Raw genomic sequence first — 137,902 nt, 5'->3', positions numbered from 1 at the left:
CGACCCACTCCATTGTGGTGACGAGAGTGTTCTTCGTGCGCCGCTCTGCACATTCGGTCCATGGGTGGCCATACCCATGTCTCCCATCCGCCTACCATCGCAATCTGACCATCGAGTGGTCATCATGTCGAGTCCAGCCAATCAGCAGTCAGCATACCCTCCCCTCCACCTTCATTAGTCCATCCATCCACCACCATCGCAGTCGTCATCCAGGCCGTCGCAGTCCTCGTGAGGCTGTGTCATTCTTGCCAGCGGCCGTCCACATCGGAGCGTGTCCAAGGGTGTGGAGTCAGCAACGGCTGGCCGTCTACATCGGAACGTTATCCAAGGGTGTGGAGTCGTGTGGGGGATGGCATTGTTGACCTTGCTCTGCGCCTACATCCGTTTTCGACGCTGCACACACGCTTCCATCGATTTCACACCATGATTTGGTCGTCTTCACATGCCATCAACAGCCAACCTATCCTATTTAGAAGATTATAGCAGTTACAGAGATACATGATATGGGTTTTTTGTGGGTTTAGAGAGTTCAGCGGGCGACGAGGACGTCGCCATTTCAAAAGGGGGCACCTGTAGTAGGGTAGATCAGTAGCATATGACCTATCGATATGTTACCCCGAGCCACCACCTCCGTCCACCCGACCCACTCCATTGGGCAGTTTCTTTTCCCAGGCAGTGAGGCGGCGAAGGATGATGACCGGAGTCATGGGCGGAGTCGGAGACAGAGTTGAGGCGGGGGCAGGAGAGGGTGTGTCTTTCGTTTCGGGCTCATTGTAGGGCAAGGAACTGCATTCATCATACAAAGAGGCAAAACGATTTATAGACGCGAACGAGGGCACACCGGTCACTCGTTGCGGGGGACAAAATCCTCTCCGGCCATCGACTCCGCTGCCGTCTCCGGCAGGGCAGCTGTGTCCGTGTAGCGGGCGATCAACTCCGCTAACATCTCGTCACCGAGTTGTTGGATCACCTCGTCGAGGATGTCCATCGAGCGGACATCAGCAGGGAGGGGGCAATCCCGGGCGAGATGGTTTGGGTTGCCGCACCTGAAGCAGGCGCGACGAGGGGCACCCCGAGCCCTGGTGCGATCCAACTCCATATAACTTTATAGGGACGGGAGCTGGAGGCGCTGGAGCAGGGGTGCGGGCTGTGGGTGGCATGATCGGAGCCACTGGGCGGAAAGGGGCCGGAGCCGGGATGCGGTTGACCGGAAACGGAGTCCGAATCAAACCGCCAGGCGTCTTGGGCGCGGCTGACTTAATCAGCTTGGCCCAGACCAGGGCCTCGTATTGACGGAAGGCCCGGGTGCACCAGCTAAGGTAATCCCGGAGGTCCGGGGGGTCGTTCGAGAACGTAATTCCGTTGTTGATCAAGGGGTCAAGTCCGTGGCGGAACTTGGTCACCTTGACCAGCACGTCTTCGAATCCAGTGAGCTTGTAGGCACCTTTGCTAACCTCTGCGAGCACCTTGAACGGTCCGAGGCGCTTGTGGGAGAACTTCTCGGAGGGCCGAGTCGTTCTAATGTCAGAGGCGTCCAACCAAACCTTATCACCAACTTGAATATTCGGGGCGTCCGAACGTTTCCGATCGTAGTACCGTTTATACTCGTCTTTGGCTTTAACGAGCGCGGCCTTTGCCTCGGAGACGCCATTAGCTATCCGATCGCGAAACTCGTTCACCAACTCCAACTCTGAGCGGGCGCCTGGCTCGAAACCCATTCGGGGGAGCTGACCAGTGTCTGTTATAAAGGGTACCTGTTGAGTGGAGGAGTGAACGTGGTTGTTATAGGCGAACTCAGCGGCAGGGATAAGCTCGTCCCAGTCGTCTTGTTGGTAGTTGGTGAAGATCCGGATGTACTGCTCGAGCTCTTGGTTAACGCGTTCGGTTTGTCCGTCGGTTTGCGGGTGGTAAGCCGTAGAGGCGGCCGGTTTGACGCCAATTAAGCGCCAGAGTTCGTGCGTGAAGTCAGCGATGAACTGCGAGCCACGGTCCGAAATGTACTTCTCGGGGGTTCCGTGGTGCCTCCAGACATTCCGATAGTACAACCGGGCGGCTTCGACTGCGTCTATTGTCGTATGGCACTCAGTGAAGTGAGCGCGTTTGCCAAGAGCGTCGATGACTACCATGACCGCGTCGTACCCATGAGCCTCGGGGAGCTCGACGATGAAGTCCACCATGACGGTGTGCCAGCATTCGGGGGGGGGGGACTTCGGTCGGGTGTAGCTCTCCGTGCGGGAGCCTTCAGAGGGCCTTCATGCGGCAGCACAAGTCGCAGGTCGCGACGTAGCGTCCGATATGGCGGGATATCTGTGGCCACCAGTAGTTGCACGAAACCAGCTCTAGGGTTTTGAACCGCCCGGCATGTCCGGCGACTCGCGTGTCGTGGCAGAGCTCGATGATGCGCCTCCTTAGGTCCTTGTCTTTGGGGACTACGACCTTGCCGCGGAAGTACAAGAGATCGCCCGAGACGGCCCACTCGTCCGAACGTGATGAGCGGGGGCCCCGAACTTGACCTCGGACCTTCAAGAGTTGCCGGGCCGCAAGCGCGACGGGCTCCTCTAGGTCAGGCTCACCGGATAGTGCTTCCTTGATGTCGCGGACAAGTTCGGACCCAGACCCAGTGTTATATCCGTGCCGCCTCCGGCATCCGTCTCCGATATCCGTCTCCGGTATTTGGTTTTTACGCAATGAAGATTTACTGAGCATTTCCAATTACCCCGACTTATGATCTATGCAATCATCTATGCCTTGTTCCTCGTATGCAACTCCTCTTCTACTTTACTTGACTTTGTTCTAATCTTGTTACTTACACTGCGGGCAATGGAGCATATTCCGCCCTGGAATATGTTGAGAATATTATGAATATTACAGGGTGTATTCATTCCATCTTCTAGGCTGGAATATGACAGGAATATCCGTGGAATATTCTCAATTTTCTCACCATCTGTCATATATATGACAGCCCGGAAAATGTTGGGCAGATCCGTGGAATATTCTTAATCTGCCACATGTTTTCATTCAATATTCCGGCCTGGAATATATCACATGTTCCAGGCTGGAATATTGTGACCAGATTCTGGGACTATTATTGATTGGGATTTTGATTAGGATTCCATAAAACTGTGATATACTACTACTAACAAATTATCAAACATGGAGGTGCCTGAGTACTGGACGCAGGTGCAACATTCAACCCAGTATCTGAATTACAGACAGCTCCAAATGTAAATCATGTTCATCCTCCATTATCTCCTGTCAAATCAGCCTCTATCCATGCGTGAAAGCCGCCCACTATATCTCAACAGTCTGATCTCCCCGCAGCACGACCACGGCCAGACTGCTTGTTTCTCTCCACAATGGCAACCTGTTCCTCGCTTTGGGGATCGAAGAGCCACTCAAGCTGGTCGTGCTCGAGGGTGAGGGTGTATTCCAGCCCCATGACTGTGCTCACGTTCAGAAAGCAAGCAAGTGTAGACGAGGAATGTGGGGGCCTGCACCCCATATAAGCTGGATGGTGTGCGGAGCTCGTTTAGTGCCATATATACAACGACGTCCCCGTCCCCCTCTCCGACGTCCTCCTCCTCCTCCCGCTTCCACCGGCTTCACCTCGGCTCGACATCCCCGTGTCCCCTTCCACTCCCTCTGCCACCTCCAACAAAATCCAACAAGATCCATCGAGAACTCGCCGAGAACGCTTGTTGATGCAGCAGGCGCGTCGCCAATTGCTCTCTCGGATCGCAGCAACGTAAGACTGAGAAAAAAAAAGAAGCTAGATTTGGTGGAGATATAGTAAACTTACACAAGCAAAGTCACGCCAAGTAGCTTCGCTGTCTCGGATTGCAATACCTAAAGACTGAGAAAAAACAAAATTAAGCTAGAGTGAAAGTAGATCGTCGCAGGCTCACTGAAGCTAGGAAGCTCGCAGTTGCAGACTTCACGCTGTTTCAGTCTCGGATTACGATATTGCAGGACTGAGAACAGTGCACGAACTCCGATAACGCCTCGCTCAGGCGGGTCACAAAAGTTGTCGGGTCTCCAGGAACAAAACGGGCTAAATGCGATGTCAAAATGCTGTCTATAAACCAGGGGATGAACGCACATTTGGGGGCTGCAATGGGACTCTTGTCAAAGTTAAGATATATACAGACCGCAGCCAAAAGCTGGTAGCAGTCCTACACTCCGAATGCTGCCGTTTGGACAGGAGAGGGCAAGGTCGGCGTGGCCAATTCACTGTTGATCGCTGTGTGTGGGGCTTGGGAGGAGTGTGATCGCTGGGGATAGCGGGCTGGCTGGGGGTTGGTTGGTGGCCGGCATTTATTGCAGCGCATTGGCGGGCCGAAGTTTTTCACAAAGCCGTCGTCGTTGGTGGACCAGTCTGTCCGCTCGTCCCGCTAGTCAATAGTGCCACCACGCGGTTGACTGCGCCAGCCTTGACATGCGCGTCCGCCTAAAAGCTGCGCTTAGCAACTATAACTTGAGTTCAAGGATGGAGAAACTTACTAAAGAACAAAAAGTTCATCTTTTCCGTTCTGAGAATGCCCTTGTCAACTGAGACTTTCGCCAAATGCTCGCGAACTTTTGAGCTGGAACTTAAGCTGATCTTGAGAGCACATTCCAAGTTTCACCTGAGAGTGTCAATGCCAGATTCCCGCCCAGAAGAGTACAGAAACTCACCACCCTATGTCGCCACCCCCATCTTTTTACCCAAGTCTTCAGTTTGCTTCATCATCTTCAATGTTTTGTCCAACAATGTCTCTCCAGTCTGGCGCGTGGACAGCATGGCAGTCACCAGTCGATCTGGCAGCAGTAGGTGTTTCTACAATGAATCAGCAAAGCTCGGAGGAGGACGGTTATCCTCAGCAAGAGCACCTGCCGCCGCCACGCTGCAACCCCGCGCAGCCGCGCCCCGTACCAGCTCGCCAGTGAACCCCCGCGCGGCCGCCGCCGTCGGCCCGCCCGACGAGTGCAATGAAGGCATTGCAGGAGGTGGGGATAAATAGGGGAGGGAGTGGGCTAAGCGGGCCGGGGGTGAACGGCGTCAATGGGAATCGGATCAGGCTGGGTCGCGAATATGGGGCACCAATTGACCAAAGGTGCGTCGCGTTGCGGTAATTCGGCGTGGCATAAAAGTTGATGATGGCATCGGGTAGCGCGATCTCGCTCTCCTCCTTGACCACGTTCGGCGCCAGCGCGGAACTTGAATGGGGGTGCAGACACTGGCGGCGGCCCTGTCGGCCTTTGCGCCACATTCACCTTGGCGGGAAAAGATACAGCTCCGTAACGTGTCTTGGTCACAGCGCCGAGGTTTCTCTCACGTTACACCACGACTTCGACACGAGCCGGATGACAAGTTAGCAAGAGAGGACGGCTGTCTGGTACACCGCCTGCAGATAAGGCATCTGGAAGCTCAGTGCTGAGTCCCGTCTGCTAACAGGTGCTCCAGCTCCACCACAGAAGCCGGGCGAGACAGCACATCCAACCGCCATCCCAAACACGTTGCCTGCAGTGGCCAAACTCCACTGTCAAGCTCAGTCAGCACTGGCCAAAAAGACGAATCAGGCGCAAACTGTGGATGCCTCGGGGAGTGCTGCTCGCAAGCGCACGGGTGGCGCTGAACAACGGGTGTTCAGCGCGAGCGATACTGTGACCAACCCGCCACAGTCTTACCTGCACCAGCCACCATTGCGCCGCTCAGCGCAGCGCCAAACGTGCTGTCCTCGACATCTATCGTGGGCGGCTCGCCTGGCCAATTTCTAGCGAAAAAGTCGGTCAGCAATAACAACAACACGATGGATACTTCGCAAAACTGGGGATAGATGCGGTCTTGGGCGAAACAAGGCGTTCTGGGTGGTGGTAAGTGACGACATTGAGAGCAAGCGATGCTGGGATTGACCCCAGCAGGTTTGTGAATAACCGGCCGAGTTTGCGCTGTCTAGCGCGGCCTCAAACAGGCCATCCTCGGCGTCCATCGCGAAGCCAAGCCGCGTTGGCACTCTATGCAGGTGCAAGCCCGATTACCCGTGAGTGACGTTGTTGCCAGAAACTCGAATGGCTTCTGCGTCGAGCGACGTGTCAATGTCGTATTCCGCCGACCGATCATACGTGGCGTCCTCTTCCCCAGAACCAAGTCCTGCCGCCGTATCTCGCCAAACGACGCTGTTTGGCCTCCAGCAAGTGGCCAAATCGATCCCAGAGCGAGCGCCTCTCTCTCAGGCCACCCTCCCTTCCGCCAAATCGCTGGCGCTGTCTCGAGCTTTACAGGGGCGACAAGTCACAAACGAGCTTTCAACAAGTAAGCAGTGACGGATGGCAAGAATATGCCCGTGCAACTCCTTCGTGACGACCACAGCGCCAATTTAACCAGCAGAAACACGTTACATGCCGAATCAGCCCAGCGCGAACTTCTCCACAGGATGCTCGCTGTCTCAGCAATCGCTTGCGGGCTCAAAGTGTTCCAGCGAGGTAAGTGTTTTTACTATATTTATTCAATCATTCAACCACATTAGTATCCTCACTAGTTGGGCAAAGGATGTTCTCGCGCTGACACAGATGTCTTTTCAGACTGTGACTGTGGCGGAGGTCCGCAGTCGCGCGCAAGAGTCGGGACTTTGCGGGGGGGTGGATGTGCGGGAGCTGGATCTGGTTGAGGGATGGCAAAAGGACGGGCATGACAACTAGTCTGATATTCAAACACACACAAACACCACTCGAGATAACCAATGCTTTTATCTACTCTGCTGGATCCTAAATTTGACGGGAAACATAGAGATTCGGTGATATCATAAGAGAGGGAAGATATTCTGAGCTAAAGAATCAACTGAAGTGTGGCTCTTGGAGAGTGCGCTGGGTTTTGTAGTCGCAAAGAATAACTTTTTTGCCTGAATAAATGTGAGCAAAAGCTAGTTTAACAGTCTTGATTCAGTCGGTTGCAAATATGGCCTTGGTCATGCTTAGTCAGAGTCTTCCCAGTCAGACTCTGACAAATCACTCTTCGGGTCACAACACCAGTCACACTTTCCACGCCCATGACCTCAACACGAGCCTGACGACCTAGGAAGAGAGGATGGCAGATACGACGATCATTGCCCAACCAGATCCCTTTGTTCGTGCAGCTGCTGTTTGCGACTGCCCATGGACAACATGGTGTGTAGTTGTGGGTTTGGAGCGTGGGTGGGGCTGATGAGAGGGCAGGTTATTCCAGCTTCTAATAGTCTGCTGGTATGATGGCCACGTCCCTTACACCACTTCAAAACAATCAGAGATCTGAAGGGCTGGAATGCTCAGGCTGTCCGGTCCAGTTTTATAGCTTGGGGACGCTCCTTTTGTGTGTGTATTTCATTCTCTGTTGACTTGTATATTTCTCAGAGAATTTCTGTGTAGTCTACCTAGAGCATCAAGCTGTTCACTGCCCGCAAAGTCGCTCCTCATCTATAGTGTGTCTGCCTATAGCAGCAGCGCTGATATCCATCTATCCACGACTATCCATCAGCTTTTGTATGGTGTGTCTCGTCTTGACCTGGCCGTTGCCGTGTGCACAGCAGCGAGAGCAATGGTAGCAATGGCGCATCGATCACCACCCACTGCCTCTTCTTGGCCTCAATAATGCAGTTGGATTGCAAGGGTGGACAGGTTGCAAGCTGTCAACCGTTGCAATCCAACTGCATCATCGACTTGGGTCATTATCGCTTCCACCCTGCACTACTCGCCCATTGTGTCCAGCACACTCAAAGCAATTGTGCTGATAGATAGCTGCACATCCAGTCCTTGTCATGTGACCGCTGCTTGTCACGTGCACTACTGCTTGTCATGTGCCCTGCCGCCCTTGCAGGTCTGGTGAGGTAGTGGAATGAGCTGGGCCTTGACATGAGTGCATCAGAGTCCTTGGCAGGGCCAGGCAGCAAGGAGAAGGAGGTGCGCAGTAGCCAGTCCTAATATTCCATGCTGAACTTTGTGTTAGTCCAAAATGTCCTGCCACTGAGCTGCTGGACTACAGCCTCAGCCAATGGATTTCAATGTCTGTCCCAGCAGCAACAGCACCAATTACGGCCCTTGCTGAAATAGTCATGCCCACTGTGGCCACCGAACCAGGTCATGGCAAATGATACACAAGCTGTGAGTGAGAGAATCTATATAATTAATGCTCATTTGATACTCCCTAGTATCTGTGTAATTTTCTTGCTGGTTGTAGAGGGCTTTCCCCAGAATGACCGACAGTCTGGTTGTATATGGACTGGCCTCAGTACGACCGCTCATGCTGGTTGTAGAGGGCTTTTCCACAGCACGACCGACAGTCTGGTTATATACGGGCTTGCCTCAGCACGACCGCTCCCTCGCTGGTTGTAGAGGGCTTTCCCCCAGCATGACCGACAGTCTGGTTGTATATGGACTGGCCTCAGTACGACCGCTCACGCTGGTTGTAGAGGGCTTTTCCACAGCACGACCGACAGTCTGGTTATATACGGGCTTGCCTCAGCACGACCGCTCCCTCGCTGGTTGTAGAGGGCTTTCCCCCAGCATGACCGACAGTCTGGTTGTATATGGACTGGCCTCAGTACGACCGCTCACGCTGGTTGTAGAGGGCTTTTCCACAGCACGACCGACAGTCTGGTTATATACGGGCTTGCCTCAACACGACCGCAATGGCCTCAGTACTCGATTATGTGTTGCAGATGGCCTGGTCTATTCACACTTCTCTAACAAGTTTCTCAGCTTCATGCAGTTCCTTGTCTGATTTGCTTTTAGCCCTTCCAACAATTAAGAGCTTTTCCCTGCAATGGATAATTGGTAGTCATAGATAACAACTTTATACTGATACTTTTGGCTGACTCACAAGAATAGATTTACTACTCTGTGCTCATCATGGCAGATGTGTTGGGCCCTAAACACCAGTCGTTCAGCACCAGTCTTGCGAGCAGCAGTGCCCAAAACATCCAACGAGTTCAAGTTTGCGACCGATTCATCTTGTCCTGGCCGGTACTGACCGAGTCTTACAGATGTCTGGCGGGATTTTGGCCAGGCTACACGTTTGGGATGGTGGTTGGATGTGCCATCTTGCCCGGCTTGTGTGGTGGAGTTGGAGCACCTATTAGCAAACGAGATTCACCAGGCGCAGGTCTTACGGTTGGACTATCCCTTGTTCTTCACCTGTGGACTAATTTATTGTTTACAGGCCGCCTGGACAACAGTTAGAGAAAGAGTCAGACAGCCACGGCCACGGCCACGCCGCCACCACGAGCACCGCGTCCGACACCCGCGCACACGATCAATTCAAATCTAAATATGCGCGTGCGCGACTTCGAACACCAGTCTGCCCGCCAAACGAGCCGCCTTGCCCCCAGCTGCAACCCAAGGCACCCACTTAACGGCTGCATCTGCCGCATCAACACCGCCCTCTCCGCGTCAACGTTCATCACGATGTTTGCGCGACAGTCTCGTTGCAGACACCGAACGCGCCAGAGCGGATTGGTGCCAAGTTGCGCAGCCCCCCAGATACAGTGTCAGTTGTTGTGATGAAGAGGACGAGCGGGCACGCACATTGTGTCCATATCCATACACTTCCACACAGTGGTTTTTTGTGCCTGGTTGTAGTGTGGTCATGAGCTGACACTCTATGAAACTGCGAAAGACGGTCAGACCCTTCCAGATCTGAATGGCTGTGGCGACGCACTGACATTGTCTTGAGCGAATAGACAATCCCCCCCGTAAACTCATACCTTCCCCAAGTCGCCCGTACAAATGCTTACCCTCCATTGCAGCACGGCCCCGTGTCTTGTGGGCGATTTCCGACTTGTACGTCTTCTGTACGTTGAGGAGAGCGCCGTTACTGACCATCAGTTGCCATTTTCAGTGTCGATTTCGTGGTTCTCGAGGACAACTGCGACATGGGAAGCGTTTCAGGACCTCTCGGAAGAGCTTTGCCGAGGTACTTAGCGTTCTCGCACAGCTTAATTCGGGGGGCTTCAAGTTGGCGTTGAGTCAGCAGCCGCGGTTGATTAGCGTGCTGTTCGTGGCAATGCTGTTCGCAGCGTCCAGATGCGGGACATGGCCATGTCATCTGTGCTGGGCTGCGAGCGTCGGTGAAGCGAGCGGGTGGGGATGATGAAAGCGGGAGAAGTTAGTAAGCAACACGTGCTGGTGTCGGGTTACGGACCCGAAACGCCGGTCCGTTGTTGCTTCCGCTCACGATTGCGCTGGTGTTGTCTGCTGCCGAGCCCGCCTCGGGTTTTTCACAACGTTCGGAGGTAGCGGAGCCTTTGGCACCGCCCGCGCCTGTTATTGGCGCGTCAGGTGTTGCCAAGCGCCCCACCAACCGCCTCCAACAACAACCTCCTCCGCCATCCACCAGCCCTCGGACCGGCCAGCTGGAGCCCGTGGGAATGCCACGCTGGCATCTTCTGCTCTTCCCCACCAAGCGCTTGGCCCGTTCTTGCCAACTACCCACCAAACGGCCGTTTTGACGACGGCTCTCACTGCCCAACTCGCGGGAGATCGAACTCCCGCCGCCAATCACTTCCAACAACAACCACAGTCCGGGTGGGGACAACGACGACCAACTTCAAAGCGTAACGCGACTGGGTTGATGCCGCTATCAAGACAGCGATGGGCGGACTGCAACCACAGTTTCGTCAGCGCAAGCGCAAGCGGCCTCTGCGACGACAACAGCCTTCTATAAGAAGGCATATATGCCTTAAACATCGGGGATTAGCTGGGACATGGGAGTGCAATGGCAGAAGGGGAGCGATGGATGCAAGTGGTGAGCTCGGCCAACAACCACAACCACTGTCCGAGCGTTGACTCTGACGATAATGGGCATTAGCGCAAGAATGGCAACAGTGACGACTCACCCGAGAACCATCTTCACCAAATTCAACGATTATCCGACCACAACTATCTCAAGCATTCACCAGAGGCGGGGGCAATGACGAGCAAGGTCCTCTCGACTTCTCTACGGCCACTCGTGACACAACCTCCGACAGCTATTTCACGCTAGCGGGGACAAAGCCGCGCAGCTGACGAGAACAACAAGGAAGCAGACTTCAAACCTCGACGGTTGGCTCGTCGTTTCGGAGTGAAAATAACTTGCGAGTCTGTTCAGTCCAGACTGTGAATGTGGAGAACGACAACTTACTCGTTGTGAAGGGGCGGGAACAACGATAGCGCTAACGTCCTTGGCAAACATCATCCTGTATGAACTCCGCCTCTCCTGTCGTTGTTTACGACCACTAACATCTGCCAAGATTCAAGCTAGCACAAAAGCACTTTGCGAATAGCGTCAAGACACACCGCCAAATGGCCTCCTCTGGGCTTTCCCGGCAACAAGCACCGACCGTGACAAAGACCGCACCCAATCAACCACTCCTCGTCTGAAAATAGCACAAGCGCACATGCTGGGTCGGCGTTTGCAGGCGGCTCGCGTGTCGCTTTCCATCCACGCAACCTTGTCCTTGAGGCTGGTGAGAACGCTCGAGTTGGCAGGAAGCTTCCTTGTTTAACGCTGATGGAGGAAGTGCTTGTTTAGCACCAACGACGCCCCGATCGAAGTATGCTTGAACCAGGTGAGTTATGTGCGCATTTCGGTGGACCAATATGCTCACTAATCCCAAAGATGGACCTTTCTCTTGTCACGGACGATGACGACCACCTGTTGTTGAAGTTGGGCCAGGAAGAGGTGCAAACGGCGGGGAACATGTACAATGTTAGCACACAACAAGACATTGTTTCGGCCTGAGAGGTATGGGGCTATCCGGTGCCACAGACTGGTGCGGTGGCGTGTTTTCTGAAGTTCTGTTCCATAGGTGCGACTTTAAGTTGACTTTACCAACAAAGTGAGTTTATGCGTCTGCTGGTGCCAGAATGTGAGTCGAGAACTGGAAAAATGCATGAGTCGTTACATAGATTGGGAGTAGATATGATAATTGTTCATGTTATCGAATTTTCCTTTGTGGAATAGACAGGTCCAGTAAGTTCTTGCTTGTGGACTAGGTGTGGAGGTGGTTAGGTTAATTTTCATGGTATCTAAGTATGTACTAGCCAGCAATCATGTAGTTTAAATGGAGTTAATTGTAGAATCCCAATCAGAATCCCAATCAATAATAGTCCCAGAATATGATCACGATATTCCAGGCTGGAACATGTGATGTATTCCAGGTCGGAATATTGAATGAAAACATGTGGCAGATTGAGAATATTCCACAGATCTGCCCAACATTTTCCGGGCTGTCATATACATGACAGATAGTGAGAAAATTGAGAATATTCCACGGATATTCCTGTCATATTCCAGCCTAGAAGATGGAATGAATACACCCTGTAATATTCATAATATTCTCAACATATTCCAGGGCGGAATATGCTCCATTGCCCGCAGTGTTACTTTGTTATACCTTATTCCGTTTCCGTTACTTCTCGTACTATAAATACTTTGATGTATTATCACGTACTTCAGTTTGTAAATTAACGTTGCTGGTCTCTATCTCCCAGCATCGTCTCGACTCCGCTCTTCTCTTCTTGTCTTGTCTTGGTCAACTGGAAGCCCCGGTCACCCAAACATCCTTCTGTGGTGTTCCGCCCCAAGTGCTCTACGATCTCGATTCCGTTTCCGACTTCCGACTCCATCTCCGTCTCCGTCTCCGTCCCTTTGGTCGACACGGCACTTAACACCCAGAGACAGTGACGGCCTCAAGCGCACGAACGTGGAAGAGCTCAGGGCGCAAGAGGGTGACGTCCGAGTTGTCTTCGGAGATGCCATGGTCAGGCCGGCGGGAGAGAGCGTCGGGGCGGCCCATCTGGCGACCTGGGATGTGGTGCAGCGTGAAGTCAAACCTAGAAAAGTACAATGACCATCGGGCTTGCCGATGATTAAGGTGCTGTGCCTTTCGGAAATACTCCAAATTCTTATGGTCAGTCCAGATCTCGACTGGATGCGCGGCGCCCTCGAGGAAATGCCGATACTCCTCGAGTGCGCGGATGATCGCGAGCATCTCCTTGTCATGAATCTCATAGTTGCGCTGGACATCATTTAAGCTTTTTGGAATAGAACGCTACAGGGTGCCACTTCCCGTCCCGGGCGGATTGTTGTGAAAGAACCGCCCCCGTTGCATAATCCAAGCTGTCTGCTTCAAGTCGGAAAGGCCGAGAGTCGTCCGGGATCGCTAGGATGGGTTCTGAGACGACCACGTCCTTGATGGCTTGAAACGCGGCGGCTTCGGGCGTCCCCCCAGGTCTACTTCTGGTCTTTCTTGGTGAGCGCAAAGAGGGGCTGTGCAAGGGCCGAGAAATCCCGAATGAACCTAGGGCTGAAGGCTAAATCTTACAGCTACGGGTGATACCATCTCTGCCGCTCCTGGGGTTAACTCGCTCCACCTTCCTCTCGAACTTGAGTCCACTGCAAATGCGCTCAAGCTCTCCCTCTCAGGTCTGGTCGACTACGGAGCCACTTCGGACTTTATCGACACAGAATGCGTCAACCGAAATAACGTGCCAGTCCAAAATCTCTCAGTACCCATACCGGTCTACAATGTTGACAGCACCCCCAATGATGCTGGGTCTATTCGCCAAATTGCAGACCTCGTTCTACGGTACAACGGACACTCCAAACGTGTCCAGCTGGCTGTAACCCACCTTGGGAAACAGGACTTGATACTCGGGTACTCCTGGCTCAAAAAGCATAATCCCGAGATCAACTAGGAAACAAAGGAGGTGAAAATGAGCCGCTGCCCCGAAGTTGCTCCACGTGCCGCGACGAGGAACGGACTGAGCGCGCTGAGGTTTGGCGCCTCCGACTCCTTAAATCGCGCTTGCTTGCGGGTACTATCGATATCGCTGGCCCAGACGATGCTGACGACGAACTCAGAGCTACTTTGGACCCTCCGAGTCCCTCACCAGATCTCGACGACGACGAGCATCTTGAAGACGGCGACCACATCTTCTACACCTCCTTTCGCCCAATCGAGGAGATTCGCGCTGGGAGCACCGTGTCCCAACGCCTTGCAGAGGCCTTCACCTGTAACTCGGCCCCTCCGCCTTCGGAAATTCCGGACTGGGCCAAGGAGTTCCAAGACATCTTTGACAAGGAGTCCTTCGACACGTTACCAGAGCGGAGGGCTTGGGACCACGCTATCAAACTCGTTCCCGACGTGAAGCCCGCTAATTGCAAGGTGTATCCGATCTCCCCCCTCGAACAGCGCGAATTTGACGAGTTCATCGAGGAAGGACTTGCTACCGGCTGTATCCGCCCTTCGAAATCTCCGATGGCTTCCCCCATCTTCTTCGTTAAGAAAAAGGACGGAGGGCTTCAGTTTGTCCAGGACTACCGCGCCCTCAACGCAATGACAATTAAGAACTGGTACCCCCTCCCGTTGATTAATGACCTTATCAACAGGCTCAAGGGTGCCCGTTATTTCACTAAACTCGATGTTCGTTGGGGCTTCAATAACGTCCGGATTAAAGAAGGAGACGAGTGGAAGGCGGCCTTTCGGACTAACCGAGGGTTGTTCGAACCTTTGGTGATGTATTTCGGCCTGACAAACTCCCCCGACTTTCCAGACGATAATGAATGACATTTTCCAGGATCTCATTCTTTCAGGAGACGTTATGATCTACCTCGACGATATCCTTATCGCACATTCGGACCTCCGTAAGCACCGCGAGATTGTTCGTGAAGTCCTTCGGCGACTCCGAATGTTGTACCTTCGCAAGGAGAAGTGCGACTTCGAGAAATCGTCAATCGAGTACCTGGGGGTCATCATCTCTCCACAACCACGTCGAAATAGATCCCGTTAAGGTCGCCGGAGTCTCCGCATGGCCTCCGCCCAAAAATAAAAAGGACATCCAGCAGTTCCTGGGATTTGCTAACTTCTACCGCAGCACCCGTAGCTGTAAGATTTAGCCTTCAGCCCTAGGTACAGATAGGAAAATGGTTGCTGGGGAGGGTAGCTGTACCTAGGGCTATCTACACCTAGCTCTCCAAGCTTTCTTCCATCTAATAGGCAGATAACCAAATAGCATCAATGATGTGATAAATGGGTATAGGATACATATAATTTGATAATAATATATATATAATACTTTTAACTCTTTTTCTTCAGGCCGATGACCCGGATTATAGTTAGGAAGGCCTGAATCAGTAACAATCCTAATTAGGATAAAATTGATGTAATGTGATATAGCCATTAAAATTACTGATGGCAATCAAAAATAGTTCCACATTAAAAACATTACTCTAATAGGGGCATTGTCACAACCCATAGGATACTAGATAAAGAATAACAATAATTTTTTGTTAAAAAAAAGTCACATGTGTCACGTATGTCACACACATGTCACACGTTACAAATCGTCACATTTGGCTTCAATAGAGGCATGTAAAAGGCTACCTAGGTACAGCTACCCTCCTAGGCAAGTGTTTTCCTAGCTACACCTACTGGTTTTAGGCTATATATTACCACTACGGCTCCCCCTCTGCCAGAGGGTGCGTCTTTCGTTTCAGGCTCGTTGTAGGGTAAGGGAGTTGATTCATCATACAAACAAGTGAAACGATTTATGGACGCGAACGAGGGCACACCAGTCACTCGTCGCGGGGGACAAAATCCTCTGCCGGAGCCTCCGAATGCGCCTCTGCTAAGGCCGCGGTATCGGACAGCCGCGCAAACAGCTCCCCCAGCATCTCGTCGCCAAGTTGCTGGATCACCTCGTCAAGGATGTCCACATGGCGAACATCGGCGGGGAGCGGACAATCCCGAGCCAAGTGGTTGGGGTCGCCACATCTGAAGCAGGCTCGACGAGGGGCGCCCCGAGCCCTAGTACGATCCAACTCCATAGGGACGGGCACCCTGTATAGCCCTTTCTATGGAAAAGATGTGGGCTGAGGCCCAGGGCACCATTGCAAAAGATGTGGGCACTAGCCTAGGCATAATGTATTTCTTAAATTAAAGAGTCAATTTAAGAGATATGACTAATATTACATAATATATGAGAAGCTGAGTCACCTTTTCTTCAGGCCGATGATTCGTTATATAGTACTAGGGATTAAATAACACAGGGAAAGGAAATTGATGATTATTAATATTCCATTGATGCCAGATCACTGGAACATCAGAATCAGTGATCTTCATCAAAAATGGTTCCACATTGGTTCTTATATATAGAAGGCATTGATCCCATCACCTATACCCTTCTAGGAAGCTTTAAAATAATTAAACAATGAATTAAAAAATGTGACATAAGTGACTCTCAAGGCCTTGCCCACATCTTTTGCAATAGTGCCCTGGGCCTCAGCCCACATCTTTTGCATAGAAGTAACTATATGAGCTGGGACGGGAGCCGGAGGTACCGAGACGGGGGCGCGGGCCGCGGGTGGCGCAGGTGCGGCCACCGGGCGGATGGGGAACGGAGTTGCCGAACGGGCGATAGGGAATGCGCCACGCGGAGCCCCCGAAGGCGTCCGCGGGGTGGTCCCTTTGATGAGCTTCGCCCGTACCAAGGCTTTGTATTGGCGGAAAGCCCGAGTGCGCCAGCCCAGATAGTCACGGAGGTCTGGGGGGTCGTTCGAGGACGTGATGCCATTGTTGATCAGGGGGTCAAGTCCATGGCGGTACTTGGTCACCTTAACCAACGCGTCTTCGAATCCAGCGAGGTCCATTAGGTCCTCGAAGTCGTCGGTGTATCCGTAGACGTCCCGCGTTCCCATGTGATAACCCGCGCTTTCCAACTTGGCGAGCGCAAGGTCTTGCTCGTTCTCCTCAATGAACCGAAGGCGAAACTCGGAGAGGAATAGGTTTCACCGAGGGAAGGGGAACGGGGTTTTGCTTCCATGATGCTCTGCCCACTGCTGGGCAGGTCCCTCCGCCATATAGGACATGGCGTAGCGGACGGCCTTTTCTTCGCTCGGCTCTCCGTTGACCACGAAGGCCTCCAGGGCAAGCCGGGCGTAAGTCTTGACCGTGTATAGGAAGGTGCGGCCGCGTTTGCGATCTCTGTTAAACGCAAACGGGGGGTTTGGCCGTAAGACCAGTTTTTTGAGGCGACAGTAATGTCACCAAATAACGCATCCGCGTCGGGGGCATTCGGAGATGCCGAAAGGCGGTTCAGGAGCTGCCGAAGGTAGTGCAGCAGCGGAAGCCTGGGAAGCAAGGTGGGTGAGGATATTGGTGAGGTTGTCTAGTTTCGCCTCAAGTGCGTCCATGCGCGCGTCAGCGTCCGGAGCAGCTCCGGTAGACATAGCGGGCGTAAGGACGACAAGAGCAGAGGAGGAGGGGTCAAGTGGCAGGGGCGGTGACGAGGGGGGTACAGACTTGTACTCCGAGCCTGAATCAGCGCCAAACCTGGCAATCTTGACCGGTTAATCCCGTAGAGAGTTTCTTCTGCTGTAAGGGCAACCCTGGAGACTCCGACGAAAGCCTAGCAGGGGAGGATCCAAAGCGTGAATAAAAGCTATGGAAATACACGGAGGGACCAACCTAGCAGGGGAGGATCCAAAAAGAAGAAACTCTAAGGGTCCGCCTGCTAGGGCGCCAACTATATACTGGTCGTCCGTAACTGCCGACGTAGAGCGCAGAAGGCCTGAGCGGCGTCGCAGGCTCTGTCCCAAGGTGATCGTTGGGAGGGTCTTGACGGATCGGTGATTGTGCGGGCAAAGGAGGCTGTGGACGATGGTCGGGGTGGGTCGGAGCGTCCAAGGGGGCGCCGGTCGGATGCGCCTCGGATGCGTTCGGAGGGTCCGAAGGCACCCCATATACCCCATCTTTCAAGAAAGATGTGGACAGTTGTCCACAGCTGTAATGCAAAAGATGTGGACAGTTGTCCAGAAGTCACAAGCCTGGAAAGTAAATGTTAAATTAAAGAGCCAAATTGATAGATATGACTAAGCTAATACTATATATGGCAATAGAAATCACCTTTTCTTCAGGCCGATGATTCGTAATATAGTTTGGAACAGTCTGTAATACAGTGCAAGGAAATTGATGTAATCACATGTCACATTGATGTAACACCATCCAATCATCAAAACAATTGATCTCTATCAAAAATGGTTCCACATTGTAAACAATATATAAATAGCATTAATCCCATCACTAATAGGGCTCTACAAGCCTCTTAAATAATTAATTATTCTTTTAACTAATGTGACATTTGTGACTTGGAAGCAGTTGTCCACATCTTTTGCATTACACTTATGGACAATTGTCCACATCTTTTGCATAGAAGTAGCTATACCAGCTGCCGAAGGAGGCCGAAGCGGGGGTTCCCCTGACAGAGGTCCATCAGGTCCTCGAAGTCGTCAGTGTACTGGTAGACATCCTTTGTACCCATGTGATAGGTGGAAGTCTCCAGCTTGGAGAGAGCGTGATCTTGCTCATTCTCCTCGACAAACCGGAGTCGAAACTCGGAAACGAATGAGCCCCAAGACGGAAACGGAAATGGGGCTTTGCTTCCGTGGTGCTCTGCCTATTGCTGAGCAGGTCCTTCTGCCATAAACGACATGGCATAGCGGACGGCCTTTTCCTCGCTTGCCTCTCCATTGACCACAAAGGCCTCAGGGGCGAGGCGGGCGTAGGTGCAGACCGCGTAAAGGAACGCGCGGCCGCGTTTCCGGTCGCCGTTGAAGGTGAACGGGGGGTTTGGTCGCAAGACCAATTTTGAGGCAAGGTTGATGTCGCCAAAAAGGGCTTCGGAGTCGCCCTGGACCGGAGTCGGAGTCGGAATCGACGTCTCCGGCAATAGTGTTTGGGGTCCGCCAGCATTATTAGCGGCGGCAGCGGCAGCGGAAGCCTGGTTGGTGAGTAAAGCAAGGGCCTCAGTTAGGCTATCAATTTTCGCCTCGAGTGAGTCCAGCTGGGCGTCTGCAGTAGGAGTGACTCCGGACGGCATGACGGGTGCGGGGACCACAGGAGTAGAGGAGGAGGGGACAAGTGGCAGGGGCGGTGACGAGGGCGGAACGGACTCGTACTCCGAGCCTGAGTCAGCGCCGAACCTGGCAATCTTGTCCGGTTGATCCCGTATCTTCTGCTGTAAGGGCAACCCCGGAGGCCTGAGATCAAGGTCCTAGCAGGGGAGGATCCAAGGTGTGAACATTGGTAAGCGAATACAAATGAAGCTGACCTAGCAGGGGAGGATCCAAAGAGAAGAAACTCTGAGGGTCCCCCTGCTAGGGAGCTGACTATATACTGCTTGTCCGTAGCTGCCACTGTCGGGCACAGAAGGCTTGGGCAGCGTCGCAGGCGAGGTCCCAGGGCGACCGTTGAGAGGGCGTTGATGGATCGGTGATTGTGCGGGCGAGATGGAGGGCCGGACCGGAGTTGGAACCGAAATCGGACGCGTCTCTGGGCCGAAAGGGAGGTTCCCCTGACACTATTAAAGATCTGATTATGCAGCCTAATTTGCAAACTCTTTGCTATATTAGCCATTTGCCTATAAACGAGAGAACAGAGAAACAAGCAAGGCAAAAGGCAAGCAAGATGAACAAACTTCAGGGAGTATATATTGCATTTACTTATCTGGACCATGGTCAAGAGAAAGTATGGTATCAAGATAATGTCAGTAGCAGTTCAGAGAGTGATACTGAGTTTTTCAGTACTAGTAGCAATATATAAATGTATTTTATTTTTAACAACAAGTTGAGCATATTTACCATATATGGCTATTTGTTTCTACCCAATAAGGCTAATCCTAATAAGGAGAATCCTAAAGGAATCCTAAGAATCCTAACTATACCTAATTTGGTAATGCTTCTTCAACTTTTTCTGCACTGGAAAAAAACTTTTTTTCCAGGCTGGAAAAAGTTGGGAAAATAATGAGAAAATAAGTTATTTTCCAGCATGGAAAAAGATAAGAAAATAGCCAGTAAATAAGTTTTTTTCCTCAACTTTTTCCAGGGTGGAAAAACACAATTTGCCCCCAGTGTCCACTCTGACTCTGCTCCGGTCCGGTTGGTCTTGTGCTCATTCGTGTCAGGCAGCTACTGGCTTGTTAGCTATAGTGGAAACTCCCCCTGTTCTGCACGGCACTTGAGAAGTCTACTGAAGGACAATCAGCTGGATTTGTCCTGGTAACTTAGTAACGGTACAGTTTACAGAATAACGACCTAGTGGATTGCTGACAGAGCGGACTCCGACCGAGTACTGACCACGTAGGTATACAGATTGACTTGAACTTAGGTTTTACAGAGAACTTGTGCAGAGTAATGCCCTAGTGAGTAAGCACGTAGGGAAGCACCAACAGAATTAGGTTTTACAGAGAACTTGCGCAGATCAACACCCTAGTGAGTAAGCACGTAGGGAAGCACTTTAGGAACAGGTAACACAGAGAGCTTAAGCTGAACCACGCCCTAGTGAGTAAACACATAGGGAGGCAGCTACAGATTTAGGCAACAGAGACAACTGAACCAGATACTGCCCCTTCGAAACCATCATACAACCTCCCCTCTATTTTCCCAAATACACCTCACCTCCCTGTTTCTATGCCATTCCTTGAATAAAGTTACTTCCAGGAAAACACAGAGAGAAACTATTTTTCCCTATGACACCGTCTCTTCCCACCCTAGGGCAGCCCATATAGGATGCCCACCCTTCACCTAGATATAATAAAATAACATTGTTAACTGTACTACATCTGTAATATACCTCTAAAAAAATTGAGTTATGGGATATATACCATTATATGATTTTAACAGGTTTTTTCTTTAAAAAAACCAACATCTCAAATATTGTCTGTCATAAATAAATTCTATTTTCAGAACATGATTTAGCCTGAATTCTAAATTATCTCTATTATTTTGACTAAGAAAATCTATGTTCATCTAGACTTTCTCTAGTCAATCAATGTTCTGACCACACTGTAATAATAAGACAGCAGCAACACACACTTCAAGGAGACCAATTTGGACTGCCTCTACAGTCAGCTGCAAAATGACCTCCTCATCATCTCGGTAAATTCTTGCATATGTTTGTGGTGTCCCCAAGCCAACAGAGTACAACTTTGAACTATGTCAGCCAAATGTCTTTCAAATTTGAATATAGGAAAATACCGAGATATTATCATCATCTGGGGCCCAGATAAATGTCTTCCCACAGGCTTTCATTGTTCGATACTTTTTCCCCTCTGCTAATGCCAACCATTGGCTGGTAGGTTGTTTGGAGACGACCCCTCTGATCTCAACAACAGGGTGATTGGCCCATTCAATGATTACCATGGGTTGGTTCATTGCATTTTTCACCACAGTAAACCCTGGGGCTTGTCCTGGCCTGTCTGTTTGCGCAGTGAAGTAGGTGCGCGCTTGTGGACCAGTCACGGTGCAGTTCAAGATGGTTGGATCAAAAGTGTTGAAGGTGAATGTCATCCAAATGGGTGCTGGCCCACCCGCTGGTGTGGGATATGGCAGAGCACCGAAGATTGAGGGCTGAGGAACAGTAGTATTAGGATTTGAAGAATTGGAGTTGGAAGAGTTCGGCCAGTTCCCATGTGCATATGGGTTGAACATCACAGAACTGTCCCTGAGGAAGTGCTCAATGGAAGACTTGAGGTCTTCAACGGCAAGTTGTCGCTGTTGTGTTAACGAAGACCCAAGTTCTTATAAACTCAGGCTGCGCTGCACACAATCTTCGAGTCACAACCTTCGAGTGAAGTAGCAAAACATATCTACCAAAGCCGATGTTCTAGTAGCAGAGCTCGGCTTTGGGCAATAACTGTCGTGTTTCGTGTGGAATAGAAACAATATACATGTACTGATAGATGAGACGCACGAAAATCATATCGGCGGCAGTGTTCCAAATGATTGGATAGTTATTGACTTAGCCAGATATCCTCTGTAGTACAGCTTGAGCCTTGCAATAGTAAAGTTGAAAGAAAGTGAGCGGTCCCCCGGATGCGCTGGGAATCTGAGGCGTCAAGTCGATAAACGAAGACCAAGAAAGTTATCATGGCGATGTGCACGGTAAGTGTAAGACTTGATCCCCGGCATATGTAGATTCGGTTTCATTTGATCCGCATTGAGACGTCGTCAGGATTATACTTGTATCTGCGGTACACACAGCAAGAGGAAAGAGACGAAAAAGTAACGAGAGTTCGAAAAGTTAGATTTGTAACGCCTTGTCGTATCTGGTGCTCTCCGTGAGGCTTAACGCTCATTTAATGTGCCGGATTCGGCGTGTAGAGCGGAGTCAGAGCGCAAGGTTGAGGGGTCTTGAGGCATGAGTATAGTGTATGCGATTGACGCATCTTGATTCAACTTGAAATTTCGAGCGTTCCTGTAAACTTTGAAGCTGACAAGTGAACGTCAACGGCCAAGTATGCAAGGAGGTCGAAACTTGTGACCAAACTTGTGATCGATGATGACTTTCTCTCTCTCAAATCTCAAACAAGTCAAAAATAGCGTCATTGGAAATCCTTCGGCAAAGCTGAGGCTTTCGAAGGACCTCGAGTTTGTTCAGACGTGAGTGGTCAGATTTCCTATAAGGAGGCTAAGTGAAACTAGAATTGTAAATTGCTTGACGGACACACCCGATGGTGAGGACGTGCGGATCGAGGCTGCTCAGGTAATTGCGTCAATATCATACGGCTCTGAGGCCGTACTTGCCACTCTACTTCGATGTGATGCCCCCCGAGCCTTTCTTTACGCCCTTTCAAAGCTTACCCTCGAGGACGGCCCTGCTGTTCGAGCGGCGTTTACGCGTGGATTGCGTGCACTGACAAGTGCGCTGGCAGACACCGTGGGTCCGTCCCAGTGGGGGCTAATGGAGGAGAGGACAGCTGGCTTGCGAAATTTGGCAGAAGGAGCGCTGGATTTGGTGTTCCAGACGGAGTCGCTGGACGTTATACTGCCGTTACTCGAGGATAGGGTGGTTCCAGTGGCAGTTTCCATCGCTCAGCTGCTGGGTCTTGCCATTCGTAATACGACATATCGAGTTACGGTGGTGGAATGGATTCCCCCACAGCAGCGCATCAAGACAGACATGAGGAGCAATCGTGGTTGGGAGAAGTCCGCTGTGCCCCCAAATAACACAGACATCCATGGAAGCTGGATATGTAGGCAACTCACCAAGCTTGTATGTGGTCGTGACTCCCAGGTATGTATGTGTTCACCTCTGCTGACATCAAGCCTAAGGCACAACTTCACAGCTCCAAGAGGCCGCTTTGTGGGCGTTATCAGTGATTACCAAGGACAATGCTGCCATCGTTGGTACATTGAATCGTACAATGGATACGGGAGAACCATTCCTCTCTCTCGTCCTGTCCTTCATCAAGTCACGCTCCACGAATCTACAACTTGCCGCTTGCTCTTGGTATCATTTTCTTCCCACGCTAGACCTCCTCAACTCACTATTTAAATAGTGCGACTTCAATCATTCGGGCTACTTATCCCTCAACAAATACAACGACTTCTTCTTTCGTCTCAGACCCACCTCTCGTCCAAGCCTCCTCGAATATAGTCATTAATGTTGTTAACCGTATTATTTCAACCCCCGCCACGGATGAAAACCTCAACAACAGAAGTCGTGCCTGTTTTATCCTCTGTACGTGGTGGTACCACTCTCAATTTTGGTCTACCTTACACATTTCGTCAGTCAATCTGGTTTCAGACCATCCCGCCCTTTGTACCACGGCCTACGAACGTGGCTGTCTCACGAAGCTCGTCAGACTGCTCAACAGTTTCGAGCGGGCTCCCCCCAACGCAGCGTCTTCTTCACTCTTATTTTTTCCAAGTGAGGGGCAGGAAGAAGAACCTACTCCGATAGCTGGCTTGCGTGAGGCTGCCCTGACCACCATTGCTGCGCTTGCGCTATTTGACAACACTATTCGAAGGAGCATTACTGATGAACACGGGACTGTGATTCTTCCCATCATACACGCTGGTCTTACACATCACAGTCTGGGTGTTCGGTGCGCGAGTCTTGTGTCTTGAGTTCACAGTCTGACACGTGATAGATATGCTTCCTGTCAGTGTGTACGGGCTCTGAGTCGTGCTGTCGCTGTCTTGAGAACCAACCTGGTTGATAGTGGCCTTGGCCGAGCTGTTTTTCGTGTATTCCTCAAGGAGGAAAGAAAACAATCGGAAATTGCACTCGCAAGTGACAACAGGGAAACGATTGGCAATACGATCGAGGGCGAAGATCGAAGGGTGACCGCCGCTGCTTTGGCTGCAGTCTGCAATATTGTCAATGAGTTCTCACCGTTACGACCGGTCAGTGCTATTCATGAACTCAGAACTTGGTTTCTAAATTCTACAACCAAAGGTTTATCTCAACGACGGATTGGTCCAACGACTGGTCAAGCTCGTCAACAGCGACGATGTTGACCTCAGGCTCAGTTCGTTATGGGCAATGAAAAACCTACTTCACAAATCCAGCCACGAGACGAAGCGTGATGTTATGCAAAGTTTTGGATGGCGGCGGCTCCTTAGGTACTAAGCACGACCACATCCTTGATTTTACTAATGTACCTTGTCTAGATTACTAGAAGAGCCAAATAATGCACTGCAGGAGCAAGCTTGGGCCGTCCTGCGTAATCTTGCGGAGGACGACAGTGGTGTGGAGATGATATCTCGGGAACGTGAATTCGGAGGGACTGTGCTCCTCGCTCATGTGACTCGCGTGTTAAAAAGCAGTCCGACCAAGTCATCCTCCGACGATGACATTATCCTTCAAGCGGCCTGTCTCCTTGGCAATCTGGCCAACGTCAACTCCATGCAATCATTAATCACGGGCAATGCTGAACTTTTGGGAGCGTTGCGAATGGTCTTAGCAGAACGGAACCCCAGTATCAGGCGACCTATCGTTGCGGCTGTTTTAGAACTGGCAAAGGGAAGTACAGTTGGTCGCAAAGCGCTAGTGGATGCTGGCTTGGGCGGTACTCTGCAGACTGTCACAGCAACAAGTCGCCACAGCAGTGTTTCTGGTCCAACAAGTCTCGGAATTCATCATAGCCATATGGAGGACGACCGAGATGTCATCGATCAGGCAAAGACTGCGTTAAGCTGGCTCGAGCATGGCGAAACATATCGATGAGCTTTCAGAGGGGTGTTCCCGCGATCCGGGTCGCTGGCGTCACTCGACGCCGCAAGTCATTTTCTCTCGGTCCAATGTTACATCGCATTGCTCAAGATGTGGCTGTTATTGGTTCCTCCGCCGTTGATCGTTGTTCCATTTGAGCGCAGTGGAGTCCAAGAGTCTAGAGAAATATAATCTCCTTGCGAGATTGTTTCTAGGCCAGTGGTCTACTACTATTTGTATCAAGTCAGCTGTCGGGCGACGAGCGTGCTTTCGCTCCACCGGGTGACTAGGAGCATTGATGCTTATTGAACTGTCTGCTCTCTTCAAGCTGCTAGCACGACAAAGGAACACAGCAACTTAATCTGGCGACTTCGGTCAGCGGAATAGAGAATCGAGTGTTATGATGCCTGGGATTCAGATTGAGCGATCTCGAAGCCACACCATATGCCAATGATTCCTTCCCTTTGACGACAATCGAGTTGGATGCCTGCTGACTCGTCTTCTTCTCCTACTACTTTATAGCTGCCATAAAGGCGAATGCATCACGATGTCCGAGGGTGTGATCAACTTGCGACGGCCATTGGATACGAACTCCTGGCGTTCTGGCCTGCACCCCCATCATGTCACGGCATGTCTCGGCTGCCCGGCCGGCGAGTGCTTTGACCAAGCTTTGACTGGGTTCCCTCCACGCTGTCATTCAGCCTCCGGAGTGTGTGTGAGAGTGGCTCGGCGTCACCGTGAGGCCGGGAGGTGGGAGGCGAGAGGTGGGAGGCGGGAGGTGGGAGGCGGGAGGCGGGAGGCGGGAGGCGGGAGGCGGGAGGCGGGAGGCGGGATGGGTGGCGCAAGAAACAGAGAGAAAAATCCATAAATAAATTCAAGTTTTTTTAAAATAAAAACATAAATAAATCCAGATAAAAAAACAAGGGCTACACTACTGAGTGGCTCGAGCGCCGTCCGGTAGACAATGGCCGCGACTGGCTGGTGAGGCCGATGCTCCAGCATCGCCGAGTCGCAGGCGGCGTTATGCTCGGCGAGCCCACGGACACGGAGAATGGCGCCGGTCGGTGGATGCACCGTAATCTCGAGATGGGCAGGGCAGTCCGTCAGCGGGAACGCCGCCGTTCGATTCTTGCTGTTTCGTTTTGTGTGGTCATAGCCACAAGTGCTGAGAAGGAGAATAAGCAAGAGAGCTGTGCAGAGCATGTAAAGACAACACACCAGACCATAAGAATGTACTTGATGCTCCATATGGCGGGAGGGCTACTGCGGTCCTTGTGGTTTGACCAGGCAATGGACCAATGCCCTGTCGGACAAGGACCGTCAGGATCATGGTGGACATTGTAGCGGGCGAGATGTGAGATGGCATCGACCTGGGCTGACGGGTTGGCGGTGTGGTCATAGACTAAGTCGAATACTAGGTGGCTCTTGGCCACTATCGCCGCCGCTCCAGCATCAGAGACAAACATTTTATTTTTGGGTAGTTTGCGATTGATGTCGGCGGCAGTGAGTCGGGGAATGCCATTTGGCGGCAGGGTGCGGTCCTTCGGTTTACCAGGCATCAGGAATGATCATGAGACGGGGTAGAGATGGTGGTTTGTGGTGGTTTGTACAGAGTGGCAAAGTTTGTTGGGAAGTCATATTGGGCGGACAATGGAGGTCTGGCGAAGAGGGCGTCATGGGAAGCGGAGAGCAAAGCGACAATCCCAAAATGACATTTGACAGCTCTTGCCGAGCGTGCCGTTGTCCGATCAGCCGATGATGGGGGTGCGGGCCCAAAAACCCGAACTCCTCTAAATCTTCACGTGTCGATCAGTTGATCATCCATGCGACTTAAATAGAAAGGTCGCTGTTGTTGGTCTTGTCTCTTCTTGTTGTTGCCTATCTGATGCTTCCTAGCTCACTGGCCATTTACTTACTCAGTCTCCTTGCTTTCGTGAACGCGGCACCATGCGATCTCTACGCCTCTGGTGGTACTCCTTGTGTTGCTGCTCATGCAACGACCAGAGCACTCTTCGACTCTTTCATTGGTTCGTTATATCAGCTCAAACGCGGCTCTGATAATGCTACTCTCAATATCGCCCCACTTTCGGCTGGTGGTGTGGCTAATGCTGCTGCCCAAGACTCGTTCTGCAACGGAACAACCTGCTTAATCACAATTATCTACGACCAGACGGGTCGCGGAAACCATCTTACGCAGGCACCGCCAGGTGGTGCCGCACAGGGCCCAGAGGCGAAGGGACTCGATAGCCTGGCGGCTGGTGGCGGAGCACCAGTAACATTGAATGGACGAAAGGCCTATGGTGTATTCATCCCTCCTGGGACAGGCTACCGCAATGACGCCACAAATGGAATTGCAGTGGTACGTTCGGCTAGGAATACGTCAATGGAGCTTACCTGTGTTCCAGGGCGACGCAGCAGAGGGTATATATGCGGTGCTTGATGGGACTCACTATAACGGTGCCTCGTATGTCATCTTGTCCGGCTTCTACTTAAAAAAAACTAGATCAATGCTGCTTCGACTATGGCAACGCAGAGACCAACGCTCAGGATACTGGTATGTCTGTAGGGTGTCTGGCATCGACAACTCCATTTAAATAAAATTAAAACAGGCAACGGGCATATGGAAACCATATATTTTGGTACAGCAGGCGGCTCCGGCGCAGGAAGTGGCCCTTGGGTCATGGCTGACCTTGAAAATGGACTTTTCTCTGGCCAGAACCGCAACTCCAACCCTGGCGACAAAACTATCAGCAGCCGCTTCATTACGGCCATCGTCAAAGGCCAACCCAATAACTGGGCAATCAAGGCTGGCAACGCCCAGTCGGGGACTCTGACAACAATGTGGAGTGGTCCGAGACCCACCGACGGATACAATCCAATGAAAAAAGAAGGCGCCATTCTCTTGGGTGTTGGTGGCGACAACAGGTTGGCGAGGTTCGATTCTGAACAATAAGGGTATCTTATGCTCCTTTTGTAGCAACTGGGCTCAAGGCACATTCTATGAGGTATCAAAAACTCCTTGACCATATTGCTTCCCTTAAAACGCTGCTAGGGTGCGATGACCAGCGGGTTTCCCACCGACGCCGTTGAAAACGCTGTTCAAGCCAACATTATTGGAGCTGGTTACGCTACTACTTCACTGGTTAGTGGTCCGGCAATGAGCGTCGGCTCAATTGTTTCTCTCCGAGCGACGACAGCATGCTGCAGCAATCGATATATTGCTCACAGTGGCTCGACCATCAGCACACAAGCTGTCTCCTCATCCGATTCAATTGCTACTAGACAATCTGCTTCTTGGTTGGTTGTTTCAGCCCTTTCTGCTACTGCGGCATCCACCCCGGGCACCTACTATCTGTCAAACGTAAGACCCGTTAGGTACTATATTGTGTATGGATATAATCTACCTAAATGGTCCGCCTCAACTCGCCACCAACGGTCCGATGTCCTGTCACGGCGTTAGCGGCCTTCGGAAGCTGTCAAACACCCTCAACCTCCCGCGGCGCCGCCATGGTGATCAGCAGTGGCGCTCCTTCAAAGCGCCGCACGTCCAACCGGCACGACAGACCGAGCACTTCTGGTGCCGGGAAGTATCATTTGACTCCCCTCAAGGCGCGGGATGGACGCATGAAGCGCGTCATTCAGCCTACCAAAAGTCAGGCTGTGCGTCGGGCTGCTCTCCGATCACAGCTTGCGCTCCTTCTTCAAGGCGACAGTATCTCGGATGGTCCACAGACACTCGGCAGCACCAGCGAGGAGCCTGGAGGCGACCAATGGGTGGATGAGATGCCCACCGATAGCCTCCCGGTCCCGTATTTTGAACCGGTGCAGGTGCCTCTTCCCCCGCGCCGAGCTGCGGTCTCTCGCTTCAACCTTGCTGATGCCTGGGGGAATCTCCTCCCTGCTCTGGAGGGCCCATGGTCCCAGTTCAAGCAGGCTACTTATGCCTCCCCACCCACTCACATTGGGCCCTCGCTCCACCATGAATGCCAGCATGCATGCGACACTTATATCAACAAATCAGTTGACTGTCTCTACCCCACGCTGTATGCTTTCTTCAATCATAGCTAGATTTTAGCTGATCCGGCCACAGATTTACAAAGGGTCTTCATCTCAACCTGCTCCTGCAAGCCACTAGCTGTCCTCTTGGTCGAAAACGGAGTCTTCCCATCATCCCCCCAAAGGCCACGAATCGCCGTATCCATCGATCTCTTAGAGCTGTACAGGGCGTTGTTTGAACGCTCCTGCGACGCGATTACGGCGCTGGCGAATGCACTTCAAACTGTGTATGAGCGGCGGGGCTTCAATATATCATCAACACAGGTGGGTTCAATTAGTTCAGCCTTCTTCACTCAACGCTTAATCATCTACGTAGCGGACCGGCGTCAAAGCGTCCAGATCCATTTCGGCGAAGCCTCACGCAGGCTGTCCTTTGGTCCAGTAATCTGCGCGACCGTATAGCGCTTAGAGTCAGTGCAGCTCTTGCTGCAGCTGACAGGTCTCTGTCATCCACTGCTCCCTCCAGTGGCGCCGCTACCTCCCCTTCGAATGCCTCCGCCGCCGCCTCAAATGCCCCCAATGCCCCCTTCTCCTTCCTTCTGTCCCCCCTTCGGACGCCTCCACCTCCGCCTCCACTGCTCCTACGGACGCCGCTCCTGTCCCTTCGAATGCCTCCGCCACCGCCTCCAATGACGCCTCCGGTCATGTCCTCCCTGCCTCTGGCACCGCCCATCACGCAGATCGATTGCTCCACGACCGCTGTCCACTGTGTTTTGGTGGGGTTGACTGGGGAAAACCACTATCCAGGTGCATACTCCAATGCTGTCTTGAGTTTCTGTGCTGATATATTCCAGTGGTGGTGATGTCCAACTGGGAGGAGATGCATGCTTTAGCTACCGTCACCTTCGTTCCGCGGGGGACGGCCCAATTGGTTATAAGCCCCAATACTTTGTCTCGAAGGCAAAGGTTGAGCAGGTCCGACGGCGTGTAGACGAAGCTAAGCGAAGAAGGCCAACGCAGACCCTCGATGACAGCTGTGCAGAAAATTGGACAGCTGCCAACGAGAAGAAGAAGTTGGTTGATCCCAAGCGATATGATGCCAGCGGCATCTTTGCTTTGATATGTCGCCATGGTCAAACACTTTTCTGCTGCAACATCGACACCCCAGGTGAACAGCACTACTACATCATTGCCCTCCTTGAGGAGGTGATCCAACTTTTGCCTCCCGATGCCACTATCTCCCAAGCATATGATGTAGGCTGTGTTATTGACCGTAGCCAGTATCTTGTAGGTTTTTTAATCTGTTTTTCTTTCTGTTGATAATGTTCTATTTAGTTTGATGTCCTGGGGACAGGTGTTCGTGAACGAATTAAGTTTGTTCTGAATGCCATGCATGCCTATGGCCACGAGTGGCGATGCCAACTCCAGTATAATCCACGGATGGTACTAGGAATGGGCTTGACTGACCATGAAGCTGTTGAAAGACTATGGTCACGTATCCGGAGGCTGATTCCAATTACCCGTGGACAATGGGCAAGTTCTTATTGGTATTGCAATCTTACCCTAATTCAAATTTAGAACTCACGTCGCATCTGGACCATTGACCAGTATATTGCCTTTGTCAACACAGACGGTTTCTACCGCTTGGGTGACTGGGTACTTCGGCAACAATCCAAAAATGTTCGGTCGCTATTATGATGCTGGGAACCTGCTACGCAGATGTGGTATCCCTATTTCTGATCTGCGGGATGAATGGGCAGCTCAGAAAGCAGCCCAAACTTCTGGTCGTAGCCGTAAGTAGTCAGATGTAGCTGTATCTGAGCTAACCCAGTTTAGATGCTCCAAAGCGCCTCCGCCGTGATCTTGATAAGGTGGTTGCCTTACAAGCTCAAATTGATGCCATCGAAAAATCTCTGGGAGATGTTCGGGAGTCAATCTCCAATCAGACGGCTTCTAATGACTCCTTTCGCCTCCTTCGTGAACTGCAGGCTACACATGCTGACCTAGAGAGGCAGGCAGAGGCCTTATACTCGTCTCTGAACATCCATCAGATCTATCCTGCTCTGGAAGGGCTACCTCCAGAGCTTGCCCGACTTTCTTGTTACTATGCGTGATCTGAAGATCAATATTCGGCGAAGGGCAATAGGCTCGTTTCAAGAGTGGGAAACTCTTGATCAGGCAGTCTCAGGCCGACGGGAACCATTGGGTAGATGCAAAAATATATTCTTCTACTTGTTATCTGACCGTTATTAGGAACCAAGTTATATCAAGCAACCCGTTCAACTATTACGAAACGTCAACCTGCTCTACTCAAAGCACTTAGGAAGTTTAATGGCTATTGCTCTGAGTTCGAGATTCTCCGACCTCCAGACTGTCAGATCGCTGTTCCACGCCCATTGCCAACCACTCTTGCAGCACTCCGAGAAGACTCCTCATTACATGAAGACATCTGGACAACTCCAACTGAGGGACGACCTCCACGATGGCTTGAGGATGAAGATGTTCGGCAAGGCATTCGCAACCTTCATATTGTTGATCGGTGTGGAGAGGAGGAGTTGAGACTTAAATCAGAAATTGCTAATATGCAGCTGTGGCTTGAGAGAGAGTTGAATGTTGCAACCTATGCAGTTCAAGGGAATGAAGGTATTGCCTTTTGGTTATGCTTCACCTTCTCACGCCTACTAGACCCTACTCTAGACCTCCCCCTTCAAGAAAGGGTAGAGTATATATCGAGCCTTCAATGTGCTTGGGCAAGGGGTATTGATAGTGGGGCATCCACTATGATTGCCTCTGTTAACTCAGCAGTGCCTTTGCCTGCAGGTGGCTTCCAGAGGCACCAGCTGGAGGAGTCAGAAGAGCTGCTTGATTCAGAAGGTGCTTTGTTTGAAGGAGCCAATGCTGATGAACAGGACCTGTCAATTATTGAACCTGATGAACCTGCTGAATCAGTTGACATCTTTCAGGAGGTCTTAGATGGCAATGATGGGGAAAGTAATACAGAGGTTCTTCAACTAGAAGACTTTGTGATTCAAATGGAATCCTCTGTGGTATGCATTTTCTTCTGTTAGGTTGGCCTTCATCTGACCTCATCCAACCTTCTTTAGCCTCCAATGCAGGTTGACACCACCTTTGTTCATGCCATTGAACAGTATCTTTCCTCTCAAGAAGACTCCCCTTCCCTCCATGAAACACGGGTTATCATTGATATCCATGGCCGAAAGCAGCTCATAGATGCCGAAGATCTCTCTCGCCTACAAGGGCCTACACGGTGGTTGAACAATTTCTGTATCAACGGGGTTGCAACAGCAATCATGAAATCCCTTCTCTCCGAGGAGGATATCGCCCAGTGCATTGCTTGACACCTTGGACCTCCATCGAGTCCAATATGGGTCGGATGAAGCCATCCTTTGGCACCATTTGGCTCCAACCGAATACTGGTCTAAACCCTTGTGGCTGATTCCTGTCCATCGACGCTCACAGCAGCACTGGGTCTTAGCTGTAGTGTCAGTAGAAGAGAAGTTGGTCTTCTTCTATGACAGTTTTGCAGAGGTGGAAGGTTGGGAGGCTGACTTCAAGGTATGTTATCACTTACTTACTTGCAAGTGCTTAAGCCTACAGGACATTGCAACTCTCCTCTCACATGTTTGCTCTTGCTGCTGCTCATGGTCACAAAATCAATACAAAAGCGGCCACTGTCCCATGGTCTGCACACCCATTATTCCACCAAGTGAGACATTGGTTTAACAGCTTTATTGCTCCAAGTTTAATGACTTTCAGAATGTGCCTCAGCAAAGCAATAGCCATGATTGTGGTGTCTGGGTTTTATGCATGCTCACAGCTATTCTTCGTGGTTATTCCACTGTGAATATTGCTGAGGCGGACATACCATATATCAGGAAGCTCTTCACTCGGCTGATCTATACATTTCCCCGGTATGTGCGGAAGAAAAGAGGGGATCAGAGGTAGTCCGTGGCGAACGGTGGTGGCTCAAAGGCGAACAGAGGCAGTTCAGAGGCAGTGGTACAGGCGAATGAAGGTAGTCTAAAGGCGAACAGTGGTGGGTTGGAGGCGGCCGGTGGTGGCTCAAAGGCGAACAGAGGCAGTTCAGAGGCAGTGGTACAGGCGAATGAAGGTAGTCTAACGGCGATCGGAGGGTGGGTTGGAGGCGAATGTTGTTCAGGTTATGATTGGACTCAACTCTTGAAACATTGGTAGTAAAGACGGTAGATAGTACGAGCCTCCCAATGAAGAAAGTCTTGCAACATAACAGCCTCGTAAGGATTCTCCACCATATCATAATGGATACTAAGTGCTCGATTCCAAACCTCCAGTCGCTTCTGTATCTCAGAGCGCAGCCCATCCATCAGTCCACGCTTCCCATAATTTGAGAGACCAAGATAGACGCGGTCTTGGACAATCTCTAGTCGGCTACGAACACCGTGTAGGAGTTCTGACAGTGCGGCAGTGTCCAAGCTATCGTATTCACAGGGCTGAGTGCTGCCAGAGAATGGTGGTTCATTGAGCCATCGGGAAATGGGGAGTTTTTCGATTGTGAATGCCAATTGAAATCCGAGACGAAATAGAGGCCGAGCTTCGGGTAGTGCACGGCGCGCATAGAGCTCGATTTTGTAGCTGGGTGCTCGTAGGCCACGTACGGCAGCCTTCGCTACACGTCGACGACTAGTTCGGGAGGCATTGTGCTGAGCGCGCATGATTTGCCCTCTGTGATTTGGAGTCAGCTAGTATTTAGACTGAATATTGCTGTAAAACGCACCGAGGACTCGTGTTGTATCTTCTGTTATACCCCTTGCATGCTGAGGCTTGTTCTTCCGTCGTATGGTATTTTTTGTGGCGACCCATGATACAGAGGTCAGAACTGAAATCGACTTGGATATGGTCACACTAAGGGTTTTGGATTATAAGAACATCTTCGCTAGCATAATGGCACTCACTACGAAAGACAAGTGCTGTGTATAAGCGTGTTCGGGCGGCTTCCCTGAGCTCCCTGATGAAATTTCCATTGGAAAACATGTAGAACTGACCTTGAACGCGTATCATCTTTGTGATGCGAAATTTACAGCGAGGGCGGGGCGGAGGCGGTGTGACGGATGTGACGTGGCCTCTTTTCGACCACACGTTCCAACGACGCCTGAATGCCGCTTCTGGCTCCTGGCTGCGGAAGCGTAAAAGCTTAACTCTCTAAGCCCGCCGCTCAATGGACTCAATGGCGGCTGCCCTGGCTGCACGTGCAGCATCCTTTTTCCTTCGACGACCACCACCACGACCCTTCCTCTGACTGTGAGCAATTTGCTCTTCACATTTCTCACTTATTCATCTCAACAGCGGGTTGTGGGACCTCCCACACCCAGACAGACTGGTTTTGGACAACCCATCTTGTTCTTGCGTCGCTCAACGACGACAAAAAGACTGTTTGGGCTTGCTGTTGCCCGCAGTCCCAGCTCATCTCAACTGGCCTTCTTGCAACTACAACCACCAGCTCTGACAACGAACACCGGCCCTACAACTTTTTTCGACTTTGCTTTTTTCGGCGACCATTTACTACTGTCTTGCTGTGTGAGCAAGCTATTATCCTTACTGTTCTAACCAACACTGACCCTTCCCTCTAGCTCTCCTACGAAACTGGCCTCCTTGCAACCAACTACTAGCTCTGACTGCCTCAACTCTTCACAACTTTTTGTCGACATCACTCAGTTTGTGAGTCTTCCCTTCATACTGACGCATACTCTCAACATTTCACCCAGATATCAAAAATGGACAACCAGCGTCCGATAGACGACCAACGTGCAATGTCTGGAGGTGGCGACGACGAATCTGAATATAGCACGAGTCCGTTATCCGAAGAAGGTCCACGATTGCGTCCCGACCCAGCCCTGGAGGGCGACTTTACCTTCGGAAGCGAGGACTACACCCAATTATCCGACAGCTTCTTTGCCTCTGATTCCCTCCGCAAACCTCCGAGTTACCCATCGCTATCTTTCAGATCGGATCTCAACTTCCAAATGCCAGACCCAGCTAGTGTCGACAACTACCAGCACGGCGATAGCTACGACTTCGCCACCAACAACTATGTCACCAACAACGAAAACAAGTATTACAACGAACACAACGATGCGGATATCAGCCTGCCAGCCATCACCACCATTGAAGACTCTGTCCGTCGACCACCAAAACTGCCACTGCCACTGGCTGGTTTTCCTTTCACGCCCATGGATGTCGGAGGTGGTGGTAGTCGCCAGTGGGAGGGGGGCGAAGGCGAAAGTAGCGGTGACAGCCTTCAAGAAGGCGGTGGTCGAGGTGACCCGCCTCCTGTTCCAGAGGCGGATCAACGTCATACCCGCCTGCGAACGACCATCCCACTCTCCGCGCGCGGTGCCTCCAGTCGCGATATCATCGCTGCGACAACCGCTCGACGCGTTCCCGAGTTCAAGAAGACGACGCCACAGACTCGGATTGCGTCAACCCTGCCCTCATCTCGCCGCCAAGGCCCAGAAGGCGAGAAAAGGCGGCCCTTCACACCGCACTACCGGTCTCCGCGGAGCGTGCGACAGCTTTAGACAGCATGCCTCCGACGCCAGCGAGAATGGGCTCCGTCCCCCTTGACCCGGCGAAGGCGAAGAGTGGGCCATCCCGCTCCGGATCTGCGCCTCCTATTTCCCCGCAAAATTTTCGAGGGACTTTCGCGGAGTTCCGTGAACAAGGTGGATTTGACTCCATTGCCCTACCACCGCCTCCTGTCGCCTGGACGCAGGCCCCTACCAAGCAACTCTCTCCTTTGCCGGAGATCTCGGAGGTGCCAAAGCGAAGAGGCCCTTTCACCAAGGAGCAACACAGCATCATTGACGGCGCTGTACAGGACGTCATCGATGTGCTGGAGAACGCTGCTGAAAAAGCTGGCCTCAGCGCAGACCGTATGCAAGAGTTGGTCTTTGGCAGAATGACCGATACTCCCTCGCGCTCAACAAACAAATGGAATCTCTACCAATCTTTCTTCGCTGATGGCGAACACCTCATGGACGAGATGAAGCGCATCCAACCCGACTTCTCACTTGATTCGTTGCCTGTTGACTCCGACAACGATCGAATCATCAGTCGTGATGTAGTGAAGCGCCTACCGAGCCTTCCTCGCCTACCATGGGGACGAGATGGCGTTGAAAATTCTGCAGAAGCATGACGCCCTGAACTCGCTTGGGCAGGAAACTCATCAGGGACGAAGGGCGGCATTTAATCGTATCTTGATCGATTGGCAGCGGAGGGTTAGTACTTACCATTGCTTTTGCTCTCATCACTTATGCTTACTAGGTGGACAATCTTGAACGCGCAAAACTATGAAGCATTGGTCGTTGTCCTAGGGCCCCGGCCATGAAGACAAGGACTTGTCTTTTCTTTGTACCACCAACGGAATTGGCTCGGTTAGTATCTGTCCCGCTTCTTTAAATCACTTGCTGACATACAAATTTAGTTCACAGATGTCCTTGACTGCGATAGAGATGACTTCGTGGGCTTGATGCAGGCCATTGCATAGTGCGTAACTTCTATTCTATTCGGAATCTTTGTGTTAAATGACCTTTCATTAGCAAAAGTGCAGTACAACCTATTTCAGAGGCATTCCGTGCTGCGTTGGGAGCACAGGCATCGTCGGGCCAAGGTCAATCTGGTGCTCGCAAAGCAAAAGATGCCTTCGCCCGACAACCGCCTCCGGCCACCACCGGCCTACAACCGCCGCCGGCCACCGCTGTCCCGCAACCGCCGCCGGCCACCGCCGGCCCGCAACCGCCTCCGGCCGCCCCAGAAGTGCCTACGACCACCCTACAGGTGCCGCCGCCAGAGGATTCCAAGGTGGTTAAGGGCAAGGGCAAGAGAAAGAAGGTGACGGAGACCGAAATAGCAATCCGGGAAGTCAAGCAAAGGTTTTCCAAGTGCAGCATTGAAGACGTCGGAATCGACATATTCACGCGCCTTGGCAACAACCACTTCTCTTGGACCACGCTTCCTCGGAACCTCTTCCCAGCTGGGTACCGCCTCGTCAACTATCCCACTGGCGCTCAGTTGCCGGTCGAATGTGACTCGAGTAAGGCAATCGGTTCATTGCGAAAAATCGACTGCGAAGCTTTCAATGCCGGCATGGATGAGCGCAGGCCCGGCCTCCCCCTTCACCGGATTCCACGTCGAGAAAATGCCAGGACCATTGAAACCTGGTCAGTTATTTCTTTTATATTAAGTTCTCATTCTAATAATCCTTTTAGACTCCGTGGTAATAGTTCGACACGACTTCTCCCACCCCCCGCCTCCGAACGCCACCGAGGAGCAGCTCAAGGTCCACTACCTAACATCGCGCAACATCCCTCTGGAGCATGTCAATGGGAAGGGAGAGGTTTGGCGAATGCCTTACGACCTCATCGCCAACCCCGTGCTCGAAACTCCGTCTTCGGCCAACCCCGTGCCGGGTGCTGAGAAGGTCAATTTGGAGGAGAAGAAGAAGGATGGTGGTAAGAAGGGGAAGGGAAAGGCGACAAAGCGTCGGGCTCCGGCCCAACCTAACAAGGCTCGCAAGCGGCGGGGATGTCAACGCCGGAGGAGGACGCCGAGTCCTCGGCAGACAATAGCGAAGACGAAGACAGCGAGGAGGAAGAGGAGGAGACCGTTCGCTCGGCCGCCCAAGTTGGGGGAGCTCCGCAGCGTCGGACTCGCTCTACCACTGCGGCGCCAGCTGCGGCGCCAGCTGTGGCGCCAGCTGCTCCGAGACGACTCAAGCCGGTAGCCACCAGGCCGGCAGCTTCTAAACCGGTCGCCGCCAAACCAGTCGTTGCCAAGAAGAATAAGGAGTCGGACAGCGACTCTGGGGACGATCAGGGAACTCCCTCACCGCCAATGAGGTCCAGACCCAAGCCCAAGCCACTCTTCATGGCTAAGTCGCCGAATACGGATGCCGCGCCAGCCAAGAAGCGCACGCGAGATCCTGACCCAGAAACACCCGACTCGGCCAAACGGCCTCGCTTGTTCTTGGACGCAGTGGAAATCCCATCGGCTCCAAGTCGACCTACGGCTGCCTCCCAACGGCCCAATCCACAGCCTACGGTTGCCGCTCCAGCCCCAGTCGCGGGGTCAAATAGAGGACCGGGAACGATTGCGGGGGTCGAGCAAAGGACCGGGAACGATTGCGGGGGTCGAGCAAAGGGCCGGGAACAATTTCGGGGTCGAGCAAAGGGCCGGGAACAATTGCGGGGGTCGAGCAGAGGGCCGGGAACAATTGCGGGGGTCGAGCAGAGGGCCGGGAACGATTGCGGGGTCGAGCAGAGCGGGAACGCTTGCGGGAACTTCGACTGCATTAAACGCTGGCCCCCCGCCACATGCGCCGAAGGTAGACCCAGTGTCGTCAAAAGTAGGCCCCCCGACAAAGGCAACGTCGGGCGAAAGTAGGCCCCCCGACACAGGCAACGTCGGCGAAAGTAGGCCCCCCAAAGAAAGCAAGCACGACTGCAAGTGCTTCTGCAGGTGGTGTCGTTGACCCAGTGCCTCCTCAATCGACAACTTCTACTGCTTTTGGTACCCGGATGCTCCCCATGGACTCGCTCACCCAGCTTGCTGCGCGGTTCACACAGCTATCGACTGAACGGCAACAGTACTTCTTGGGGATGATGCACCCGCAACAGCATCCCGCACTCTTCAACCTGCTCAACGAAACTGGCCAGCAGAGTTTCCTGGCATTATTGGACTTCGACCAGCAGCTAGACTTTTTTGTTCGGCTCGAAAGCTCCAAATGAGGATGTGCTGAGGAGACGCGCTGGAGAAGGATGGTGAGAAGTGTTGCACAGGAGTTCTTGCTGTTTTTTTTGCTTTTTTTGCTTTTTTTGTGTCATCTGTGCCCACCTTCGTTGCCCTCCACTGCCGCTGTAGCCTATCGCACGAACCTCACGAACATTCTGTACATTTATGACGACTTGCTGTATTAGACACACTAAGAATGACTGTTTCATGTGTCTTGAATCGTTATGGGATGAAGGGCAAATAGATATAAAATGCAGCTGGAGGTTGCGCCTCCCTCGCCTCTGAGGACCTCTTAGGTGATTCATTCACATACAGAATAATGTACCTAAATGGTCTGTACGTAAGCTAATGAGAAGGTCACCTAGGTGGCGGCATCCAACGGTTGTATCTCCTTCCAATCACGAGACACACCTGGGAGCTACATCAGGCACTCCGGCTACCAACTCTATGTCAATGCTAACGACGGCTCGAAGTTGTTTGCTGAAGATGCGACGTGGTGCCCCGCAGCCGGCATTAACGGTCAAGGCAATTCGATTCGTTCATGGAGCTATCCAGCCCACTGGTGGCGCCACTATAATGGCATTATGTACGCCGCAAGCAACGGGGGCCCTGCCGAGTTCGATGCCCCAGCGGTGTTTAACAATGACACAACATGGATTATCACTGCTGGACTTGGATAGTAGATCTAGCATGCAGATGTATCTTGTACCAAAATCCCCGAGTACGAAGCACGTATTGTGCGCTTCCAATGGACTCACTTTTTATCTGAATGTTCACTAGCAGACTCAGCCTAGGGGCGACCAGCAGATGAGTTATGATCTAAAGTTGACGAAAAGTATGGGTTGTGCACATGGATGGACACGACACAAAGTTTATAGGTTAGCCTGTTAGAGACGGCAACGCCGACATGAGTCCATGTGACTGATAGCCAAGGAAGTGTGACGTTGTCCTCCTCGAAACAACCATGACGTCGCCAGAATTGGAGGATGAAGCTTCGGATGTCCATGTTAAACGGAGAAGGGTCCAACGTGCCTGTGATCCCTGTCGACAGAAACGCGGTACGGGATTCCTCCGCCCGTGGTCAAGCAATCCGGCATGCGTTTAACGGATGTTCGTAGGCCCTTGTGCGTTCCGTTGTAGATTCATATGTCTCTCTATTGCTCAAGATTTGGCTCAGGCGACGGGACTCGAAGCCCCTATAAGAAATGCACGTATTGTGCAGCCAACCACCTCGATTGCACTTATTCTGGCGCCTCTGCGAAAATGGTAAAGGTCCCCTTTGACTCTAGAACGGACACTCATCTCTTGTCAGAAAGGAAAGAGGTATCATCGTAAACATCTGCCCATCTCACTCTTACCAAGGATCTGCAGCTATACAGAAGCGCTAGAGGAAAGACTAACCGCAATGCAAACGCTATTGGACAAGGTTCGCAGAGCAAAAAATCAGTCCTGTATGCTTATCTCGTTGCCATTCAGTATCAAACAACAAGTGATATACATGTCAAATTCGAGGCTCTTTGGGACTGACTCAAGCCTAGGCAGCCACACTGGCAAGCAAAAGCCAACACCCATTCCTCCCCGAATCGGGCTTGAATTCGCGTCTATGAGCATCCGTTTTGCTCGCGATGCTGAACGTAGCAATCAATCGGCTGAACCCGCGGAGATCACTATGTCTGACCAACTAATGGAGTGGATGGGCGAAGCAAATTACCCTCCGGGATCAACCTGGAATGTGTGTCGGAGTCAATTCCTTGGCGAATCGAGCGGACAAAAGGTTATCAGCACCACCCTGGACATGCGCAACGACAACACGCTGCATGAATCTTCGGTGGTCTTAGTTCCAAACGATTTAACTCCTCAGCCCTCTTTTGCTTGGCGAAAAAGTGGCTATTGGCACACCAAACCATGGAGTGTCATTCCGTCGACAGCAGCAACAAACGGCGTGTCCTCGTATAATTTTCCTCCTTCCACCCTCCTTTCCTCCCTCGTCGCCTTATATTTTACCCACATGAACGTCTACATTCCCCTTCTACATCGACCGATTTTCGAAAAGCTCATCGCTGCCAAGATCCATGAAGTCGATTCCAAGTTTGCGGAGACCGTGCTTCTAGTCTGCGCCATCGGAGCGCGTTATTCAAATGATCCGGAGGTTTTGCTGGACGCGCGCATCGATGGTCGCGATGACGAGCGCCAGAAACAACTCTCCAGTGGCTGGAAATACTTCGTTCAGGTTCCTTTGGGTCTAGATAGCCTCTACGAAACGCCAGGGCTATTTGACTTGCAACGTTATTGCGTAGGTTTCGTTTGGATTCCGTGGTAAATGCGCTGAGTATATGCTATAGCTTGCCATCCAATTTCTCGAAGGATGGGAAACGGAGAGTACTTGGGCCCTCATCGGGATCGGCATACGCATCGCCCAAGGAGTTGGAGCACATCGGCGTCAAACCTCCGGTCCGCATACCGTGGAGGCAGAACTCTGGCGACGGGCTTTCTGGACACTTGTGTACTATGACCGTACCATCAGCTGCGCCCTTGGACGGCCTGCGGGATTACTATACGACGAGTTGGTTCTATGATTCCTTCTTCCTTGTCTGATCTAATTACAGCTTTGATTTGCAACTCCCAAGTGAGGTCGACGATCTGTATTGGAAAAGCAAGCAGCCCTCCGAGGTTCCTTCACGAGTCGTTTTCTTCAATGCCTTGATGAAATTAACCCATATTCTCGCATGGGTTCTGCGCTTTCTCGTTGCGTTCTTTTCATGATGAATGGACAGTGATATGACTATCTGTAGTACTCTCTCGACAAGAAAAATGCGCTCTATGAGGCAGGCAGCGAACAATGGAAGGAGGATTTGGTCGTTGAATTGGATTCAGCGCTCAATGAATGGGTCGATGCCATTCCGGAACATTGTAGGTTTCTTGCGAACCCTAGGGTCCCACCAACCTGAATCTACAGTGCGATGGGATTTGTCACAACCTCCTGAAGATTCTATATTTTTTCAGCAATCCGCTGTTCTTTATTCCTCTTATTACCAGGTCCAAATCACCATACACCGTTCATTCATCACCCGACAAGACGTCGGCGGCGACTTGGTTGGTGTTATCACAACTCTCCAATGTAGTTTGACCATTCTTTCACACAGCAGCGTCTTCCGTCGTTGGCTATATGTACTGCTGCTGCGCGTTCATCTGTCCGAATTGCCGAAGCCTGGATACAACGGTATCCCAAGAACGACCGCACGAGCCCGCCGCCAGCACTCTTAGTCTACCCTGTTGCAACCGCTGCAATCATTCTTTTATTAAGCAGTTGGCAGAAACATGTAACCGCCAATGAAGGGGTCAGAAAACAGGTCGACATATGTCTAGAGGTGATAACCGTCTGCGAATTGCGGTGGGTTTCTTTCGTCAGGACATTTTTGTCGATGCGCTGACGCCTATATAGATGGAGGAGCGCTGGAATTCTCCGAGACATTTTGAATGGTTTAGCGAATCACAGTATGATGGCAACCGACGCTCAAGGATTCTTGGATCCACTTCTGGGCAATAACAGGATCAGTGATTTTGGCATCCCGACAGAGCAGCTGCAGCGCCTTGTGCATGCGCCAACCGGTTTTGGGCACGTTTTCTGCATCAATCGAGGGCGAGCCCCGACTGACTGTTGTTCCATAGCGCACATGAGTGGTCGACTTACTTCAGGGGAGGCGTTCGATCGGATGGAAACCTCGCAGGATGAAGTAGGACTGGTCAGATAACCCATTTATAGTAATGACACGCGTCATGATACCGAATATTTTTTGGCTGCTATAAATACTGAGACCCGCGTTGTGACCAGCACTGTTCGTCTTTTCCTCGTACCAACACCTTTCTCACCTGAACAACACGATGACCACCTCGCCCAGCCAAGCGAATGGCAATATGCACAGCGTCAAAGGAACTGTTGTTGAGAACGTCGGTTTGGATCGCGTCGCGCCTCGACTCGCGTATATTGACCTCGTCGTAGATTGGCAATCTGACTGGCAGCGACAGCCTGAAGAAAGACGGAAAGCAGGAGCACGCGCAGGTGCGCTTGTCATTACTCACACTTTGCCAGTTTTCCATTCATCGTTCGGACAGGGCGAGGCAGAGGTTAAGGCAGCGCAGACCAAAGGCTACGTTGAGGGGATGATGGAGCGCGTTCAGGGCACCGTAGACTCGGTCCTCGGAGCCGTCAAGGGCGACAAGACGCAACAAGCCAGTGGTGAGTGTTGTCCAACTGGTCGGCATTACCACTGACAATGTTTGTAGGCGATGTTCAAGACGCGGCTGGCGAAGCCAAGATGGAGGCAAACAAGCCTATGTAGTCGTTGAAGCAGCATATGTGTATCGAAGAGGCAGATAGCTTTAATAGTAATGTTGCCAGTGGCTCGCGTTCAGTTTCTGCCTGCCTGTTGAAATACCAGGCGGGTGCTTCTAGCGAGGTGCGCCCCTACAACCCAGGGAATGTTGATCCGCATTGAGGCTTAGGCCCAAGATAGTAACTCACATCTCAATTCGAGTCTCAATACATATTCCACTGGCAAACCACCTCTTGACGTTACAACTTGCCAGTTGGCATTTCCTTTGACCTAGAATACTTATTATACAAGTTCTTGGGACACACAAACGCCTTGCAAACGCCAGACAACTCACCAGCAACCACATCTACAAGTGAGCGAGTCCATGACTACTGACAGCTGTCCAGAAAAGAAGCATCCAGGCCACGATCGAAGGCTGCGACGACGATTCTGCGCGGGAAGGACGTAAAATTCGAGGCGGGGGAAGGCCGGGGTCGGATGGCATGTTTGCGGTTCCCTGTCCAATCCATGGCCGACGTCTCTTCATTTCTAAGTTTGAATGGATGTGGCATAGGGCATGTTTACATGACTTCTTTCCCGATATTACGAGCAAGGTCGCTATAAACCACCGAAGAAGGAACGAGGCAGAGTTGCTGACAAGTCGCCTGTTAGATTTGGATTTGAACAGTGTACGTCGATAAGTATTTATTTCCTCTTGAAGCAACGAGCTTTCTTTGACCTTCTGTTCGGCCCACTTGATGGCTAGGCTCATTCGATGGCCAGGCACAATTCTGATGTTCCGCAAACTTGAATTCAAGGGCAAATATGGATGGTTTTCAGGCTTCAGCCTCTATGTCAGGCTTCAGCCTCAGGCTCTATGTCACAATATGCCAAGTCCACACGCATTGCGTAGGTGCACGTCATGTGCGGAGGTTGGCTTCCACTCACTGCCGTCCGTGTTGCAAGTTGCGCCATCAGTTGGAGTAGCCACGTACCTGCTCACCTATACCCTCCAACAGGTTATGAGTCCGCTAGTGTCTCGGTACTCGGGATCGTAGCTTTAAGTGGAAGCCTTTTGGCGTTCTACAGGAATGCGTCGTGCATATAGGTCCGAATGATTGCCAGGCATTCGGTTACTGTGGTAAGTGGTGGGGGAGCTTCAAGTGTGCTGGAAAAGGTCCGATGAGGAATGCTGTTGGGAGGGTCACCGTGACGCCGGTTTCAAAACACAACACAACCGTATCAGACAACATCGTTTTGATTGCCACGTGCAATTCAATTTTTGCGCTAAGTACTTCGGATACCACTCTACTTATGTGGTTATTGCTTAGCACTTAGACCACGTATGCAACTCTCCCATTTCGAAGGCCAGGATCCCGTGAAACGCAGCCGGCACGGCTGCCCGCAAAATGGGCTCGATGAAACTCCGGAGCCGCGGCAAATCGTTCGCGTTCGCGTCCGCTTTATACAGGTTGCCCTTCCCCTCGACAAGGAACCTCAGTTTTCTCAAAGACGATAGAATCCTGTGCGACTTCAATACTTGGAATAGGTGCGAGACCTGTTCCAATTGAGCCTGGGGCGACGTCGCATCTGGCGTCACCGGCCGCACCGCCAGAATGAGCGTGTCGAGCGGAGAGGTTAATTGGAGCAGAAGCTTCTCGACAAACGGCTCGAAGCCGACGACATAGCTTCCGTTGGAGGTATGGTAATGGAGAGCGGAGCGAAGTTCGAGAGTGTGCAACGCAGTGAGCCCCACTAGGCTGAGGGCCCCGTCGTTCATGACGGCTTGAGAAAGTATTGTGAATATCCATCCATCGCGGGCAGAGAAAGCATCGACGTACGCGTAGCCGCGTGGTTCTCCGGTTGGATGCACAGAGACTCAAGTTGTCGCCCGATAGTATGGAGATATCGAGAAGAAAGCTCCATATTCGTCTGGTGCTTGTACGCGCTCAGATGTAGATGGCGAGGGTATACTGTGTGGGAAATAGTATCCCAGAAGCCCGTCATGTAGACATTGAGGTATAAGAAGTCCAATCGCAAAGACATCGTCATCAACGGGACTGGTTGCAGGACGGTATTATCTGACGCACTGGACCACTGCACTTCATTCCACGCGAGAGTGCGTAGAAGAGGTAAATTCTGAAAAGAGCGAAGCACATTCTCTTCAGAGATGAATCGAACACGGTGGAGTTCTAGTTTGTGCAGTTGGGGGAAGCAAGGGATGTCGGAAGGGAGCACACAATGGTCAATGACCATTGAGCGCAGCGAGACAAATTGGGATAGCAGTAGCTCGTGGGTATAGCGGGCGTATGCTAGATGGAGAGTGCGTAGGTGGGGCGCTAGTGAGGACGTCGCTGCGATATTTCGAAACTGGAATTCGCTGCCTCTACGAAATACGAGCCGGAGATGGCTGCGGGCGATAGGAAGCCAGTCAGAGCATGTCAGGCTCGCGGAAAGCAAGCTTGAGTTGTCGAGATCGCAGAGAATAAGATCCACAAGCTCGCTGGGGATACTGGTCATGGTCAAAACGATTCTCACGGGGTAACATCAATCAGCTAAGTAAGCTTTCCGCAACTCTGCAAGGTCCACTGAAGTAATTAAAGTATGTATGAGTACAAAGAACAAGTCAATTGACTCAAGGTATAAGGTCTATGTGCGAAGTCAGCACGGGTATGAATGATACCGTTTTGTGTATGTCCAAGTTCGTATCAAAACAAGTCTTGCCCCTCTGCCCTGCATCAATCCCTCTCCAAAAAAGGCGAATCCGGCTCCATCATACCCATCGCAGCATGCCAAAACCACCCATTCTCGGGGTTTCTGAACCACCCTGGCCGTGCAGGATGCGTTTCAGTAAATCCTCGCGGCACGGATGCAGCAGAGCTCGGGTTCAGCATTGCCTGTGAGGAAGAGCCTGAGTATCCGTTCAAATGGGCGTCAGGAGTGAGATATGGGAGCTGGAAGGAAGACTGGCGCCGATCGAGCCAGCTTTGCGGTGGATTCGGGCTCGTGGCGCGACTTGAAGAGGAGGACGACGACGACAGCTGTGTGGTGGTGCTCCACGCGGGCGAGGCTGGCGGTTGGGGATATTCGCGGTCTGTGCCTACTCTTCCAATGGCATTCCGAGTCGAGGGTGTGGTGTTGATTGGGGCACTTGGTCGCGGGTGTTCTGCAACAGGACGAACAAAACCGGTTTAAAAGCCGCGACAACTCCACATATAGACCGAAGAATACCGGAGAGAAAGCGGCGGCGATGGACCCAGTATGCCGCGATATTCTGGGAGCTCACAGGGTGCGTGATGTAGGTCCTGTCTCTATGCGCTGCGAGACATCAGAAAAACGACCAACGGGGGTGGGAGTAAAGCACCATGCATGATTTTCGTCCGATAGAACGTCATACGTATTGTCGCAGGTGCACCGACCCAGATCCAGGCATCCGCGTTTTTCCACGTGATAATTGGCGCAGTGTTGATGCGCACCCACTCGCGAGTGTTCGTTGGCTACAATTTCAAAGTTATTCGCATCAATCTATGCAAATGATGACGGTCACGAGACCCACCGTCGTTTCGCAGAGGCGCGCAATCTGGAGGGACTCCGCTTGAACGTCAACCGCGAGGACAAGACACGGGCGCTGGTCGCGCTTGGTGACGTCTACAGGGAACGTGGGCCCATTTATGGTCTCGTATGGGTCGAGACACCAGATAATGAGGCCCGGGAAGAACTCTGAGGCATTCGTGAACGGCGGAAACATTATATCGCAGTTGCTTTGTTAGTGTGAGTCCGAGTGAGATGGGTTGACTGACGAGCGGACCTCGTTTTTATCCCATGGAATTGAGACAGACGCCGACGCTGAGTCGGTGATGGCGCGACAGCTCGAGTCAGCTTGAGTCACGGCGGCGCATCATCCCCGACGCCCGCGGGAAAGTCGGGCGGCATGGAAGAAGCCACGCGTCTCAGATCTGTCGCATCAGGGGTACGCAGGTTTTTGGGCCCGCACCCCCATCATCGGCTGATCGGACAACGGCACGCTCGGCAAGAGCTGTCAAATGTCATTTTGGGATTGTCGCTTTGCTCTCCGCTTCCCATGACGCCCTCTTCGCCAGACCTCCATTGTCCGCCCAATATGACTTCCCAACAAACTTTGCCACTCTGTACAAACCACCACAAACCACCATCTCTACCCCGTCTCATGATCATTCCTGATGCCTGGTAAACCGAAGGACCGCACCCTGCCGCCAAATGGCATTCCCCGACTCACTGCCGCCGACATCAATCGCAAACTACCCAAAAATAAAATGTTTGTCTCTGATGCTGGAGCGGCGGCGATAGTGGCCAAGAGCCACCTAGTATTCGACTTAGTCTATGACCACACCGCCAACCCGTCAGCCCAGGTCGATGCCATCTCACATCTCGCCCGCTACAATGTCCACCATGATCCTGACGGTCCTTGTCCGACAGGGCATTGGTCCATTGCCTGGTCAAACCACAAGGACCGCAGTAGCCCTCCCGCCATATGGAGCATCAAGTACATTCTTATGGTCTGGTGTGTTGTCTTTACATGCTCTGCACAGCTCTCTTGCTTATTCTCCTTCTCAGCACTTGTGGCTATGACCACACAAAACGAAACAGCAAGAATCGAACGGCGGCGTTCCCGCTGACGGACTGCCCTGCCCATCTCGAGATTACGGTGCATCCACCGACCGGCGCCATTCTCCGTGTCCGTGGGCTCGCCGAGCATAACGCCGCCTGCGACTCGGCGATGCTGGAGCATCGGCCTCACCAGCCAGTCGCGGCCATTGTCTACCGGACGGCGCTCGAGCCACTCAGTAGTGTAGCCCTTGTTTTTTTATCTGGATTTATTTATGTTTTTATTTTAAAAAAACTTGAATTTATTTATGGATTTTTCTCTCTGTTTCTTGCGCCACCCATCCCGCCTCCCGCCTCCCGCCTCCCGCCTCCCGCCTCCCGCCTCCCGCCTCCCGCCTCCCACCTCCCGCCTCCCACCTCTCGCCTCCCACCTCCCGGCCTCACGGTGACGCCGAGCCACTCTCACACACACTCCGGAGGCTGAATGACAGCGTGGAGGGAACCCAGTCAAAGCTTGGTCAAAGCACTCGCCGGCCGGGCAGCCGAGACATGCCGTGACATGATGGGGGTGCAGGCCAGAACGCCGGGTACGCATCAGAGAAGAGGCGGCGTTTCTCATATTGATGGCGGGAAAGGCGGACATGCGTATGCAAATTCGAAGTCGAGGTTGTCCTCTTGACGTGTCTACCTCGTGATGTTGAATATATAGGCAAGTTTGAGTGAGATACGAGCGGAATGATGGGAAAAAGTCATAGGGCAAAGAAAGAGTCAACTCGAAGACGGGGTATGTACATCGAAGATAAGGCACATTAGATTGCACTTCCCTCATAAAGATGCTCAACAGCAATCTTCAGACCCTTGGCTTTGAGCTGTCGAACTTCTTCAACCGCATCGGTATTCTCCGACACACTTCCGCGACGAGGAGCGGTAACTGTCATGCTAAAGCTGAACGGGCTTGCACGGCCGGGGGCACGCAACGCAGACAGAAGGGCGGGATACGGCACGGCCGAGCGGAACGAGTCGACATGGAGAGACTGGAGCGAAGGGAGGAAAACCATGGCGGGCGCCTGATCATAGCCTTCTCCGACTTCTTGTTCTCCCATCTGCAGGTCACCCGCGAGCTTGTCGAACAACGCACATAAAGTGTTCTCGCCCGCATGCCGCAACTCGAGAAATCTCAAGCGCTTCATCCCTTTGCCACTGAACACTTGGCACAACCCTTCGGCAGGCAATGGCGCCAGCGCAATCGTCAGGCTCTCAAGATTTGCGCGGTCGACAAAAGCAGTGAAGGCCGAGACATCATCAGGCGTTAACGTGGGCAAAACCAGCGATTCGAGAGCAGGAAGATCACATGGTAGAAGTCGAAGAAGCGCACGAATCGGTGCTGTGGAAAGGGCGGCTGGGTGGACATTGATACTGAGGGACTTGAGGGCCGAATGCGCATATTCGCCCGTTGCATTGTCTTCCACGAGCTCCGTCCACAGCCCACCGGCAGGGGGGCAATCAATTTGCACATGCAAGTTGGTCAACAACGGTGTTGCTCGCAACACGTTCAACGAAGAGTGGATATCCGAGCATTTCACCTCCAACGACGTCAGTTGCGTCCACGGGAGTTCGATAGAGTCAGGGCATGGCGGAATCTTGTAGAGTTTGACCTCGGTCAACAACGGGGCTTGGCTGAAGCAGGTGATGGGAAGATGGGAGGATTGTCCAGATCCTGGAACAGGCACGATCCCGAGTGATAGGCGGCGGAGATGGCAGAAGCCGCTCTCTTGTCTCCTGCCATATTGGGTCATGGTGTCGAGGGAAGCCATGGTCGTTGAATGCACAAATAAATCAACGTTCGTCCACTGGTCTGCGCTCCCCGCCAACAAAGAGATGGTGTCATCCAACATTCGATGTCGGTAGTGCAAGTATAGATCAAGCGGGTGTTCTTTACTATGCGAGAGCCAGAAGGCCAGCATTGCGTGTAGGGAGCTGTCCTTAACAGGACTGTAGAGTTCGAGGGAAACGGCGCTCCATAGTGCGGGAGTTTGCAGCGCAATAGCGCGCCAACGGGCACAGATACGGGTAAAAAGAAGCGGAGAATGTCGAGAGGAGAGATTAGGGTTTGGATGTGTGTCAAGACTGTGCACGAAGATGTGAGCAATGAGCTCGACAGGGAGTGAGTGGATTGGGTGGTTGCTCATATTTGGTAGGGGAGGGAGAGTCGGGCAATCCTCGTCATCGTCTGCTGCTAACTTAAGCTCCGTCTTGTTTGTCTTGATTCGGTATCGGTGGTGTTTTCCTGCCATCGGCTAGCTTCTATTGCTTGCGGAAACAAACGGCTAAGCGAAGAACAAGACGGCGTTAGACGGCTAAGGTTAGCCTGTGCTCGTGGAAAAGGAATGGCGAGATTTCGGGTTACTAGGCTCTTCCGTCCAGCAGGCTAAATAAGGGCCAAGGCACCCATGACCACCCACACCCACACCCGGAAGCATCAGCCGCGGTATCGTATCCTTGGACTTGATGGAGGTGGGAGCAGCTTGACACCGATTCTAAGGCAAGTACGGAATTTTGAATAATGCTCAGCATCCGTTGAAGGGTGACGCACTCAAGTAGCGGGAACAGATAGTAGAGCCTGAGGAAACAGATCTGTCCTAAGCCATGCTCATCTCGTCTTCGAATCCGACCTTTCCACGCGAACTCCATGCCACGAAGCATGGCGTGAGTTGTTGTCAACATGACGTCGCAGCGTTGGCTGGGAAGCTACTTGCCTGAACAGTTTGCTGAGAACGAACACGACAGCCGAACAAGGGAAAGTAAAACGTGCTTACGCTAAATGAACTCACAGAGGCCAGGATGCTCGTAAATGTTGCGTCGAGACGATTTGCATGTGCAGGTCGGAGGGGTTTCCGTGGACAAGAAAGCAGAGAAAAGTTTGGAGTAACGCGTGACACTGTTCTATGGGTTACTCTAGGTTACTCTCAACCTCCCGCGGCGCGCCCATATATATCTGCGGACGCGGAGGACTCTTGTACGAAGCAATTTGCCTCCAGATTTGCCCCATTTCCTAATCAAGCTCGGAAAACTTATCCGCGCAAAACCAAGAGTATACATATTCAAGAAAACCGTTCTCTTTCTGGCTTTATTTACCGTGACCAACCCGGAAATTCCAACCAATCACGATGAGAAACCTCCTCTGCATCGCTATTCCTCTCGGCCCGCGCGGAAAGTGGGGTCTACAATGTCTCAAACTCGACATACATCTTTCAAAACCACAGATCCTTCCCAGTCCGAGACGCTTTTCCCTTAAACTTCTACCCACTCTGACCTGGCCTACTCTTGCTATCCCGTGACGACCTCTTACGACTCATCCGCAACTCCAACGATGCTGGCCTTCTTTGCCCCTCTAATCGTACTCAGTACCGTTACTTGCCAGGCTCTTGCGTCACCCCGCACACCAGCGACGGTTACTGTAACTGCGACTGTCACCACGACTACCACAATATTCCGGTGCTCCTCACCTCCAGTGAGCCGGCTCGGGAGTGGCATCGGGCTACTCTCTGGTGCACTCTCAGATGTACCCAGTTCCCTCGTCGCCACCAGCACACCAGCACCTTTATCGTCTCCAACAAGCCTCGTCCCTCCTAGTAGTGCGAGCCCGGGCTTTGACATTAACACTGTTATCGGTCCGCTCTCCCAATCAAGAGTTTCCTTCTCTCATATAGGGAGGCAACTTTCTGGGCTAAGAGACTTGTTCGCACAAACAAACGATTCTCAGAAAGATATCACTACTGAGGTCCGCGTCTGATATCATCCTATTAGTGAAACCACAACCGACATACTTTCTAGGTCGCATTCATTGACCGGCTTGTACCACTGTTCAACACACTCTCCACGCAGCTCCAGAGCGCTGCTGCCGCTCTAAAAGCCAGCAAAAGTATGAGCAACTCCGACGCCATCCGTGTCCAGAGCGTGCTAAGCGCACTCAATGCTGAGCTGCAGACGCTCTCCTCGCAGATTGACAATACCGTGGTTCAAACTGGGCACCCGGGTGTCGACCTGACGTTGCTCAGCTCGGCTTTACAAACCCTCGTAGCAAGTATCTCCGTGAGTGCCAGTCGAGCTCTTCCAATGGGACCTTTCTAACTAGTATTGTCTATCACAGAGTCTATCGGCATCGTTGAATCGATCAGCTGCTCAATCAGGAGCGCTTCAGGATGGGTTTGCCGCCTTTGTGGACCAAATAAACGCCACTTTATTGCACATGTAATTGATCAATATATAATGCTCCCTGCAAATCATACTAAATTCAATTAATCCAATTTCATAAAGCCAGCTCAAGCTCTACTGTACCCAATCCTTGAAACTGGCACATTAGTTTGGGGCGCTGGAGAGATACATTCCATCGAAACTGTTTTATACTGGAGAGTCTGGTAGACTTCGGATGCAGTCGGGCGCAGTGCGGGGTCTTTTTGTCGAACTTGCACAGCTCAGCCATAGCCATGAGGGGTACCTGACACTGTTGAAAGATGTACACGTGACGCTCAATGCCGGCTATGAAGGCCTGTTTGTGAAAAAAATAATCCACAAAAATATGAACTGAGTTCTTACCACGAAATGAGCCGATTGTTGTCGCGAGAAGTCAGGGTTTCATCCAACTTGACAACTTCACACCGGATTTGGTAAAATATCCCTTGAAGTAGAAACTGTGCTAGATTCTGGTAGAATCTAGAACCAAATCAACCTATGGAGATTTGCCCAAAGTATACATTTTTGAAACTGAGAATGATTTTAGTCAAATATATACTAGTTTTAGGCAGTCTGAGATGAAAACTATCTATGGGACTGAAACTATGCCTGAAATGGTTGATATCTGTGCACATATATTTGGTCATAATATCACGCACATCAAATGTGGCGAAACTGACAGTGAAACAAAGGATTTCACTGACAGTTTCAGCACAGATGATACAAAGGAAATCAGCAGTGGAGAAATGCACATAGATTCTCTTTGTTTCTATTTACATTTCTCCACTGCTGAAACTGTAGATTTACAGTACAATGAAATCATTGTTGAAATCTCAAATTTATTCATGCCAGAAATTGTGATTAAAACTGTCAGTATATACATTGGAGAAATTGTAAGAGATATTGTATGTATATCAGTGACTTGAGGGTCAACCCTCAAGTTAACCCTCAAGTCAACCCCAAGGGTCTGATCTCCGGGTAGACCCTACAAGTTCAGTCTCCAGCTACATATTTAAATACATAATTAGCATGAATGGGATAACAACTTTGTAATGACTTTACACAAACTTTCTAATAAATGTTACCAGATTGTAGGGACCCTTAATACATGTTACTATTCAGTTTAGACCTATGCTTCAAGGTCAATGGTTGAGTCAGAAAATGCAAATTACTGACCCAACCCTGAGTTTTCAAAACAGTGGTAGGGTCATATCTTAATAAGTTCTTATCCGTTCCTAACATGTTATATATGAGCAGGAAGGTGTTCAATTGGCCTATAAACTGGTATTCAACATAAAGTTCATTGTATACAAAACCACAGACTTTATTACAAAATACATTTTGACTATTAGATTGTTAACCCAATTACTTGATGGTTTCTAGGCTGTTCATCAAAAGTTGGATATGGTCAGAAAGGTATTTCCAAATTCTACAAACTTGATTTCAACCCTGATATGGTTGATTACAAAACCACAGACTTTCACTACAAGTCAAGGTTTATTGAATTGACTTCAAAATCCAAAGTCAACCAAATGACTCCATATTGCACATAGTAGTAGAGCTTCATTGATTGAGTAAGTGTTCAGTTCAAACCTATTCAAAATTTATAATAGTTGACTCACAAAAGGTGAAATACTCCCAAAATATTAGCTTTGTTAGTTTAGGGCTAGCCTGGCTCAAATAGTATTAACACTATATTGTTGTGAATTTCCCCTTCCTGTTCACTGCTTACCACTTGTATGATAGAGCACAGGTACAGGTCTGGGTCTGTTTAACTTGACTCAGACCCTGACCCTAACCCTGACCCTGACTTTGACCCTGACTGTCAGGGTTCAGGTTGGGCTATGCAAGACTCCTCTTGAGGAACAAGTGCCCGGAACAGAATAGATGAATTGTCAGGCCCACAAGTATGGCGGGCAGGTTCAAATCGAACTAAAAGGGCCTGTTAAAGTGGGTGTTAGTATCAGGGTCAGGTCAGGTCAACAAGGCCCAATGAGTCGGTGTTGACTCAGTGATGTCTCCTTGCATAGGGTGAGGTAGTATAATAGGTGATCTAAGCGATAAAGTACAGTGTATACTATTATACCTTATATATGCTCTGCTGAGGGGTGATCAGACACCCTTGGCCTCTCCTGCTCCTTCCTATATCCCTGTCTCTGGCTGCGGAGAAGATAATTGCACATCCCTTGCAGGCCAGGCACTACTCCTAACATCCTAGCACTCCTTCCTGTTCCTTCATGCTGCAAGTTGGGCTCAGCGCAGGCCCAACACATCTTTCCTGATTATGTGCTTCCCACATATACATTTCCCTCTACTGTGGTGTCTGTTCCTGTCATCACATCCTGTGTGTTATGGGCCCTTGGTGGCCTGATACCAGTGCCAGAGAGGACAGGCCAGGTCTTATCTGTGACACTGATCCTACCTAACCCTGACCCTACTGGGTAAGGTTGACTTGATCTAGGTTAACCCTCATGTCATATTTGATACAATTCAAAAAGCTCAAACAATCATTATTATATACTACAATTAGTATTTATGAGCCTTCTTGTGTTCCATCCTGGTCCTCTTTATTGTCCACATTTTACTCTTTTCTAGAAAGCATGAGTGGGGGGTTGAAGTGGCAGGGTTTCATGTTAGAATGCACAAAGGAACTGAGAGAGGTATATACTAACCTCATTCATCATATGCATATCTATATGTACAAGATGAGGGTAGAGTACAAGTCAGGTAGGGTTTGTTATAATCAGAGTCAGGGTCAGGGTATACTAACCCTGACTCTGACCCTGAGACCCTGACCCATGCTCTACCCCACCAACTTCTGAACCTGGCTGTTCAACTCCAGATTTGACCCGCAGGTCCAGACGGATCCTAGGGCTGAGCTGGTGGCAAGAGTAGCTATCATTGATGTTTGGTAGAGAGGTGTTACACAAGGGTTACAGGCATATGCTCATTGAGTCATTTGCCAGTGGTGCTCCACTCAGCTCCACATTACCTTTTTTGGGTAACAGCAGAAATAAGGAAAGTCAAGACTGCCCTGACCCTGACCCTGATCCTACTTAAACCTGACTCCATTAGGGAAGGTTGACTTGATTTCTCTCTATACAAGAAGGCATTAATGACTCACTAGGCTCTAACGACTCAACTTGACTCAGCATCTGTTCTGTTCCAGGTCCATGTTTCATAGAAAAAACTTGCATGGCCTGATTGATCTAAAGCCTGATGTATCCTTTGCTTTCCCACCACCTACCCTCTGTCTGTTGAAGTGTAACTGATATTCACATGTGTTACAAATAAAAGTTATGGTTTTTGACTATACAAACAACTTGCCCAATATCAAGCTTCAGGCAAGGGGATGCCAGAAAGAAAATAAAGGAACATACTGTTGTATTTTAAATACTCAGTTCACATGTCATGCATCACACCACCACATGTCACACATCACACCACCAATTTTATACAATTTTTTTTGGCATGTCACATAGATTTAAGCAAAGACACATCCCAAAAGGGTAATTTTGACATTTCCTAGCACCTTCAGCACCCAGAGTTACTTAATTAGGATCTTAAGAGAAGAAACTCTAAGGGTCTACCTGCTAGGGCGCCAACTATATACTGGTTGTCTGTGACTGCTGACATAGAGTGCAGAAGGCCTGAGCAGTGTCACAGGCTCTGTCCCAAGGTGATCCTTGAGAGGGTCTTGACAGATTGGTGATTGTGTGGGTGAAGGAGGCCGTGGACAATGGTTGGGATAGGTTGGAGTGTCCAAGGGGGTGCTGGTCAGATACACCTCAGATGTGCTTGGACAGTCCGAGGGAGGTGTAAGGGCAACCCCAGAGGCCTGAGATTAAGGTTCTAGCAGGGGAGGATCCGAAGAGAAGAAACTCTAAGGGTCCGCCTGCTAGGTAGGCTGACTATATACTGCCCGCTGTTGGGCACAGAAGATCTGGGCGGCGTCGCAGGCAAGGTCCCAGGGTAACTGTCAGGAGGGCGTTGACAGATCTGTGATTGTGTGGGTGAGATGGAGGGCCAGACCAGAATCGGAACCAGAATTGGAATTGTCTCCAAGGGGCCGAAAGGGAGGTTCCTCTGACAGAGGCCGAAGGGGAGTTCCCCTGACAGGTTAGAGACAAAGTTGGACTAGAGATGTAGACGTCTCTAAGGGCCAGAACAGGAGGTTCTCCTAACAGCAATACTGTGAAATCTGTGCAGAGGCACTAACACATAATTCAACTAGGCCAAAAGACCACTGTGACCAGATACTGGTCATATGCACTACCACTATATATAGCTGGTACATACATTTGCATACATGCAACAAATACATGGTAGGCAGTAGCTGTTAGGAGAACCTCCCTCCCTCCCAGAGACGATTCTGGTCCGATTCCATTTCCAGTCTGACCCCCGCTCAAGCCCGCGCCATTACGAATCCGTCAACACCATCCTGACGGTCACCCTGGGACCTGGCTTGCAATGCCACTCAAGCCTTCTGTCCCCAACAGTGGCAGCTATGGACAAGCAGTTGTGATGGAATCTATTTATATTGGAGCCTTGATGTACTTAAATATTTCCTTTTTGAGAAAAAGTGCTTATTTATTGTTTGTATCACTTTGATCACATCATTGATCATATCAATTTTCTGAAATGCATTGAACATGCTGTGATCAAAGTGTTATTGACTCTGCAATCCAGAACAATAAGTCTTTTTGTGATTCATTCTAACTTCTAACTTAGAATGACTCACCATAGTTGTTTCTGACTATGCATCAACTGTGCATGACTGTGCATACTGTGCATTAACTGTGCATTGACTGTGCAAACTGTGCATTTGACTGTGCATGCAGGAACAATAGAGTTTAGTAATAAACTCTTGACTTGGAATGACTCATTTCAATTATTCTTGACTGTGCAATTCAGAACAATTGAATAAACAATTCAAACTTTGGAGAGTCATACTGACTCATGATGACTCAGCATGACTCTGCCCAAAGGTATCAATACAGCTCACTTCCCTAGTAGTTAGATATCCTCTTTTTGTATCATATACTACCTGAATTGACACTGTCATTCACTATACCTTACTCTGTGGTTGTTACAGAAGCCTTAATCCAAGGTTATACGGAGATCCCCTTACTCTGTGGGTATACAGAAGCCTTTATCCAAGGTTATACGGAGAACCCTTTACTCTGTAGGTTAACAGAAGCCTTGCTCTAAGGTTATACGGAGGAGCCTGGACTCTGGGGTTAAACAGAGGCCTTACCCTGAGGTTATACGGAGAAAGCCTTGAATCTGAGGTTATACCAAGATTACCATTTCTATTTTCTTTTCACAGTAGCTTTACTGTTTTTGTTATCTCATCTTCTCCTATTCTAAGAGAAGACTTAATCAACTGACTTGGAGTATTGTTTGATATTTGGGTGTCATCGCACAAACTGAACTGAACTGAACCCCAAACACATTATCAATTGGTAACGCCAAATCGTACACTCTACACTACATCTATCAATTATCAATTATCTCTGACTACGCATTTCACTATGGGGGGGGCGCTCATTTCATGGTGAGAACACGGTTTATATTCATGATTTATTTGTTTTACAAATGGGCCTTCATAGCTGGTGACATTTGCTACTTTCCATGACCACATGGTAGTCCCATGACTTCTGCCAACCTCCTCTGGGCCGAGGAATGGGCGAGTATAGTTTGACAACTTGGATTCGAGTCTGGTAGCACTCTAAGTTGGAATGCTGTGCCTCCCTCAATACGATGGAAGAGGACAACGGCTGATGTAACAGGAAGAGTATTCATTTAGTGCGCAATGGTCCAGTGTTTTGCTTTTCAATGCTGACCTATCCAAATACTCCAGAAGATCCCGATATTGCCTGCAGCGAAAAGTGACTCTGGGCTCAGGCTGTTTCTATAACTTGGGCCCAATGGGTCACTGGTCGGTCTATTGCCCCACCACAAACACGTTGCTCTCAAATGCCGCCAGCCCCAAATGACAAGGCTTGTATCCCCTATGAGACGTTTCTGTGTTTTGACAACATCTAGGAAGGTTACACAATGGCCAAAAGCTGTTCGTGGACAATGCTGGCTTCACCCCACCTGCCTCATCACCTCCTCAATCCTGCTCATGAAAATAAATCTTGACAAATGCACAAACTTCACGAGTTTGGGCGCTACCAACTACTGCTTGATCTCCTGGGCTCCAATACTCCTTGAGACTCTCCCTGGCTCTGGCATAAGTTATTCAGCAGGGAAACCAACGACAATCATGATTGTGCAAAAGCAACCAGGACTTTCAACCACTAGATCAGCTATATCTCCGACTCAGAGCGTAAAGGAGGGAAAGTCAAGCAGGAGGAACAGTGGCAGCCATTGAAAGCCTGCCAGCACTGGACAAAAAATCTGAAGAAATGTGCAACACTTGGAACTGTCGGTGAACAAAGCCACCAGATGTCTCGAGGCAGCAGATACGGGCCGGGAGCACCCCTGGCTGATCTCGAGATGGAAATGGCGAGGACAGACTATCAACAAGTCCCAAAGCGCTCATCAGTCAGTGTCACAATCACGTGGAAGTGACTGGGCGCGTAGAAAAAAAATTCTGACGTGTTCCCTGAACCAGCTGCATACAGCTACCTCGGATCGGCATATGACCTCTTTGCGCTTCGACAGCACTCTCATGCTCTCGACTCCTCTTTGATCTTCCATCGTCTACCCGACTCTCCAAGTTCTGTTGCCGGCACTGTCTCAATAAAGGCTTCTTTTGGGGGAGCCATGGGACTCGATCCGCCCGCGTCTCGTCTCCAACAAATCGACACTCTGAATCCGTGTCGGGGATCAATTCGACCAAGCCGATACGCTCTGACGAAACTTTTCGGACACTCCTCATACCGCACGGGGAAGGGGATCGCTATTTTAGCCGATGATGGTGGACGAATGGCGGGTTTTGCCAGTGGACTGGTTCAGGGCGACTGCCGAAGAGCTGAACGAAGAGGGCTTGGTTTTAACAAACGTTAACGTTTACCTGGAGCGACGTTAAGCGCTCCGCCAGACTTGGAAGCGATGGTGTTTGAAGCCGCGATGGCGGGACCATACAACGAGGGACTGCGCGTGTAACCTCAAATACTGCACTGCAGCCAATTTAGCACAATCTACAATTCAACCATACCTGCCGCTGACGATATGTACGCTGATCTTCAAGGGCTTCGGGACGCAAATCGGAACCGAGCTTTGAGTCGAATTAGAGGATTTGCAGTACTATGAGGTGCTAAATGCGAAACCTTGGATTTTCAGACCGAAACGACAGGAGATATATTGAAACAAGGTTACAATGAGTGACACTTATGAATACAGGACGGGGAACATCTTTTGGAGCTTCTATGGTATAACGGGGTATCGAGTGGTATTTGATGCAAATGCGATGCAAAGAGAGTGTGTGGATATCAGGACGATTTTTATGACATTTTCACCATGCGTTGGTGTTGGCGGTGGGGTGAGCATAAGCCCACGTGTGGTCGTGCGGCGTGAAATTTTCGAATGCTGGTGTATGGTGGAAGCCAGAACTGGGCATCGGCTGCGTTGGCGTCGGGGAGCCGGATGTTTGTCGGGCCGGAGAGGCCGACTGGGAGGCCCCAGCGCTGCCGTCTGCGTAGGGATGACTGAGGAGAAGAGGGCCTTCGCACGTGGCCTCGCTGGGGACACCGCCGCTGCGGTGTCGGCGCTGCCGGGCCGAATAGACGGCGCCCACAAACTCAAGACCCTCCTCGCCCTCCTCCTCGAGGCCAAAGTCGAGGTCAAGCGGGTCGAAGGGGGGCTCCTCGCCGCTGAGCACAACATGGAACGCTTCGTCGCGCACAGGCACGGTCGCTGGCCGCATTCCCGCACGTGCCCGCCACCCGTTGACCTCCCGCCTCAGCCCGTCGCACTCCGAATTGAGTGCACGCAGCTGGGCAGAGGCAAGCGCGCGATACCGACGGGCTGCACGCACGTGAGCGATCGAGGAGTTGACGATTGCGGACTTGGACGGCCGACGGAGGTGTTTTAAATTCGGAAGCAGCCCCGCAAGGTCGAGGAATCGCCCGTTCAGAGTCTCCCTTCGTGCCCGCTCAACAGCATTGTGAGATGCGCGACGCTCGGCGGTCGTTGGTTTGAGAGGCGTAGGCGTAGGTGCGGGCGAAAGCTTCGTCGTTGCAAAAGCGGCGCCATCGGCGAACTCGGGTAACAGGGATGGGACCGCCAGCATGGCGTTCGGGTGCTGCTGCTGTTGCCGTTGGAGCTGACCGAGATGGAACTCGGGTGTGTTCGGCGTCTGTGGTGGCCCCGAGGAGTGCGACGAGGAGGAGGATGTCGGCGAAGGCGGCATTTGGAAAATGGTGTTGTCGTAGTAGGGCATTGCGTTGTGGTGTGTTAAAATGTGTTGATAAGATAATAGTTGTTCGAATGTAGTTAATGAGAGTAGAGAAGGACGAATGCGAGCGAGCGAAGTGGTGGGGTCAAGGTAGAGTGAGGATACGCAGATACCGCATGTCTTTATAGCGACTGTTGGGTGGTGACCGTGATCAACCGCATCGCCACGGCCGTGATCGTCACTGTCACTGTCGCCCGTCTCCGTCGGCATTGCCCTGTCGTCATCGTCACGGTTCCTCCACAACGGTCGTGACGGGACGCGCAAAAGAAGGATTGCCAGCGCTGCATTGTCGCCAAGGCTTGAGTACCAGTAAAGGCTTCTTTGTGATTCTACAGAGTCATTTTCTTTCCCATTTCCCTTCTCCTCGAGAACATAACGATCAAATGAACAGCTTTGCAGAGTCTGCACTTCAAGTTGAAGTTCCCGGCCCACAAGTTCTCCGCGTGTCTTGTAAATTTGGAAGGCTGTTGGGGCCTGGGATCCGCTGGAGATCTTCACTCACGACATAATTTTAATGTGCGAATGCGGGGATGGGAACTTGTATAGGTGATCCCGTCGAACATCTCCAGTTGAAGCTCATGTGCTTGGATGAATCAAAATGAATCAGCGAGGACTTGACGAAGAGAAGCGCGCGAATGATCACAGTAAAAGCAGCGACCGCCGATGCCAATGTGCAGCGCTGCTGGTTTCAACGGCTGCCCTGCCCTTATCCCTCCGGGAGCACGAAAGCCGGGTGTGTTTATAGCGCTGCGCGGCAATCCAAACATGAACTTGGTCATGTCATGGTTGACGCAGGTGGATGTGAAACACAACTTGTTTCTCACAGCCATCCCTCGGGAGATCCTCTGTCGGCATACAAATCTCCGGTGAGGCTTCGATCCGTCGATCATATCAGTCGAGTCGCCGTCGTTATCTTGGCCGATGATCATGATTATCTGTATCATTATCTTGACGCTGCGATGGAGATCGGCAACCATCCTGTGCTTGTGAGCTACTTTCCAGTCATACTACTTACAGAGAGCGATAAGCAAGGACAGCAAAACACAGCAGGGGATCAGACCGGAGTACATACTTGATGGTGCCATCAAAATCATGATTATCTATCAATTTTGATGCGTAACAGGAGAAATTATCGTCCGACTTATTGGAATATTACTGTATCAGTCAGAGTGAAAGGGAGATGCATTATAGACTGGGATCCCTCTTGCAAATACCAAAGCGAATAATTTATCCTCAAGAAAATCTACACATCCAGTCTTCCTTTCTCTCGCCTCCTCAGTTCTTGCCGCCTCCATTTCCGCCATGCAACTCCGCCCACATCGACAGCGTACAATGCGACCCAACAGCCCGCAACTAACAGCCCCTCAAGAAGAATGATGCCGAAAAAACCCATCCGCCAGCGGTAGAGGGTGCCGAGGTGGATGACATATTTTACAACAGTCTTGCTAGAGAGCTTTGACGCGCCGACTGTGCGTTTTGCGAAAGCGTAGGGCACCTCTCTTACATGTGAGGAAGGAACACCCGTCTTGAGAAGGAGTTCGAGCGCGATCTTGAAGCCTGTGGGGTTGACTGGTGAGGATTGCATATACTAATTGTGCTTTTTGAGTCAAAATACAAGATTCTGGATCAAGAAAAACGCACCAACTCTCTGGTCAGGCCAAAGAAACCAGACATCGGGTCAGAGGTGTCGGTCAAGGGGCGCGCCAGACTGCGTGCGACGCCGCTCATCAGTCTGCGAAAGAAGGGCCAGTCCTTGTCAACCGCACCGCCGGGGCCGTAACGCGTGCCCATAACGAACGACGCGTGTGATTCAAGAGCCTTGAAAAATGCGGGCACGTATTCGGGTGGGTGTTGGAGGTCGGCTGGGAGGACTTATTGGTTGGAAGAACAGAAGAGGCAGCACACACACACCATCCATAACCACAAAGTTCTCCCCGCGGGCCTCTTTGAACCCCCGAAGAACAGCGCTTGACAGTCCTTTCTCATCATTGCCCGACTTCCAGTCCTCCTCCGTCCGCACCAGAAGCACGACGTTCCTGTAACCCTCTTCCTTCAGCATCCCCACCGCCTCCACCGTCCCATCTCTCGAATCATCATCCACAACGATCACCTCAGTCCGTCCAGCATCCGCGAGTTCCTTTTCAATCGCACTGAACACCCGCCTCACCAGCGTCGGGATATTCCCCGCCTCGTGATACGCCGGCACGATCACCGTATTCTCGATCCCCTCGTGTGTCTTGTGGTCTGCGTCAGAATGGTCTCTGACACTTGGCGCCCGCGTCGCAGGCGACGAAGTCAGCAGCAGAAAGAGAAAGAACGGCAGCAAGGAGAGAAGTGCAGCGCTCTTCAGCCGCTGATTAGTCTTCGTGCGCGGTTCGCGTAGCATATTGCGAAGGACGACGTGGCCGGCAGTCGTGTCTTGACTTGAAGTTTTTGTGTCTGTGACAGTCGTGACAGCGGATCAATGCTGACTCATAGCATTATGATTTCCTCCCGACGACCGTCGACAACAGCCGTTTTTATTTCTACAGAGGACTTATCAGCACATAGGCTTTCTCGAGATATCGCGCCGAATTGTTTTCAGATCGATTTTCAAAGCACCAACGGTGTCGTTGTCATCTAGCTATTCGAATTTCGATGAAGGAGACGCTGAAGAGCGCTGAAGATGGGAGCAGCTCCGGAGCATCCTTCGGCCGCTTTTCTGTTTTCAGGGCCGAAGCTGAGGACACCTCCTGCACTAAACTAGTCTTCCTGCCGGTGTTCAGTTGCTTGTAAGCCCTTTTTGGTTAACAGCAATAACAGGTTCAACGGCTGACCTTGTGCGTAGGCATCATGATCATCTCGCGCTCCTCTTCGCGGGATAGCAAATCGTACTAGTTCTTCGCACTGGGGTTTTCATTGGAAGGAAAAGAGTCAGATCAGTGTCGTTGATCTTGAGGCTGGCAATTCTGGCTTACTAGTAGCGGCAATCCTGTCCTTTCCACTCAACTGAGGCAGTCGCAACGCAAATCTCGGTACGCGTGGTTGCTCTCACTTGTACTTTAGCTCATCACTTCCAGTGCAACCAGTAATCCGTGAATTCCGAGTTCAAGGCTGATTCTTGAAGCGGCGTTGAATGTTGACTCGGAGAAAGTTCCAGTTAACTGCACATTTCGTGTTGTTGTGTATCCGGGCCTGGCATCTTTCCCTTTTTCTTCGCACGCACGAGTTATTCGATGAGTAAGGTCAGATGAGCAGTCTTGCCCATGTCGACTATCCCGCCTGAAATTCTCGAGCAGATACTACAATTCTGCGAAGGCCGAACACTGGCACTTTGCTCGACGTCATTACTACTAGGAGTAGTGGTCCACCCCTCTTTGACACCACTCAACGACAACTCATCTCTGAATCGATGTCGGTCTCCAGAGGCTCTATTTTAGCACAGTGTGATGCCAGACCTGGACGGGTGGTAAGTACTTTCCCTCAATCTCTCTCTGTGAATGATGATAGATGGCGGCAGCTCCTCTTGGCCGCCGTGGATCTGCAAAGACCTGGCGGGGAGGAGATTTGCGAGTCATATTCAGCACCTACTAGTACTGTACTATGCTGCAAATCCGCCTGAGGCGTCTTGTTAATTCAACCCAAAGCTCGGTTCCAATTTGCGTCCCATCATCAGCGTAGCTGGTATATATGTTTGTATTGTAGATTGTGCTAAATTGGCGGCAGTGCAGTACTTGGCGCGTTCCCTCGTTGTATGGTCCCACCATTACTGCTTTAAACACTACCGCTTCCGAATCTGGCGGATCGCTTAACGTCGCTCCAGGTAAACCGTAAACGTTAAACATTTGTTAAAACCAAGCCTTCTTCGTTCAGCTCTACGAGAGTCGCCCTGAACCAGTCCACTGGCAAAACCCGCCATTCTTCCGGCATCGTCGGCTAAAATAGCGATCCCCCTCCCCCGTGCGGTACTCAGTGCCCGGAAAGTAACAAGTTTACCACAGCGATATTGATGACGACGGTCGACTTGACCCGAAGCAGATTCAAAGTGTCCATTTTTTGGAGACGAGAGGCGGGCGGATCGAGTCCCAGGGATCCCCCAAAAGAAGTCGTTATTGAGAGAGTGCCGGCAACAGAACTGGGAGAGTGGGTAGATGGAAGGTTTCATCCATCAAAGAGGAGTCGAGACCATGAGATTGCTATAGAAGCGCAAAGAGGTCTCCGAGGTAGCTGGTTCAGAGCGTGGAGGGAAAAATTTCTACGCGCCCAGTCACTTCCACGTGATTGTGACACAGAGCGCTTTGGTTGATAGTTAGTCTTCCTCGCCAAATCCATCCTCGAGATAAACCAGGGCTGCTCCCGGCCCGTATGCGCCGCCTCGACCGGGACATCTGGCGACTTCGTTCACCGACAGTTCCGAGTGTTGCCCGTTTCTTCAGATTTTTTGTCCAGTGCTGCCAGGCTTTCAATGGCTGCCACTGTTCGTCCTGCTCGACTTCCCCCCTTACGCCCTGAGTCGGAGATATAGCTGTGATCATCGGAGACCAGTTCGTCGTCGATGAATGCAGCAGCTGGGATTTGGATGATCCAGCGAAACTTGGAAGTCCTGGCCCCTTCCGCACAATTGTCGTTAGTTTCCCTACTGGAGAGCTCACGCCACGAGTATTGTGAGTCGAGGAGATCAAGCAGTAGTTGGTGGCGCCCTAACTCATGAAGTTTGTGTGTTTGTCGAGACCTATTTTCGCGAGCAAGATTGAGGAGGTGACGAGGCGGGCTCCTCAATCGGGTGGGACGAAGGCAGCGCTGTCCGGCCGGAAAAAAATGTATCTGAACTTTTGGTCGTTGTGTAACCTTCCCAGATGTCGTCAAAACGCAGAAACGTCTCATGGGGATACAAGCCTCAGGCTGGTCATTTGGGGCTGGTGTCATTGAAGGGCAGCGTGTTTGTGGTGGGGCAATAGACCGACCCGGCGGACCGGCAACCCATTGGGCCCATGTCAAACAACCAGCCTGAGCCCGCTGCAGGCAATGCTCCGACATCGGGACCTTCTGGAGTAGTTGGATAGGTCAGCATTGAAAAGCGAATCACTGGACCATTGCGCACCAAATGAGTTCAGATACTCTTCCCGTTACATCAGCCGTCGTCCTCTTCCATCGTCTTGGGGCGGAGCATTCAACTTAGAGCGCTACCAGACTCGGATCGTCAAACTACGCTCGCGCAAGGCAGCACTGGCAACACCGGCCCATCCTTCGGCCCAGAGGAGGTTGGCAGGGGTCGCGGGACTACCATGTGGTCGTGGAAAGTAGCAAAGATGATGTGTCGGCGGCATTGAGCGTCACGTGCACATCTTCTTTCTCCAAAACCGCAATGACACGCAAGCGAACATCGCGATATTGTATGCTGCGTCTCTCACTGGCACGCGTAGTCCAGCATATTCAATAAGGTCTGAAAGTGCGTACCTTGCATATTGTGAACTGCTCGTTTCTCCAACTCCCTGGTGCAGAGCTCACTGTCGAAGGCCTCCAGTTGCTTCAAGTTCACCTCAAGCGAAACACGCATATTCAAGTTGCCACGCATAGCACGAGCTGTAGCTGTTATACCGTGCTAAGAGCGGTAGACCTTCTATGCGGAGATCCAACAAGTCTTGCCAACAGCACCTCGGTAATAGTGCCTTGACGGTGACGACAGAACTTCATTCGCGGGCAGCCGAAACCTGAATCGCATTGCCTATGATCGCCTCGCCCAACCCCTCCGAATCGGCATCCGTGCCTGTTCCCCTTCAAATCAGTTCTGGTCCAACACCGGGAATCTCAAGGCCCGATTCACGCATGTCTAATGTCTTATACCGCAACCTCCTCGTCCTTATTGCGGCCCTCGGACAAGCCGCACTCGTGCCGAGGATGATGTTGGAAACTTGGAGTCCCCAGTTGCCGAGAATTTAGGACCCATATTCCGCATTGCACGACAGAGAGGGAGAATCAACGGGAAAGGAAATGGGAATATGGTTGCGCAATTTCTGGCAGGCGCCGAGTCGTGTGTGTGGCCTTTTATGCACCTTAGACGTCCTAGCACCTTCCAACGACAGATCTCTTGACATTGGAAAACCACCCACGCATCGTGTAGCTTGGCGTGTGCTTTTGCAATTTGCTCAAGTCCGTAAACAACCAACGAAAAAGACGTCAGCATAATAACGACTTCCCCCCAGGGCAATTCCCGACCGCTGTAACGAGACATTTCGACAGAAACTTCGAAGAACAACGCAGTATCACTCCTGCATTCGGATCATCCGGCTTCTCATTCTGCGATCTTATCTATGCAGTTTTCCATCACCAAGTGCGCATCGCATGCTGTGAATCTCGCGACGAAGACTGACGAGGATCGCATCGGCGCGGGAGACGCTGCTTGGTGCAACCGATATCAAGACAGGTCGAGTAAGCGCAAGCCCAACTGCTCTGGAGTCCTGCGCAAAATTCACAGGCGTTGGCTATAAAATGCAGTGGGCAATGGTGAGGCGGGTCAGGCCACTATTCCTTTCTCGTCTTTCCTTCCCGGACTCCTCTGCCTGACCCGGTGTCTGCGCTTTTCTTCCCTCCACACTATGGTCGCCATACTCTCCCTCTTCTTATTTTCTGCCCCAATTTTCGCTAGTGAGGCTCCGCTTCCTTGGTGAAGCGTGCCCTGATCATATCGACATCAGTGCCGTTGCACAACCGCGCTGCGAGCCCCATCGCTTGTACTGACAAGAATGCGACGGAGCAGCTCGGATCGTTCCTCAGCCTGACACAACAAAAGCTCAACGAGCTCAACCCCTTGCATGTCTTTCTCCGTTAGAAATATTTCCCAGCTGACATCTTCCCCAGTCAAGGCATCGCGGACCCGGCCCCCGTCTTCGCCGCCCAGCTGGGCCTGCTCCCGCCGGTCGCGATCTCGAGCCAGCTCGGCAGCCTCGCGCTCTTCCCGACCCTCCCGCCGACGAACCCGCCGGCCGCAACGGCCCTGGACGACCTCGCGCAGGGCCTGGCTGCGGTACAGAAGCTCGTCGCGAACATCACCGTGTGAGTTCGCGGTGCCAACATCATACTTGCAGGCTGACCACGACGATGCCGTAGCGCACCACCGGCGCTGAACACGACCCTGGCGAACAACACCGCGGCCCTCGCCGCCGCGACGAAATTTCTCGGAAGTGCGATCAACGTGTCGAAGAACCTGGGATGCTCGGTCACTAATTAAGAAATGAGGTGTTTCTTTCTATGTGTGCCAAATACTTTGTGGCCCGACCTGGTGTCGAACATACTCACGTCCAAGTTCTGTCTGCACTTGAGAGAGATAATATAACAAAAATATAGTACATCTAAGAACACACCAAATCGCACATTCACTACCCACTACCCCTGAGAGTAGGGCTGAGTGTAGCTGTAGCCGTCATATCCACTGTAAGTATACTCGCTCCCGTCATGACCTCCTTCGGCATTGTGATCTGGAACATGTTGCTGCGAGTGGTGTGACGATGATAAGCTGAGATTGGGGTAGTTCGAGCCGGCATATCGGGGCAGCGCATACGTTGGCGGGGGCATCGTATATGGCAAAGGGTGGCTGTTCGATGATGACGCGGCCTGTGTCGCGAAACCAAGCGGCGCTTGGTTGTTGGGCACAATATAGTCTGGTAGTCGCTGGCTGTGCTGTTGCGCATGATCGTGTGCGGCGCCTGAGTTGAGGTACTCGGGCACGGTCACGTAGTCACACGCGAGGCCCTTCTCTGCGCACCGTTTACACGGCGAGCCCTCGGACGAGACTATGCACTATGGATAAGAGTTAGCAATGAACGCAAGACCAAAATCGTAAACACCAACCCGCGACTTTCGCCGGCGACAATTGACACACGCGATCGGTGTGCGCGTGCGCGTGGGCTTGCCGGGTCCTGCCAGTGTGGGGGGTGGTCGAGACTGAGTGGACATAATGCTTGGACTTGGAGAGTACACAAAAGCGAGAGGGTTATATAGCCTCTCATGCCGATTTGAATGAATGACTGAGCAGTCGGGAGTCTGCGTCGGGGAGAAGGGGTATGCGTTTGTTATGGCGCGCGCAGAGAGCCAGTCAGGGTGACATGCCGCCCAGGACCAGTCGTGGCCGATACACGCACATGCGCGTGCAGCGAAGTGGTCATCCAAAGTCGCAAGAAGTTCAGGCTGTGGACAAAATGGCTACTAACCCCAGTGTCAGTGTTGAGTTGTACATGAATCTCTTCTATTGGATTGCTGGGATGAACTGGAAGCTGCAGGATAGAAGACGTCGAGGACAGCAGAGAGGTCGGTGATCGCCAGGCATCAGAAGATTCGCGCGCCACAGTTCCACAGCACTTTGTGAGTGTGAAACACCCGTTGCGCACCGGCGCCGTTTGGTTTAAGAGAGGGTATTAAGTGTTAAAGTGGTCGAACAGGACGTCAGCGTCAAGGTGAGTCCAGCGATTGATGGTCACGGCCGAAATAATCATTTTGATCCAGACAAGTTGTCATCCACCACTTGTCTTGTCCATCCTCAGTCGACGCTTCGAGAATGGTGCATTACAAGTACATGAATGCCCCTGCTTGTTCATCTCCTCCAAGAGACAAGCGAAAACCCCGGCTCGACAAGTTTCGTCGCGGTCGTGCGCGTTCGGAGAGCTCCAGAAAAAGCTAAGTATCCGACCAGCACCATCCGGGTGCATTGACGAGCATTGGCTGGCCGGCGCGCGACACGCCCCCCAGCAGCCCGCTGGCGCGCTCGACAACCACTTCCCTTCCGCGTATCTCGGAGTTGGTAGAGGCGGCTCCGGACACCCCCGCTACGCCGCGTCGGGTTAAATGCTCTAACCAGTGGTCCAGTGCCGCGATCCAAACAACCCCAACCCCTCCTTCTCAAGTCGAGATGGGGCGGGGAACGACGTGCGTTTCCTCCCAGTGCATTCGCTTGTTGCGCCAACACCTTTCTTAGTTCTCGCTCACCACGAACACATCATCAACATCCTCCACAATCGCAACCTCCATCTGCGAACATCTTCCTTCCTAACCCAATGACTCTTCGATGCCAGGCCTGCCGAAGAAGGAGGAGCGACTACCATTATCCGTTATAACTTTCGTGTCGTTCCCTGTGGCGAGGACTACACTGGACCCTCCCGTGCCGATGCCCCACCGTCGGCAGGCGTGCCTCTCGTCGTGGTCGACGACGAGAGCGACGAAATCCGAGTCAATCCAGGCATGTAGCTGGCTTCCTCCCTGCTATCTGGTGCTTCTGTGAGCTCGCTGGTTATTCGCCAATTCTTTAGATTTCGCGGGTCTCTGCCGACAGCCGCAGAGCCTGCCCGCGGCATTGCTGCCGACAACTTGCATAGGACCGATCTCGCCCTTCTCCTGCCAGCAATTTTTGTGCGGATGCAAACTTCCCCGCCCGTCTTACGGGTCCGTTGCCCCCTCCGCGTCGCTGGAGCTGGTGCGCCAGGCGTGGTCTTGAGGGGGCTGCAAGACGATGGTTTGCATGATCAGGTGGACCTGTTTCAATCTGGGTTTGGTCCTTGCTCAGCACGATTTACCTGCCGGAAGCTTGCTGCAATATCGACGGAGATACATATGGGCGGGACTTCAGAATGAGAACTTCGCGTACTTCAGCAGATGATTCGAGTCAATAGAATTAAAAATTAGATCTGACAAGATTTGTGACAAAGAGAAGGATGATTGAGGAGCCACCCTGCAACTACTAGTAGTAGGAGACAAGTCGTTAGGTATGTGGTGGCTCGGCGCCGATGAGTGGGACTAGGTAGGCAAGAGGGAGAGCCCGAGTATAAAGAGGCACAGTAGGGTAGACATAGCGTAGTGGCGGGCGTTTGAACTTTGAAGCCTTCCTGAAGGACGACGAACGGGACGTGTGTCCTTGTGATCGTCAGCGTAGCGGTCCACGACATGACCATGATCACCGTCAAGTCTTCATTCAACCAAACCCTCATTTCCCCGCTCCGCGCAGTTCTTATGCAGGGTGGATCCGCAAGTGATCATCCAGCGGGCGAACACAACCCCACTCCACATTCAAACGATGGGTGACCTGGCTCCATTGTGCAGTCCCAGGGGCATTGCTTGCTTTGCACCACTCCTTGCCGGATTCGAAGTCACCAGGAAGACACACAGAGATTAGTGCTGGTAGTTTAAGGGATAGATCCTCTACTCCTTGCCGAAGGTGTTGGACAACGGCAGCAGAGGCCTTCCAGTTTTGATTTGCGTTCTGACTGTCTGAGAGTGATCGTTCTGCGTTTTTAGAGAGCCGAAGTTCGCAAACTCGTCGAGACATAGGAAATCGATGGAGGCGGAGGGTTGTTAACTGATGCAGCCTCGGGAGACAGGTGTCTCGAAGATAAACCCAGGATCTCTATTTGTGGTTCAGTCGTTACTCTAGGAATCGGCTGGATACGCACCGGTGACAAGTTATCACTGCAGTATATGTATTCCAAGCGCTCTAATGCCGGGAGTTTGAGCGTGACGCGTGTGAGGACATCGTCGTCCCAGACCGCGGTGGCGACAGCGAAAGATTTCATGGACTTTTGGGTCCAGGATAAACGATCAACCAATCGAATGGCGACCCTCGGGGGAATAGGACCCTGCACGGAAACGTGCTCCAGAGTAGATGTCGCAGAAATGAGGTGGTCCAAAACGAACAGTGGGGCCGTCACGGCTTGAAGGTAGGGAAGTGACTGGGTGGGCATGTTAACGCTACACGAAGCACACTTGAAGCCTGAGGGCGGGCGGTAGAGCCGTGGAATGATTATATCTAGTCGCCGAAGATTATGGAGCGAGAACCCATTCAAACAGCTAAAGTAGTGCGATAACCAGGGAGTTACTATTGGCAACCCTCCACCAATGGTCAGATTACTAGGAGCACATTTAGAGTTGGCGATCGATGAGTTGATTGTGACTTCACTGATGAGGAGATTCGGGATTTCGGGAACAAGATGAGTAAAATACGGGGAATATGGCAGTGTTTCAGAAGAGTATGGGGATAGATGCGCCAGTGTCAGGTGAGACAGCCGCAGGGCGGTAGCAGGGGAATTTGGTGGCGGGGGCACGACGCATTGGTTCACGGTAAGACATCGGAGTTGTCGCAAAGAGTACAAGGTGTCGAAGAAAGTGCTGGGAAGAACGATTCCGGAAACAAGCAGCTCCCTTAGAGCTGGCGAAAATGAATGTATACGGGTGAAAATTATGAATGTCATGTCTGTATGAGAGTTTTCAGCAATTCCGTGGTGCCAAACGGGAACGGTGACGCACCGAGTTCTTCAGGAGTGTCAAGAAAACTTGACAGCCCCCAATTGGAGATGTACAGAGGCGGGATGTTGATATGCAACGACTCTACCCTCCGACCTTTCGCAGGGAAGCGCGACCAGTACGACGAAAGATGTTGAGCAGCGGTCTGCACACTCCTATATCGCAAATGGCGAATGAGGAAATCTAAGCTGGCCACATGGAAAGTAAGGGAAAGTACTTGAGACTTGAGAGATAGCAGCAAGAGTCGTCGTCTCTGAATACTCAAAAATGAGCATCCAGACTTCCAAGGGTAGTATGAATGCCATGATGAGCAATGGAGAGGAACACCTAGGAACACTTTGATGATGGATGATGACGAGTGAGGGACGAGTGATCATTAATATCGATCATTTGTCTTCTGAGTTTCTCAAGCTGTGAGCAACAAATGACCAGGAATAGAAAGCTTAACATAACTACAGGCGTTTTGTAGTTTGCTGAGGACGTTATATAGAGAATTGGAAGTTACAGAAGAGGTCGAGGAGAGGGATTGACCAGAAATCAAAATATCTGTGTGCCATAGTTCAGCACATTCTACATTGACACCCGTTGTGCGCCGTTTATGTAGCCGTTGGGGTCAAGAGAGATGGATAACGAGTGGTCGAAGTTCGACCGTCGAACAGGACATCAGCGTCAATTTCAAATGAGGTCACCGTCCCAGGAACTTGTCATCAACCACTTGTTTCCACTCAGTCGACGCTTCGAGAATGGTCCTTTACAAGTATGAATGCCCTTGCTTGGGAATTCAGGCGCTCGAAGAACAGAGCGCGGTACAAAGGTGCTTTGTTCGCGTTGTGAGCTATAAAAGCGCCTGACAGTGGCACAGGTGCTTGGAATTGCCTCGATTATATCAAGCCCCTCTGCGACCATGTCCAATTTTCCTCGTTCGACCTCTCCCAGTCCCTCTCCCTCGCCCCCTTCCACACCAACTTCGTCTCCTCCAAGAGACAAGAGAAAATCACAAATGAGCAGCCCACGGCTCTTCGACAAGTTTCGTCGCGCGCGTTCGGGAGGTCCCCGGCCAACTAGTCCATTGACGGGAAATGGCTGGCCGGCGCGTGACACGGTCCCCAGCAGCCCGCTGGCGCGCTCGACAACCACTTCCCTTCCGCGTATTTCGGAGTTGGTAGAAGAGGCGCCCGTTACGCCGGGTTCTGACGACGACAACACGACTTCGGTAGAGAACCCTATCTACCTTTCGCCCAAGAAAACGTCGCCTGCCACAGCACGCGCATACCTGGCGCTCCTCCATGATATCGACCCTGCGCTCGCAAGAATGGAGAAAATCTCGGTCAACGGGTCGACCACGGTATACCGCGCCCATCATCGCGGGTTAAATGCTCTCGTAGCAGTCAAACTTGTCCAGTGCCTCGATCCAAACAACCCGAACCTCTACTTCTCAAATCGAGACGAGGCAGGGAAAGACGTGCGTTTCCTCCCAGTGCATTAGCTTGTTGCCTCAACACCTTTCTTTAGTTCTCGATCCATCTCTCGCTTCACCATGAACACATCATCGACATCCTCCACATCCACCGTTCAAGTATTACACCTCTCGTCAACATTATCTGCGAATATCTTCCCAACTCCATGACTCTTCGAGAGTACATCACCAGGACTGCTGAAGAGGGAGGAGCGATTGGTATGTGTGCCCCCCAGGTTTTGCCTCGTATTCAACTCTCTCTAGACGATTGGAAAGTCATGACTATAGCCTCGCAAATGGTGGGAGCCCTTGCCTTCATCCACGACCGCGGAATCGTCCACCGTGACCTGAAACCCGAAGTCTGTGCCCAATCGTCCTTCCTCAGCTGTGTTGACTAGTCTTTAGCATATCCTTATCCACGACGAGGAGATGACAGTCGTGAAATTGGCCTGCTTCGGCGACGCAGTCCGCCTGGACAGAAGCGTGCTAACCCAGCTCCCCGCGGTTAGTCCTCTGCTCACGCGCTATTCAATGCTCATTCTCTCAGAGCACGTTTATCGACTTCGATTTCCGATACACTGCGCCGGAAATTCTGGACATCAATCGTCCCGGCTACGACCATCGTGCAGACATCTGGAGTCTCGGGGCGCTTATCTTCGAGCTGTGCGTCACCAACTCATATCCGTAGCTGTCCTGACCTGCCGCAGCTTCGTTCTCGACCTCCCGTATCGCCCGTTCCAGCGCGTGTACCCCGAGCGGACCCCGCCTAAATTCCTGTGGCCGCTGTTGCCGCTCCACCGAGTCCCGAGCGACGGTGCGCGGTGTTTTCGTCATGCTGCTCTACGTATTTGACAAGGCGCAGCACAGGACTTTTTGAGCCACCTGCTCCGCCGCGACCCGTCACTTCGACCATCGTTGACAGATGCCACCCAATTGCACCCCTGGTTTGCGCGACCAAGACTGCCAATCGTGTTTCGAGACACGGACTTGTGAGTAGAGGAGGTCATGTATGTTTGCTATCGACAATACACCTTTTAATCTGTACATCCCACTCTCATTGAGAGACCCGCTAGGACGACTCTTGAGTCCGCAACCGCCCAAGTCTGTTACTGGTACTATTTAGACCTTAAGTTTAGGTAATATGCAAGAGCTATTGATTTGCTGCAACTACTAAATCTGTAATTAAAGACACCAGTGCTGAAAATCTCCATGAAATGCTCAGTTCCCTTCAAAACCTTTGCCAAATTTGGCCTGAACTGAACCTCAGCAAACCTGTAATGTGTATAAGATAACCCTCTGAACGTTGAACTTCTAACTGTGTAAGTTCAGCACGTAATGCGTAAGTGTGGCTGAACTTGTTACTTGAGGTCTAAATAGTACAGTAATATTCTTTTGGGAGTCACCATTACAGTGTTTCCAAGGTCACCACTGTAAGCTGAGATTATCGAGCCCAATACGGCCATGTACTTCGATATGATGCAGTCTCTTTGGAGCTACGATCAACGAGGGAGAGACTTTGCTCTGAGAAGCATGGCAAAGAAGTTGCTGCGGGACATTGGTTGCCAAAGTCAGCCGTCTTCGATTCCCGCCCTGCCCGCTTCACACTCTCTCCAGGCGAGAGTAACTGGTGACATCACTTCTAGCCCCTCGGTAGTATTGGCTTTGAACGCCGCCGACGAATCGACGAGCCAAGGTCGCGCACATTCAGTTGGCAGCAGGTCGGCGAGTCGTCGCTCGGACTCTGAATCGGAGAGGAAAAATAAGCGTCCGTCGTGTTGAGTATAGATACAGAGTGAAAATCCGGAGTAATGATACAAGAACGAAGCAGCATAAAAATACACGAAGGCAGGTCTATTTGGAGTCCGAGTTCAATAGGTTATAGCCATAACAGGATTAAGGAAGGAGAGATTAGCTTCGTTAAACACGACTAAGGATTTAGATTTCGCGCCAGAGATGGTCTGGCATTGCACTGCGGTCAACCTTGAGCACGCCCGTGACGGCGTCGACAGCCACGATCGTCCGTTGGAGGTCTTCACCATGGACAAACACAATCGTGGTGATGTCCTTGCAGTAGAGGCGAAGTTCCGCAGCCAGCGCCCGGAGTGCAGGCGATGACGATGGCGGGGGTTTCCAGGAGGTAACGTCCAGTTCCACACAGCGGAGGGCCGAGAGCCTGATCAGGATTCCGTAAAACTGCAGTCGCTTTAAAAAGGAAAATCAGATTTGGTATCAAAGGAAAAGTCGCGAAATCACCTTCCGTCCTCCTACGGGAAGTATAAGAGTGCCAAAATACCGCAATTCGCGGGCCATGGTCATTGCGCGTGCATGCGCAACACGCTGGAGGAGCTGCATGCTGGCCGTCTCAGCCTCGGCAGTGGCGCCTGGAAGCGGCGCATCTCCTACATCGAGCGAAATAAGGGGCGCATTCGAACGTCTGAGTGCAGAAATCAAAAGTCGTATTTCGGGCTCGCGGTTGGCAATATGAGGCGGAGTTGAGAACGCTGTTTTCAGCCGGGACAGCGGCCGTCCGGGGGAAAGAAGCACAGCAGCTTCGGAGAACGTGCATTCGAGGGTCGTCAGTGCTGGGAGAGGCGAATTATTATTATGCAGAGCAATAGGTGGAGAAACTTCTTGAGGAGAGAGTGGTGAAGAAAGAAGGGCGAGGTCGCGGTAATCACGAACGTAAAGATCGTATAGCTCAGTTTGTGTCTCCAGAAAGGCGACAAGATTCGCATCCCAGTCGAAGTCGCAGTGGAATGTGTGTAAACGAAAGGGGCACTCTGCGCCACCGAGACTCCACGCGTATTCCACGGCAGTCGAGATTGGCGAAGATATGTCGACGACAAGGTGCCGCAAATTGATTGTTTTGACAAGAGTTTTCGCGACGAGTGCCCAGAACTCGGCTGGCGTTTCAAGCTCGGCCTCGGATCTGTCATCTCCGCGCGACTCGTCAGACGCTCCTTCCGATTCCGAATCCTCCTCGCTTGCTTCTTCTTCAGCATTTGCGTGAGCTGTCCCCTGCTCTGCTCGCCTGGGTCTGGCCCAGATCTGGATCGTCATGGCCTTCACGCGCCGCGCCAAGCCTGCATTCGCCACCAACGTCTCGCAAACGAGCGCCCCGCCCTTGAGGTCGTTGAAGTGGACGGTGTTGTAAAGGATCGCCTGAGACACGCGGCAGAAAGCCCGCGAAACGAGACAAAGCGCGGCAAGGTCGCTGCGCCGCGTGACAAGCCGTGCGATCGCGCGATGTGCTTCGAGGGAAAAGGCCGGGGACGGCGGCGGGGATCGGTGAGGGGAGGAAAGGGAGGCTAGTAAACTTGGATTTGGAGAGAACGACGTTGATTTCCGAGTCGGGGAACGTGAATGTGTCCGAGATTGGTGGCCCGTCTGGCGGGCGGTAGCGGAATCCATGCAGGTCAGGCGGTTTTAAGGAGAATATTCATCCGTCTGCGCGTCAGAGGTGGTCGAGGGAGGGAAGGAAAACATGGTGAGCGACGTCAGGAAGGAAAAGCAGATGGACGCCATCAGCAGCAGGGCCAAACGGAAGAAGATGTCATGTGCTTACGGCGAAAGTCAAAAACACAGAAACCAACAGGAAGCTTCTGGCGGCGTCGATGGTGTTGTCGTTCGAGAACAGAGAGGTTTTCTTGGAGCAGAACGAACGCAAGGGAGGATGGATGACGAAACGAAAAGAGGAAAACGGAAAAAGGCCGCCCGACAGCCTCCGACTCGGAAAGGGAAATAAAAGGCCACGCGGCGAGGAATGATATTTAAAGGGCTTCTGTCATATTTGACTGTGTGCGTCTGAAGCAGCCATCGCGGAGGCAATTCGGACATGCTGATCTCAGCAGATCCGGGGAGGACCGCGTGGGAGACATGGGAGGCCGATTCGGAGGAGCAAAGTGAGAGACGGGTTCGCAGGCCTCGGTCGTCAAGCTAAAGCCACGTGGCTGGGAGGACGGGTTCTTCGGGTGATGGTGTCCATACAACAGTGCTGATTCTTCGTCTGGACGCACGCCCGAGCTCTCCGGAGCCGTCCACAGGTCAATATTGGCCGTGACGACCTCCATTCCAAAACGGGCCGGTGGACTATGACCCTGAGAAGTTCTGGTCTGCTCGTACATAGATATAGATGGAGAACTTACTTGGCCATCGCCGAGTTCTCCTTGCTCATTCAAGTTGGTCGGCCAATTTCGGGGGATGGCAGATTATTGGGCCCGCAGAAGTACCACCATTGCACGACCTTGTACTCCAGTCCTGACTTTGTTGACCGAGAATTAACCACAAGGTGCCAACAGAAAGCGATCCTGCAGCAATTATGTTTTGACAAGCGTTTCTGAAGGGCCAAATATTTTTGGAATGAGACAAAAGTGTGGGAGGGAGCCATGAGTATGCCATGCCGTCTCTATTTGGGTTCGCTTTCGGTCGAGAGGCCATGGCCGTTGGTAAAAACGCAGGTCACAGTATGTCACACATCATGATCAATATCAATCTCTTCACAGCTCTTCACGTTGTTGTCTTCGTCATGGATTGTGGAACCATGGAACAGCAAAAGCGGCGCGACGTCTTGAGGTTCAAGTGTCCCTGCCAAACTAGTACCTGACTCTTGTGTGGCAAGCATCCAAACAAGACAAGACTTGAAACAACCTTGGAAACAACTTGATTCTTCAAGTTGAAGCTGGTCGCCTTTAAACAATGTCTCTGGCAGAAAGTCTCAGGCTCCGCCCGGCCTCAAATTGGCTTCAAGTAAGAGATATAGCGGACGAATTTCACTTGATCTCTTTAGTTCCCGACCAACTAGAGTTAACATTCCTTCACTGAGTCTGGCACTACTACTAATATTGGCATCAACTTCATTGCTCCCTGGCAAATACAACCAATGTACGCCACTCATGCGCTAACCACATTGATCTCCCTCGGTACCAGCCTCTGTACCCAACTGGAAGCCTGAGCTCCGAAGAGTAATGGCTGTCAACGCTCAGGCTGCCAGCGAATGATTCAAATTGGACTCGAAACGAACATTTACTTACCCTCCCGGGTCGAAGAATGATCCAAAAGCCGTTATCTCGCTAAGGGCCCGTCCCCTCATCAGCTCTCGCGTTCGGCCTTCATTACTGGGCGCCGCCTATTGCATAGCAACATATATACTCTAATTACCATCCAGTCAAGACGATAAAAGGCTGGCTGAGGCTCTCCCCAAGCACTGGCCAAATTTCCGCCTTTACCCTGGAGTCCCGTATGACTCATACTGCGCCTTCACCATACATCCTCCCGGTTGGCCACTAAAGTGTCATTGTCGTTATACCCCGTTGACATCGAGACAGCCCGCGGGGGAATCGCAGTTGGAAATCAACCGGCACGCAATGCGACCCCCTTCCCTTTGAGTCCGCCTAACCTGCCTGTAGCCTTGACGCAATGCATCTCGCCTTCCAGACGTATATTGGGGGCCGTTTGGCCCTTGTTCCCCTCGAAGAGCGGTGGAAGCCGCAACAGATTCTCGAACTTGGTTGCGGGAGCGGTGCCTGGTAAGACCAGCCTTGCACTACTCATCGTCTTTGTTAACATATCAGGACAGGGCGATTCAAGCCGCAGAAACGTTCCCCAATGCAGAGATCGTCGCCGTTGACATGACTCCGTTTCCGGCAAGGTCTGGCCTTCCTCTGGATGCACTAGCGGGATGCTGATCATTGGCACGGTAGACCCGTCCCTGCCAACGTCCGGTTCGTTCAAGCAGACATCTCGACCGACCTGCCGTTCACCGAAGGTACCTTTGATGTTGTCCACGTGCGATTCGTCCTCGTTCATGTCTGTGCATCTCACACCAACATATCAAGGTCACTGACCGCTAAGCACTAGATTGTGAACCCCCGCCCGGTTATCGAGCGGATCTCGCGCCTCGTCAAGGCCGGCGGAGTCCTGCTCCTCGAAGACATTGATGCGGATACCATCATCGGAACCGCGCCAGAGGCCACGCGCAGGCTGACCTCCCTCTGGAGCCAGATATATAGATCCAGAAAGCAGGAACCCGACATCGGGCGGCATCTGCGGGGCATCCTCGCTGCCCTCCCGGCGTTCTCGGGCCACGTGACGGAACACAAGGCCGTGGTGCCGCTGAACGGCCGCGACGCAGGTGTGTGATTTGGCGTGCTCATCGCTGCGCGGGCCTCACGGCTACATCACTGCAGACGAGGCCGCCAACGCGCTGGGCCGTGGGATGTGCGACGCGATTGTGCAGGGCTTCACGCAGATCACGGCACTCGGACGCTGGACCACGGGCTTCTCGGACGAGCTCTTCCGCGCGTTTTTCGAAGAAGCTGCGGCGCCGGAGTTTCCAGCGATGCTTGATATATACTTTGTCTCGGCCCAGAGAGCACCATAATAGTACCTTCAAGCTGTTTGCAAGATAGGGCTTGGTTTTTAAAGATTTTGAAGGTTATCAAACAGGTTGATAAAAATAGCCTCTGAAACCCTGTTTACAAACTGGTTTTTAGGTTTTATAAACCAACTGAGCTGATATGACCAGAGAGACCAAAATTTCCTTTTTTTGTTATTTTATGACATAAATTTTGGCCTTTTGACTTGATGTCTATAAGTCTGTAGGGGGTTTGAGAGAGAGAGAGAGCTAAAGCCCATCAACTGTCACTTGTAAGTTAGTATAATATGTTTAAGTTATATATCATATGCAATTGCTTCAAGTTATTCGAAGATTTAAGATAAACCCCCTGTCAGAGATCCTCTATATAACTTAAAAATTATAATAACAGCAATAATAAGGAATCTGCATAGTTAGTACTTATAGTCACAACCCAGCCCTCAATACTAGTACTGACCATGACTAATGTCAGCCAAAAGTAGGTCAAGATTCTACTTGATAAGAGACTAGATGTTATAATAGACCTATAAGATATGGTTAAGCTGTCAGGGGAACCTCCCTTTCGGCCCTTCAGAGACAATTCTGATTCTGGTCCGATTCCGGTTCCGACTCTGGTCCCGCCCCTCCATCTCGCCCACACAATCACCGATCCATCAACGCCCTCCCAACAGTCGCCCTGGGACCTTGCCTGCGACGCTGCCCAAGCCTTCTGTGCCCAACAGCAGCAGCTACGGACAAGCAGTATATAGCCAGCTACCTAGCAGGCGGACCCTCAGAGTGTCTTCTCTTTGGATCCTCCCCTGCTAGGACCTTGATCTCAGGCCTTTGGGGTTGCCCTTACACAAGCCTACTAGGAGTATATAGAAGCAATATCAGTGTGAAGTAAGTCTAGTTTACCAGCTCCTTTCCCTTCAAGTTTTAGGTGCTTATTAATATAAAACCATAAAACAGGGGGTTTCCAGCCAGGCTGTTTATAAATATTATAAAACAGGGGTGTTTATAAACCGGTTTACAAACACCCCTATATAAACCAAGCCCTATCCAGGACCTTTATACCACTGAAAATTGATAATGACCTTGGTAATAATTAAATCTGTATGGTTAGTATAGTATAGTCACACAGCCAAGCTTCTAATACTGGTATTGATCATGATTAATATAATAATATTAGCTAAAAATAGGTTCAGATCCTACTTGATAAGAGACAATATATTATGATAGACCTATAAGATATGATCAAGCCTACATGGAAGCAATATTGGTGTGAAGTAAGTCTGGTTTGCTAGCTTTTTCCTTTGTGGGTGCTTACTAATATAAAACCATAAAACAGGGGGGTTTCCAGCCAGGCTGTTTATAAACATATAAAACAGGAGTGTTTATACAAGGGGGGTTCAAGATTCGAAACATGGATATAGGGTTGGAAAGTTTTTTTCCGACCCTCTGGGGACCCCCCCTCCCCCCTCCTGCCTTATATAGTAATATATTCTCATGATCAGCGTCATGTGACCACTGATGCAATCAAAAAGTGGGATAAAAATTCAATCTTTGTGAAACTTTTTTTTTTGCAAAAATTCTATACATGTGTATGTATATATGTGTAGGTATGCATGTACCTGGAGCCTTCTGACTTCAGACATACATGGCAGGCCATATCAACTCTTCAACATGTTCACCTCTCATTAATTACCTGATGATGGGCCCATGACAGAGTGGGCTATCCAAGCTCATGGGCCTGAAAGTATGTAGATATAAGTATGAGAGTTGTGAGCTATAGAAATTAGAGCATATACACTATATTTTCAGTGTCTTTACACTCATATAAGGCCCAAATCTTTCAAATACAAAAAGTTTTTTTTTACCCCCCGGGGACACCCATGTGCCTGATAAGGATCTTGAACCCCCTTGTGTTTATAAACCAGTTTACAAACACCCCTATATATTGAAACCAAGCCCTATCAATGACAATGCAAGATAAGTAGGCAGAAGAGAAAGAAGTACTGTAGTATTTTACTCAATTCGAATGCCAAAAATGGTGTGACATCTGATACGAAAATTGGAATTCGAATTATTTCCTAATTGGGAAGTTCTTGGCGCCGGAGGCGCCCGGAAATGTCATAAATTACCTTTTTGGGACAGGAATTTGAGCAAAATGGTGTGACATGCGGAAAAATTTCGAATTTTATAGCCTGTGTGACGCGTGACATACGAACTGAGTAAAATACTACAGTAAGTTAGTACATATTAGTATAGAGGGAGAAAATGGCTACCATACATATGCAGCGGAGAGACCAAATGACTCTAATGGGATTTAACAATAAGTACCTTGTTTACAACTTGAAATTAATCGCTACTGGTTAGGCAACCACAGACCACTGAACCTTCCCTCGCGCTTCCCTTCAACAAAGCGCTCCGCACGCTCCCACACGTCTAGTCGCCCACGCAACCCGTCCTCCCAGTCCTTCCAGAACATGGCATACTCGCACCCGCCGCTGACGCAGACGAGCCGGACGTCGGCCGCCGGGCCGAGCGCTGCAACATCAGCCGCATCCGGCTCACCGAGGACAAGCACGTGGAGGTGCGGCGCGCGGTGGAGGGCCGCCTCGAATTCGGTGATCGGGGCGGGGCTGCCGGAGAGTTGCAGGCGCACATGCGTCAGCGCCGGGAAGCGCGGGAGGGCGGCGCACACGGGCGCGCGCACGGCGGCAAACTTGACCTGGTCGTGCAGGTTCAAATGCGTCACGTGGGCGAACGCAAGGTGTGCCGTGTCGATAGGTGTGGGCGTGTCGGTAGCATGGCCGGTGCGCCAGATCTCGCCGAGATCCGCCGTGAGGCGGCGCAGGCGGAGGTCGGCAAGCAGAGGCAGAAGGGCGGCCACGTGATAGCGGTATGTCGTCCCGAGACCGTGTAAGCCAGTGCAGCGCTTGAGGAGTTCGGTGAGCACCTCGCTAGGATTGTCGCTGATGCCATCGACGAGGAGGTGGCCCACGTGCTGTGCGGCGAATGCGGACGGCTTTCGTTTGAGGGCGCGCAGAGCAGCTTGATGGCGGCGCCGCTCGGTCACGCGGAGAATGCGGAAGAGGAGAGGCTCGACCCTATGGACTCTCAGCGTTACTAAAAGGGAACTTAGGTAGAAATGGATTTGCCAGACGTGGACGCGCCGCGCGACGAGCATCAGCGGCAGCACCGTGCCGGGATCGGTGATAGCCGTGTGCTCGAAGATGGCCCGTTCGAGGTCTTCAGGGAGATGGGGGATGAGTTCAACCATAAGCGCTGGCTGCACAGCCCCTGAGCGTCGCTCAGCCGGCCGGCGTCACATCATGGTCACCACCGGCCGGCGGCCCGCGCCATCAACACTGTTTTCTATCCGTAAACACTAGGGATGAATCCATGAGGCAAAAGGAGTACGGAAACTTTGAGCCATACGACATGGCCCTCATTTGCGTCGCTGAGTCCGAAATCGTGACGCTATCGAAAGAGCAATGTGCTCCGGATCCGTCGTGGCACGTGGCACGTCAATGGCAAGTTTTCTACCCACTTCCTCAGGCTGCATTCAATCGAATCCAAATCATCCAAATCTGTAGTCTATGTACATTGTCTTTGCGTTAATCCCTCAACTGACAAGGGTGGAAACAACTTGAACGAGAAACTAATCCTTAGGGCGTGTCTTGACAACATCTGTGCGGAAATCGACCGGACGGGGGACACCCCGCGCACGCTCATATACCCCACACGCATTACAAACCTGCGCGCCCTTCTTGTCGCGCCGCCACGCGCTCGCCACAGTCGTCCCACAGTTCGCACACACCGGCCCGGCTCCGGACATCGACGGCGCGGGCGGCTCCCAGCGGTCCGCCGGCCGGTCGCGTTGCTTGTTGATAAAGTAGAGCCCGCAGGCGTTGCAGACGGGCTTGTCGGTCTGCGGGTGGCGGCGCCAGAGCGGTGTCGTGCGCGTGCCACAGCGGGTACAGACTTTCGATGCACTGGTTGACGCATTGAAGGGATAGTCTCCGGGATCGGCCGGTGCGAGGGCGATTTCTTTCGCATGGGTCTGACTACCGGTGGGAGGGCCTTGCGGGGAGCTCGTTGATGGTATTGAGGGTGGAGTAGGCCCCATAGCGCCGGCAAGCGACGAGTAGCGTGATTGGCGGTGGCCTGGTTGAGGAAGTTGAGGCTGGCCTACATGGTTGGCCACAGGCTGGTGGTGTCCATAATCAGGTACGCCGTGCTGAGGATAAGCGGTACCGGCGATCGGAGGGTAATGATACGCTTGAGCGGTTCCCATTCCTGTTGACAGTCAGCAACGAAATAACTTGGATGGAACCGGCGATGATACCTTCGTTCCAACCAGCGAACGCGCCGTCGCCAGCGTCAGACTGCCCGTACTCCTGTGGATACTGCTGCGAGTAGCCGCCCGGGCCCGGGTGTCCGCCGCTATTCGGAGCGCCATAAGGCGAGTAGAAGTTATAATTATGTCCGTCGCTCATTGCAGCTAGGATGAACCGGAGGCCTCTTGCTTCTGGGCAGAAACGGTGAGCTGGACCGCTCTCTTTTAAGCAGAGCACCTTCACTTACATAGCATAGGCTCTGTTACCCCGCCGGGCCTCCTCCCGCGACGCGCTTCTCCAAATTGAATAATGATGCTGAGTGCGCCAGACCATCCGTGTGTACACCCATCCCGCGACTAAATTCGCCAGACAGGGAAACAGAATCAGCAACAATACCGCGACGCGACGCGAGAAGACATCGCAGTTAATTAGGACGCGACGCGACGTTGGACCCACCATTAATCTTTCGAGTCGAGCATCGGCACGGCCCCCGAAGAGGCTCGAGCGACGTTTTCTGCCTGATTATCAGTCCTTTCAAGTTTTTTACAGACGACAGATTGATGATGTTGGCACCATTGAACAAAGCAAGCAGAGAATGTTGAGACGCAATTTCTGGAGAGATGACTCAGGACCGCATGCTGGAATCGATTCGATTCTAGCGACTGCTGCTCGAGTGCCTCTCCACAGCGTTGTATTGCGCGAAATCTGCATTAAACTGTCAGTGTATCCGTATCCAAGGAGTCTCACGATGGGCTTACCGTACGTTTGAATTTCATGTTAGGCCCATAGCCAAAGCGGGCTGTGCACGTCACTAATGGTGGGACTCGCCCCGGTGTGTTAAGGTGGAAGAGAGGAGCAGATATGGCTGGGGTTGCAGGGGACGCATTCCACTGGCGGCTGGTGCAACACAGTCTCTGAGGAGAAAGGAAGAGCCACGTCATAACGAATTCGGGTCCAATTTCGCATGAATTCAATTCGACAACTTGTTCCCCAAAAAGAACAATGAGGTTGCTGAGCAGGGCACCCGAGCCCCGGATCTCGCCCCGTATCCGCAAGAATCACGACCACAAAAAAGTATCCTTTAGGGAGAGTCAGCGCTGGCGCAGGCTAAAGTAAGAATTGACGCACCCACAAATTGTGACAGATTGAGACGTGATAAGATCCTGCACAGGCCGCATCATTTGCAAAGGATTTGCATGACTCTTCGAGCGCTGGTGCCAGTGCGTCTGCGCGTCTCCTCCGGCCTGTCCCGAAAATTAAAGATTAAGTGCTCTGCGGCTCCGTTTCGCACGCGTGTGCTGTTGTGTGGGTGGGCGTCGATTCAGAATCACTGCTAGTTAATCAAACCAGAATTGATTCCAGACGCACTGCGAATTGGAAACGCCTGCCCTTTCACGAATGTCAAGTTAGAATCAAGAGCATTCAGGTCCTTGAGTGCTGGTGCCGCTGAGCCGGCGACGCATCATCATTATGCGAAAGAGGACGGTATAGCAAGACTCAAGAGGCTGTCTGAGCGCTCAGCCGGCTTGCCCCAGATGGACGTTGTTGACAAGATGATGGGGCACGTGCAACATTGATTGACGTTTCGCTAGTCTCGACAGTCGATATACATGTATATACATGTAATTTAGTCAAACCTTGGTATATTTTTCACTCCACACAATATAGTTATCGACTAAGAAGCATAAATTTACTTATCTGTTATTACCGTTGATCATCCGAGTCATTCATGTTGTTGTTCCCCTCCTCAACTGCCAACCACACACTATCAATACTCCCGTCGCGCTTGCCCAGGACGAAACGCTCCGCGCGGGTCCACATGTCTGTCTTCCCCCGCAGCCCATCCTCCCAGTCGCACCAGAAGTGGGTGTAGTCGTTACCGCCATCAACAAACACGAGGCGCACATCGCTCGCCCCGAGTGCCGCAACATCGGCCGGATCGGGTTCGCTGAGGATGAGCAGCTGTAGGCGCGGTAAGCCTTGCAACACGCGCTCAAAGTCGGCGAGCGGGGCGGAGTTGGCGTGGAGCTGCAGCCGCACGTGACTCAGCGCCGGGAATCGCGGGAGGGCGGCGCACACACGTGCACGGACGGCCCGCAGTTCGACGTGGTCGTGTAAGTTGAGATGCGTCACGTGTGCGAAGGTGGGGTGCGCGGCGTCGACGGCGGCAGCAAGCTCGTCTAGGCGCACGCCGACAGGCACGTGCTCGTCATTATCCGAGTCGCCGTCGGCTTTGCGGTAGTCGGCGCCGAGACAGAGCTCGCCGAGGTCTGTCGTTAGGTTACGCAGCTGTAGGCCGCCGAGGAGCGGCAAGAGCGCGGGCACGTGGTACCGGAACGTCGTGCCGAGCCCGTGCAGGCCAGGGAAGCGCCGAAGGAGGTCCTTGATCGCCTTGGTGACTTCCGCGGCAGTGTCTTTGCTGCTGCCGAGGAAGAGGTGGCGCACGTGCTGCGAGGCGAAGGCGCGACCTTTCTTCTTCAGGGCTTTCAGGGCGGCCTTGTCGCGGCGCTCGTCACCGACGCGGACAATGCAGAAGAGGATGGGCTCGACCCTGGGGATATGTCAGCTGACATGTGCCGTTGGCGGACGAGAGGCATTTGCCAATTGCGGACGCGGCGCGCGACTAGCATCAGCGATAGTGACATGTCGGGCTCGGTCAGGGCAACATACTCAAAGACGGCGCGTTCAAGGTCTTCGGGGAGATGGGGTACCGGTATGACTTCAGCCATCGCAGAAACAGGTCAAGCGAAGTCGGCACAGCCCCATCGATATCACAGTCACGTCACATCTTCTGTTTTTGTTTACTTCTTGCTGCAGCCTAAACTTCCCCAACCCAAGCTAGTACTACAGGGTACTTTCATGTGTCCCGAGGCAACTGCGAGTGAGTCAGAATCCACGCATGTCGGTCTAGTACTAATCATGCATTCCTTCGATTCAAGTTCTCGTTTCAAGTTGGCGACACCGACTTCTTAAGTTCTCCCTGGACATTATCCCCACACCCCTAGTACGAGTGCTGCTTCACTTCACTTGACATTCCGACTTGGAACTTCTGGTTCTTTCAACTGGAACTGAAAAAGATTGTACCATTCGCTACAAGGGGGTGTCACATGTCAAAAAGTGACAACCGGGATGGTCGGTCGGTCCCCCCTCCGGACCCTTAAAAAATTTTTTTGGTAGAAACTTTTTGGCTGAAATAGTAAGTCAAAATTGTCTTAGGATGGGTTACAAGTACTGTTTGGTGCACTATACATCCATAATTAAGTATCAACAATCTCACAAGTGGTTATTTTTCAGTATCTCATCATCAGATGGAACATTGTGACAAATCAGACTATATGGGGATGGATATCTGTACTCTGGAGTGAGATTTGTAAGACAATGACTATATCAGGACTTTGTCTACAAGATATATATATAGCTAGAAGTCTATGTTTCTATTAATGTTCTTGGAAATTCAGAGGACTGACTGAGTTTGATGCTGTCAGATCACATGACTGTGTGAATTACCTTCCTAATATGGTAATGTCACGTCACAGTCACGGTCGGTGGGTCCCCTGGAAGGGCTTAAACAAAAAAGTCCAACGTATGTTCCGTTATTTTTTTTCTGATACCCCCTTGATTCGCTACAAATGCATCCGATACTAGAATTCAAAAGATCGTGGTTCCGTCGCCCGCGACAGAAATGCCGTCTATTTCTTGCCCCCGTCCTCTCAAAGTGCCTCGACCTCCCGTCCCTCCACCTCTAGCTCCTGTCGCTCACGCAGGTTCATCGCGACCAGAAGGCACTTGTAATCCCACTGCAAGCGCTTATACTCCTCCTCGCTCTCCATGACCACAATCAACATTCATTTGAGTCGTGCGGTGCCCACAGACCTCTTCTACTCCCTCAGCTCTCTTCCCACGCTGTCCACACTGCACATACACCAAGCACGAATTGACCAAGGGGGGTTCAAGATTCGAAACATGGATATAGGGTTGGAAAGTTTTTTTCCGACCCTCAGGGGACCCCCCCTCCCCCTCCTGCCTTATATAGTAATATATTCTCATGATCAGCGTCATGTGACCACTGATGCAATCAAAAAGTGGGATAAAAAATTTAATTTTTGTGAAACTTTTTTTTGTGCAAAAATTCTATACATATGTATGTATATATGTGTAGGTATGCATGTACCTGGAGCCTTCAGACACACATGGCAGGCCATATCAACTAGGGTGCAGTTTTTAAAGATTTGAGTATTAAAAAACGGTTTATAATTTTCAGTGTCCCAAACTGGTGTTTGTAAACTGGTTTGTAAACCAGGCAACCAAACACGTGATATTTTTGATGTCACAATATCAAAATTTTTACTCCTAAATTCTAGCTGAAAGGGTTACCTTCATACCTCTTTTCTCTCAGTCACCTGTGGTACAGGTCATAATTTGCTATATATTATGTACAGGACCAATAATTAATAATGTTGATGAGCTGGCAGTAGTCAAATCACTTAAATCACATGACTAGCCTGGTTTATAAATCAGGAACCCAGTGAAATCTTTCCAAACCAGGGTTTATAAACACTGGTTTATAAACCAGTTAGTAAACCGGATCAAAAAACTGCACCCTAATATTATCAACTCTTCAACATGTTCACCTCTCATTAATTACCTGATGATGGGCCCATGACAGAGTGGGCTATCCAAGCTCATGGGCCTGAAAGTATGTAGATATAAGTATGAGAGTTGTGAACTATAGAAATTAGAGTGTATACATTATATTTTCAGTGTCTTTACACTCATATAAGGCCCACATCTTCCATATACAAAAAGTTTTTTTTACCCCCCGCGGGGACCCCCCCCTCCCCCCTACCCCATGTGCCTGATAAGGATCTTGAACCCCCTTGCCAGCCTCTGCTGTCCACTGGCAGCTCCGACTCCGACGGCGAGTCCAACTCACAACAATTGCCAACAATTGCATCATGAATCATGATCGCTACTAGTATCTGTGACTCATGAGTCATGGCTTTCAAGTTCCGAGTCAAGTTGCAGCTGCAAGCGGCGGCCCGGGCCAGCGAACTCAATTGAATTGAACTTGGAACAAATGTCGAACACTTACCTTACCAGGCTTACCCTCCCGGCCGAAGAATGATCCTAAAGCCCAGCCAAAAGTGAATTTTGGCATCCCAAAATGGCAGTTTTCCACAATTCCTGCGCCTTCGGCATGCCAACATACCAAATGGGGAACATCATGCGAATGTTTTCGGACAAATGTGTCACAGCCCCCGGGGCCATTTGAATTGAATAAAATCTTACAGTATCAGATTAAACTTAGAGTGTCTGTCAGGGGAACCTCCCTTTCGGCCCCTCGGAGACGCCTCCGATTCCGGTCCGACTCCGGTTCCGACTCCGGTCCGGCCCTCCATCTCGCCCGCACAATCACCGATCCGTCAACGCCCTCCCGACGGTCGCCCTGGGACCTCGCCTGCGACGCCGCCCAAGCCTTCTGTGCCCGACAGCGGCAGCTACGGACAAGCAGTATATAGTCAGCTACCTAGCAGGCGGACCCTTAGAGTTTCTTCTCTTTGGATCCTCCCCTGCTAGGTCAGCTTCATTTGTATTCGCTTACCAATGTTCACGCCTTTGGATCCTCCCCTGCTAGGACCTTGATCTCAGGCCTCCGGGGTTGCCCTTACAGCAGAAGAAACTCTCTACGGGATCAACCGGACAAGATTGCCAGGTTCGGCGCTGACTCAGGCTCGGAGTACGAGTCCGTTCCGCCCTCGTCACCGCCCCTGCCACTTGTCCCCTCCTCCTCTACTCCTGTGGTCCCCGCACCCGTCATGCCGTCCGGAGTCACTCCTACCGCAGACGCCCGGCTGGACTCACTCGAGGCGAAAATCGATAGCCTAACTGAGGCCCTTGCTTTACTCACCAACCAGGCTTCCGCTGCCGCTGCCGCCGCTAATAATGCTGGCGGACCCCAAACACCATCGCCGGAGACGTCGATTCCGACTCCGACTCCGGTCCAGGGCGACTCCGAAGCCCTTTTTGGCGACATCAACCTCGCCTCAAAATTGGTCTTGCGACCAAACCCCCGTTCACCTTCAACGGCGACCGGAAACGCGGCCGCGTTCCTTCCTCGCGGTCCGCACCTACGCCCGCCTTGCCCCTGAGGCCTTCGTGGTCAACGGAGAGGCGAGCGAGGAAAAGGCTGTCCGCTATGCCATGTCGTTTATGGCAGAAGGACCCGCTCAGCAATGGGCGGAGCGCCACGGAAGCAAAGCCCCGTTTCCGTTTCCGTCCTGGGGCTCGTTCGTTTCCGAGTTTCGACTCCGGTTCGTCGAGGAGAATGAGCAAGATCACGCTCTCTCCAAGCTGGAGACTTCCGCCTATCACATGGGTACAAAGGATGTCTACCAGTACACCGACGACTTCGAGGACCTGATGGACCTCGCCGGATTCGAAGACGCTGGTCAAGGTGACCAAGTTCCACCACGGACTTGATCCCCTGATCAATAACGGAATCACGTCCTCGAACGACCCCCGGACCTCCGGGATTACCTTAGCTGGCGCACCCGGGCCTTCCGTCAATACGAGGCCCTGGTCCGGGCCAAGCTGATCAAGTCAGCCGCCCCCCAAGACGCCTGGCGGTTTGATTCGGACTCCGTTTCCGGTCAACCGCATCCCGGCTCCGGCCCCTTTCCGCCCGGTGGCTCTGGTCGTGCCACCCGCGGCCCGCGCCCCCGCTCCGGCGCCTCCAGCTCCCGTCCCTATGGAGTTGGATCGCACCAGGGCTCGGGGTGCCCCTCGTCGCGCCTGCTTCAGGTGCGGCGACCCAAACCATCTCGCCGGGGATTGCCCCCTCCCCGCCCGATGTCTGCTCAATGGACATCCTCGACGAGGTGATCCAACAACTCGGTGACGAGATGTTAGCGGAGTTGATCGCCCGCTACACGGACACAGCTGCCCTGCCGGAGACGGCAGCGGAGTCGATGGCCGGAGAGGATTTTGTCCCCGCGACGAGTGACTGGTGTGCCCTCGTTCGCGTCTATAAATCGTTTTGCCTCTTTGTATGATGAATGCAGTTCCTTGCCCTACAATGAGCCCGAAACGAAAGACACACCCTCTCCTGCCCCCCGCCTCGACTCCGTCTCCGACTCCGCCCGCGACTCCGGTCATCGTCCTCCGCCGCCTCACTGCCTGGGAAAAGAAACTGCCCAAGCAGTACACCGTTGCCGCTGCCCCTGGGGCGAACTCCCTCCACCTCCCGTTAGAGCTCGAGTCCACCACCAGCGCTGAAGCTCTCACTCTCTGGGCTTGTCGACTGTGGTGCCACCTCCGACTTCATTGACACGAACTATGTTGCTCGGAATGGCATTCCGGTCCGCACCCTCGATCAGCCGATTCCGGTTTTCAATGTCGATGGCACCCCCAATGACGCTGGCTCCATCAAACAGATCGCGGACTTGGTCCTGCGCTACAAAGGGCCATGCCGAACGAGTTCAGCTGGCCGTCACCCATCTTGGCAAGCAAGACCTCATCCTGGGGTATTCCTGGTTGCGGAAACATAACCCAGAGATCAATTGGGAAACCAAGGAGGTCAAGATGACACGGTGCCCCCGCAATTGCTCGACCTGCCGTGAGGAAGAGCGGGTCGAACGGACCGAGTTGCGGCGACTCCGGTCGCTTCAGAAGCGTCTCCGCTCCGGCCCGTTCCCCTCGGTCTGCGCCATGGACCTTTCTGGGTCCGATGACGGAGACGATTCCGTCTCCGGTGATGACTCCGGCCTGCCTGATCTGACGCCGGACTCCGACGACGACGATGACGATGGTCAGCTTGAAGATGGTGACCGCATCTTCTACACCTCGTTCCGGCCCTCGGAGGAGATACGCGCTGGCAGTACTGTCTCGCAACGCCTGGCCGAAGCCTTCGCCAGGAACTCCGCCCCTCCGCCCTCCGAGATCCCGGACTGGGCTAAGGAGTTCCAGGACGTCTTCAACAAGGAGTCCTTCGACACGCTACCGGAGCGGAGAGCCTGGGACCACGCCATTGAACTCGTCCCCGACGCTAAGCCCACCGACTGCAAGGTGTACCCCATCTCGCCCCTCGAGCAACGCGAGCTCGACGCGTTCATCGAGGAAGGGCTTTCGACGGGCCGGATTCGCCCCTCCAAGTCTCCGATGGCGTCTCCGGTCTTCTTCGTCAAGAAGAAGGATGGCGGACTCCGCTTCGTCCAGGACTACCGTGCTCTCAACGCGATGACTGTCAAAAACCGGTACCCCCTTCCGCTGATCAACGACCTCATCAACCGGCTCAAAGGCGCTCGTTACTTCACCAAACTCGATGTCCGTTGGGGCTTCAACAACGTCCGGATCAAGGAAGGTGACGAGTGGAAAGCGGCTTTCCGGACTAACCAAGGCCTGTTCGAGCCCTTGGTGATGTATTTCGGCCTGACAAACTCTCCCGCAACGTTCCAAACGATGATGAATGACATTTTTCAGGACCTCATCCTCTCCGGAGACGTCATGATCTACCTTGACGACATCCTGATCGCCCATTCCGACCTCCGGAAACACCGGCAGATCGTTCAGGAGGTCTTGCGGCGACTCCGAGAGCACAAGTTGTACCTCCGAGCGGAGAAGTGCGACTTTGAAAAATCCTCAATCGAGTACCTCGGAGTCATCATCTCCCACAACCACGTCGAAATGGACCCCGTCAAGGTCGCAGGCGTCTCCGCTTGGCCGACTCCGGAAAACAAGAAGGACATTCAGCAGTTCCTTGGGTTCGCTAACTTCTACCGCAGGTTCATTCGGGACTTCTCGACCCTTGCGCGCCCTCTCTTCGTGCTCACCAAGAAGGACCAGCAATGGACTTGGGGCGACGCGGAGGCCTCCGCGTTCCAAGCGATCAAGGACGCGGTCACCTCGGAACCGGTCCTGGCGATTCCGGACGACACACGGCCTTTCCGACTCGAGGCGGACAGCTCTGATTATGCGACGGGGGCGGTTCTTTCACAATCCGCCCCGGACGGGAAGTGGCACCCTGTAGCATTCTATTCCAAAAGCTTAAACGATGTCCAGCGCAACTACGAAATCCACGACAAGGAGATGCTCGCGATCATCCGCACACTCGAGGAGTATAGACACTTCCTCGAGGGCGCCGCACCCTGTCGAGATTTGGACTGACCATAAGAATTTGGAGTACTTCAGGAAGACGCAACACCTCAACCGGAGACAGGCCCGGTGGTCTCTGTACCTCTCCCGGTTCGACTTCACGCTGCACCACAAGCCTGGCCGCGATATGGGTCGGCCTGACGCCCTCTCCCGGAGACCCGACCACGGAGTCGATTCCGACAACTCCGATGTCGTCCTTCTGCGGCCTGAACTCTTCCATGTCCGCGCACTCGAGGGCGTTTCCGTTTCCGGTCCCGGCTCCGAACTCCTCCGTGACATCCGTGATGCCCTCTCCGGTGAGCCTGACCTGGAGGAGCCCGTCGCACTAGCGGCCCGGCAACTTCTTAAGGTTCAAGGTCAAGCTCGAGGCCCCCGCTCCTCACGTTCTGACGAGTGGGCCATCTCCGGCGGTCTTCTCCATTTCCGAGGAAAGATTGTCGTACCAAAGGACAAGGACCTCCGGAGACGCATCATCGAGCTCTGCCATGACACCCGAGTCGCCGGACACGCAGGTCGTTTCAAGACCCTGGAGTTGGTCTCCCGGAACTACTGGTGGCCTCAGATGTCTCGCCATATCGGCCGGTATGTTGTGACCTGTGACTTGTGCTGTCGCACCAAGGCACTCCGGAGACTGCCCCACGGAGAACTGCACCCCACGGAAACGCCCCCGAACGCTGGCATACCGTCTCCGTCGACTTCATCGTAGAGCTTCCCGAAGCCCATGGGTACGACGATCATGGTCGTCGTTGACACCCTCGGAAAGCGCGCCCACTTCTCAGAGTGTCATACGACGGTCGATGCAGTAGGGGCAGCCCGCCTCTACTACCGGAATGTCTGGCGGCACCACGGGACTCCGGAGAAGTACGTCTCCGACCGCGGCTCGCAGTTCATCGCGGACTTCACCCGAGAACTTTGGCGTCTAATCGGCATCAAGCCCGCCACGTCCACCGCGTACCACCCGCAGACAGACGGTCAGACAGAGCGCGTCAACCAGGAGTTGGAGCAGTACTTGCGGATCTTCACCAACTACCAGCAGGACGACTGGGATGAGCTGATTCCGGCCGCGGAGTTCGCCTACAACAACCACGTTCACTCCTCCACGCAGCAGGTCCCCTTCATGACGGACACGGGACGGCTCCCGCGCATGGGCTTCAACCCGGAGTCCGTTCCGCCATGGAGTCAGTGAACGAGTTCCGCGACCGGATCGCCACTGGTGTTGCTGAAGCCAAGGCCGCTCACTAAGGCCAAAGAGGAGTACAAGCGCTACTACGACCGGAGACGGACTCCGTCTCCGGAGTTTAAGGTTGGCGACCATGTTTGGCTGGATGCCTCTGACATCAGGACGACTCGCCCCTCGGAAAAGTTCTCCCATCGCCGCCTCGGACCGTTCAAGATAGTCGCGGAGATCAGCAAAGGTGCCTACAAGCTCGACCTCCCTCCGCGCTACTCGAAGCTCCACCCGGTCTTCCCCGTCGTCAAGCTCGAGCTCGCTCAGGACGACCCCTTTGACGGACGCCCCGGCTACGACCAGCCCCCTCCGGACCTCGAGGACGGAGTCCCGGAGTGGGAAGTAGAGGAAATCCTGGACGCAAGGGTGAGGTATAAACGGCTGAACTACTTCGTCAGATGGAAAGGCTACGACGCATCGCACGACCAATGGGTCCGCTTCGACCGCGTCTTCGCCCCGGAGAAAATTGCGGAGTTCTATCGTAAGTACCCTGGCAAGCCACGACACATCGCCTCCGCGACCTTCGACTCGATTCCGTTCTGGTCTATGCGTCGGGACGCCGCATTCAAAGGGGGGTGATGTCAGGGGAACCTCCCTTTCGGCCCCTCGGAGACGCCTCCGATTCCGGTCCGACTCCGGTTCCGTCTCCGGTCCGGCCCTCCATCTCGCCCGCACAATCACCGATCCGTCAACGCCCTCCCGACGGTCGCCCTGGGACCTCGCCTGCGACGCCGCCCAAGCCTTCTGTGCCCGACAGCGGCAGCTACGGACAAGCAGTATATAGTCAGCTACCTAGCAGGCGGACCCTTAGAGTTTCTTCTCTTTGGATCCTCCCCTGCTAGGTCAGCTTCATTTGTATTCGCTTACCAATGTTCACGCCTTTGGATCCTCCCCTGCTAGGACCTTGATCTCAGGCCTCCGGGGTTGCCCTTACAGTGTCTAACAACAGGCCAGAAATGGAAAGGGAGGTTCCCCTGACTGTATTGATATAAAAAATCTTTCTGTAAGTAAATATGTTGCAGATTTGGGTTGGATTTGGGATGGATGATTGAGATATGATATCTTGATAATATCTTATCCATGATAAAAATTGGTGCTTTATCCATACTGCCATGATCACCAATGATTTATGCAATTTTAAGTATTTCTGGTCCTTGAAGCCTTGAACTTGAAGATGTCGTTGAGTCATCGTCCGCCACGTAGCACCTGTCACGGTACGGTAACTCGGATGCTCGCTTGTTTTCTCCTTTCGCTCATGCAGGCGAACGGCGCGGCGACTTGCTTGTGGCCCGTCGCCATCAGCAATCCAGCAACGCTATGGTTTCTCTGGACCAGTGAGTTGGGATTCAGATGCCTCGTCTCTGCTTGCTGGGTCTTCTCAAGTTTTTTGGCATGTTTTCTGGTGATTCCCTATGGACATAGAAGAGCATGGCAGCCGAGACGGCAGCCTTCGCCGTACTCACAAAGCCAGTCAGTAACGCCGATCCTCCGGGTCTTTGCGTCGAACCTTCGAAGAATGTTGGAAGACTTCTGTGGAAGACTGGTCCAGACCCTGCTTTCGCCAGGACTAGTGCCTTGCTCTCGCTCTAGCCTACAGTACAACTCTAAACAGATTCCGAAGCCGTGCAAGTTCTCAAAACCGTCCCCCACCCGCACAAGACCTAGCGGTATAACTAGTACTTATCTTGGTAGGAATCCTTCCTTGGACTACGATCCTGCCCCATGGAGCTATTCGTCGATTCCGCGCTTCCGTCACGCACATGATTCAGCATCCGGGACGTCGGACTTGCCCCGACCCACCTCTCTCTACGATGTCCCACCATACGAGCATCGCCGGGCGGCTTGCCCCTGAGCTAGTCGACCTCGTCCATAGCTACCTCGACGACGCCACCCTGCGCACCGCCAGCTTGGTATCCCGCGACTGGCTGCATATAGCCCGCAACCACATAACGCTCCCTATTGCATTCGATAAACGGAACGGATCCACACTGGAGGACGTGCTCGACGACCCCCAATGCACGCTGCTCACCACCATCCGCCGCATTCACCTCGTCCACCCCGAGCCCGATGTCGTCCCGCCCCTCCGAGCCTACCTCTCCCGCTTCGACCACCTTTCCTGGCTCAAAATATGCGGTATGATACTCGGCGAAATGCCGCCCCTCCCCCGCGTGCGCACCCTTGGGCTGTTCTTCTGCATATTCGACTCACAAGCAAGCATCCTCTCATCACTGCATAACCTCCCCGCCCTGCGCAACCTGACGCTCCGCCGCCTCCGCTGGTTTTCGCCCTCTGTGATCAACCACGCTGCGCCACTCCTATTAGACTTCCTCGATGTCGATTGGCACCGCAACGAACGCTTTGAAGACATCCTGTTCGCATTGCGGCCGCGCCACCTGATGGTATGGCCCATCATCGACGATGCGGAGCGTGATCTGGCGACGGTGTCCACGTATCTGTGCCATTTGGGTGAACGCATCGAGCGATTGACGCTTCAGACCGCCTCTACATTGCACATTGGTATGTGGCCACCTATAGTCATAGCCTGCTTGCTCACGTGCTCGGACTAGAACAAATGGTGGCACATGGACTGGAACTCGGGGCGTGTACTGCCCTGCGCGCACTGGAGCTGACCTCCGGGATCCAGTACTGGGCGTCGGGCGACCGGGCCGCCAAGAGCCGCGTGCACGTGACCGTGTCGTCCGCCCTGCCAGGGCTGCTCGCGCGGCTGCCCGCACCCCTGGACATCCTGACGCTAAGCGTGACCCCTGCTGCGTCCCATGTGTCCGGCCCAGTCCCACTCGCCAAAGTGCTTGGGGACAGGCGCTTCACAGACTTGGGCCGCCTGCGCATCGTGATCGACGCGGCGCGCTTGTTGACGGCCGAAGATGCGATGGGTAGCGACCTGGTGTACATTCAGAGGGCACGGGCGGATGTGGAGCCACTGATACGGGCCGCCATGCCGCTGTTGATGGTGGGCAAGGTGGAATTCATGAACGGCGTGGTTTTAGACCAAGAAAAAACCTCATAGATCATTGCATTTTATCATTATGGAGACAATCCCATTTTTCAAAAGAAATTACTTACCAAAACAGAAAAAAAATATCTGTCTAGCTCCAGCACGCTCATCGCAAACTATATGAAACTTTGTAGACCACAGGATGTAAGTGAATGGAAGACACGGATAGCAAAGACAAGATTCTTCGAAAACTTTGACTGACTCGGAGGTGAAGCTAAACATGCGGCAAGTATTTATTCCAGTCAACATCTAGATACGCCGCGTCGGAAAGATCCCGCAAAGCAATCAGCGGCAGCACGATCAACACTGCGCGCGCAGGGATGTAAAGGGCGCTTCCCAGCGCGTAGATGATCAGGGCCGTCTTGTACCCGTACGCAATCCAGGTGAAAGTCCACGTGACACCGTCGCTGTACACCAGCAGCACAATCATCGGCACAACCCCCAGGAGGAGGGACGATACGCGCCAAAGCCACATTTCTGCGACAGAGAGGAAATGCGACCGCCAAGCCGCGCAGTGGACGGCGCTGAAGAGTGCCGCAACGAGCATGGCAATGAGCGGGCTGTACTTCTCCGCGTCGTCCATATATGATGCAAAGAAGAAGGTGGGGACGGCGGGATCGTTGAAATAGTCGCGTTGTGTGGACATGCCGAGCAGCGAGTAGAATTTGTCCACGAAGGAGCGTTTCCCCTTGACGTGGGGTCCCCATTCGATATCAAGAGCGACAAATTCGCGGCCAGACGGCTCAATTGCTCTTGCAGTCGGCCCAACCCTGATCGGGGCACGCACATCCAACGGCTTGCTCCACCACAATAGCCAGTTGACGGCATTGATGCTTGCAAACGCAAGGGTTACGACTTCGAGTTCAGTCAGCGGGAGGTGCTGCTGAAGCCGTGCGAGACACTGCACCACGAACCAGAGCGCTTGAAGGAGTGCTACGGTCTTGGAGAATGCGTCGCCCTGACTGCGGTCAAGAATTTCCTCTTCCGATATGTGGCGAATCGCGTCGATGTGCTGGTCAATGTCGCTGCTCTGCACGAGGGGATGACGGTCGTTGTCCACAAAGCCGCCCATAGAGATGAAAAAGCCATGTGTAAGGGATATATCGTATTCTCCCAGTTACGATTAGCGCAACTAAGAGTTAAAACACTCGATGCTCACTTCTCGAGAAATACCACGCAGTTTCCAACTGCCTTCCGGCAAAACCAACGATAAGTTCCGGCGCAATAAAGGCGGCGAGCACGACCTTGAGTCGTCGCCTAAGGCCAATCGACTTGTCGAAAAAGCGCCACCGGAGGTGCTGCCATAATGAGGCATCCTTTGGGGGAGGTGGTGGAACAGGTGGAGACACGTTTGGATGCGCAGAGACCCATACGCAGGCGAAGATGGTTGTGAAACAGCCCCAGACTATGTCGAAGAAACTGCGCTGGTTGTTCTCCAAAGCGGAGCCGGTCGAACGGAGATGTAACGAGTTCATAACGAGGACGCTGGAGTACAATTACTGGGAGGAAAACGAGGAAGACTGGCGGGGCACGCACCACTTGTAGGGACAGTCATTTTTCTCACCGCCATAAGCCACTTGGACACTTCTACCATTCAGCAAGCGATATTTTACAGTTCTAACTTTTTGCTGACAATGCTTGCAGATTCAAGATACGGAGGCTGTCCCTGCTGGTGGATTTGGGACAAAACAATCAGCAGATGTCGGAAGAAGTGGAGGAAATGGATTTCACACCTTAGAATCTAGCGATGTGGAAGAAGGTCAAGCATTTCAGCTGTCGCCGGTCGTCGAAGAGCTTCGAAGAGATGGCGGAGTTGTGGATCTGTAAGTCGTCAGTACCTCGTCATGCTTTCCAGCCGCTGCTGTCGAGTCAGAATCGTAGTATACTTTCCTTTCCTCTTGCAATTGGAGACGTGAGAGGTACAAGCTGGGAATAGCCTGAGCACAGCCTTGCTGATCTTCGGGCCGACTCGGATATCACGGTCACGGTCCCACCCTCTCTTTTTGTCTTCCGCTCGTTGGTGTGGCCGCCGTCTGCTTATTATCTGCCCGCCCCAAGCGGAGCGCTCTCCCCGGCGCTCGTCCCTATGGGTCCATCCATCCACGCGAACAATTGTCCCAAGCAGCCTGGCGGTGGTGCTTGGGCCGCAACATTCGCCCAAGCGTTCGGTGTATAAGTTCAGCGTCGAGTGATGCGCTGGGGCATAATACACCATGTACGCACCAACCGCCTTCGAACTCCCGAATGAACTCTGGACGGAAGTCCTGGCCGACCTCCCCCGTTCCTCACTTATTCACGTTCGTATGGTGTCGCGCCACTTCTACGCCCTTGCGCACCCGGTCTTCTTCCGGTCACTCATCCTTGACCCCGACCACCACGCTTCACGTGGTAACCGCGACTTCCTGGGTATGCTCCAGCTGTACACTGGCCCACACATCCGCAAACACGTCCGTGACCTGTCTGTGTCATTCCGTTTTGCCCGCTGCACCCGTAGCCAGCGTTGCAGCGGAAAAGTGATGCCCCTGTCCGGTCCAATGCTCGCCGCCATCCCCACCTTCAGCAGCCTACGCACTCTCGAATGCGCTTTCCGCCCAACCGAGACCGTCGACCTCAGCGCACTCGGGTTCCACACCCTGCCCATGCTCGACAAGCTCACCATTACTGGCGGCAGCATTGCTTGTCCGCTGCAATCTGACCCCGCCAGCCGCCTCCGCGTTGCCCACTTCGCATATACCGACATCCCCGGCATGGAACACGTACTGCAGGCACAGCTGGCCCATCACGACGGCGCTGGCTTCCGGTCATTTCTCTCCGCGCTCGACCCGGCCTATCTTACGGCGCTTACCCTGCGGCCCTCGTACGACGTTTCTCCAGGTGCATGGCTTTCCCTCGACGCCGGCGTCCATCCCTCTTTTACCCGCCTGGCCACCGTCGATATCAGCGTGGACGGTCCGTTCCTCGGCCCGGTCCGGTCCTTCCTCGCCGCCCTCCCCGCACTGGCCAACGTTGTACTCTCCGGTGCCTTCCGTAGCGCATGCGACCTCTCCCTCGACACCCCTGCATGGCCACAAACCCCCGCCCCTGTGGCTATGACCCGCGTGCGACGCTACACCGGGCCGGCAGAGTACCTCGCGCGTTTACGTTTGCCCAACCTCACGAGCATCACGCTCACCTCGGCGGGCTGTCGCTGCGCCATTCGCGGACTGTTCAAGCGGCTGGACACGACGCAGGTCGAGGAGCTAGCGCTGATGTTGCCGCTCGGGTACATCCACGAGTGGGTTGACCTCAGTTTCTACGAGGATGAGGAGGAATCAATATGTTGGCGCAACCGAGAGGAGACGGACGGTGTGTTTGGGCTTTTCCCGCGACTGCGAAGCTTGAGGCTGCGCGTTACGGACAACGCGGAGGACGACAAGGACGTGCTCGACGCGTTTGATGTGCTGATTGACGAGATAGGCGTGAGTATTTGGGTCTACCTTTGGCTACTGTGCTGATTTCTGGGCAGGCTGATGTACCGAATGCGCTGGTGTCGATTTTAAGGGAGGCAGACACGGTCAAGATCCCCCTTGACCATGTTGTGGTTGAGTGGGACGTTGCTGGTGCGACGGTGGCCGCGCTGCCGGAGATGGAGGGGCTGTTTGACGTTTTGCAGGGTGTGTCGGAGCGGATGCGGGAAATAGAGTTTAAGGGTGGTGTGAGGGACGAAGATGCTTATGTTGCGCCGGCATAGAGAGAGAGAAGTTTGAACTAATCCTATGCATTGCAATTATACCCTGTGTCTTAAATCACCAAACGATGGTACTTATTGTCAAACGGAGTTCAAGTTTAAAGTCAGGCTGGTCCTTCCTCACGAGCGGGCTGGTTAAGTGTTGTTAGAATAATCCAAGTGAAATTATATATAACTTCACAAATCCGTTGTGTTAGATCGTTGAAAGTTGTCTCGGCAGGCTGTGTGCCCATTTGACACACGTCACATGGCTGTGACGTGTGTCGATCCCTTCTTCCTTTCGCCCACGATGGCGGTGCTCCTTATTCAGTGGCCCAAGAATCTCCTGCGGGCATCCGGCGCGTGGGAGGGCGTGCACCGCCCCTTCAATGCCACGCGCAAATCCGCCACCCTGCGCTCCGGACGCGTGTCGCCGGAACGGGCAAATGGTCGAGTTTTCCCGAGATGAGGGCGACGGAATAGAGCAGAGCTGTTAGCGCCCACCCACATATACCACTTTGTCGACATCTGGAGGCGAGATCGACTGTTGGACTGGCTGGCACGCAACAGCTCTGGCGATTGCTCAGCAGGGCTATCGGGCAGAGCGGCGCGGTATATAACGCTGCTCGAGCTCCTAGTTTCACCTCACCAATCGCTCCATGTCCGACAAGACAGCCGCTTCCCTTCAGCGCGGTAAGGCATGCAGTAATTGCAGGCAAGTCTATCTGCGACAGAGCAAGAATAGCTGATTAACTTTCCCAGGCGCCGCAAAATCGTGTGCCCTCCCTCAGCGCCAGTCTTTTAAATCTCAAAGCTTTTTCATAGAAATGCGACGGGATGCGGCCGACGTGCTCGCAGTGCCGACTGCGCCCACCACGGTCGAATATTCCCTGCGAGTTTGACCTGGAACCCATCAACAGCCACCAGACGCCCGCGCAACTGCTCGAAACGATCCAGATTTTGCAGGCGCGTGTTGACCGGCTACAGCGTGCTACGGGCCAGACGGGTACAGATGTTTTACTAAGGCAACCATATGCAGAAGGCGAAGGGAGCGGAGGTAAGACTGGGTTCGCGATTTGTTTTGGGAAGGCTCATATTGGCGAGTAGGCTCATCTGGGTATTCAAGTCCGTCGCCGACAGAGACAACGGCGTCTGTTCAAGTAATAACCCTTTGACTACCTCCCAAACTATTCTGATATCAGACCAGGATCCACCGTTTCATATTGCGGCTACATTGTAAGAGAACAAATCATTATGTTTTCACTTTAACCAACTACCTTCTCCAGGATAGACCGTTTTCTTGAAGCGTTTGCTTACCGGGGGTACTTCTTCCTCGAACCGCGAACGTTCCGCGCCGCTGCCGTACTTCCACAACCTTTCGGGCATCCGGACCGCCCTGCCCCGTCACTGCTGAGCGCAGTCTACCTCTGGGGGCGCGGCGCTGCCCAACTCTCCCCGCAGCCCGCCATATACCGAGGACGCCTTCCTTTCCGCTGTACATCATCATCTTCCTCGCGACGTTGCACGTTTCCAGAGCAGCCCTCGGATTGTGTTGCACACCATCCAGGCGGAGGTCTTGCTCTCCTACTATTTCCTGCACGCTGGGCGGCACCTCGAAGGCCGGCAACATACTGCCTCGGCCATCGCCCTGGCTATCACGGCCGGGCTGCACGTTCTCCCGCCGACGTCCGCCACGCAGCTCGAAATACCACGAATGGAGGCATTCCCGGCCTTTTCAATTCAGTCTGACGCGCTTCTACCCCCAACTGTGGATGGCCGGGAGGCGACGGAGCGCGTGAATGCGTGGTGGAGCGTGTGGATATTGAATAATTATTGGGTTGCGGCGGATGGTGGCGCTTCCGCAATTCCCGGTGGGCTAAATGTCGACACGCCTTGGCCGGGAAGTCATAGTACGGTAACGATGTCTTCCACCTTTTTGACTGTATTTTAACGGTCAACAGAGTGGTTCAACGATCACGCGCTTCCTGAGCGGCAACGACCACGAGACGGCTGGACCCGTCGCACTGATTGCCCGTGCAACGACACTTCTAGAGCGCACAATTGCATTTTCGGCTCACAGAACGAGTCAGTATTCTGCTCCCGCAGTTGACTCCAACCTCTAACCTGGCCCACTCCCCAGTCCCGCCTGACCCAAATGTCTTCGCGACTTTTGCGCAGCGACTACAGGCCTTTCATGCGAGCCTTCCCGCAATTTCAGGGCCCGGCTCAAACGTCGACAGCTCACTTCTTCTTGCGCATGTGCTTACGGACCTCGCTGCCGTTCGGCTCCACGCCCCGTACGCCGGTGCCGGCCCGACAGAGCCCGGCGCAAACCCGAGTCGCGGAGCCACGCTCTGTGCTGCGGCCCGCATCGTGAGGCATCTCGCTGGCTTCGCAGTTGACGATGTCCGGGTCGAGCCTATCGTCGGGGTGCGCTCCAAGTTTTGGTTATGAAAAGTTGAAACCTCATGCCTGATTGCAGGTTGTGGCTGCTAGCATTGCAAACCTATATATCACAGAGCTTGCGGCGCTGCGGACAGAACGTGACCCGCGGAGGCGCGCACAGGCCCCGGAGATAGAGCTGCACCTGCGCGACCTCATGAGTCTGATGGCGCTCTATGCGGGTGCAAGCCCGATAACCCGTGAGTGGTGTTTGCGCCGGGAACTTGCAAGGCTTCTAATTGCGGCTCGTAGAGCAGTGTTTTGTAGATGTGTCGATGTCGTATTCCGCCGTTCTATAGAGTGCAGAGCCGCTGGCCGGGTCAATGATCGCGCAATTCCGCTATTTATTGGAATTATTTATGGTATTAATGTATCTATTTCATAGAGGTCCTCCACCCGAGTCAGCCGTCTCAAACCATATCGCTCCGACTTGGAGTGGAATCATGCCATCAGCGCACACCCTGCGGAATTTGCCTTTTTCGGCACCAGGCGGTTAGTCGGTCAAAGCGCGTTGCGTGCGTCAAAGCTCCCAGACAAAGCCCACGTAGCCGTCCACGACAATGCGCGACTAAATAGGTGAGGGGTCTTGGTATAAAGGAGGCATAATTTTGGGGTACGGAACCCACAACCCATCGTCTCTTCATTTGTCTACTTTCCTTATCCTTTGCCACCATACCCACTCTCATCCACTCTAATACCTCATCAACTATCTTGAACATGGCTGCGCCACTCTTCACGTACCGCCAAATCTCCGCCGAGATCATGGAGGTCATTCCCGTGCCACCGAAGGGTTGCAGTTCGGACGCCCCTTGCGAGCCGTGTGTGCCACCCTTATCCTTCGTAGCCGCTCTAACAGCCCCCCAGCCCGCAATACGACCTGCCTGCCCTCGCTGCAGAGGTCTTCGACGCATCTATGTTCGACGGCGACCTCTCTGGCTTTGCTGCGCCGCCCGGCACCGACAGTTCTGTGCCGACCGATCCAATGCGTGGCCTGCGGCTCAAGACGCTCAAACAGGCGCATTACCGCGCGTACATGCTCAAGCACGTGCTCAAGCCGAGCCGCAAGGGGCACGACCACATATTCTGGCACGCGTTGGGCGACGGGGAAGAGGCCCGCAAGCAGAGTGCCCGTGCGGCGGAGCGGCTGCACCGCAAGAAGGAGATGATGAGTCACAGCGGCGCGCCCAAGCAGGAGCCGGTGGAGCTGGGCGGGGCGATGGAGAGCGAGGAGGAGTATAAGCGCTTGCAGTGGGATTACAAGTGCCTTCTGGTCGCGATGAGCCTCCGTGAGCGACAGGAGCTGGAGGTCGAGGGGCGGGAGGTCGAGGCACTTTGAGAGGACGGGGGGCAAGAAATAGACGGCATTTCTGTCGCGGGCGACGGAACTAGTGCTGGCCAGAATTATATTATGCTTGATTAAATATTGAATATATTCAGAATATTATGAATATATTATGCACTTCGTGGATCACTTGAATATGATTATGTTTGAATATATTATATTATATTATGACTATACTATATTATAGTCGCAGAATATTCAACTATAGTAAGGTGGATGATTACAGCTATTTTCTCAGTCTATATACTCAGTCATAGTACTAATCTTAGTCTGAGTTAGCCCTACTTCTGATAAATGGCACATATTATCTATTATATATGGTGATTCATACATTACCCTTTGTAGGCACAAATGTCAGGAGTGATCACTTTGGGTTGACCTATTAAACATAGTGTAGGACCTCTGATCAAGTGTCTACTGGCTAACCTAAGACTAGTGACAATGCCCCTGATTGTATTTTGAGAGTCCTATGTAACCCAGGGAGGCCCAAAAGGAAGTTGCACTGACAATCCAGCATGTATTTTATGTTTTTGATTCCTGTTTCTAGCAGACAATATGTCAAACATATCAAGAGATATGCATACTAGATTATAGTTGAATATATTCATAACATATTCATATTTTGCAGCTGAATATGATTATATTATACTACAAATATATTATTGGGTTGGAGCTCTGAATATGATATGATTATAATATATTATGCCCATAAAATAATATAATCATATTTGGCCAGCACTAGACGGAACCACAATCTTTTGTTTGGATTTATTTCTTGGATAATTTGTAGTGAATGGCACAATCTTTGCAGATCCAACTTGAAGGTCTGAACTTGAATGTTAAATGAAATGAGTACTTAGCACTAGAGGATAATCCATGATTAGTACTCGACGGACATGCGCGTAGACTCTGACTCACTCGTAGTTGCCTCGGAAATAAAATAGAACCAAAAACATAAATGATATTTAGAACTAGTTATATGCTTCTTTACATCAAACAAAATTGAGCAGTTTTTCTCAAGTTTTACCACTGGCATATATATTTTATCAATTTTTGTCAGTTTTTATGATGGTAATATGACCTATACACCAAGTTGTTGCCAACCATATTCCTTTAAGCTGTGAGAACTTTTTTTTTCAATCTGATCTTCAAACTTGTTGTGATACTAGTAGTCTACAATTTGGAAGAGTAAACAAATTTTCATCAGGATTAGTGCTGACTAGAATTATATTATGGTTGATTAAATATTGAATATATTCAGAATATATTCAGAATATTCAGAATATTCAGAATATATTATGCCTTTGGTCAATCACCTGAATACAATTATGTTTGTATAAGGGCAACCCCGGAGGGTCTGACAAGAGCCTAGCAGGGGAGGATCCAAAGTGTGAATAAAAGCTGCAGGAAATACACGGAAGGACCGACCTAGCAGGGGGAGGATCCAAACAGAAGAAACTCTAAGGGTCCACCTGCTAGACTATATACTGGTCATCTGTAACTGCTGACGCAGAGCACAGAAGGCCTGGGCAGTAACACAGGCTCTGTCCCAAGGTAATTGTTGGGAGGGTCTTGACAGATTGGTGATTGTGTGGGCAAAGGAGGCTGTGGACGCTGGACAGGGTGGACTGGAACGTCCGAGGGGGCACTGGTCGGATGTGCCTTGGATGCGCTTGGACGGTCCAAAGGAGGCCAAAGCGGGGGTTCCCCCTGATATCACCCCCCCCTTTGAATACAGTGTCCCGACACATAGTGATGACCAGGTCCGGTTCGGGATTTCGGTTCAAACCCGAACCAGACCAGACTGAATGTACGTTCGGCATTCAGGTTCAGTCAAGGCTGTTTCTGAACCAGACCTGGCCCTCGGTTTGGTTTGGCCATTTTCAGTCCAAAAACGCCGGTTGCCAGCTGGTTCAAACTGGTGTTCAGCGTTTACGTTCGGCAAAATCCCATTTTGAACCAAACCGGCAGTCCGCATTCTGCCAAAATAGGCCAAGAACCGGACTGAACGGTCTGAACCAGACTTGGCCATCACTACCGATACATAATCCGAAAGGGCAGCAAGTCAAAAGTTGCTAAGGCAATATGCTGTGGTTTATCTGGGTACCTCTAATAGAAGTCCGCAACCTTGTCTGGAGCAAAAAACACGTTCAAACCGAACTTATGAATCATGTGAAGCATCATTGCCTTTCCACCTGATGAAGTAGTTAAGTCACTTATACCTTATCCTATAGCATCCAAGATTTCATTAACTTCCCATTTGGGGACTCTGTCCCAGCTCGTCATGAACTGGAGCCATAGTTGTAAGGCTTTGGCTAGAATCCTTAGGATGGCTAGCCTGATTCTAGGCTAACTGTCTAGCAACAGCCAGTAAGACTATTGCCTAGATTCTTAGCCCTGGCTAGGCTTGCCTTTGGGTGGCTTTAGCAGGGCTATCTGTTATATCTGTCATCTGTTACAGTTGTAATAAATATCTTGTTATTATTATCTAGGTACTTAATCTACCTATTGCTACCTAGTTGATGAACCCTTTTACCTGGTATGGGAGTTACAGATCAGCTAGATTGTCTAGCCTTGTTTTTGTCCTTTCAAGATAACCTTCTAACTTAGAGCTGATAAAAGTTCCAAAAATTGTATCTGATTTACAAGAAATCAAGTTCTGTATTCACACCGGGGTTTTAGTAAAAAAAATGGTTCCCAAAGCAGAATTTATATATGAGAAATAGTGGTCCAAAACAATAGCCTTTTTTGCTGCTTTGATTGATGTGCAATGAAAGTGGCAAAAATTATATCTGATTTACAAGAAATCAAGTTCTGTATTGGGGTATCAAATATAGCATATATTGTGACTACCCCTCCCTGACCATGTTTTGTAGATAATAAGTGCATCTCATTTAAACCAAAAAAGTTGTGAAAATATGAATCTTTTTTGTCCACTACCGGGGTTTCTGGTGAAAAATGGGCCCCAAAGTAAGATTTATATGTGACAGATATCTGTCAAAATCAAGGACCCAGATTGTTATCAATGCTCTTGATTTCCATGCAGGGCCTTGACTTGATAGAAATCGGCTGGTGTCAGGGGAAACCCTGATGCCGTCACTTGATCCCATCAAGCGCCACGTCTCCGCTCACGTCTCCGCGTCTCCACTCGCGTCTCTGTGTGTCCACCCGAGTCTCTGTATTCCTGCACCCTGACGCTCCTCCTCCACTTCTTCCACCACATCCCGCATCCAGTGGTCCCCAGCCTCTGACTCCTATGGCCACCCCTTTCTGGGAGTCTTCCCGGAGTCACCATCAGGGATCACTAATGCCATCGGAGACCCCTCCGGATGTGGATGCACCACTTTCCTCTGAGACCTCGAACCTATGGCCTTATAGCCTCTCTGGGCTGTTGCTCATTGAGGTCTCCCTGCAACCTCTACCTGTTGGACCTCTTGGGTGTCCCCAACCTACGTCAGCATTCGGGCTTATGTTCGGATGGCTGAGCCTTGCCATGGCTCCGCTCCCCACTCCGTGTAAGGGGCAACCCCGGAGGCCTGAGATCAAGGTCCTAGCAGGGGAGGATCCAAAGCGTGAACATTGGTAAGTGAATACAAATGAAGCTGACCTAGCAGGGGAGGATCCAAAGAGAAGAAACTCTAAGGGTCCGCCTGCGGAGCTGACTATATACTGCTTGTCCGTAGCTGCCGCTGTTGGGCACAGAAGGCTTGGGCGGCGTCGCAGGCGAGGTCCCAGGGCGACTGTCGGGAGGGTGTTGACGGATCGGTGATTGTGCGGGCGAGATGGAGGGCCGGACCGGAGTCGGAACCGGAATCGGACCAGAATCGGGCGCGTCTCCGGGCCGAAAGGGAGGTTCCCCTGACACTCCGCCACCACGGCCCCCGTCATCAGGTCTTCCTTTGGGTGAGGCCTACTGCCGTTAAGGCTTGTGCCTACTGCAGCGCCCCAGGCTGCACGCCCTCACACCTCCCACCTCTCTGGAGACGTCCGGGGACGTCTCCGAGTGACCCTCCTGTCGCTACCCTCCAGTGGTCATGGCTGGCCGCCATTCCCATTGGTCCTCTCCGACACTCCCCGGCCCCTGGGCTAGACTGACTCCTTCCCTCTCCGCTCCATGCCCCCCCTCTCTGTTTCTGGCCGTCACGTCACGGTCACACACCCAGAATCGATTCGTCACGTCACGGTCACACACCCAGAATCGATTCCGATTCCGATTCCGGTTGTCACGGTCACGGTCACAAGCGGAGACGCCTAGAGGCAGTCTGGACCCCCCGAGGCCCTTCCTGGGCCTTCTAAAGATGCCTGGGCTCTTCCCTTGGCATCATGGTCCCAAACCTGCCTCTCCGGAGCTTCGAGGGCTACTCGACACTCACCTAGGGTCTATTAGCGACACCTGACTTCTCCCATGCATTGTTTGTCGCTATGCAGTCACTCTATCATTACTCCGGTCACTAGTATATAGTAGTGCACCTGAGCAGAGGGCTCCTTGGCTTGTTCTCTAAGGATTCACCCTCTGCTCAGGTGAGTCTGTAGCGTCCCTTCCTGTTGTAGTAGTTTCACTAAGGATTCCCCCTCTGCTCAGGACTCTGATTTCGAGCCTTGCAAGGTTGCCCTTACAGCTGGCCATTTTTAGCAGCAAATTTCTGCCATATAAATACAGCTTTGGGCTGCCCTTTTCTGCCAGAATCCCTGGTGTGAGGGGCACTGTTTATACCCCAATTGATATGAGTTTATTGCAGAGCAATGATGATCATGTGCCCAACTGCAACTTCAGCAGAATGTATCTTATCTCAGATTGCGTGATCCACAATCCAGGGCCTTCTGATAATACTGTACTAATCTGACTGCAAGTTCAGGTTATGCGTTACACATGCACCTGAACTGAACCTAATTGAAATAGGTTATGCATTACACAGAGATTTGCCATCAAATTTCGCTCAATTAGGCAACAATATATCAAAATTTTATGGCCGACTTGTGACTAGTTGTCGTCGTGTGCCGAGCAACACCGTCAGTTGCTCCCGCAAGTCGTCAATCTGCGCTTCAACATCTGTTAGCTGTTGACGCAGTTCGGGAGTTGTTGGTGCTGGTATACTAGTAGGCAACGGTGTTGTCGTAGACATGGCCGCCGAAAGGAGGGGAAGTAACGCATGTGACATTTTTCCCTTGAATTCCAATTCCTCGATAAGCCCTTGGTTCGACGCTGGTGTCGGCCCAATTATAACTTAGACAAGCTGACTCACCAAATCTATCGTCTGGGAGTTGAAACCATTATGTGGTGCTCAGACCGATGTGCCTTCAAAACCTAGACAAGGTGGGATGCCTTCCAATGGATTCCTGCACACCGTGACCCATGTGATGTGATACCATGTGATGTGACCCAACGTTCCTGGGACCTCTCCCACGTCTTCTCATCTCTCCTTCCACGGTCTAGCTTCCCAAATCTTACGCACCTGATGCACGCCATTCCATCTATCATGATCGGATCTATAGAATACTTACCCCTCCCCGCGTCTACTTCCTCCCACTAGTGTCCTCACTTTATGGCTGCAGCTCAAGAGCATATACACTATGCGCTCCCTGTCAGTCTTTCCTGCACATACATTCGTTCGCGCTGATACTTTTAGTCCGTGGCAGATTCGCAATCTGAAATTGAAAGGTGCGCCGCATTTCTGCGCTCTCCTCTCTACTCGACTTACTTGTATTCCAAGGCTGGACATGATGCACATCGCGATCCGCGGGTACATGCATGGTCGGCTCTCTTTTGCGCCGCTGGAAGAAATGGACGCACCCCCACAACGAATCTTGGAGCTCGGGTGTGGGAGCGGTGCCTGGTGTGTCTATCGCCGCTTCAAGTTTACAGCAACGGCCTAACTTCATATATCGCAGGGCTATCCAAGCAGCGGAAGAGCTTCCCGCGGCACATGTCGTCGCTGTCGACCTCTCGCCGTTTCCCGACCGTCCCGTGCCATCCAACTTCGAGTTCATCCAGCTTGACATCACGAAGGAGCTCCCATTCGCTCCACACTCGTTTGACATCGTTCATTCGCGTTTCGTCTTTGGCCACGTCCGCTGTTCTTAATGCTGCCCGGTCGTCGTCTCAGCTGTCTTTTCAGGTCGCCAAGCCGCGCGAAACTCTCGCCCGCATTGCATCGCTCGTTGCCCCGCGTGGGTTCTTGCTTCTCGAGGACTTCGACAGCGAAAGCCTACTGTGGACGTCCCCACCAGCCGCCGCACGCTTCACCGAGCTCTATGTCGCGATGTACCGCGAGCACGACCAGGAGCCAGATATAGGCCGCAATCTGAAGCAAATCATGGAAAATCTAGACGGGTTTGGTAGCCCGGCTCACGAACACAAGGCAGCCGTGCCCCTGGGTGTCCAACTCGATGATTACAGTGTGTTTCTCCATTTCAATTTTTGTCGCATTCCGACGCTTTACAGACGACGCAATGCGCGCGTTTGCCCGCGGCATGCGCAACACCGATATCCATGCGGCAGGGCTGCTCATTGCCCGCCAGGGTGGTAACTACGGTTTCACGGACGATGTATTGGAGGCATATCTCTCCGCCGTCAACACAGCTGACTATGCTGCGATATTCGATGTTTATTTTTGTTGGGCTCGGCGTACCGCACTGTGATGAAGAGGGTCTCATATATATCGTACTCAAATGAACGGCTCCCGGGCCGTGTCATTCTACCCAAAATGGAGGGTCTTGTTGACATGGCTGCGATTTGGCTCATTTGAGAACAATTAGACTTATGTACACCTTAGAAGACGTTCTGGCTCGAGCATAGCACACTGTCTTTACAGATCACAAAGCTCTATTTCGACTACAATACAGGTAAGGAGCAGCAGATAATGTACATTACGTTAACATTGTTCAGAGCAAGAGCGACGACTGGGATAGCAAAGGTCCGACAGCAATGAAGCAAGTAGAAAGCAAGGGGAAGCGAATGGGGCGGAAAAGGTCAAGGGCGAATTCAACCATCGCTATTAGATGCGTCTTCGGACGATGAAACGCTCGAATTCATTCTGCGATGGCGTGCCTCGAAGAGCGGGGACGCGTAGCCAGAAATTCTCGAAGGGGCGGGTCCACGGTCCTGGGGGTGCCGCCTGAGCAGCGGCATCGTTCAAGTCGACGTTGGCGCTATACCACGCACGATCGCTTTGGACGAATACCGCATGTCCGGCAGAGACCGACCGGCGGAGCGCGTTGAGCACGAGATCGGCGCTGAGGTTAAAGCCCGGTTCGGGTAGTGGCGCGTACACGTCCTGGGGTGGGCGGGGGTAAATGAACGTAGCAAGACCTTGTCCATCTAATCAAAGGCGCGTCAATTGCCGGATTTGGAACAAGGGATGAATGGACTAACAGAATTTGACGGTCCACCGAAGCATTGTGGGATTTGACGCGTCATATTCTAGGGTGCCACTGGCTGCCATAAGCCCCGAAGATGAATGCACGACGAGGTCGATCGGATGAGCGGTGTGGTGGAACGGGAACGTCCAGGGTAGACTAATGTCGCCCTCTTGAGCAAACAGATTGGAGAGGAGATCTGCCTGGCGCTGGTAGAGCCAATCATGCAACGCTTTCCGGAGTGGCTTCTTGATGGAGGGATGTTGGGCCAGGTCGAGACTGTCAGGGAGGACTTGGAAGGAGAGGGAAGGAGACGTTGGCACGGCGCTGTTTGTTGCTTGCATGCACCGACATCGTTATCCCCCGCCATTCCCGTTCTTAAATATGACCTTGAAAGTTGCGCTATGACCCTGCCCACATCGCCATCAACGTCCTCCGGCCTGCCTGACTCGTGTGTAAGAGTCTCACCTTTCAGAATGTTCGAAAAATGGAAGGGATGATTGATAGAGTGCGCTTTGAAAGGATCCACCAAGGTCTTGACGAAAAGGAGAGCAGTTGGCCGGTAGTTGCGCTGTTTTGGGGCAGAAAGAGCGCAGAATCGGGGGCGAATCAACACATGCTGTGTGAATGGCTTCTCAGAGGTCCATGGAGCAACACAAATCAGTACGGCACGGCGCTCATGCTGCCATAATGCCCCAACGGGTCCAGTGTATTAGTAGTGTGTTAGCCACGCAAATCGTCGAGGGAGCCTCTATTGAGTCCATTCGGTGGTATATTGAGACTAGCGGGGCTTAGATGGACAAGCCAGGAGGCCTTGAGAGCACTTTGCGATTTGCCAATGGCGCGAGGACAGGGCGAAGATGCCAGTGCTTGACGACCAGCCTTTGTACCCAAAGCAGCAATCTCCGCACTGACGAGTTATCGCGGGTGCAGACCTTGTGGGATATTGACGTCCATATGAGGACGAGACAAGAGCGCATTTACAGCATAACTTCAGCTCAATGTCCATGGCACACCGGCGGTGCATTGAATGCACAATGGATAGTCTTGATTCTTGAACTTGAATTGCATTTGCTGACACCAAAGGACCGGGCGGGGCAGGACTCAGAGAACCTCGGCGGAGACTGACTTGACTAGATGTGGGTTTTGCAGCCAGGGAGGCGCAACCGCACGGCGTCATTTGGGAGGAAGAAAAGATGTGGCGGCTGACGAATGCTGTGCAATGATAGTATCAATGATTGATTGGCAGTTTTTTACTCTGAGGGTGCCCATTGTCCTCCGACCCGGAGTCACGACTCAGCGCTCATATTGCAGCCTCGCAGAGGTTCCCTTTGTTGGCGACCAATTGTGCGCCATGTGTGGGCGGAGGAGGTAAGGCCCGACATGACGTGATTGACAGCCTGGGTGCGGATAACCTGTTTTATTTTGCTTTTGACGACTTGTTTGACGACCACCACGACAACCAACGATACGGCAAAGCCCAATCCGTTGCGGGGCACTCGTCCTAGCGGAGTGCCCGCCAGAGGACGACCCTTTTACCAGTACGCTGCACATCCTGGCTCAGCGGTCCGAGGGGACTAGTCGATGAAAGGGATCTACGCTTCTCGCCCGCGAGATCGATACGTGGACAAAGGGCCCGCGATGCGGTGCCTCAACACGCTTTGGCACTGACGGGGTGCTGGTATAGAGGGAGCCTCTTTGTGTTTGGCACATAAGTACCGCACTCGCGCTGGCAGCGACTCTCCTTCCCCGCGCTATGCCCTCCCTCACGCAAACAGCTCTCTGGCTCTTCGTCTTCGCCTGGCACACGGCGATCGCTGTCGCAGCCAGGGTTCCGGCGAACGTCTCTGTTGGCTTGCATGACACGCGGCTCGCGTTTACGGGGACGTGGACTGTAAAGGATGGGTTGGCGACAAGTCTAGACCAAAATGCGAAAGTTGTGTTAAGCTTTCATGGTGTGCCTCCCGATTACTACTGACCCGAGGCTCATCAAGTCCAGGAATCGCGGCGTACATATCATTCCCCAAGGGCTTCCACAGTAAGCTCGCCATACAGGTCGGGCTCGACGACAAGCCCCTGGTATCCGTGGTCGGAGAAGCTCAACTCGCATGGGGTCGACTAGAAGAGGGTAACCACACTGTGGTGCTCAGCAGACTGCTCGACGGCGACAACAACAGTATCATGGCGCTGGGGTCTTTTCTGTGCGTTGTTATTTCTTTCTTTTCTCTTTACTCATATATCCTACAGCATCACAACACTCATCAACCCCCTCCCACCCGCAGTACACGCGGCCTACTACGATTCCTCCCTTCCCTCGTCTGCCTCCCCTTCACCCTCACCCTCTCCTGCCACTGCAGCACCCATCAACATCCTCCCCATCCTCACCAAATGCATCGCTGGCGCATTCGTGCTCGCTGGTTGCACCTTGCTGTGCTACTGGGTGAACACACGCAAGTTGCGTGCGCGGGCGAAGGAGCGGGCCGAGGTGGGCCGGCGTCGCCAGGCCGAGCGCGCGGCGGTCCGGGAGATCCGCGGCATGATGCTGGCCGCAGCCGCGGGCATGCCCGTTGTCGAGACAGTTCCAGCGGGGCGGCGCGGATCGGACGGGTCGGAGGTGACCGTTATCGAGCCTGCGGTGCTCTCGGAGCCGAAAAACCCGGTCGAGCGGTCGGTTCCGACAAAGCCAGCACCGGCGATGAAGCGGGCGGGCAGTATCACGCCGCCGAAGCGAGTGCGGTGGGCCTGGGAGGGCCCGGATTCCATTAGCGACGAAGAAGAGGGCGACGTTGTCGTTGTGCAGCGCGTGCAACCACCCGCGCCGGTGCTACTGGGCCCCGTTCCGGATGAAAGGGTTGTCTGAGTGTCCGTGGAGCGTGCGGACGACGGAGTGTGACACTTTTTAATGCCAAGAACACATTATTTTTGCAAGACAGAATTTATTTACAAGAAAATATGACACTAGGTATATTTGCACGACATTTTGGCACCAAGCAAATCGTTGATTCTTCCAGCGGATTTGTGAGTTTGGGGTAACAATGATTGAGGCTTGCTGTCAGTTGGGGCGCGAGAATTATGTGGGTACATCTGCTGGAAGGCTGCTGACACTGCCACACTTTGGTGGTGGGTCCGCGTGCACGGACGAATCTCCGCGTCAGCACTGACCCCAGTGTTTTCTTCTTTCTTTTCTATTACAAGACGGAAGTGAGTACTTAGAGTGTTCTTATGTGGGTGCAGCATGCAGTGGAGGCAACACAAACAGTTCGTTGCCCGTTCTATTAATTTGTAACTAGTAGAAGCCAAGGAAAGACATCAGGATAGTCAAGGATAAGATAAGTATGGTTTTGTGGGTGGTTGCGAGTACCATGCGATAAATAATGCGACATGCGAAGTCCCAAGTCCTTTCGTCCCTCACAGCGTGAAGCGCGTGCCCCACATGCCCGTGATGCCGGCTCCGAGGCCCCGGCGGGTGACCTCACGACGTGCCTCCCCAGAAGCGGCAGGCGGGGCCGGCTCAGTGGGCGGGGGACCGAAGAGCTTGACATCCGGCTGGCACACGGTGTCCTTCGGGGGGAGCGTCCCGTCGCGGAAGTACGCGCCGAGCACGCCGTACACGCAGTTCGACGGGGCGATAGTCGAGGTGTGCCCGACAGCATCGTAGGTCAGGAGCGCCGACCCCGGGAAGAAGCTGACGGTCTTGGCAGCACCCGCGAGCGGTGTGACGTGGTCGGCCGTGTTGCCGATGACGAGCAGGGGCGTGGCGGTCTTCTCCGCGCCGAACGGCCCGGAAAAGCGGCCCTCGCGGTGCACCTTCCAAGGGCTACACAAAAAATTCGTAAGCAAGCGACTCAAATAAGTAAAGAAAGAACACTCACGCGCACAACATACGCCAGTTCGCGATGAGGTCGCCGAAGTTGCGCGAGCTGCGCTCACCCGCCTTGTAGTTCTCCTCGAGCTCGGGCAGCGTGTCGTTGAGCGCCGCGGCGTCGTTGCAGATGATGCTGACAAAGCTCTCGAAGCTGTGTGGCTGCGGGGCAGCGTCAGCAGAGCACGTGAACGGCTGAACGCCCTGCATCGCCCCAGCGTAGATCGTCGATGCGTTGCCAGCGGCAAGATTCGCGAGGCCGGCGGCGAGCACGGGGAAGAGGTCGTAGGGGCGGTAGAGGATTTGGAAGAAAACGTTCTTGAGGAAGGAGTAGTCGACGATACCATACGCGCCGGCGGCGGGGGCAGCAAAGGCCGCGACTGGGTTGGTCTGAACAGAGGTGAAGAGGGCAGTGATGGCGTCGGAGATCGCTGATGCCGACGACGCGTTGTTGTGGAAGGCGCACGCTTCTGGGCCGGCCTCGAAACACGATGAGGCGAAGGCATCGAGGGCCTTGTCGGCGTCTAGTACTGCGTTGGTCATTTGCGCTGGAAGCCCAAGGAAAATGAGCAATTGAAGTGCTGCAAGGAAAAAAAACTTGCCAGAGTAGTACTCGTCCATGGGGACAACACCGTCGATGGCAATGCGACCAACTTTGTCGGGGAACATCGACGCAAATGTCGCCCCGAGCACGGTACCGTACGAGATGCCGTAGAACTGCAGCTTCTCAAATCCAAACTTCTCCGTGATCGTGAGCATATCCCGCGCGGTGTTGTCTGTCGTCACGTGTTGAAGTGTGTTCTTGGTATCCCGCGCGACTGCCAGTTGGGCCTGGATCTGGGTGCGCGCGGCGAAGCGAGCAAGCGCGTCAGCGGAAGCGTTGACAGAGTGATAGACGGCGTTGGTGGCAGGCGGGATCCAAGCAACGCGCTCCGCGTCGTTATCGAACCAGGAAACAGTTGGCTCGGAAAGACTGACACCACGGGGGTCGAAGCCAACAATGTCAAACTCTGGCCCGGCCACCTTTGCGATCTGGGGCCCCACTTGCAGCACCCACTCAACACCACTGCCGCCGGGCCCACCCGGGTTCAGCAGGATGGGGCCGCGATAGGCAGAGGCGTCGGCAGTGGAGCGGAAGCGGGTCATCGCGATAGCGACGGGGCCCTTGTCAGGCGCGGAGTAGTCAAGCGGCACGTTCAGACGCGCACACTCAAAGTTGGGGAGGTAGCATGGCTTCCACTTAAGCTCACTGCAGGCCTTCACCTAGGTGATGGGTCAGCAACAACATAACGTGTTACACGGACACACGCACGCTCGTCCAGTTGAAAGTTGGTGGAGCTGGTGCCTCCTGCGCAATAACGTAGGCCCCTGCGAGGGAGAGCACGAGGGAGAGGGGGAGGGCGGAGGGTCGGGGCATGGCTCGTATGTCGTAGGAACGGCACCGCTGCACGTTTTATACCCCCGACCAACCGCGTTTCACCACCGGCAGGGGTCCGCGAACATGCGGGCGGGAAGGTTAGCCGTCGCAGTGCAATGAAAAGTTGGAATAGGGCGACTATATGGTTGCTTGGTTACCGTGTCACGCAGATGTTCGCAAGACCGGCGGCTGAGCTTCCCGTCGGGTGATGCGCTGTCCAGTGGAGCTGGATCCGAAGTCGGTGGCCGCTGGGATGCGGAAGCGCCAGGATATTTCGACTCGGACTGGATATTTATGGTTATGCACACTTGTACAATAAGTAAGCTGTTGTCCGTCAGCAGCGTCAGGCTAAGGCTTGTCGTGACACAGCTCCGGATCATGTCACAAGCCCCTGTCCTCGCTCGATTTTCCGGACAGCACGTCGATCACCCGTCGATCTGATCGTCTGTGGAAAAAAAGAACGCAGGACCGGAGGAAACCGAAGAAGTCGTCAGAATTTTCAGGTCCAAGAAATACGAGGGCAAGTATCTTGCGCTACGCCTCCCGCGGCATAAACCAATGCATCCCCGTCCCAGCCATCCGCCCCGCCATCGCGCTCGTGCTCATTTTGCGGTCCAGCGAAACGCCAAGCCGTCCCATCGCAAGTTTCCCGCGCTTGTGAGGAAGCTCAAACAGGGCAAGGTAGCTATGAACAACGCACCGTCCAAACCCTTGTTCCCTCCACAACCACTTTCCCTAACGTTGGCACACTGACGAATAGATGCCGGACGGTGTCTTGCGTCAGGGACGGGCGTGGATTATGTGCAGAAGTCGAATGCGCCTCGACGTCGACAAGAACACGGAGGGTCCGTGAATGGGCGATCGCCGCCGTGAATATAGTCTAGTTTGTTGAGGATTGGGAGCAGATATTGGTCGAAGAGCTCACCATGTCCCGAATGGGTAACGCAACCTCCAACCGCTCGAGCTTGGTACAACCCTTAAGAAGGGCCGGTAACGCGTCGTGGACCCCAAGCACACAGTCGATGAAGCTGACACTCCTGAGGCTCGAGCCATGCATTGCCGCGAGCTGAGTGGTGAGGGTGGCAGGGATGCTCATCTGACGGTCGGGATATCTGACAATGAATGATTCGAGGCGTGGGCCCATCGAGGGAAGGGGAAGCGTCGGTGGCGGAGCGGAAAAGTCGAAAGTATAGGTCGACGTTGTGGCCGGTAATGAGCCGAGTCCGGGAGGGGACAAGTAAGTAAGGATGGAGGATATAACTGTGGTGCTTGGCGGCTGGGACGCAGAGAGACGGGTGTCCAGTGCAAGATGACGGAGATGTGGGAGGTGGGGAGGTGGGGTTGGAAGAATACGATTGCCTTCCTAAGTACGAGCCAATGATTATAATGTGATGGGAAGGAGATGATAGCGCACCCCCGTGGTCATAGAAAGGCTTTGCAAGTCTGGTGTGTGCGAAAGCAACCCAAGCACGACGACATGGTCGACTTTGGAGCAGCCAACCACATGGAGACCAACCAACGCTGGAAGCTGCTGGACGACTGACTCGAGGACAATATCATTGAGCTCTTGTGCCATCTGGCGAGGCGGATTAGATGGTTTAATAGAGGTTGCAAAGACGCACAAATAGTGTCAATGTCGTCAACCCAGTCAGTGACCCCGTCCACTTGGGTAACATATTCAGCAGATTCCAGCTTGCAAAATCCAGCGTAAGGTTTCGTATCCCCTCCAGCTTCACCAGCATCGTGGACTGCTCGCTCGTCAGCGTTGCATTTATCCGCAGGTCCCGAAGCCGGCCCTTCGACTGTAAGGTGCTGATGAATGGCGGTAACGCAGGCGTACTGCAGCGGAAGGAGATTATGTTGGGGCAGAGAGAAAGGGCTAATGTGGTTTCCTTGAGAAATTTGGGGTGGTATTGTGACTTGACTATCGGAACCGTCCGTATATCTGCCCATTTGTCAGTGTGCCTTCCTGGTCAGAAGTAGAGGGGCGGCGCACCAATATACCTGACATGGACCCCAAGCTCTGGATGTAGCGCGACAGCAGCAAACGGAGAGATGATACTCATATACCGCTTCGCGTGTGTGAGGCGGAAGAGAAGTGTGGAGTAAAGTCGCGGAATGACGCCGGCAAAAAACGAGCGGCTGACCAGCGCGATGGACGCGAGGTCAGAGCCAGAGAGGTACGCGAAGATGAGCTCTAGGACATCCAGATGGACGTTGTCGGCCGATACCATGACACGGAAGGAGTGAAGGGGGGGTTTCTGTCACAGCAGTGACAGAAGGTTTTCTCATGCAAGCAGAAACTTCAAGAGGATCTATTTCGGCACAAACCAAACGAAAACGTGGCAAAATCTCGCACTCAAACCCTTTGTCAATAGTCACAAGTCCTATGATCGTGAATGTATTCCACTGGCTGGAGTCCGGACAAAGAATGTCAGGTCGTCCATCTCATAAACGCGACAGGCCCTTTGTCCTCCAAGTGATATTTATACACAAGATACGCACCTACGGCCCTTACTATTTCTCTCCCTCTCCCTCTCCCTCTTGTCAGCTTTTTTCACCGGTAGATCCGGTTTGGGCTCAGTAGAATTTCTGTCGCCTTCGCCACGCCTCGGACTTATACTCTGGGTATGATTGGCACAAGATTGGCTCCAGCATTTCATGAATCAATCGTAGATGCCTCTCCTCACCCAACACTTGAATGGTCGTGAAGCCTCGACGTCCAACGCTCCTTCAGGCTCCGATTCAGACGCCTCGCCTGAGTTAGTCTCAACCTACGACTTGCGCATAATTGGCTGGCTATCGGGCGTCGCAGCAGTGATTATGCTCTACATTATCCTTCGCTACTGCTCCCTCTTCCGTCGGCATCGAGCCCGCAAACCAAGGAGACAAACCCATAAGCGATGGGCAAGAATGCTGGACCAGCGGTGGACCAACGAAACGGTGTCGCTACCGGCCGCGATTCCCCCTGGCTCGCCCAGGGCCATCGGTCCCGAAGCTGTCTCGGATGGAGAGTCTGACAGAAACTCCATGCATATGGCGGACAGCAGCTTGGAGATGGACGACCTTTCTTGGAAACTTGAACCTGAGAGCCGAAAAGCGTTCACAACTCCGACTCCACCTTCGGGCCCGAGATTCGATGTTCCAGGACTGGATATCGATGATTTCATGGGGAGACGATTGGCAATCGAAGAGGCAGCGCAAGCCAGGTTTCGTGAGATGTCAAGACTCCCTTGAACTTCTTTTACTCGAAGCTTCAAGCTTCAAGTGCAAACCTTCACTCCTTCGATACTAGTACTAAAGTAACTAAACCACAGTCCACAGACAATTGTTTCACTGGCAGCAACGGATAGCTTTCGAATTCCCTCACTCTCACTGTAGCAATGGACGTTGTTAATCAATAATGTTATTACTGACCTTTGTGAGGGCAATTCAACTTGAAGGGCGATGTATCTTGTGAGTCAAAAGACTGTCCGTTCTGCCCGGAAATGGCGTTACCATCAGCGGCTGTTGCTGATGGCGTGATCGATTGGCGCTGTCAGGCCTAACAGCGTGGGTAACAAGAACCCCTCTTCTTCTTTCGCCTTCATTCGCATTCGTGAACGGAACAGGAAAAGGCTGACGACGCGAATGGCCAAGGGGAGGCACACCTATCCGCCACTTGAGTCCTCCGATTCGAGTACCTCCTTGCTGTCAGGGCCGTCCTCTGGTGCGTACTTGCGCATTCCGTCGTAAATTTTCACTCAAACCTTCCTGCAGCCCAAATGCCTCCGGAATCGCGTCGGAGGAGCTGGGCTCGCTGGACTAACATCATTTCCATTATTCTCCACATCGGGCTGGTCCTAGCTCACGTCGTTCTCCTTGCTCTTGCGCTTCACCACGTTGAGCACCGCATCGCTTTCCCCATTGCACGACAGTCTATAATCGCGTTCCTCGTGACTTCGCTGCTGACGGGTTGGTCTATTGTGCGTCACCTTACACATTTCGCCCCTCTTATTACTCATCCCAATAAGATTTATCTTACAGCCGCTGTATTTGTAACGCAACGGCTCGCGACACTCCTCAACATCCATTCACGACAAACTCTGACAGCGACTAACGACAACATAGCCTCTTGGGGTGGCCTTGGCTCCTCCCTCCTCAGTATTTACCGCCAACGCACGATTTCTGCAGCCGTTGGCTCATCGTTTGCGATCGCATTATACCTGGGAGGTATATCAATGCTTCAAATCAGTACGCCAGCGCTGGTATCAGTGGCTGGCTTCAATGGCACACAATTCTCGGGAATAGTATCCACTTTAGGACTGCCCGACTACGCCAATCTTTCACTGGAGAATCCGTGTGTCCATTTATCTATTGTCGATCTGTGCTCATTTCGTCCAGTGGCGCCGGCGCTTTTGTTGGGTTTTCTGCAACGTTCTTCCCATGGATGTCGAATTTAAACGAGACACATCGAGTGGGGCTATTCAACGGGTCTATATATGAGACCGTGAATCACGCTGCTAATCCCGACTTACCTTTGGGCATTGCAAATGTTTGGGCCACTGGCTTCGAGATCAACTGCGGGTACCTGCCGGGCTCTGTCAACAAGACCTCGGGAGATTCTTGGGCTTTTGATCTTGGCGGCGACGGTGGAATACACAATAAGTCCTCGCTTTACACGACAGGTGAGTTGCACCTCGTAACCAGCTCAATACTCACCGTAACTCAGGCCCAAACATCACTCTATTCAACCCAACTATCGGCGATACCCCCGCAAACGCGATCATTCTCTTCACCACGAACAAGATCATTGACTCTAGCGGCAGAACACCAGATGCAGGTGTGGTCCACCTCGACAAGCCAATGCGGACCGGCGATCTTCAAATAGATCAAGTACAGTTCCTCCTGTGCACTCGCGAGCTTGTGAGGCAACACGCCAGCATTTCACTGCAAGACAATCAAATCGATTCCCAATCCTTGAATCCAAGTATACACAAGACGCGCTCCACATGGCGCCCTTATACGGACGTATGGTCGCTCTCGCGACCCATCTATGATGTCTTCAACAATGTCACAAGCTTGGTAGAGAGCGATGCGGTATGCCGTCGAGATTGAACGACGGCCCTCATACTGAGTTCCTTTATCCAGTGGGCCAGCCTGATGGATGGGACTCCGGACTCGTCGGTTCCACTTGGAGTAAGCCCTGCTTCGAGTGGATTGTCTACAGCTTCATTGTAGGGGTCCTCGCTCTCTGCCTCGTTTTTTCATGTACCACTCCAGATTCCTGATGGAACGCCTCAACCTCGAGCCAACCTGGCTTCTTACCGGAAACAATACGCGCAGCGATGCTATCAACAGCGTCCGACCGATTTATCTCCACGAGATAGAGAATGCGCTCTCTGAGCTCGTGGCAACGATTTTCTGGATGAGTCAGTGTCCATCGATACGTGGAGCATGACACAGCTGACTTCAAGTTTTTCAGTGGGCCACATCACCGCAGACCCTTTACAAATGGCGCTCAGCTCAGTCACGACCGTTGGCCCGACTCGTGCCGACATGCTTTTACCCACTTTACAGACTGGCGCAGGCACCGCAAAGGCCTATGTGCTTCAAGCACGATTGGAGGTGTGTGTACCGCTCAAATCTGGGTAAAAATAACAAGCCTGTAGCTTAATATAATCGCCGTACATCTTCCTTCACCTTGGCTTTGTCGTCCCTAATAATCTACAGGTTTCAATTGGTCTTGCCGCTTCTGCCTTAGTTTGTGCGCTAGCATTGCGATACGCCCTGCGAACGAACGAGGAATCTGTCCTACAAAGGGCGATCAACGCTCCTGGCCTCCTGCAGACGATGTGGCTGGCAGAACAGCATGCCGGGCTGCATGAAAAGCTCGTCCAGATTCACAAGCCGAGCAACGAACGACTACGTCGCGCGGCAATGGTCAGCGTCAAGCTTGCCCAAGACAAAGAAGGCGAAGCTTTACGAGACTTCCCAAAGGAACCCGGACCAGCTGCCGGTGAGTAAACGCTTCTCGTGCTTTCTTATCTTCCCTATTCAATATTGCATAGATCGACGAAAACCTCTGTACTCACGCACCGACCAGCTCATCTGCCTCGCGCTCCATGTCGTGCTGATTTTGGTGCATGCGATTCTTCTTGGCGTCTTGTTGAATCACCATGCGGAGCATCGGATAACTTATCCATTGGCTAGGCAGAGATCTATGTCTTTGTGGGTTACAATTATTTCCACTGGCCTTGGCACAGTGCGTCTTCACGCTGAATTCAACATTCTATTTGACATTTTCATAGCTCTATCTCGCATTCGTGCTCTTCCTAACCCAACGTGCTGCGTTAAAGCGACTGCTCGACATCCGACAGCCACTCTCGGCCACGCATGATCAAGTATCCTCGTGGAACGGACTCGGCGCAGCGCTTGCAGCTATCCTCAATCAATTTACTCTTCCCACGGCCATAAACGGGACACTTGCGGTTCTTTTGTATCTCGGGGTACTGGCGCTGTTGCATGTCACGATCCCTTCAATGTTATCCGTGCAAGCCTTCAACCAGACAACGATTATTCCGGTCACGACGTTGGGCCAACCGTTGTGGGCCTCCGAAGACAATGCGAATAAGTGCGTGCATGTTCTGTCTAGAGTAAATTTTCTCATTTCTGTAGCGGGAGCGCCGAATTCTTGAAGGATATTGGCCAGTTCATGGTTTGGCGGGACACTCTCAACGACTCTATGGTCGGATTGTGGGAGAACACCCTCTACGACGTCCTCGAGGAGGGTATTTCGACGGTAACAAACCCGTCTAGGTTTGTTGAGGTCACGGCCACGGCATTCAATGTCACTTGCGGCTTCCCAGAGGAAGTTACTTCGACGAAAGTTGCTTTGCGCGACCGACCGAACATCTCCTGGAATCTCTCCGTGAAGGTCGAGAATGGGGAAAGCATTTGGTTCTTGCCTCCACCGTCGGGTGCGTGCTCTGTCGTTGTTTCTATATGGCATATGAACATTCGGTCAGGACCAAACATCTTAACGTCGTTTCCAATGGTGCCTGGCACGTTCAGTGAACAGACCGGCGTGCGCTCCGCGTATGTGTGGCCTTCCTTGATCCTATATACCACCGCCAGCGTCGTGGACTCCTTTGGAAATTCAGGGCCTTCCGTCAAATTTGCGCCTGGCTCACTCGATGGCAACGGGACTGTTCCTTCCCTCCAGCTCATCCGGTGCTCGCGCTCACTGGTGAACCAAGAGGTCACCGTTGACACGATAACGAGGCTGCTAAATTCCACCAGTCTCACGCCAAGTGTCCGCAAAACAAGCTCTAAATGGAGCGCGTATTCTGATCCTGCTCCGGGGATTTCAGTGACCGAGCGGGTCACAGATCCTAGAGGACCATTGGAGAGCGGGCTGGTGAGCTGCGCTATCGTTTTTGGGAATAGACCTCACATTAACATCCCGCGATGACAGTGGCCGCTAGGGGGTCTGGGGAGCTTCGTTCCGCTGACGCTTGTGCCTGATGAGTTCGACACACTCTCTCTTATGGACCTGTGCGCATCGTTTTGGGAAAAGGGGGCGAAGTCCACTGACGGTTCCTCCAGATTCGTTATGGATAAGCTCAAGCTCAACCCGTCGTGGCTCAAGACGAACAATACGGCGTCCTCTCCCATCCAGACGGTGCAGCTCCACAATCTCGAGAACGCTTTGGCCGATTTCGCTGCGTCTTTCTTCTGGGTCGGTGAGTCCATCTGATCTGGCACGCGCGCATCATGCTGATGTCACAGCCGGACACATCGAACTTCCCCGGCTCGAGTCCAAGTACCAGTTCACCGACGATACGAGCCCGTCCCGCTCGACGTTCAAGAACAGCAAGGCGCCTGTACTCCAACGGAAGACCGTCACGGTCGAGATGAATAGACTGGCGGCAAGGGTCGAGGTGCGTTGTAACCACGGTATATCCTGATGTAATGTGTAACTCCAAGTTCCATCGTAGCTCAATCTTATCGCGGTATGTCTATCATCATATCGCGTCATTCCATTCAATTATTCCAGGTTTTTGCGGGGCTGTTGGCGTCGCTGGTCTCACTCGTTATCGCGTTCAAGCTTGTATGGCACAATTCACAGTCGGGCAGCTCACGTGGCGGGGGCATCACGACCCTCAACATTCTCCAAATCGTCTGGCTGTTCCGCAACAATCCACAGCTCGCTGGCCTGGAGCTGGAGCGCGTCGCGACTCCGACGGAGGATAACTTGAGGGCGGCGGGAATGGTGGAGGTGAGACTGTTGGATGATTGACTCGGAGCTTGATTATTTAATTCATAATCGCATACCAGGCGGCCAGTCGTAATGCGGACACCGAGTGTGAAAATTGCTGCCACATTCGCGACAAAATATACTTGTAATCGGTCTTGCCCATCGCTGGCAGTGCAACTGAGTCAAATCACGGGACCGCGTCGTTGCTGCACGTGATGATATTGAATCTTTGATGCATTGCGTGGCACTGATTGCCAGTGATCCTCTCTCTCACGACTCCTTCTGCGACGGCCGATACGATCCCCTGCTGCTGCTCGGCATCGCGGCTCTCGGGGGCGGTATCCCATTGAAATGACGTCGACGCTGGCGTACGTTCATGAGAACCGCAGTGATCCTCGTGGGAACTTCATACTCATGCACATACCCTGGTCCCACGAATCCACTCGCGCTCATTTCTTCACGCACTCCTCAAACTCATGCGACTTCCCCGTCCCACCCTCAGCTATCCAGTAACGAGAGAATTCCCTGCCTCCTACGCCCTTGCTGCATATATCGGGTCCACAATCGTCCTTGCATTTCTAGTCGTCATCAATGGTGCGTCGTAAACCTTTGCCAGCTGTCTTATAGTTTCTGATGCAACCAAGTTGCTCTGGTGGGATACGAGACGGTCTCCGTTTTCTCGTCCGATTTCAACATCACCGACCACTTCTGGTACGACCGCCTGCTGCCGTCTTTTGCGCGGAGCGACGGCGCACCGGGCAGCCTTTGCGCGGCGCGACTCATCGGGCTTGGCGATACTGTCGCAACAAACTACTCTCTCTTCCAGTATACTGTTGCTGCCATTGACACCCCGAATGCCGGTGATTCTGGGCTCGCATACACGGGGTGGACGCTGGACGACTGCGACGTGACGGCGTTGTACGTGAACATCGTCGGGCAGACACTCACGAGCGATTTCACCGCCATCGTGACCTGTTTTGCCACTGGGGACAAGAACTCGAGCTACACCCTGCGCGCGGATTGGAGCCAGTCCGCTCTCGTTGGGAAATACACCTCCATCTTAGGTGCGAAATCCGCGAGCCCAACGCCTGGGCAGGCACGCGAATACGTGCTGGGCGCCATGGTCGTAACTGCCGGGAACGATTGGGCGGTCTGGGCCCTGAACATCTTTGGCTTGAGCAATTTCACGGCACCGGAGGTGCTCTCATTCGCGGCAGAGTTCCCGTACTGCCCCGCATCCGCAATCCACGTCAATTCGAGCTGTTCCAGCACCAACCCGCCCGCGCTGAACATCACACGGACTACCCAGATCACAGGATCAGGGAGCAACGGACGCGTCAGCACATATACCGCAAGCAGGCCGATAGGCGGCTTCAACCAGCCGCTGCTTGACCTGGCAAACGATACCTTTGGCTTTGCCCACTTGGCTTCGAATACTGTCCAATCCCTTTGGGCGGCGCTCCGTGTGGACCTTGGGAACCCGTCGCCAGGGAACTTCCTGCTTGACCCCAGCCTTGTGCCGCGCGCCGTCTTCCGCTCTTTCCCCATACCACAATTGCCCGGAGCGGCATTCGTTTTGCAAAACGAGTCCTTTTTGTACTCGACCCTCGTCGGCGACGGGTACTATGCGCAAAGTCAGGGCGATTCAGCCTTTGTAAATACGCCAACACTGCTACCGCTCCCGCTCCCCGGACCGGCGGTGCTCGATGGGGTATACCTCTGTCAACGCCGACAGCTGATGAAACCAGGAAGTGTCCTAGTCGCCGTGGTTGCTGGGACATATACGATGTTCAGCACTGGATGGACAGTTTTCCTGTTACTTGCGGAGACGTGGTTTATGCGCAAGAAGCGGGACCAGGGGACAGCGGACTCGGAGGCCGCCCCCATTGTGGCAGAGTCACTGGCAGAAAAGCTCGCTCCGAGTCGCCAAAGCTCGCGCGCTAGTCCTGATCCGGCTTCAGCAGAGCACTCAATTCATGTTGAAGACCCACCAGCAAAGCGTGCGAGCAGCCTTCCAGCGGATATACCACATAATTCTCGCGCCATGACTGACAGCAAGCCTGTTCAATCATTTCTACCCCCAACTCACAAATCAGCTTGAAGAATAAAACACTTGCTGTAATTTCTTTGGCGCCAAATTTCTTAAAAAGATACCTAGTAGTCTCATATTTTGTGGTAAATAACTTTTGTCTTGCAAAGATAATGTGTTCTTGGCATAAACAGTGTCACACTCCGTTGTCCGCACGCTCCACGGACACTCAGACAACCCTTTCATCCGGAACGGGGCCCAGTAGCACCGGCGCGGGTGGTTGCACGCGCTGCACAACGACAACGTCGCCCTCTTCTTCGTCGCTAATGGAATCCGGGCCCTCCCAGGCCCACCGCACTCGCTTCGGCGGCGTGATACTGCCCGCCCGCTTCATCGCCGGTGCTGGCTTTGTCGGAACCGACCGCTCGACCGGGTTTTTCGGCTCCGAGAGCACCGCAGGCTCGATAACGGTCACCTCCGACCCGTCCGATCCGCGCCGCCCCGCTGGAACTGTCTCGACAACGGGCATGCCCGCGGCTGCGGCCAGCATCATGCCGCGGATCTCCCGGACCGCCGCGCGCTCGGCCTGGCGACGCCGGCCCACCTCGGCCCGCTCCTTCGCCCGCGCACGCAACTTGCGTGTGTTCACCCAGTAGCACAGCAAGGTGCAACCAGCGAGCACGAATGCGCCAGCGATGCATTTGGTGAGGATGGGGAGGATGTTGATGGGTGCTGCAGTGGCAGGAGAGGGTGAGGGTGAAGGGGAGGCAGACGAGGGAAGGGAGGAATCGTAGTAGGCCGCGTGTACTGCGGGTGGAGGGGGGTTGATGAGTGTTGTGATGCTGTAGGATATATGAGTAAAGAGAAAAGAAAGAAATAACAACGCACAGAAAAGACCCCAGCGCCATGATACTGTTGTTGTCGCCGTCGAGCAGTCTGCTGAGCACCACAGTGTGGTTACCCTCTTCTAGTCGACCCCATGCGAGTTGAGCTTCTCCGACCACGGATACCAGGGGCTTGTCGTCGAGCCCGACCTGTATGGCGAGCTTACTGTGGAAGCCCTTGGGGAATGATATGTACGCCGCGATTCCTGGACTTGATGAGCCTCGGGTCAGTAGTAATCGGGAGGCACACCATGAAAGCTTAACACAACTTTCGCATTTTGGTCTAGACTTGTCGCCAACCCATCCTTTACAGTCCACGTCCCCGTAAACGCGAGCCGCGTGTCATGCAAGCCAACAGAGACGTTCGCCGGAACCCTGGCTGCGACAGCGATCGCCGTGTGCCAGGCGAAGACGAAGAGCCAGAGAGCTGTTTGCGTGAGGGAGGGCATAGCGCGGGGAAGGAGAGTCGCTGCCAGCGCGAGTGCGGTACTTATGTGCCAAACACAAAGAGGCTCCCTCTATACCAGCACCCCGTCAGTGCCAAAGCGTGTTGAGGCACCGCATCGCGGGCCCTTTGTCCACGTATCGATCTCGCGGGCGAGAAGCGTAGATCCCTTTCATCGACTAGTCCCCCGGACCGCTGAGCCAGGATGTGCAGCGTACTGGTAAAAGGGTCGTCCTCTGGCGGGCACTCCGCTAGGACGAGTGCCCCGCAACGGATTGGGCTTTGCCGTATCGTTGGTTGTCGTGGTGGTCGTCAAACAAGTCGTCAAAAGCAAAATAAAACAGGTTATCCGCACCCAGGCTGTCAATCACGTCATGTCGGGCCTTACCTCCTCCGCCCACACATGGCGCACAATTGGTCGCCAACAAAGGGAACCTCTGCGAGGCTGCAATATGAGCGCTGAGTCGTGACTCCGGGTCGGAGGACAATGGGCACCCTCAGAGTAAAAAACTGCCAATCAATCATTGATACTATCATTGCACAGCATTCGTCAGCCGCCACATCTTTTCTTCCTCCCAAATGACGCCGTGCGGTTGCGCCTCCCTGGCTGCAAAACCCACATCTAGTCAAGTCAGTCTCCGCCGAGGTTCTCTGAGTCCTGCCCCGCCCGGTCCTTTGGTGTCAGCAAATGCAATTCAAGTTCAAGAATCAAGACTATCCATTGTGCATTCAATGCACCGCCGGTGTGCCATGGACATTGAGCTGAAGTTATGCTGTAAATGCGCTCTTGTCTCGTCCTCATATGGACGTCAATATCCCACAAGGTCTGCACCCGCGATAACTCGTCAGTGCGGAGATTGCTGCTTTGGGTACAAAGGCTGGTCGTCAAGCACTGGCATCTTCGCCCTGTCCTCGCGCCATTGGCAAATCGCAAAGTGCTCTCAAGGCCTCCTGGCTTGTCCATCTAAGCCCCGCTAGTCTCAATATACCACCGAATGGACTCAATAGAGGCTCCCTCGACGATTTGCGTGGCTAACACACTACTAATACACTGGACCCGTTGGGGCATTATGGCAGCATGAGCGCCGTGCCGTACTGATTTGTGTTGCTCCATGGACCTCTGAGAAGCCATTCACACAGCATGTGTTGATTCGCCCCCGATTCTGCGCTCTTTCTGCCCCAAAACAGCGCAACTACCGGCCAACTGCTCTCCTTTTCGTCAAGACCTTGGTGGATCCTTTCAAAGCGCACTCTATCAATCATCCCTTCCATTTTTCGAACATTCTGAAAGGTGAGACTCTTACACACGAGTCAGGCAGGCCGGAGGACGTTGATGGCGATGTGGGCAGGGTCATAGCGCAACTTTCAAGGTCATATTTAAGAACGGGAATGGCGGGGGATAACGATGTCGGTGCATGCAAGCAACAAACAGCGCCGTGCCAACGTCTCCTTCCCTCTCCTTCCAAGTCCTCCCTGACAGTCTCGACCTGGCCCAACATCCCTCCATCAAGAAGCCACTCCGGAAAGCGTTGCATGATTGGCTCTACCAGCGCCAGGCAGATCTCCTCTCCAATCTGTTTGCTCAAGAGGGCGACATTAGTCTACCCTGGACGTTCCCGTTCCACCACACCGCTTATCCGATCGACCTCGTCGTGCATTCATCTTCGGGGCTTATGGCAGCCAGTGGCACCCTAGAATATGACGCGTCAAATCCCACAATGCTTCGGTGGACCGTCAAATTCTGTTAGTCCATTCATCCCTTGTTCCAAATCCGGCAATTGACGCGCCTTTGATTAGATGGACAAGGTCTTGCTACGTTCATTTACCCCCGCCCACCCCAGGACGTGTACGCGCCACTACCCGAACCGGGCTTTAACCTCAGCGCCGATCTCGTGCTCAACGCGCTCCGCCGGTCGGTCTCTGCCGGACATGCGGTATTCGTCCAAAGCGATCGTGCGTGGTATAGCGCCAACGTCGACTTGAACGATGCCGCTGCTCAGGCGGCACCCCCAGGACCGTGGACCCGCCCCTTCGAGAATTTCTGGCTACGCGTCCCCGCTCTTCGAGGCACGCCATCGCAGAATGAATTCGAGCGTTTCATCGTCCGAAGACGCATCTAATAGCGATGGTTGAATTCGCCCTTGACCTTTTCCGCCCCATTCGCTTCCCCTTGCTTTCTACTTGCTTCATTGCTGTCGGACCTTTGCTATCCCAGTCGTCGCTCTTGCTCTGAACAATGTTAACGTAATGTACATTATCTGCTGCTCCTTACCTGTATTGTAGTCGAAATAGAGCTTTGTGATCTGTAAAGACAGTGTGCTATGCTCGAGCCAGAACGTCTTCTAAGGTGTACATAAGTCTAATTGTTCTCAAATGAGCCAAATCGCAGCCATGTCAACAAGACCCTCCATTTTGGGTAGAATGACACGGCCCGGGAGCCGTTCATTTGAGTACGATATATATGAGACCCTCTTCATCACAGTGCGGTACGCCGAGCCCAACAAAAATAAACATCGAATATCGCAGCATAGTCAGCTGTGTTGACGGCGGAGAGATATGCCTCCAATACATCGTCCGTGAAACCGTAGTTACCACCCTGGCGGGCAATGAGCAGCCCTGCCGCATGGATATCGGTGTTGCGCATGCCGCGGGCAAACGCGCGCATTGCGTCGTCTGTAAAGCGTCGGAATGCGACAAAAATTGAAATGGAGAAACACACTGTAATCATCGAGTTGGACACCCAGGGGCACGGCTGCCTTGTGTTCGTGAGCCGGGCTACCAAACCCGTCTAGATTTTCCATGATTTGCTTCAGATTGCGGCCTATATCTGGCTCCTGGTCGTGCTCGCGGTACATCGCGACATAGAGCTCGGTGAAGCGTGCGGCGGCTGGTGGGGACGTCCACAGTAGGCTTTCGCTGTCGAAGTCCTCGAGAAGCAAGAACCCACGCGGGGCAACGAGCGATGCAATGCGGGCGAGAGTTTCGCGCGGCTTGGCGACCTGAAAAGACAGCTGAGACGACGACCGGGCAGCATTAAGAACAGCGGACGTGGCCAAAGACGAAACGCGAATGAACGATGTCAAACGAGTGAGGATTGAATGGGAGCTCCTTCGTGATGTCAAGCTGGATGAACTCGAAGTTGGATGGCACGGGACGGTCGGGAAACGGCGAGAGGTCGACAGCGACGACATGTGCCGCGGGAAGCTCTTCCGCTGCTTGGATAGCCCTGCGATATATGAAGTTAGGCCGTTGCTGTAAACTTGAAGCGGCGATAGACACACCAGGCACCGCTCCCACACCCGAGCTCCAAGATTCGTTGTGGGGGTGCGTCCATTTCTTCCAGCGGCGCAAAAGAGAGCCGACCATGCATGTACCCGCGGATCGCGATGTGCATCATGTCCAGCCTTGGAATACGAGTAAGCAAGCGAGTAAGTCGAGTAGAGAGAAGAGAGAAGAGAGCCTGAGAAGAGCGCAGAAATGCGGCGCACCTTTCGATTTCAGATGGTGAATCTGCCACGGACTGAAAGTATCAGCGCAAACGAATGTATGTGCAGGGAAGACTGACAGGGAGCGCATAGTGTATATGCTCTTGAACTGCAGCCATAAAAAAGTGAGGACACTAGGGGGAGGAAGTAGACGCGGGGAGGGGTAAGTATTCTATAGATCCGATCATGATAGATGGAATGGCGTGCATCAGGTGCGTAAGATTTGGGAAGCTAGACCGTGGAAGGAGAGATGAGAAGACGTGGGAGAGGTCCCAGGAACGTTGGGTCACATCACATGGCATGACATCACGTCGGACTGATGAGAATCCATCCCACCTTGTGTAGGTTTTTAAGGCACATTGGTCTGTGCACCACATTTCAACTTCCAGATGATAGATTTGGTAAGTCAGCTTGTCTAAGTTATAATTGGGCCGACACCAGCCTGAGCGTCGAACCAAGGGCTTATCGAGGAATTGAAATTCAAACTTCAAAGGAAAAATGTCACATGCGTTACTTCCCCTCCTTTCGGCGGCCATGTCTACGACAACACCGTTGCCTACTAGTATACCAGCACCAACAACTCCCGAACTGCGTCAACAGCTAACAGATGTCGAAGCGCGGATTGACGACTTGCGGGAGCAACTGACGGCGTTGCTCGGCACCCGACGACAACTGGTCACAGCGCTCTGTGCGGTCAAATACCCAGCGGTAGTCGACCTCCCAGCCGAACTTCTGGGGGAGATATTTCTATACTGCGCTGCCAGACCATGGAGAGAGGACTATTGGAAGCTAACCTCAGCAAGTTGCCCGCCATTGGCGCTCGCCGCCATCTGCCAGCGGTGGCGTACGGTTGCCGTTGGTCTCCCGTCGCTTTGGACTGGCATCACGGTGCCGCCGCGGCGGTCGCAACGCAGTACCATCGACACTGCGCGGCAGCTCTTGCAGATATGGCTTGACCGGTCGCGTGGCTTGCCGCTCGATATTCACGTGGCCTCGACCCGCGGCGAATTTGGTGGCATGCAAAACCAGGTCCCCCTACTCGAAATGCTGACCGAAGGATCTGTGATAGGGAGATGGGCGCGGTACACGGGCTGCGTTGAGCCCCTCCTATCCAACCCTGTCTTTGAGGGGCTACGAGGCGGTCTGCAGGCACTGCAATGCTTGAAGTTGGACGGCAATTATCCAATATCCAGCTGCCTGACCCTCTTCGCGGACACACCGGCGCTGCGCGAGCTCGAACTCATCGCCGTCTATTCGTGGGAAATCGAGCTTCCGTGGACACAAATTACCCACCTTTCGCTATCGTCCGTCGATCACCCCCAGGTGCAAGAGTTGTTGCTCATCATGCCGAACCTGACGGCACTTACCGTGCATATAAACTATGACAGTGAGGCAGATGTGGGGAACCTCCATGTGTCCTTGGCCCACCTCCACACTCTCGAGCTTCACTATAACTTTTACGAAGGGAGAACCTTTGAAAATTGGACGGAAGGGCTTGAGCTGCCGGCCCTCGCGTATCTCCGCGTGTATGGCCTCAACGATCATGTTGACGATGCCCTCACCAGGCTTCTCAAACGCTCAAACTGTGCGCTCAAACATCTGGTGCTGCAACTCGGGGGGAGTGATAACGGGATAAAGTACCTCCGGATCCTCTTCAGCGCACGCGCCCTGGAGAAGCTCGAGGTATTACAAGCTACCGCGGACCTCGCGCGTCTTGTCTTGGAAACCGCGATCAGCCCACATCAGGACCGGAAGGCTCTACCGCAGCTAGGCAGCCTCAACATCCACGTGTGCTTGGACGATTTGCCGCTGTATCCACTGGCCGCCGAGCTCAAACAGCGATATGGCTCAAGCAATGGCTCTGCTTCATCGGCCCAGGACTCCGTAACGGAGCTGCGGGTGCAGCCAGATGTTTTCTTGAACATCACTTATGATATTGGCAATGGCGACGCCGTTGATGCTGTAGACTGTCTGCGCACCGCGGCGGCACACGACGACCGTGACGCTGTCGGATCGTTTACGGTCTCTACCCCACAGCTATATATGGCGTCGGAAAAGGTTGATTACCGTCCTTCTCGCCGAGCGGCTCGATGCTCACCCCCCACAGGCGCCGAGCGGCTCCTTATCCAAGGCCTTCCCCGGGTGGCCAACTTTTTGATTCTTCAAGCCATGAAGGTAAAGTTACTACATTGCCTTAAAACTACAAGTACCTTGTCCATCAAGTAGAATAAATCATTTTGACATTGACCTACTAGTACTTATATCGCGAGAGAGAGAGAGCGAGCGATCCTGGGTGTGTGTCACGGTTCGGGTCGGGCCGTCCGGGCCATAAGGCCCGCACGGGCCCGAACGGGCCCGCATGGGCCCGAACGGGCCCGCATGGGCCCGCATACCGCCGCCCCTTCGACAATCCCCCATTCCTTCAACCCCTTCCCTTCACCCCTGCGGCCCTACGCAGCGCCCATCCGATCCGCCCTGGGACCTGGCGCCCATCCGATCCATCCCTAATATCGTAGCATATAAAAACCGTACTTACAAGATGTAGTCGCTAGGCTAATATCGTCTATTCTCCGGGCGAATACCCATCTCTCGTGCTCCCAGACCCCTTCAAGTCGGTTCCCCCGACGCCCGATACGGCCCGAGCCCGACGTTGACAGAATATTAGCCTCCCCCCACGAACGCAAGAAGCGCGACGAATGTCTACCGAGCACGACAGTACGATGGGCACCCCCGCAAGCCAGGGGGGACGAACGTGCCCGATTCATGGCCCTGGGCCATAACGAACAACAGGAGTTCCTGTTCGCCCATCTGCTCCGAACGAGTCAGGAGATGGAGCAACTCAAGGCGGAAAACACCGCCCTGACGAATCGACAAGTGGTCCTCGAGGCCGAGCTGTCCCGAGTAAACGGGGAATACGCAGCTGTACAGCAGGGAGTCATGCAGAGCTACGATCTGCTCCGCCAAGCCAGAGAGGACTTGGCTCATCGGCCCCACGGGGGAAATACACGAGTGACCGTCTCTCCCCCTAAGGAGTTTACGGGCGACGCCAGCGAAGTAGACGCCTTCCTGGCCGATTGTTGGTTGGCCTTCGAAGCCAACCCGAATGTTTACAACGACGAGGTGCGAAAGATTTCGTACGCACTCTCCTATATCAAAGGCGGGAACGCGGTCACGTGGAAAGAAAACGTCTCCCAGGCCATGAAGCTCCGTACCGCCGCAGCCTATACTACGTACGAAGGCTTCGAAAAAGCCTTCATCGCGGCCTTCCGCGGGGAAGCTCACGCCGAAATCGCGCAGCAGAAGATGGAAACCTTCGTCCAGACCAAAGACATGGACGCGACTAGTTATTTCACGGTCCTCGACTCTCTCAACAAAGTCGCACACTACGACGACGTTAACCTTATTCGCGTCGCCAAGAACTGTATGCTCCGGGGTGTTACAAACGCGGTCTACCGAAAGGACACGCTCCCTGACACCTACGAGGCCTGGAAGGCAGAGGCCATCAAGCAAGACGGCACACTCCGCCGCTACCGCATTTTCGACGAAAGCCACAAGGTTAACCACCCTCGGGCCAAAACGCCCCCGACGGCGCCCGCCCCCGCCAAGAGCGGGCTCAGCAACCGCAATCCGTTCAACGGTTGGGCCCGAAACGCAGCGATCAGCGCCACTGGACCAACCGTGGCCGCACCTCGAGGAAACGGGGCAACCACGGTCGCCAGACCCTCGACGGGGCCCGCGCCTATGGAGATCGACCAGGCCCAGGCCCCCGCTACGGCCCGCAGCACTCGCTGCTACAACTGCGGCCAGGAAGGACACATCAGTCGGATGTGCCCGAACCGGGCCGCATCGGCAAACCAGATCCGGGCTATCTTCTCCGAGTTTGTCAAAGATAACGCGGATAAAGCAGATTTTGGCGATCGTCGCGAGTGAAGCCTACGCCCTCGCCGACGTATACCACAAGTGTCTCTAGTTACAACCCGCATAATCGATATTCCGTGTTGCCAATCCAGAGATACGTGGGACCAGACGTAGAAACCAACCCCGAACAACAAACCCCGCAACCCACCGTTTCCACCCGCAGAAAAAACCCGCATAAAACCATACGAGAGACTCCGAGGCCCGCTTGGAAAAGTTGGCCCGCGGCCAGCGCCGAGAGGCTTGTCGCGCAAATTCGAGATCAGCCCGAGAAGGCTCGTTCGAAACTACAACAGTGGATACATCCGGCCCGACGAGCCGAGAACGGGCCCGAACTAGAAGAGTTCATACGAACGGGGTACGCCCCGACGTAGCCGAAGCTTTGCGACAACTGCAAAATGCTCCCCCCTTTCGGAAAAGTGAAGGCACCACGGCTACGCGGGTAGCCGTCACCCTCCAAGGGGTCAACGACCTCCGCGGGTACTCGGTTGACGCCCTCCTTGACAGTGGCGCCACCTCCGAGTTCATGCACAAGTGGTTCGCGGAGGACTCGCAACTGGAACTCGAAGCCCTACCGCACCCAGTCCCAGTGTACAACGCCGACGGGACGATCAACGCCGACGGGGCAATCACCCACATTACCCGCTTACGAGTCACCATTCAGGATCACTCCGAACTTCTGACGTTCGCCATCACGGACACCGGGAACAGTGACGTGATCATCGGGCATCACTGGCTCAAGAAGCACAATCCCGTGATCGACTGGCGTGAAGGGGCGATCGCCTTCACCCGATGCCCACCCGAGTGCAAGCGGGCCCGATTGCTGGAACAATGGGACGAAGAGGATAACGAACCCCTGGGCAAAGGGGATCGCCTCTTCGTCACGCGGATATACGACGAAGGTTCGAACGCGCCCGCCCACATCCGGGCCATACAGAGCGTGGCCACCAAACTGGCCGCCACCGCCTACGCTGCCGAGAAGCCCTGAACCACCGAGGAGAGCGTACCCGCGCGCACTATCTTGAGGAATTCAAAGAGGTCTTCGAAAAACAGGACTTCGACAAACTCCCAGAACGGAGGAAGTGGGACCATGCCATTGAACTACACCCAGACGCCGAACCCGTCAAAGGGCGCTGCATTCCCCTATCAGGAGAGGAACAGAAAGAGCTTGACGCATTCATCAAGGAACATTTGGCAACCGGGCGGATTCGGCCCTCGAAATCCCCATACGCATCCCCGTTCTTCTTCGTCAAGAAGAAGGACGGGAAATTACGGCCCGTACAGGACTACCGGAAGCTGAACGAGATTACTATCAAAACCGATACCCGATACCACTCATATCGGACATCATGCATAAGTTACGTAACGCCCGGTGGTTCACCAAGCTCGACGTACGTTGAGGGTACAACAACATCCGCATAAAAGAAGCCGACGAAGAGAAGGCCGCGTTCGTTACCAATCGGGGCCTATTCGAGCCACTCGTGATGTTTTTCGGCCTCACCAATTCCCCAGCCACGTTCCAATCCATGATGAACGAATTGTTTTCTAACCTGATCTCCCAGGGTCGCGTGATCGTGTACCTGGACGACATCCTCATATACTCTAGTGACCTCTCCGAACATCGCGCAACGGTGAAAGAGGTCCTACAGATCCTGAAGGACAACCAAC

The 137,902-nt window shown here is 52.8% G+C and overlaps 29 protein-coding genes across 29 annotated transcripts; 15 read left to right on the top strand and 14 right to left on the bottom strand.

Moving 5' to 3' along the window:
- Nucleotides 1-22,322: 22,322 nt before the first annotated feature.
- Nucleotides 22,323-24,998, top strand: MIND_01168700 (uncharacterized protein; the record flags this gene model as incomplete). Its single annotated transcript, XM_037368207.1, has 8 exons — nt 22,323-22,426; nt 22,469-23,060; nt 23,113-23,276; nt 23,326-23,507; nt 23,559-23,874; nt 23,920-24,175; nt 24,228-24,394; nt 24,443-24,998. 8 exons carry the CDS (start codon nt 22,323-22,325, stop codon nt 24,996-24,998), a joined length of 2,337 nt encoding a protein of 778 aa, XP_037215133.1.
- Nucleotides 24,999-26,868: 1,870 nt separating this feature from the next.
- Nucleotides 26,869-31,093, top strand: MIND_01168600 (Alpha-L-arabinofuranosidase B domain protein; the record flags this gene model as incomplete). The annotated part of the gene is made up of 13 exons (XM_037368206.1): nt 26,869-27,342; nt 27,389-27,440; nt 27,487-27,537; nt 27,593-27,908; nt 27,961-27,988; nt 28,036-28,370; nt 28,547-29,026; nt 29,356-29,449; nt 29,506-29,786; nt 29,834-30,266; nt 30,315-30,406; nt 30,558-30,772; nt 30,816-31,093. The coding sequence occupies 13 exons, from the start codon at nt 26,869-26,871 to the stop codon at nt 31,091-31,093; spliced, it is 3,129 nt and encodes a 1,042-aa protein (XP_037215132.1).
- A 666-nt stretch (nt 31,094-31,759) lies between these two features.
- MIND_01168500 (uncharacterized protein) lies at nt 31,760-32,338 on the top strand (the record flags this gene model as incomplete). Its single annotated transcript, XM_037368205.1, has 2 exons — nt 31,760-32,026; nt 32,084-32,338. The coding sequence occupies 2 exons, from the start codon at nt 31,760-31,762 to the stop codon at nt 32,336-32,338; spliced, it is 522 nt and encodes a 173-aa protein (XP_037215131.1).
- A 7,391-nt stretch (nt 32,339-39,729) lies between these two features.
- MIND_01168400 (Fungal-trans domain-containing protein) lies at nt 39,730-42,498 on the top strand (the record flags this gene model as incomplete). The annotated part of the gene is made up of 13 exons (XM_037368204.1): nt 39,730-39,823; nt 39,884-39,889; nt 39,943-40,072; nt 40,128-40,191; nt 40,242-40,254; nt 40,304-41,058; nt 41,108-41,328; nt 41,372-41,510; nt 41,558-41,675; nt 41,722-41,858; nt 41,909-42,156; nt 42,208-42,381; nt 42,435-42,498. 13 exons carry the CDS (start codon nt 39,730-39,732, stop codon nt 42,496-42,498), a joined length of 2,163 nt encoding a protein of 720 aa, XP_037215130.1.
- A 149-nt stretch (nt 42,499-42,647) lies between these two features.
- On the top strand, nt 42,648-43,105 carry MIND_01168300 (uncharacterized protein; the record flags this gene model as incomplete). Its single annotated transcript, XM_037368203.1, has 4 exons — nt 42,648-42,713; nt 42,766-42,825; nt 42,879-43,002; nt 43,050-43,105. 4 exons carry the CDS (start codon nt 42,648-42,650, stop codon nt 43,103-43,105), a joined length of 306 nt encoding a protein of 101 aa, XP_037215129.1.
- Nucleotides 43,106-44,405: 1,300 nt separating this feature from the next.
- On the bottom strand, nt 44,406-45,598 carry MIND_01168200 (uncharacterized protein; the record flags this gene model as incomplete). The annotated part of the gene is made up of 2 exons (XM_037368202.1): nt 44,406-44,863; nt 44,920-45,598. 2 exons carry the CDS (start codon nt 45,596-45,598, stop codon nt 44,406-44,408), a joined length of 1,137 nt encoding a protein of 378 aa, XP_037215128.1.
- Nucleotides 45,599-45,816: 218 nt separating this feature from the next.
- MIND_01168100 (uncharacterized protein) lies at nt 45,817-46,826 on the bottom strand (the record flags this gene model as incomplete). Its single annotated transcript, XM_037368201.1, has 4 exons — nt 45,817-46,244; nt 46,310-46,396; nt 46,443-46,575; nt 46,635-46,826. The coding sequence occupies 4 exons, from the start codon at nt 46,824-46,826 to the stop codon at nt 45,817-45,819; spliced, it is 840 nt and encodes a 279-aa protein (XP_037215127.1).
- A 451-nt stretch (nt 46,827-47,277) lies between these two features.
- Nucleotides 47,278-48,146, top strand: MIND_01168000 (uncharacterized protein; the record flags this gene model as incomplete). The annotated part of the gene is made up of 2 exons (XM_037368200.1): nt 47,278-47,618; nt 47,672-48,146. The coding sequence occupies 2 exons, from the start codon at nt 47,278-47,280 to the stop codon at nt 48,144-48,146; spliced, it is 816 nt and encodes a 271-aa protein (XP_037215126.1).
- A 325-nt stretch (nt 48,147-48,471) lies between these two features.
- On the bottom strand, nt 48,472-49,956 carry MIND_01167900 (F-box domain-containing protein; the record flags this gene model as incomplete). Its single annotated transcript, XM_037368199.1, has 1 exon — nt 48,472-49,956. The coding sequence occupies one exon, from the start codon at nt 49,954-49,956 to the stop codon at nt 48,472-48,474; it is 1,485 nt and encodes a 494-aa protein (XP_037215125.1).
- A 1,076-nt stretch (nt 49,957-51,032) lies between these two features.
- Nucleotides 51,033-51,917, top strand: MIND_01167800 (uncharacterized protein; the record flags this gene model as incomplete). The annotated part of the gene is made up of 3 exons (XM_037368198.1): nt 51,033-51,443; nt 51,497-51,754; nt 51,813-51,917. 3 exons carry the CDS (start codon nt 51,033-51,035, stop codon nt 51,915-51,917), a joined length of 774 nt encoding a protein of 257 aa, XP_037215124.1.
- Nucleotides 51,918-59,360: 7,443 nt separating this feature from the next.
- On the bottom strand, nt 59,361-60,512 carry MIND_01167700 (Macrophage erythroblast attacher; the record flags this gene model as incomplete). Its single annotated transcript, XM_037368197.1, has 1 exon — nt 59,361-60,512. The coding sequence occupies one exon, from the start codon at nt 60,510-60,512 to the stop codon at nt 59,361-59,363; it is 1,152 nt and encodes a 383-aa protein (XP_037215123.1).
- A 1,033-nt stretch (nt 60,513-61,545) lies between these two features.
- MIND_01167600 (Dolichol-phosphate mannosyltransferase subunit 1) lies at nt 61,546-62,730 on the bottom strand (the record flags this gene model as incomplete). Its single annotated transcript, XM_037368196.1, has 3 exons — nt 62,214-62,730; nt 61,944-62,164; nt 61,546-61,890 (listed from the first exon to the last, which is right to left on the bottom strand). Exons 1-3 carry the CDS (start codon nt 62,686-62,688, stop codon nt 61,546-61,548), a joined length of 1,041 nt encoding a protein of 346 aa, XP_037215122.1. The 5' UTR covers nt 62,689-62,730.
- A 7,545-nt stretch (nt 62,731-70,275) lies between these two features.
- Nucleotides 70,276-71,512, bottom strand: MIND_01167500 (uncharacterized protein; the record flags this gene model as incomplete). The annotated part of the gene is made up of 2 exons (XM_037368195.1): nt 70,276-70,671; nt 70,718-71,512. The coding sequence occupies 2 exons, from the start codon at nt 71,510-71,512 to the stop codon at nt 70,276-70,278; spliced, it is 1,191 nt and encodes a 396-aa protein (XP_037215121.1).
- Nucleotides 71,513-72,327: 815 nt separating this feature from the next.
- On the top strand, nt 72,328-74,013 carry MIND_01167400 (Pkinase-domain-containing protein; the record flags this gene model as incomplete). The annotated part of the gene is made up of 8 exons (XM_037368194.1): nt 72,328-72,378; nt 72,427-73,026; nt 73,077-73,239; nt 73,285-73,379; nt 73,426-73,524; nt 73,568-73,683; nt 73,728-73,834; nt 73,883-74,013. The coding sequence occupies 8 exons, from the start codon at nt 72,328-72,330 to the stop codon at nt 74,011-74,013; spliced, it is 1,362 nt and encodes a 453-aa protein (XP_037215120.1).
- A 942-nt stretch (nt 74,014-74,955) lies between these two features.
- Nucleotides 74,956-76,431, bottom strand: MIND_01167300 (uncharacterized protein; the record flags this gene model as incomplete). Its single annotated transcript, XM_037368193.1, has 2 exons — nt 74,956-75,222; nt 75,274-76,431. 2 exons carry the CDS (start codon nt 76,429-76,431, stop codon nt 74,956-74,958), a joined length of 1,425 nt encoding a protein of 474 aa, XP_037215119.1.
- Nucleotides 76,432-81,740: 5,309 nt separating this feature from the next.
- MIND_01167200 (uncharacterized protein) lies at nt 81,741-82,658 on the bottom strand (the record flags this gene model as incomplete). The annotated part of the gene is made up of 2 exons (XM_037368192.1): nt 81,741-82,485; nt 82,537-82,658. 2 exons carry the CDS (start codon nt 82,656-82,658, stop codon nt 81,741-81,743), a joined length of 867 nt encoding a protein of 288 aa, XP_037215118.1.
- Nucleotides 82,659-83,039: 381 nt separating this feature from the next.
- Nucleotides 83,040-84,177, bottom strand: MIND_01167100 (GATA zinc finger domain-containing protein; the record flags this gene model as incomplete). The annotated part of the gene is made up of 4 exons (XM_037368191.1): nt 83,040-83,677; nt 83,727-83,906; nt 83,966-84,074; nt 84,175-84,177. The coding sequence occupies 4 exons, from the start codon at nt 84,175-84,177 to the stop codon at nt 83,040-83,042; spliced, it is 930 nt and encodes a 309-aa protein (XP_037215117.1).
- Nucleotides 84,178-95,856: 11,679 nt separating this feature from the next.
- MIND_01167000 (uncharacterized protein) lies at nt 95,857-97,124 on the top strand (the record flags this gene model as incomplete). The annotated part of the gene is made up of 2 exons (XM_037368190.1): nt 95,857-96,613; nt 96,664-97,124. 2 exons carry the CDS (start codon nt 95,857-95,859, stop codon nt 97,122-97,124), a joined length of 1,218 nt encoding a protein of 405 aa, XP_037215116.1.
- Nucleotides 97,125-97,326: 202 nt separating this feature from the next.
- MIND_01166900 (uncharacterized protein) lies at nt 97,327-98,587 on the bottom strand (the record flags this gene model as incomplete). Its single annotated transcript, XM_037368189.1, has 2 exons — nt 97,327-98,222; nt 98,272-98,587. The coding sequence occupies 2 exons, from the start codon at nt 98,585-98,587 to the stop codon at nt 97,327-97,329; spliced, it is 1,212 nt and encodes a 403-aa protein (XP_037215115.1).
- Nucleotides 98,588-99,325: 738 nt separating this feature from the next.
- On the top strand, nt 99,326-100,842 carry MIND_01166800 (F-box domain-containing protein; the record flags this gene model as incomplete). The annotated part of the gene is made up of 2 exons (XM_037368188.1): nt 99,326-100,570; nt 100,618-100,842. The coding sequence occupies 2 exons, from the start codon at nt 99,326-99,328 to the stop codon at nt 100,840-100,842; spliced, it is 1,470 nt and encodes a 489-aa protein (XP_037215114.1).
- A 635-nt stretch (nt 100,843-101,477) lies between these two features.
- MIND_01166700 (uncharacterized protein) lies at nt 101,478-103,559 on the top strand (the record flags this gene model as incomplete). Its single annotated transcript, XM_037368187.1, has 11 exons — nt 101,478-101,523; nt 101,581-101,696; nt 101,746-101,875; nt 101,926-101,978; nt 102,026-102,054; nt 102,105-102,221; nt 102,280-102,733; nt 102,780-102,903; nt 102,959-103,248; nt 103,301-103,460; nt 103,513-103,559. 11 exons carry the CDS (start codon nt 101,478-101,480, stop codon nt 103,557-103,559), a joined length of 1,566 nt encoding a protein of 521 aa, XP_037215113.1.
- Nucleotides 103,560-110,145: 6,586 nt separating this feature from the next.
- MIND_01166600 (S-adenosyl-L-methionine-dependent methyltransferase) lies at nt 110,146-111,241 on the top strand (the record flags this gene model as incomplete). The annotated part of the gene is made up of 6 exons (XM_037368186.1): nt 110,146-110,184; nt 110,230-110,261; nt 110,314-110,436; nt 110,492-110,669; nt 110,719-110,998; nt 111,045-111,241. 6 exons carry the CDS (start codon nt 110,146-110,148, stop codon nt 111,239-111,241), a joined length of 849 nt encoding a protein of 282 aa, XP_037215112.1.
- A 2,473-nt stretch (nt 111,242-113,714) lies between these two features.
- MIND_01166500 (uncharacterized protein) lies at nt 113,715-114,818 on the top strand (the record flags this gene model as incomplete). Its single annotated transcript, XM_037368185.1, has 3 exons — nt 113,715-113,913; nt 113,958-114,159; nt 114,206-114,818. 3 exons carry the CDS (start codon nt 113,715-113,717, stop codon nt 114,816-114,818), a joined length of 1,014 nt encoding a protein of 337 aa, XP_037215111.1.
- Nucleotides 114,819-115,366: 548 nt separating this feature from the next.
- MIND_01166400 (uncharacterized protein) lies at nt 115,367-117,237 on the bottom strand (the record flags this gene model as incomplete). Its single annotated transcript, XM_037368184.1, has 3 exons — nt 115,367-115,775; nt 115,831-117,083; nt 117,133-117,237. The coding sequence occupies 3 exons, from the start codon at nt 117,235-117,237 to the stop codon at nt 115,367-115,369; spliced, it is 1,767 nt and encodes a 588-aa protein (XP_037215110.1).
- Nucleotides 117,238-117,771: 534 nt separating this feature from the next.
- MIND_01166300 (uncharacterized protein) lies at nt 117,772-119,486 on the bottom strand (the record flags this gene model as incomplete). Its single annotated transcript, XM_037368183.1, has 6 exons — nt 119,234-119,486; nt 118,860-119,182; nt 118,652-118,813; nt 118,163-118,600; nt 117,938-118,117; nt 117,772-117,891 (listed from the first exon to the last, which is right to left on the bottom strand). The coding sequence occupies exons 1-6, from the start codon at nt 119,469-119,471 to the stop codon at nt 117,772-117,774; spliced, it is 1,461 nt and encodes a 486-aa protein (XP_037215109.1). The 5' UTR covers nt 119,472-119,486.
- A 427-nt stretch (nt 119,487-119,913) lies between these two features.
- MIND_01166200 (uncharacterized protein) lies at nt 119,914-125,625 on the top strand (the record flags this gene model as incomplete). The annotated part of the gene is made up of 21 exons (XM_037368182.1): nt 119,914-120,446; nt 120,780-120,946; nt 120,997-121,202; nt 121,251-121,576; nt 121,621-121,904; nt 121,949-122,316; nt 122,368-122,453; nt 122,500-122,648; nt 122,702-122,844; nt 122,889-122,903; nt 122,950-123,235; nt 123,288-123,481; nt 123,528-123,850; nt 123,895-124,196; nt 124,245-124,636; nt 124,694-124,773; nt 124,825-124,961; nt 125,008-125,159; nt 125,217-125,231; nt 125,276-125,497; nt 125,557-125,625. The coding sequence occupies 21 exons, from the start codon at nt 119,914-119,916 to the stop codon at nt 125,623-125,625; spliced, it is 4,449 nt and encodes a 1,482-aa protein (XP_037215108.1).
- Nucleotides 125,626-125,952: 327 nt separating this feature from the next.
- Nucleotides 125,953-127,577, top strand: MIND_01166100 (uncharacterized protein; the record flags this gene model as incomplete). Its single annotated transcript, XM_037368181.1, has 2 exons — nt 125,953-126,070; nt 126,121-127,577. 2 exons carry the CDS (start codon nt 125,953-125,955, stop codon nt 127,575-127,577), a joined length of 1,575 nt encoding a protein of 524 aa, XP_037215107.1.
- Nucleotides 127,578-127,734: 157 nt separating this feature from the next.
- Nucleotides 127,735-128,838, bottom strand: MIND_01166000 (uncharacterized protein; the record flags this gene model as incomplete). Its single annotated transcript, XM_037368180.1, has 3 exons — nt 127,735-128,347; nt 128,394-128,595; nt 128,640-128,838. The coding sequence occupies 3 exons, from the start codon at nt 128,836-128,838 to the stop codon at nt 127,735-127,737; spliced, it is 1,014 nt and encodes a 337-aa protein (XP_037215106.1).
- Nucleotides 128,839-131,310: 2,472 nt separating this feature from the next.
- On the bottom strand, nt 131,311-132,438 carry MIND_01165900 (S-adenosyl-L-methionine-dependent methyltransferase; the record flags this gene model as incomplete). Its single annotated transcript, XM_037368179.1, has 5 exons — nt 131,311-131,507; nt 131,554-131,833; nt 131,883-132,060; nt 132,116-132,354; nt 132,400-132,438. 5 exons carry the CDS (start codon nt 132,436-132,438, stop codon nt 131,311-131,313), a joined length of 933 nt encoding a protein of 310 aa, XP_037215105.1.
- Nucleotides 132,439-137,902: the final 5,464 nt, after the last annotated feature.

Source organism: Mycena indigotica, assembly GCF_014461135.1.
Source record: "Mycena indigotica strain 171206Taipei chromosome Unknown Mind.scaff0011, whole genome shotgun sequence".
Lineage (NCBI taxonomy): Eukaryota > Fungi > Basidiomycota > Agaricomycetes > Agaricales > Mycenaceae > Mycena > Mycena indigotica.
This window is presented reverse-complemented; position numbering and strand designations above follow the sequence as displayed.